At 44.0% G+C, this 118,596-nt stretch overlaps 4 protein-coding genes across 4 annotated transcripts; 3 read left to right on the top strand and 1 right to left on the bottom strand.

Annotated features, from left to right (window-relative positions):
- Nucleotides 1-11,827: 11,827 nt before the first annotated feature.
- Nucleotides 11,828-20,563, top strand: LOC134400209 (purpurin). Its single transcript, XM_063128506.1, has 5 exons — nucleotides 11,828-11,947; nucleotides 13,339-13,475; nucleotides 16,808-16,920; nucleotides 18,563-18,775; nucleotides 20,485-20,563. The coding sequence occupies exons 1-5, from the start codon at nucleotides 11,828-11,830 to the stop codon at nucleotides 20,493-20,495; spliced, it is 594 nt and encodes a 197-aa protein (XP_062984576.1). The 3' UTR covers nucleotides 20,496-20,563.
- Nucleotides 20,564-25,546: 4,983 nt separating this feature from the next.
- On the bottom strand, nucleotides 25,547-82,706 carry IDUA (alpha-L-iduronidase). The gene is made up of 14 exons (XM_063128505.1): nucleotides 82,523-82,706; nucleotides 80,757-80,897; nucleotides 49,229-49,311; nucleotides 47,418-47,525; nucleotides 46,568-46,663; nucleotides 44,238-44,440; nucleotides 43,342-43,521; nucleotides 35,817-36,033; nucleotides 34,616-34,825; nucleotides 33,147-33,268; nucleotides 30,037-30,162; nucleotides 27,073-27,149; nucleotides 26,541-26,641; nucleotides 25,547-26,272 (listed from the first exon to the last, which is right to left on the bottom strand). Exons 1-14 carry the CDS (start codon nucleotides 82,678-82,680, stop codon nucleotides 26,175-26,177), a joined length of 1,920 nt encoding a protein of 639 aa, XP_062984575.1. The 5' UTR covers nucleotides 82,681-82,706; the 3' UTR covers nucleotides 25,547-26,174.
- Nucleotides 70,382-75,023, top strand: SLC26A1 (solute carrier family 26 member 1). The gene is made up of 2 exons (XM_063128504.1): nucleotides 70,382-71,003; nucleotides 73,521-75,023. Exons 1-2 carry the CDS (start codon nucleotides 70,407-70,409, stop codon nucleotides 75,021-75,023), a joined length of 2,100 nt encoding a protein of 699 aa, XP_062984574.1. The 5' UTR covers nucleotides 70,382-70,406.
- Nucleotides 82,707-84,683: 1,977 nt separating the features above from the next.
- Nucleotides 84,684-116,476, top strand: LOC134400163 (protein regulator of cytokinesis 1-like). The gene is made up of 13 exons (XM_063128453.1): nucleotides 84,684-84,706; nucleotides 86,668-86,872; nucleotides 89,486-89,608; nucleotides 90,807-91,040; nucleotides 92,406-92,573; nucleotides 94,889-95,041; nucleotides 96,725-96,872; nucleotides 97,095-97,231; nucleotides 98,549-98,644; nucleotides 99,290-99,430; nucleotides 100,633-100,722; nucleotides 101,911-102,003; nucleotides 115,949-116,476. The coding sequence occupies exons 1-13, from the start codon at nucleotides 84,684-84,686 to the stop codon at nucleotides 116,021-116,023; spliced, it is 1,686 nt and encodes a 561-aa protein (XP_062984523.1). The 3' UTR covers nucleotides 116,024-116,476.
- The last annotated feature ends 2,120 nt before the right edge of the window (nucleotides 116,477-118,596 follow it).

The following is a 118,596-nucleotide window of genomic DNA, read 5'->3' as shown; positions in this document are numbered from 1 at the left end:
AGGTTGCAGTAGTCCAACCGTGAAATAACCAGTGCATGAACAAGCGTCTTGGCAGAAGAGACAGACAAAAATGATCGAATCCTGGCAATATTATACAGGAAAAATCGACAAGATTTAGCTACTGCCTCAATATGAGGAATAAAGGAGAGCGAGGAGTCAAAGATAAAGCCAAGGCTACGAGCTTCCTTGACCGGAGTAAGCGTAACATCATTGTCAGTAAGAGAGAATGAGAGATGAGGAGAAGGTTTAGGAGGAAAAACAAGCAATTCATGCCGAGATACGATCGTGAACATCAGGAGAAAGTTCCGGATATGACAGATATAGTTGTGTATCATCGGCATACAGATGATATTGGAGGCCATGAGATTGAATAAATTTCACCAGGTTCTCCATATATACAAATGACACCTGCTGAAATTCCCTTTTCTATGCAACTGTTAAAGATACAGGAGCCCTGTCCTCCTTTTCGTAGGGTCACCCTAATGTAGAATGCATCATGGACTCCAACAGTTGTCAATACTATTATAAACCATTATAAAGCAGTAGTGTAGATCCTGCCCTAGTAAAACGAAACCATTATATGCTGTCAATGACCCTGTTCAGATGACATGTTAGGCCATCATGGTTAAGCATTCTGAGCTAAACATTATGACCTAGCGTGTCGTGTGAACCATTCCTAACCATGGTGGCTACATAATCATGGTTTTAAAATCTTCACTAACCATTTGCTGTAAAAGGGTTAGTGGCCTAACCATGGTTTAGTTTGTTGTCTGGACAGGCCGATTGTGTTCAGTTTCCCTCCTCTCAGAAGTGGCAGCCGGAGAAGTGGAATGGGGCAGGGAAACCTTGTAAGATGACATCCCATAATGCATCTTCTTTAACAGGAAGACATGGGGAGGAGACACATGGCTGTTGCTCTTGGTGGCTGCCACAAATCCCTCATAATGGGTGAGTTGGGCCTCAACATAGAGAAAGTAATGTTTGAAGAGAGTTATAGGCATTTAAGATATACAACGTTATAAGATAACGTTATCTTTTCGGCGCCAGGTCAAGACTTTTCTCTTCTCCCAGGCATTTTAACAGCATTTAACAACGTTAAGTTTGTTTTTAATGGACCCCAGAATTGTTGTTTTTAAATGGATACTGTTGTTTTTATACTGTTTTTATGTTTTTTTAATTTTTGTATACTTTTAATGTTTACTATTTTTAATTGTTGTAAACCGCCCAGAAAGCTTCGGCTGTGGGGCGGTATATAAATGTAATAAATAAATAAATAAAATAAAATAGGTGGTTCCTTAGGCATGCCAGTTCCCCCGTGGGACACACATTCATTTCTTTTGTCTAACCGTTGCCTCTGTCTCACCTACTTGGAGTTGAGTGGCCTGAGCAGGGGTGACATGGGGTGGTTTCCCTCAAGCATGTGTAGCATAAGAAAGGAGCCAGGCTTGGACAAGTGGCTCGCCCATAATGCGGGCTAGTTACCTGGAGACAGAGCGATTAGATTCCTGCACTTTCACATGCAGATCCAGGGAGGGGTGAATTTCCCAATCTTAAATAAAGAGGCCGTGGTTTACCCAAGCTCTGGTGTCTGAGTCATTACTCAGTGGCACTCACTGGCACATTGTTTTAACTGTTTTAACTGCATCTATTGCTTTTAAATTACATATTGTTTTAACTTGAATTATGGTTTAATTTGTTTCTAACTGTGTATATTTATTGTTTTATACTGTATGTTTTTATCTGTACGCCGCCCTGAGATCTTAGTGATATAGGGCGGGATATAAATATTTTAAATAAATAATACATAAATTTCCTCTCTTCTTCATTCTATCCACAATCAGATACCTCTGGAAAGCCTGCAAAGAGGACATGAGCACAACAGGTTCCTCCCATTCTTGTCCGAACTGCTGTTCAGCTTGTTGCCTCCGACACTGGAGGTAATATTATCTATTTATTTATTACATTTATATCCCACCTTTTTTCCTCCAAGGAACCCAAGGCGGCGTACATAATCCTCCTCCTCTCCATGTTATCCTCACAACAACCACCTTGTGAGGTAGGTTGGGCTGAGAGTCTGTGACTGGCCCAAAGACACCCAGTGGGTTTCCATGGCTGAGTGGGGTCTAGAACCCAGATCTCCCGACTCCCAGTCCAACACCTAAGCCACTACACCACACTGGCTCTCTCTATAGCCATCACGACTAGTAGGAGTTAATAACTTTATCCTCCATGATTTTCCTAATTCCCTTTTAAAGCCGTCCACGTTGTCTGTTTTTGTTGATTGTCAAGATGGGGGAATTTTAGAAATATTTTGGGGTGGGCAAGCGCAGGGAGAATGATCACTTCTAGGCTACTGCTCAGAACAAGGTCACAAAGACCAGCTTTCCTTACTGGGCATGTTCTGTTCCTCAGTGGCAGATGTTGTGGCAACAAACAAAAACCCGAACTGTGTAATAAACTATTATTAGTATGTCTGTAATCTGAATGGGATTAAACGTCATCTGTGTCTGTGTCAGTTCTGATTTAAAACGTCCAACTAAGCTTGAAGGCAACACTTCGAAGGCTGTCTCCACACATAGCTTGGCCATTGCTTGGTGTTTTGAGATATTTCGATACGATCATTGGCGGGATCAATCGCTCACAGTCCTTGCTTAAGTTCCTTGTCTCAGTGATAGTCATTTAGCTATTAATTGGTTCCCATATTCAAGTTGGAAAAAGTAGGAAAGAGAAGGGTTCTCCGTAGCTCCTTTTTCCCCTGGAAAAGAACAATTAATTATTTTATTTCAATTTATTTTATTTACAGTATTTTTACCTGTTCTTTTATTATTTATTTATTTATTACATTTTTTTATATACCAGCCAATAGCCGAAGCTCTCTTCAGCCAAAAAGGTTACACAGATTAAGAAGAAGACAGTCTCTGCCCTCATTCTTACAATCCTGAAAGCATGACACAGAAGGAAAAGGAAATGGGAAGGAAGCAGTACAAAAACAACAACTCAGGAATCAGTTTCAAACTTCTGATAGGTGTTCTTTCCGGTAGAGAAAGGCAAAGCAAGCTCTCTGTAGCTGCTGCTTCTCCAGCCAATGCTCCTTTCCCCACATCATGGCAGCCCATCAGGGCTTAATTTACCCACAGGGCCTATTGAGTTGAGCTGGTGCTTGAATGGAGCCCATGGGCATCCAGGTTGCCGTGGCTCGTTGTGTCGTGCGAACCCAAGCTGCAGGGATTGTTCGAACATTAGACAACCCTCCAGTAACTCTAAAATTAGTCATGGGTTATTGGAGGGTTGTCTAAACCTCAAACGACCCCTGCTGTCTGGGTTTGCACGACACAACAAGCCATGGCATGCCAAGAGCCATGCAAAAATGGCGCCCGGCATGACACAACACTGCCTGCAGGACAATTAAGCCATGGTGGGCTTTGATGTTGTGCAAACCAGGTCCATGTATGGGGATAGATTGGTCTTCCCCTTGCCATGATGTCCTTACTGGGAGCATGGGGAGGATGGGGTGTAGTCTCCCAGTGCCCCTTGGTTCTCTGGCCAATGGATGAGATCCTCATACATGGATTCATTCTCAAGTGCTTCTCAGGTAATTTTGCCATTTTTATTAACTTTCATTTTTTAAGTGGGGATCAACACTTGGTGTCTTGGGGGCTCAGTTCTTAAGGATACTCCCCCAATAAGCTCTTGCGTAACTGTCTCCCATGGAAGTCAAGAAACAGCAGAGATAATTTTAGCCCCCTCCTGCCACGTCAAGCACAAGCAACACTGTCATTCTCCTCTTACACTCTTTGGGCACACAGGATGGAGAAGATGAAGTTTACAAAGGGAGAACTTTGAACTGGGTCTGTGTTGTACCACTTCAGGATGCAGATACGGGTTCACATAACTGAGCAGCTGCCATATTAAGAAGAAGACGAAAATCCTTTCTTCATATAAAACTGGATGCCGGCAGTGGAGGCTCACGGCTCTGATTTTGGTGGGTCTGTGAATCCATTCTGGGTTTCAGTCAGAACCAGCCAGAACTCCAGAGGAACTATCCAAGGTGCTGAAGTTATTTGGGAGGCAGGGTTCAGCGCCTTCGATAGCTGCTTTGGAGTTCTGACTGGAACCCAGAGTGGAATCACAGCCCAACGGAAATCAGAACATCACATGAGAAGCCTTTTCCATAACAACCGGTTTTCCAGGTTGGAGGGGTGTTTTTTTTTGTTGTTGTTGTTATGGAGGAGTAATCCATAATGTGACTGAAGTGGTGCAGTCCAGCTACAGGTTGACCACCTCAATGAGAATTTGGCCTGTGTTGCTAAGTTTAAGAAAGTAAAAGGCTTGCGTAGTCATTAAAATTGTGTGTGTGGCTATCTCAAGGCTAAACAGAGGAAGACTATCTGTGAGCAATTACCTTGAGATAGAAGCTGCACTGGGAACCTTGCCAGGATTCTCTAAGATATCATGGTGTTAATGATATGAATATACCAAAGATCCTTGAGGCTGGGTTAGCCTAATCACAGCTGTATGTAATATAGATAAAAAAACTGTGTATATATGTATATGTGTATAGCTTTTGTCACTCTGCACAATGACACGGAACTGTAAAGAAGTCTGAAGCTAATAAACTTACGCTGCTAAGTAAGAGCTGCATTGTGAGCTGTGTTTCTGAGCACAAACAGAATTCCCAAGAAAAAGTTCTGGCCCCAACATGTGTCTTAGCTTGTGTGGGGGTGAGTCAGTGGGTGGAGCCAATGTTTAATTCATAATGTGATCCTTGTTAAAATGGGTTGCCAACTATTGTCACGACTAGGCCTGTTCTCTTTAGGCTGGGGGAAGGAGTTTCAATCAATCAATCAGAATCTGATTCTGAAGCAGAGACGATGGCGCCAGAAATATACTAGCTTATATGGGGAGTCGGGGAGGTGACTCTCACAGGCTCTTCACCAGCTGGGAATAAACCTTTGCCAGACTTTGTTTCTGAAAACGTTAACAACACACACTATTTAGCTAGACCTACCTGCTATCCCACGACGGAGGAGAGAAGATCTCGCGTTGTGTTCAACATGAGATCCCGCCTATGTCTACACGTGACACACGACGACCTCGGCAGGAGAGGCATCGTGCCTGCCATTTTTTTCCTTAAAGGACCAGCAGTGCACGAACGCTTGTGCACTGCAGGTAAGTCCTTTTAAAAATTTATATTAGTTTCCCCTCTCCCCTCACCCTACCCCTGATGGGCGCAGCTCCCAGCTCCTCGTGAGGAATCGCATGGAGCCGGGTCAACCCGCAGCACCTGGCCACACGTTCCACAGTCTTGGGCTCAGCCTGGGACCGCGGAAAAATGCGGCCAAAGGGGAGGGGTCTATCCCGGGGCAAGGGAGGGATGATCCCACCCTGATCCTGGGATTCCCTGTGCATCACGTGGACGCAGAGGGACGATTCCGGGGTTTGCCCCAGGATAAAGCCCTGTCTAGCTAAGGCCACAGTCTGTGAGAAATCAGTATTCTTCCGAGCTGATCCTAGAGTATGCAGCAGACTAAAATGGGTGGAGCTAAAAGAAAGTAAGAGAAAGTCAGCCCGGCTAGCTTCCCGCCAAAGGTTTCTTCAGAACCAGTCTACCTGAAGTTAAAGCGTTCTGGGAAAAGGCCTTCCTTTCTTCTTGAAAAGACAGTTGTCTCGATTAATTTGCATAGTTTTGCCTAGAGGAAAGTTCCTAGAAGTTGGACTCTCTTCAGGTGGGAAGAGATGTTTTTTGCCTGAATAAAGCTTTGTGGATTACATAGCAGACCTCTTTATTGTCTCCCAATAAGGCGGGAGGTTTTGAAAAACACGGCAACTATAAAGAGTCCAATGTTTGAAGAGTCATAGGCCATGGCTAGACCAGGCCTATATCCCAGGATCATCCCGGGATCATCCCTGAGCATCCAAATGACACACAGGGGATCCCGGGAGCAGGCAGGGATGACCCCTCCATTTGCCTGGGATAATCCTTAGGTTTAGCTAAGGCCATACTCTGTTCTCATGAAAAACACCTTGAAGGCCACATAACCATTCAGAGTTGACCAAAGGGTCAGGAATAATCACTCCTGAGTGTGGCATTGACTTATGTAATATACTGTGCTTGAGCTGAGAGCTTATTTTGACACTGTGTCTGGGCTGGATGAAGTAGCTGAGGGCTTTCCGCCCCGGTCACTGCTGATCTCCAAAGTCTGGAATAGTCCGTGACCTTTTAATGACTATCTACTAGTGGGTCATGGATTAGCCCTCAGAGGCAGATGTTTGGTTTCCTTTGAAACCTGCAAAGAGCAGTTCTCAAAAGCCATTTTCATTTCTTTACTTGTTTTCTTGTCTGTGGAATTTATATCCCACCTTTCCATTACAAATCATGCTCAAGGCAGCCAACAACAATAAGATACGAGAGAAAACACAAAATTATACTTTAAACGTAAAGGCACATAGATGAAAACACCTCAGTGAAAAAAAGAAATGAACTAGTTACAAACTGCTTCAGTATAGAAGTCAGCTTAAAAACCAAAAGCTTGTCTGAATAAATTAAAAACACCCTTGCCTGCTAGCGGAAGGATCACAAAGGTAGAGCTAACTGGCCTCCCTTGGCAGGGAGTTCCACGGCCTGGGAAGCCATCACTGGCCACTTGCTATCATCTGTATTCCAGTTGCAAGGAGAAGTGGCAAACACTGAACAAAGGTATCATTTCTGTCCCTAATAATCAAGATAGGGGACTAAGACTGAGTTGTCAAGAGGACATAACCCCACTCCAGAGTTTAAGTGGTGTACCAGTTATTTCCTCTCCCAGAGAACTCTGGGAACGGTAGCTCAGCACCATGATTGGACAACATTTCCCAGATTTATTTGGGGGTAGCCATGAAAGTTAAGCTGATATAGAAGTGATAAGGGTTTGTTTCTCTACACATTCCTTTTGTTTGCAAAGCATTTAAGTAGATGAGCCAAGTCAATGAAACTAGAATTTCATAGACAAAATCTTGGCTATTCATTTATTTAAAGCTTTGTTTCTCTGTTTTTCAGCTGAAAAAGGTTCTTAGAGGCACTCACAGAAATTAATAATAAGACAGTTCCTGTCTTCATGCTTACAATCTAAAAGTCATGACATAAAAGGAAAAAGGGTTGGGAGGGAGGAGGAAACCAGCAAACTCAGGCAATAGATTTGGTTACAAACAAAGCTCATGGAGCTCGATCAAAGCTCAATGGAAGCACTACTTCTTCCTCTGCAGGCCTGTTCAGACGGCACACAATGCTATGTTTACGGCTTCTTCTAACCCTTCTGCAGCTCACGGTTAGTGAGGGTGGTTAAACTGTGGCTATGTAGCCACCATCGTTAGGAAATAGGCCATTCAGACGACACGGTAAGCTATCATGGTTAGCTCAGAATGCTTAATTATCATGGCTTAGCGTGTTGTCTGAACAGGCCTCCCTCTGATGGCCTCACCAGTGGTAGCTGGTAGCTAGAGGGTGGGTGGGGGTCTCCGGTGGAGCTGTATCCAGGCTGATGGAGGGCTGCCTGACCGTTGCTTCCTCTCCTTCTGACGGCCTCAGTCTTATGCAGAATTGTCGTGATCAAGAACTCCATTGCTTAGAGAGTTTGGGACGTAAGTCATCATTTTTGCTGGTATTTCTACATCAGGCTTTCAAAATAATTATACTGGAACTATCAAACAACAACACCAGCAACATTGTGACATCGATGCACTTGGTGCTTTGCTAAGAAAATAGGTCCGTGCCCTGAGGAGTTTACAATCTAAATTTCAGCACCCAGAGGGAACAAAGGTGGGCCTGAGATTGACCCACTGAGCAAGTATTTCTTTATGCATGTAATAGAATCTTTATTGTTTTGGTCAGCAAGGCATAAAGAATAGTTTTAAGTCACATAATTCAGTTACTTTATTAAAGCTAAGCTGGTCATCCAGGCCAGCGAAGGAACCCTTCTGGACGTTGCAAATGTAGTGCTTTGAGCCCGTTGGAGGAAGGCTGGGATACCATTTTTTCTTGTGTAAGGTTAACGTCAGCCATCTTAGGGTGCATGAGTTTCCAATTTAGCAGGCCACGTGTTTCTGAGAACCCAGAGGGCTGAATATGGCAAAGGTCTTTGGCTATCCAAGCTTTGTTGGTGGAGATGCTGTCTTCCATTACATAAAAGCCGAGTGTTTGATAACAGCCGATAGACAGTCCAGTGTGAGGATTACTGGAGATGGTTTTTACATAATGGATTATCCACAGTTAAGCACCTTACTCAGGTCCAGGAGACAGCCAATTAGTGCCCCTCCAGACACCTTATTTAAAGGCAGCGAGTGTACAGCCATCCACAGCCAGAGCTCTTCAGAGCAACAAGATCACATTGTTGGGAAATAATTCCGGAAACTTCAACAATCCATCAGGTAGGTCTTTCAATAGGCAAGTCCATGTTGTTTTGTTCCTGCTTTATTCAGCTGCCTTGTTGTTTCGTCCACTCGGTTATTTAGACAGAAAACCTGAGGTATTTTCAGGATCTTCTTCTTCTTCTTATTATTATTATTATTATTATTATTATTATTATTATTATTATTATTATTATTTATATAGCACCATCAATGTACATGGTGCTGTACAGATTACACAGTAAATCTTGGACCATTTTTTAAATGTGATGCCTGATGAGGTGGCCCAAGCTACACCGACTATCCTGAATTGCTTTTGATTTGTCTTCCGCAAGATTGGGACTGTAGTGCAGTAGAGGCTTGGATTCCATGGTTGGGTGTTGACTGAAAGGTACTCTCCTCGACAGGCTAGGCTTGGTACATATGTTGCTTGTGTGTTCATGGGAGCTGCTGCCATGTTGCTGGTCCCAACGCTGCTAACAGGAGCATCTGAAGAATGCTGATAATACAGTGGAGCCAGTGATGGGGTTCCAGTTGTCCCAACTGAAGCCTGAATTCCGGAGAAGCATCACATCCTTTGATTCTACCAACAATGTAAACTAGTCCTCTGCAATGCGACGTTGATCTTTTGGAAGGATTCCAGGGACTGTGCTGGATTTTACACCCAAAGCCACGCTTGATGGCTTATAGCTTGGATTTAGAGTGTGGAAATCTGCTTGCATTAAACTTCAGGTTAGCTTAATCCCCCACCCCACTGTTAATACTCTAGCTTGACGCCACCTGGTGGGAGCTGTCCTTTCTGGTGAGCGTAAAGCAAAGGAGGTGACACACGCAGCACGTACTGCAGGCAGATGGATGCACTTACTGCAGGCAGATCACCTTGATGGATCAGGGAACAGATGGAAACGCATGTCCAGTTCTCAGCCACCAGAAGGTGGAGCGATCAGGGCATTTCCTAGGGCCCAAGGTCAGCAAAGGGCCAACCTCCCCTAGAAGATTACCAGTCTCCTTTTGGACAGAACACCCCGGGAACGGTAGAGGCAATGTGAAAGAAGTTTTGGGCTGACGTTTCTGGGCTAAAGGAGCTCACGGAGGGTGGCTTCTCTGAACCTCCAGCTCCAAATACTGAAGCTGGTATTCTTGGCTGTAATGGAATTTGCTTCTGGACAGTGGTGCCTAGTGGCTACAATTTCAATGGGTTTCCACTCTGGGTTTCAGTCAGAACTAGACAGAACTCTAAAGGAGCTATCCAAGGTGCTGAACCCAACATTTTTGGTGAGGGGATTCAACGTTTTGGAGAGCTCCTTTAGAGTTCTGACTGAAACCCGGAGATGATTCACTGCCCCACTGAAATGCAGAGGTACATTATTATCTGTATGATACTTTGTGATGAAGCTGTGTATTCCTAGCTGCATTGCAATGCAAATGGTTTGGTATGGAGGAGCCTTTGATTGTGTGAACCCGTATTTGCAGCCCAAGATGTTAGAGGCCAGGCCGAGGTTTCTATCACTTCAGTAATGACATTGCCTGGATGAAACTATCACTGGATTGGGGCTATGAGAGGATGTGCAATAATCATATGGCCCTTTAAGTCCCAACCAATGGAGGTCTTTTCTTTCTTTCTTTAGCCCCTGTGTTAGGGGTGTGTGGCAAATTTAGGGGAAGGGAGTGGCTGGGTGGGAAGGTATAACCCCTCCCCTGGTCCTGATCCAGATCGTGCCTCTTTGTGCTTACTCTAGAGCAGTGGTTCTCAACCTTTTTTGCTCCATTCCCCCCTTTCACCATTGTTCAGAATATAATTCCCCCCCTTCCCAAGATGGTCTAACTCAAAAGGTGCATTCCAAATAATATGCATATAATATTGAAAATCTTTTATTATTATTTTTTCTATATTAGTCCCATTTAAAGGGGCAATGCAAAGCATGGGCCCTTTTACATTCTCAGCTCCCATGCTTTGCGTTGCTGCTTTAAATGAGAAGCTTGAAACTTCTAGGATTGAGAGGGAGGGAGGGAAAAGAGAGCAAAGGCCTGGCTTTTGCAGACAACATGACACTTTTCTGGGACGTTTTTAATCATATGCAGGAAGACATAATCTACAGGACATCATACTTTGCTGAATAGTGGTCCCAATTCCCCCCCTGGAACCCTAAAATCCCCCCCCAGGGGGGAATTCCCCCCTTGTTGAGAACCCATGTTCTAGAGTAAAACAAAATGTTAGGATCACCTAGACACCACACATTTTTACGTAGTGTCATAATTAGCCCCCAGGAAAACTTTATTTTGAGCAAACATGCCTCGAATTGAGCTTCAGCCATTTCAGAAATGTCAGTGCTTCAAGGAAAGGAACAAGTAGCTGAGAAGCATATGTAAGCCAATGAGGCAATGGAAGTATGAGAGCCATTTGCTGAACAATCCTCAAAATATAAATGACATCTAAGACCATAAACACAAATGAACCGGGGAGACAATAATCCTGTTGTCTGGTAAATTCAAGCCGTCATCTCTACTGGATAAGTACCAATGGTGTCAAATATTTGGACCAAAACATCTCTCCAGGCCTCACTAGATATGTCAGGAAGAATAAAGGTGCAGTCCTAAAGTCAGCCAAAGGCTGGCTGACGGACCATTGGAAGTGGGCTATATAAGAACTGCTTCTTAGGGAAGCCCACCAGTGGAAAGGCCCTTGTGTTTCCAGAAGCTTCCGATACACCCATAGAAAGCTCTGTGGATGTAGATGTTCCATAAATGGGAGTGGGGAAACATGGCTCAGCATCTGTAGGTCCCTGAGACCCCTCAACTACAGTATTCCTAGACCTGGTGAAGTGAATTCCCTCCCATTGTCAACAATGGGAGAGGAGGGAAAGAAAAAAAGGACGCCCCCCCCCCAAAAAAAAATGTAAGAAAAAGCTACCAACTTCCACTGCAGCGATCTGGGAGAGTTTAGGATGAGGTGGCAGCTCTGGCACATAATACCACCACCATCATACAATTGCTCTGTAATCAATATATAGGGTTTTATATACTGGCACAATAAAATATTGCTCATCTGTGCTTTTTGCTTTAAAAACAACATGAATGGCACCATGGAAGTTGAGCAGTGAACTGTGGAAGAATTTACATTTATGCTTTTGTGTTGCTAAATGCAAGTATGTTTCTGTGAATAACATGAGTAGTGCTCCTTCCGCTCCTCCTTTTGACAGTAACCAGCATAGTTTACATTTAGGCAGGTCTGTCTGTCTGTCTGTTCACCTATCTATCTTCGTGCAGATAGCTCACAGCCCATGGTAAGAACCTCAGGGGTCCCTTAATTCCATGTCTTTGCTAGGACTTAGATGACTCTCTCCAGCAATAACACAAATAGAACAGCAGAGAATGAAACCCATTACGTTTCTCTGGATGTGGAGAGCGAGTTTCTACCTGAGCAACTCCTGTGTTCCTTCGCAGAATGAAATACACTCAGTCCACGTTCCTGGTGACGCTGATCTCCATTATTGATTACTGCTCAGCACAACCTTCCTGTGCTGTGGAATCTTTCTCTGTGAAGGAGGACTTCGACCTAAAGCGGGTAACTATGAACGCTTTCTAACGTTTAAAGCGCAGTAGCTCAGTGCAGGTCATTTGCAAAAAATAAAACCGTGAGCAACGCTTCGCTCCTGAAACTTCCCGTTTAATTTTCCTGTTGTACTGGGCTGCTTTTTGAATTCAGTCTCTTCTTCTAAACTTAGGGGACCTTCTGGGAACCTATTTGCAACCCAGCAATTGCGTTCTGTTGGGTAGGTTAGGCTTAGTATATGTGTCATATTCAGGAGTTTGGGAGCAGCTGTGTCATGGCTGGTCCCATGCCACTGCTGGTAACATAGGAAGGAATGGGATCGCCCAGGCAGAATGAGTGATCATAAAACCACAGCGTTGGAGAAGACTTTGTAGGCCAACTTTGTAGGCTGTCTGTACCACCAGTGGAGGCTGGTGGCTCTGATGCCAGTGGGGCTATGAATCCACTCTGAGTTTCATAGAATAGGATCATAGAATAGTAGAGTTGGAAGGGGCCTATAAGGCCATCGAGTCCAACTCCCTGCTCTATGCAGGAATCCACCTTAAAGCATTCCTGACAGATGGCTGTCCAGCTGCCTCTTGAATGCCTCTACTGTGGGAGAGCCCATGACCTCCCTAGGCAATTGGTTCCATTGTTGTACTGCTCTAACAGTCAGGAAGTTTTTCCTGATGTCCATTCAGAACTCTAAAGGGGCTATTCAAGGTGCTGAACCCAATCCCCAAAATAGGTGCAGTACCTTGGATACCTGCTTTAGGGCTCTGACTGAAACCCAGAACGGATCCACTGCCCCACTGACATCAGAGCCTCCAGCCTCCTCTGTATATCGCTGCCCAATGTGGAAAATGAGAGCTAGAGCATCCCAAATACATGGCTCTTCAGACTCTGCTTGAAGACCTCCAGTGAGGGCAATCCTTCCCGCCCCAACAGGTAATTGGTTCCATAGCCGAACTGCTCTTAGCATTGAGAAGTTGCTTCTAATATTCACCTGAAATCTACCCTCCTGTAATTTAAGCTGGTCAGATCGACTCCTTCCCTCCAGGGCAGCAGTAATGTGATGGCAAGTCTCCCAGTTGCAGACTGAATTGGCCCACCGCTCCAGAAAAAAGGTTTATTTATTTATTCCGCCGATGAACTGGCCCTCAGCAATGCCACATCACATTTTTGGAAGGGTTCCAGGAGACAGTACTAGGCTTTACGGTCCAAACGGTGCTTAATTGTTTAAGGATTGGATTTAGATTACGGAAATCTGTTTGCTTTGAACTTTAGACCATCAGTCTGCCAGCTTAGTTTCTCCTCCTCCCCACTGGGCCCCCCTCCCCCTCGGTTTTAGTTAATACTCAAGCTTGAGGAAGACACACAATGGTTGCCCTTCCTGGTAATCTTATATGTCCTTTGCATTTTAGTATGCAGGTAAATGGTATGCCCTGGCCAAGAAAGACCCAGAAGGCCTGTTTCTACAGGATAACATCTCAGCTGAATACACTATCGAGGAGGATGGTACTATGATTGCATCTTCCAAAGGCAGAGTGAAGCTTTTTGGGTAAGTCACACAACAGCTACAAGCCGGCAACTACTGCCCCTGTGCCTCACTGGTTGCCTGCTCATATGACATTATCGCCCATCCCTGTGGTCAAGATGGCAAGTGGATACTATTGTATCGACCACTAGGTTATAGGCTTGAGCCAAAATGGGAGAAGAGCATTTTGCTAAAAAATAAAAAAAAAAATGCCTCATAGAAAACATATCCTAAATTTCAGCAGTTGCTGAGGGGAGTAATGCAAAATGGGGCAAAAATGTTCACCTATTCAGAGTGAGGGAAGGGAGCATTGCCCTTACTCTGATTTGGCTTTGTGATATTAGCTATGTGATATGTTTTAAGGATTTTGTTGTAAGTTGCCTTGGGTCTTTTTAAAGAGAAGGTGACTACGAAATTCAATCAATCAATCAATCATCATCATCATCATCACAATAAAAACTGATTTGCTACTACATGGCATCATCAGAAAGCCTATTTAGAGTAAGGTCAATACTTCCTGACCCTCACTCTGATTTTGCTGCACGATGACCAACTACATGATCTCTGATTGGCTGGCATAATATCAGTAAGAAGACCTTTGTTTTAAAAAATAGCAGTGATGGTGCAAAGTGAAGAAAGAAGCAGCTGTGAGCAGGTGGCAGACGGTGCTAAAAAAAAAAAAAAGGAAGCAGGGGGTTCATGAAACCTTCCACCTCCGAAATGCCCCCTGTTGCTCTGAACATTTTCATTAGTGAAAACTGGATGCAGATTGCTGGGCTAAATTTGAGCTGTAATCGTTCCCACAGCTTGAGTACGACAATCAATATATTCAAGGAGGTCTTTTTCAACTGGTACCTTCATTAAGAGTAGATGTGGAATGCAGGAATGGTGCATTGACCAGCTTAGGCCTTGTTCACATCACACGTATTTGTTCATTGACTGAGGACTACATTTCCTAGGATGACACATGTGTACATTGATGGATGTGTAAATGAGCCATCCCAGATTTCTTAACACTACAGGTATAACATTCTTATTTCTTCATATCATCTCCAACACGATGCTTTTCAGTTGACTCAGTTCACCACCCCAACAATCAATTACTAATTGTATGCACTATGCAGGAAGAAGAATAGAGAAGTTGAGTTAACATGTACACATATGTCAATCAGGGCTGAAGCATCCTGACAAACCACCTTGACGGCCATTTTTGGGTGGAAAAGCAGGGTAAAAATAAAATAAATAAGTGGAGGTCAACCCTTTTACCCACCTTCAAGGAACTATAACGCGAATAGCAGCCTGGTGGTGCAACTTTTGCTGGATTGTACCATTTCAGTCAGTTGGGGTGTGTGTGTGTGTGTGTGTGTGTGTGTGTGTGTGTGTGTGTGTCTGTGTTGTGGGTTGGTTGTGGGGAAGGATCAAAGCTCTGAATGTTGGAAAGCCAGCATGTCAGGGAGAAGAGTTCTTGGTTTTTTAAAATTAAAAACTTATACACCATTACCATCCTTCAACCAAGTTTCCAGGGCAATATATAATATATATCTTAGCCTTCTTGACATGCTATTCATTTCAAGACATAACAACAACCCAGTTAAGCAAATTATTCCAATAATACGAAAAATATAATATCAATTCATATTACTGTTTAATAATGCAGAAGTCAGAGTCAAATAACTAAAACTTTCCAGTGCAATGAGGTATTAATAAATAATATAACTAGCCACTATTGTATCGGCCACTAGGTTATAGGCTTGAGCCAAAATGGGAGAAGAGCTAAAAAATAAAACAATTTTGCTAAAAAAATAAACATTGCCTCATAGAAAACTTATTGTACCATTTCAGCAGTTGCTGGGGGAGATTATGCAAAATGGGGCAAAAATGTTCACCTGTTCAGAGTGAGGGAAGGAAGCATTGCCCTCACTCTGATTTCTTCAATGGTTCCAACTACAGGAAGGAGCAAGCAGGTTTCTTATAGCCTGGAGCAGATGATCCTTCATTCTTGCATTCTGGTGCAGTTCTTAAAGCAGGGGTGTAGGGTAACCATATTTTGGAAACCAAAAAGGATGACACCCCAACATGTCTGGCCCCAGGGGGCATATTCAGCCCCAAGGGGGGGGTGCCCACCCAAACATGGACTTGGTCACATGTTTGATTTTACAGCATACAATTAAGACAAACCTGTTCTACACAACATCTTAATATTAAAATCACTGAAAGAAAGATCAAGCAAGACATTCCATGTATCTGAAATTAAGTTCACTCACTCCCACTTTTGTAGCTTTTGCTTTACTTTGTGTGGTGCAGTCTCCCCTTTCCTCAAATATCTTTTATTTTTGCCTAAGAGCCAAATTCCATTTTGGAAGAGCTCTCAGAGGTGGGGGGGCATTCCAGTGGTGGGTGGAGCCAGCGACAAAATGGGGCTGGGTCAATGTACCAAAAATACCAGCATCTTTTTTTTTTAGTTTGAAGCTCTTTCTGTCAGTAACAAAGTCTTAAGAGAGGCTTTTTTCAACCTGTTAAGATGGGGGGGGGGGGAGCTGGACAAAAGCCAGGAAACCACCGATTGCTGATGGTGGGGAGAAGGTGAAGCCAGAGGAAGGCAGTGTGGCTGTCTGGGGAACCCCAGTGGGTTGGATTGGGACACCAGAGGGCCAGATTTGGCCCATGTAGGGTGACCAACTGTCAGGATTTCCCCAGATTTGTCCTGGTTTTTGTTCTTTCCATGGTGTCGGGGGGATTTTCTATAATTTTCAATAATGTCCTGGAATGACACTCCTTCCTCTTTAAGGCTGCCATTAGCATGGCAGGAGGGAATGACATGCTTTCTTGAGGCACATCATTCCCCCACCCCGAGCTCGAATTGAGGTCTTAAAGGGGAAAGTGGGTCATTCGTGGACATTATAGAAAAGGCCCCAACTGGAATGGATGGTGGTGGTGCAGAATGAAATCCTTTCCCCTCCTCCACTCCAATCGAGTTCTTTAAGGTGGCGGGGGAATAACGTACTTTCTGCAGGACTCAGAAAGCTGCTTCCCTACACACACACTAGGTGTCCTCTTTTTTGGTTTCCCAAATATGGTCACCCTAGGCCCATGGGTCTTGATGTTCTGCACAAAGGAAATGGTATTGGTGGTTGAAATGTAGTTCGTTCCCCTGTTCTGTTGATGTTCCTGTAGATGTGAGTCAAGCAAGCTGACGGGGCCTGGGGACTGTACCTGAAAGAGTTGGCTCCGGAGGCTTTTGCTTCATGTCAATAAGGAATGTTTATACTAGAAGGGATGCCGGTGAATCCATCGTCAGGATAGCAGCAGCATGGCCCCTGTGTTTCGAAATTCATCTTCCTGTCTTCCTGTTTCAGATTCTGGGTGATCTGCGCTGACATGGCTGCCCAATACTCAGTGCCTGACCCCACCACGCCCGCCAAAATGTTCATGAACTACCAAGGCCTGGCAAGCTATCTGTCAAGTGGAGGTGAGGATATAGAGAACAGGGTCGGGTCGTGGGTGCTTCTAAACCAGCCTTCCTCAACCTGGGGCGCTCCAGATGTGTTGGACTGCATCTCCCAGAATGCCCCAGCCAGCTGGTTGGGGCATTCTGGGAGTTGTAGTCCAACACATTCTGGAGCACCCCAGGTTGAGGAAGGCTGTTCTAAACCAAGGAATGGGGGAGAACAGTGTATTTCTGGAGCAACGGGTGCTTCCAGATGGAGGGCTCCTAGCGCTATCCTTGTGCAGCTATTTCGCCTTTTCTTCTTTAGTGGGTTTTTTTAGAAAAAAATTAAATAATAATATTTTATTACAAGATAAAATATATTTACAGTTATTTCTACAAAGCATGATTACAGTCATTAAAAACACTAAAAGCTTTTAACAGTAAAGCATTATCTTATCTATTTTATATATCTATCTTACTCAACCTCATTGGATAGTAGCAATGGTAAAGGAGAAATTAGTTATGTAGAGGTTTTTTGTGGACAAAAAAAGACAGAAGAAGTGCTGGGGAAATATGGGAGGGTTAAGTGGAAGAAGACGTCATCTGGACCCCCAGTAAAATTCTGTGAATGAATCAGGGCTGTCGCACAGTAGCACCTGATGCCCAATGAATTCAAAAGGAGGTGCTTGTATGTGTCCAGGTCCCCTCTGACAGTGGAGGCTGGCGGCTCCGATGTCAGTGGGGCTGCAAATCTGCTCCGGGTTTCAGTCAGAACCAGCCAGAACTCTAAAGGAGCTCCCCAAGGTACTTCCATGCCTTGTATAGCTTCTTTAGCATTCTGACTGAAACCAGGAGCGGATTTACTGCCCCACTGACTTCGGAGCCACCCGCCTCCACCGCTTCTGACATGATCTTAGCAGGATGGGTGGGGTGGGGGGCATTGCAGCACAGGCCCTTCCTTCATTGCTCTGCTCTATTTATTATTTACATTTATGTCTCACTTTTCTAGAAAAAAATATTAACAACGGGTTGCAATAAAAATAAATAGACGCAGGCACAATCCTTAAAAACAAAAACGATACAATCAGCAGAACATTCTAAAATATTAAAATACTAAAAGGCAGCAGCAACACAAGCACGTATTGGAGATTGGGCACCACAGCTTGAAAAGGCCCCTGTCCCAGGTAGCCAGCCCCTAATAATGTCAGGAGAACACGGTCACATGGAGGAGCCCACAGTGTGTCTGGGCTGTACTCTTCTGTTGTTTATCTCTTTTTCTACCTCCTTGGTGGCTCGTTTCCCATTATCTTCCTCCTCCCAACTGTTAGAGAAGATGAGCCATGACTCTCACAGAGAACGGGAGATAATCCCTTAAACATTTTTCTTTCTTTCTTTGGCCAAACTTTTTGTCAAAAGGAAGCCTTCAGAATTGTGAACAGATAGAGGTGGGCTGCTTTTTTATGTGATAACAAAAATATACAGCCAAGCTCAGATATTATTATTATTATTATTATTATTATTATTGTTGTTGTATTTTTATACCGCCCCATAGTCGAAGCTATTCACGTGTGACATTGTGCATAGGAACACACTGTTTTTCTCCTGTAATCCTGTGTGTGCGGGGGTGGGGGGGAGCCAGCCCTGATATTGGAACTCTTTCCCTGACTTGGAATGATTTCAGGGGACAACTACTGGGTGATTGATACAGACTACGATAACTATGCCATCACCTATGCCTGCCGCAGTCTAAAAGAGGATGGATCCTGCGATGATGGCTACTCCCTGATTTTCTCCCGCAATCCCCGGGGTCTTCCCCCAGCCATTCAGCGCACTGTGCGCCAGAAGCAAGAAGAAATCTGCATGTCCGGCCAGTTCCAGCCTGTGCTACAGTCAGGTATGTAGAAACAAGCACAAGAACAGCCCTGCTGGATCAGAACAAGAGTCCATCCAGTCCAGCGTCCTGTTCACACGTGGCCAATCAGCTCTTGACCAGGAACCCACAAGGCAGGACATCAGTGCTTCTTCTTTTTTCTTTTTCTGTCCTGCCAGTTTTGAGTGGGGAAAGATTCAAGGCTGTTTTGGGCAGACCCATTTATGGGAAACCCTCTGTGATGCAGTCATGTGGGTAGTTGACCTGCAAGAGTAAGTCACCTGCAAAAGGGCTAAACATTTCTATTTGTGAACTTTGACAATGTGATATTTACAGCTAGGGAAGGATAAACCTGTCCAAGGACTCGTCTACACTAAGCAGGATATTCCACTGTGAAAGCGGTATGAAAGTGGTGTATAAAAGGCAGGATCTACACTACTGCTTTATAGCAGTGTTGAAGTGCACTGACAACTGTTGGGGCCCATGACACATCTGCACCAAGCAGGATATAGCACTATGAAAGTGGTATATGTTATGTGTCAATGGGCCCCAACAGGTGTCAGTGCACTTCAATTCCGCTATAAAGCAGTAGTGTGGCTCCTGCCTTTTATATACCGCTTTCATAGTGGAATATCCTGCTTGGTGTAGATGAGCCCCAATTTTTTTTCTCCCTGATCCAGATTTGATTTAAAAACAAAACAAAAAACAAAAAAACCCCACTCAAGTTCTTTCCATCCTTTTATGAAAAGAAATATATGTGAATTTGGGTACATTCTTATCCAAAAGTGAAATTCTCACCCATCCCTACTTCTACGGCGGCATCTTCATGATTGACTTAACTGTGATATTTGGCTTAAACACTCAGCCCATTCTGATAACTGAGTTTATATTTTAAGAACTTCTTATGCAGGGCCATAGAATCATAGAACAGTAGAGTTGGGAGGCTCCTACAAGGCCATCAAGTCCAACACCCTGCTGAATGCAGGAAAGACCAATGGACCACTAGTCCAGCATTCGGTATACAACAGCAATAAACTAAATGCCCCCAGGAATGTTGGGACAAATGGAACACGTTAAAAGACAGCCATTCACTGTCGCTTGCCATCAGCATTTGGCAGTCAAGGATATACTGCCTCTGAATAGGGAGGGTGCATTTAGTTTATATAGCTAAACTATCTTTATGAATCTATCTAAGTCAGGGGTGGACAGCATGCAGGCTGCATCCTCCCCCTCTTCTTTTTTGTGGCCCCTGCAATCCCCAAAATGGCCGCTGCTGCACCACGGATTCAGCACCAAATTTTGGCAGTGTGCAGCATCAGCGAGGAAAAAGCTGCATTTTAAGACAAGACCACAAGGGATGGTGCAACTCCTGGTGGATTCCAGAAGACAGAAATTACCCCCTGGATCCTCTGTAGTTGTCTACCTCCTCCTAAGCCTTTTAAGGCACAATCCCAAGTATGTCTAGACAGAAACAATTCCCAGCATTCTCCAGCCGGCATAGATTGTGATAACGAATCCCAGGAACTTACTGCCAGTTAATTTTATGGAATGACTCGGACTTCCAGTATTACAAAAGAGAACTTATCTCTATTTACTGTTTCCACCGTATTTCTTTCTTTCCTATAACTGAAAATGAATAATTCTTTGAAATATAACAATACAAGATGTTCTACTTGCTTCCTGCTTATGACGTTGCAACAACCAACGTGTGCTTATTTTGCTTTTCCCTGCAGGAGCCTGTTAAATCAAAACATCTCCAGTCCTTAGTTGGAACAGAGACCCGATCTCTGCATCTGGAAGTTGACTTTCACATGTAGTTTGGATTAGAGCTTTTTCTCAAACACGTATAAGTGTTGGCTTGCTGTTTTTGTTTTGTTTTATCGCACTTGGGTGCAACACATATTGTTTGTGTGAACTCAAAAGAACCGTATTAATGTAATATTTGCCAATAAATGTTTTTAAGTAATCTTTTAAATTGCTTCCTTGGCCTTCGTTAACACGAGTAAAACTTTGCTGATAGGTTCTTCTGCAGGAGATGCAAGAGCATTGTGGTCGTAGTCTTCTTTGTCCATGCAAAACAAAAGGCAGAACAGTGTTTTACAAAGAACACGGGCTGCCATCAAAATGGCAGTCCCGTGTCAGGTTCTGCCCTCCTCCTCTGTTCAACTCATCCCATGCCTTGACAATTTTATGATGCTCATTTCCCTGACCCTTCCAGTAGTAGCCAATGGTATGAAGCAAATATGGGGAAACACACGCTGTAATGATGGCAGGAGATTGCGTAAACTGAACTAGACGTTTCAGAAGGGAACAGGGGACCTCCACGTGGAGCTGCCATGTTCTTTTGTAATGTGTAGTTCCACCCAAGTTGGACAATGTCTAATAAATCATTGTCAGGAACCACTGGATCAAATCAAATCAAATTTCATTTGCACCAAGCCATTGGCCATTGCAATTCAAAACAATTCACTGAACATGAAACAAAAAACAGACAACAAATGTCCAGTGTTCAAGGAAATACAAAATCCTTAACATAGAAAACTCAGTGTCATCAAGCAAATAAAGCATTAAGAACCACTGGATCTGTGTGCGGCTGCACTGTGCATTGAACCACTGAACTATAGCTGATAGATTCCCAATGAGGTATCTTCACACCATCAACTGGCTCCACCTACCCAGGCAGGAAGGAGTACAAGAGGGTTTCCTCTTCCAGTTGAGTCATGCTGAAGCAATGACATCTTCTTGTGCTCTGTTTTTTTACTCTGTGGTTGAAAGGTCCACAAATCATCACTTTTAGAAATCTTTTTTTTTAAAAAAGGAGGAAAGTACACCGTACCCCCCTTTGCCGAGCTAAATCCATTCTTTGTCACAACTTTAGCCCTCCACTCACTTGATTCAGGACATACTTCATGGACAATCCCAAAACAGAAGCACCATTTAGATATCACCCTCCTCATATTTCCAGGCACATGAGATGTTTCTTAAGGAGTGCATGTATTTCTAGTTACTATAAAGTACAAAGAAAATAGCCTCAGCACTTGCTGTCAGAGTACTAAGCTTTTTCTAACACAATGTAATGTAAAATATCGAAAAAGCAGGCCTACAAACCTTGCTGTGAACATCTCCTGCCCCTGTACTGAAATAGCTTTCCCTCTTTCTTCCTGATATCTGGACTGGTGGTTTTGTGCTGGGCCTTTAAACAGAGGTAGTGACTTGTGGTCTTCTGGATGCTTTGGCCTACAAGTCTCATCATCCCTCACCATCGAGAATGCTGCCTAGGACTGATGAGAACTGTAGAATCACCCAGGGAGCTTCGGCTATTGGGCGGTATAAAAATAAATAAATAAATAGACCAAAACATCTGCCCACCCCTGCTTTAATCAGTACCCTATCCACATGGGATATGCTTTGGGTGGCTTCCATGCAGCCGGGGCAACATTTAAATGACATATTGGCATGAACGAGGCATGGAATCCTGGCCGTAATACGGATAACGAGGACATACATGGCTAGCAGCAGCCAGGCACCTCTCCACCGTGCCTGGGTCCAGCTCCAGCTGAGAGCCCCCTCCCTCCTGCTACCAACTGTCTCTGCAGAGGCCACCAGTGAGGGAGGAAGCAGCAGCCGGGCACCTCTCCACCGTGCCTGGGTCCAGCTCCAGCTGAGAGCCCCCTCCCTCCTGCTGTCAACTGTCTCTGGAGAAGCCACCAGTGAGGGAGGAAGCAGCAGCCAGGCCCCTCTCCACCGTGCCTGGGTCCAGCTCCAGCTGAGAGCCCCCTCCCTCCTGCTACCAACTGTCTCTGCAGAGGCCACCAGTGAGGGAGGAAGCAGCAGCCAGGCACCTCTCCACCGTGCCTGGGTCCAGCTCCAGCTGAGAGCCCCCTCCCTCCTGCTGTCAACTGTAACTGCTGAACTTTGCAACTAAGATTGTAGTGCCTGAATTTGCTTTCCTTTCCCCCCTCCTCCTCCTCCCTCCCAATCCCCTTTCCTTTTGTGTCATGTCTTTTAGATTGTACGCCTGTGGGCAGGGACTGTCAAGAAATACTTTTGTAAGCCGCCGTGAGAGCCTTTTTTGGCTGAATGGCGGCATAAAAATCCTTAAATAAATAAATAAAATAATAGCTCCTGCACGTATGGTTGGGTCATGAAAATGTAACTCAGCTGCAAGGGCACTCCTCAGAACAGTGACTCCCATGAGGCTAGGGCAGAATTGAAAGAGAGGGCTGATGCACACAAATCGCTTAATGATGCTCAGCTAAATAAGTGAATTCCTCCCCTTGCCCCTGACATAAGTGCCCTAAACAATACTGCATTTGAAATTATGTTGGAGGATATGAAAGCTCTACCTGGGTGGCTTGATCAGTGACGGCCATTTCGCACAGGCAAATCACCACATGATGATGTAGTCACCAAATGATAACTATTCACATGTGAACTCATCCCGAGGCACCTTTGGAAGCATTAGAGAAGATAGTACCTCCATGACCAAACCAGTGAGGATTCAGGGGTCTGAACTCAATCTCCCATCCCAGTGTAACTCCTCTCTGAGCCAGTTCACATTGCTTGCAATAATCCAGATCTACAGCACTCCAAGAATGATGCAAGGTCTATGATTAAAGCACCACTTTAAATTGGTCACCATTGTAGAACCTTGTGTATGCAGTCGTCACGTTTCCACGCGATCAAGCAATATCCAAGAACCCATGCAGGGTATCAGCGATTACTTCCCCTTGTAAAGACATGCAACTCAGTCTTCATTTAAAATCTTTATTAAAGGCAGTTTTCAAAAATTGAAGTTTGCATCCAAGCTGAATTTTTGAATTCCTATAACCAAAGTAAGAAACCGTTTGCAAAAATAGAAAATGCAAGTCCCTTCCCAAAAACTCATTGCTGCTTCGTATTCCATTTTCCCATATTGTTCTTTCCAGCATGTCATTCTTCCAGTCCAATTCCCTTTTCTTTTTTTTTCACTCTGTTCGTCTCACCAAGCTATCAGGTACTGCAGATCTTGAACCAAAGCCTGGATCAGCGACCAGGGAGGTTGGGGGAGGGGACAACCACAGACACCTTCTTTGAACCCCACTTAATTGCTTTTAATTTCCTTTTAAAAAAATGACGCTTCGCTTGGGCTCTGCCACTGTGGCTTCCAGCCACTACCTTCATTTGTCCCCAGTGCCCCACAGGTTGAGTCGTTCTGGGGCACCGAGGGTTAAAATAAATAAATTCTACCACAAAAACATGGTGGCCACCACTGCTTGAGTGTGGCTCACCTAAGGCAGCCTAGTGAATTCATGGCACTTTCCAAACTCATTCTTCCACCACTCCACTGTATCATTTCGCAATAAAACTAAACATGCCATTTTAAATCTCTCTGTTTTGTTAGTCGAGGATCCACATAGTGACAGCCAGCTATCTTGGGCACAACAGTCCATCAGGGGGGAAAGTGGGAATGAAGCAAGAACAGCACATTCCCAGCATGGATAACAAGTGAAGAGAACCACACACTTTGTAATATGTCAGGGTTTTTTTTTTTTTTTTTTGAGAAATAAACATTTGGATTCCCCCACAGCAAACTTTCATTCATGTGAATAATTATTTACAGATAAACGTCTGCCCTGGGGCCAAAAACGCCATTGCTCAGTAAGGCTGAACAACTTTGCAGGGGATTTTCCCCTTGCACAAACACTAAGACCATAAGAAGTCCTCTAATGCTGGATCAGACCAAGGGTCCATCTAGTCCAGCACTCTGTTCACACAGTGGCCAACCAGCCATCGGCCAGGGATGAACAAGCAGGACATGGTGCAACAGCACCCTCCTGCCCATGTTCCCCAGCAACTGGTGCACATAGGGTTACTGCCTCAAATACTGGAGATAGCACATAACCATCAGGGCTAGTAGCCATTGATAGCCTTTGCCTCCAGGAACTTATCCAACCCCCTTTTAAAGCCATCCAGATTGGTGGCCATCACTACGTTTTGTGGTAGTGTGACCCTGTTACTTCTTCTTCCTGTGGTAGTGAGTTCCATAACTTAACTATGAGCTATGTGAAGAAGTACTTTATTTTATTTGTCCTGGATCTCCCACCAATCAGCTTCATGCGATGACCCCGGGTTTTGGTATTTTGAGAGAGGGAGAAAAATGTCTCCCTATCCACATTCTCCATACCATGCTTAATTTTGTACACCTCTATCATGTCTCCCCTTAGTCTCCTTTTTTCCAAGCTAAACAATCCCAGTTGTTGTAACCTTTCCTCATAGGGGAGATGCTCCAGCCCTTTCATCATTTTAGTTGCCCTTTTCTGCACTTTTCCCAGCTCTATAATATCCTTTTTTAGTTGTGTTGTCCAGAACTGTACACAGTATTCTAAGTGTGGTCGCACCATCGATTTGTATAAGGGCAGTACGATGGTGGCCGTTTTATTCTCAGTTCCTTTTCTTATAATGCCTAAGCTATGCTGTATGGTATTCTTGCTGCATTCCACTCCCAGTGAGGATGGCGGGTCACTGTCCTTAAAGTCCAGGTTCTCAAACCGTGGGTAGTCCTCCTCCCTGATGTTTCACACAACACCTAGCATGCAGTGTGTGGGCCTGTTCAGATGACACACTAAGCCATGGTTAGGCTGCTAACGCTTTTGCAGCAAATGGTCAGTGATCATGTTTAAACCGTGGTTATGTAGCCACCATGGTTAGGAATGGTTCACACAACATGCTGAGTCATGGTTCACATGATACACTAAGTCATAATGCTTAGTTCAAAATGCTTAACCACCGTGGCTTAGCGTGACGTCTGAATAGGGTGTGTGTGTGTGTGAAATTCCAGGAAAAGAATGGATCCTGAGGCAGGAGGAGTTTTCCCACCTCCCTTTTCCAAGCCAAGATTTGGATAGGCTGAACGCTTCCTGAGAGGACCTCACTGATCCACACTGGATCTATGGGAATAACTCTATCATCCAGGACCAGCCCAGAATGGTATTTCGACACCTGAACTGGAAAACCTAAATGGTGCACCTGTGCCCACATTCTCAGAGCAAAAAGGCAGTAATAAATTAAATAAAGAACAAATCAGCTGCCCTTTAATGGTACCCAAATCCTGCTGCCTGAGCGACCATTACACTCTACATAATGGTAGGTCTGGCCCTGCCATCATGTCATGCTGATCTAGAAAGAAAAGAGCTCAGCAGAAGCTTGTGCTTGGAGGAGGGGGATTTGGAGACGTCATCTGCAAGAATCTCCACATATTACTGGTGAGATGAATGGGTGGGTTGAGGGAACTTAGAAAAGAAAGTTTAGAAGGATACAGGGTCAGGGGAGAGGTAGTTTGTCAAAGAGTAAGAGAATCACTGCTTAAAGGGCAGTAACTTGATTATTACAAGATGTTCATCTGCAAACTGCAGGCTTAAATTCTGTATCTTCTTGCTCCTTCTTAGAATGCTTCATTGTAGTACACTGGCAGAGAAAACAGGCCTGTCCTGTCCCAGTAATCCACAGCACGCACCTTATAAAATCCTGTGACTGTCGTTCCTGTAAAGAAAGTCCAACACATTAGCTTAAGGGTCCCCAACCTTTTTGGGTCAGCGGGCACATTTGGAATGTTGAGGGTGTGTCATGGGCAGTCACAAAATGGCTGCCACGGCGGGCTTGCTCATTCATAAAATGGCGGCCAAGGTGAGACTACAAGTGGCAAACTGGTGAAACTAAATGAAAAGGAAAGATCTTTGGCTAACTGAAAGTAACCTGAGTTTGTTTCGGTTCTTAAATTCAAAATAAAGATAAACATTGGGCTTTTTACCTGGACTGTAGACCAACATTGTAAATATACTGTCTTTGACGCTGATCGGGTGGTATGCTTTCCCATCCTGCGAAAACGCAACTTCAAACTTTTTCAGACACCTACAAGGAAACCCCCCAAACATACCCATCACTATGGTGGTGAATTTATTGCTGTTTTCCTGGAAAGGAAGGAGATTTTTCAGGAGAACGTCAGCAGAAAATGAGCATATCTGTTCCAAACCCATGTGTTTGAAAGCAAAATGAAGCTCGGTGAGCCTACGTTACACTCTACGCTACAGAATTAACTCCATCCCATCCCATGACAGGTGTCTGCTTGATACCCCATTCTGAAAATGTAATTAATGTCCGAACAGGATACTCTCTCTGGCATATCTGGACAAAGGAAGGTCTTCTATTGTTATATACTCTTAACCCCTGGTCAATAACGAAGTTTTTCTATTTTCCAATGTGATTCATCACAGGACTGCAACTTTCAATTATAACATCTAATTGAAAACACAGATTTACATTTCTTTTAGAGCGTTACCTACTTCGAACCCACACAGCTGTCATCCCATAATACCAGAACTTGTCCCTTTGTGAGGCCTACGAGACGGATGCCGTTCACCTGGCAAGACAAAATAATTTGGGTGATGCATATTGCATACATGGAAAGTGCAAGCAGAGCCTAGCTCAAGTCATTCCATGTGTTTGAGTCAAGATCCATTTCACTTAAAGAAGTCTGAGAACTTATAAACAGATCCATTTCCAGAGGGGCTTCTGTGTTAGTCTGTTACAACAAAAACATTAAGGATGCAATCCTATGCATGTTTAGACAGAAAAAAGCCCTACAATTCCCTGCTGGCTAGGGAATATTGGGAATTGTAAGACTTTTTTTTTTCAATATAAGCATGCATAGGGCTGTGCCCTAAAGAATGTTGTGGCACCTTAACAACTAACAAATATATTACGGCACAAGCTTTTGCAGACCGAAGTCCACTTCATTAACACCTAATTTAACTTAAATTTAAACTTTGCTGTTTTCATCTCATATTTTAACCTATATCAACTTTTGCTGCGTGGTTTTATCCTGGTTGTGCTTTTTATATTGTACTCTGTATTTGTGTTTTTAAATTGTTGGTTGTTTTTACGCTCTTCGTGGTTTTAATTTTCATGAACCGCCCAGAGAGCTTCGGCTATTGGGCGGTATAAAAATGTAATAAATAAATAAATAAATAAATACCTAAACGACGGGGCCGCAAGGGATGGCCAACCAACTGGGAAAACCAAAACCAAAACCCAGCCTGACTGGTTTGTGAGCCTCTGGGCCAGTTGCCGAAATGTTCTGAGTAAAGGTCAGTGGCGCTGTTTTGACTCAGTGCACAGCTCATGCGTGTGTGATATGGAGTGAGGTTGCGGAGTTCAGAGTTGAAGCACCATTTCACCTCCTAGGAAGCGGCCGTATATGGAGTCTGACTGTTGATCCATCTAGCCCAGTATCGTCGACACTGACTGGCAGAGGTTCTCCAGGGATCCAGGCAGGGGTTTTGCCTGTCCTACAAGGGATTGGACCTGGGACCTTCTGCAAACAAGGCAGGTGCTCTGCCACTGAACCACGGCCCCTCCAGTGTTCATGTTACTATTAGTAGGTGAGACTGCAGGGTGCAAATCACTCCCTGCCCTTCCTAATGTAGCAAATCAGAAGTAGCAGCTGTGTGCGCTAGCTGTCATCCGGTGCCAGGTGAACACCTTTTTCTGGCACTAGGTGAAGACCTTTTCATTTCCCCAGTATTTTAGTGTTTTATCATCCCAGCCTTTTGACTCTGCCATTTTAAATTTGTATTTTAAACCTAGATTTTGAATCTCTGCATTGCTGCCCGGTTTTATTCTGGCTGTACTTTTCTATTGTGGTTTCAGTTCCCATATTTTATACTTTAAGCCGTACTTTATGGTTTTCATTCTTGTGAATCGCCCAGAGAGCTTGAGTTACTGGGTGGTAGAGGGATGAAATAAATCCCTGTGCAACTCTTTTCACTCTCCACTAGAAGTAGGGATATTGCACGCATTTGAGCGGGTTGGGTTTTTTGGGTGTTTTTTTTTTGCAAAAGCCCATCACCCCCTGTTCAACTGCTTCCAAGCAGGGTCAAGGGAAGCACAGCCCTGCTCGTCACTTACCTTGATCCTGTCAGCCCCCTCGACCTGCTCCCGAACCCAAGAATCGCCCAGGACATCCCTGGGCAGGAAAAGACTGCAAGAGCTTCTAGCAATCTTTTTCTACCAAGGACTGGGACCACCAGTCAGAGAATCTCTGGTGGGAAACGGATGCTATCTGCGTCGTCTCCAAGGAGGAGGAGACCTTGGAACGTTTGAATCAAACACTTGCAAAAAGGCATGAGCTTTTGGGAGCACTTGATCGGAGTGCTTGCAAGGGCTCAACCCCTTTCAGGGGGAACAGAGGGGGGGGGTTGTGCAAGAACATAAGAAGAGCCCTGCTGGATCAGACCAAGGGTCCATCTAGTCCAGCACGCTGTTCACACAGTGGCCAACCAGCTGCCGGCCAGGGACCAACAAAGCAGGCCACGGTGCAACAGCACCCTCCCACCCAAGTTCCCCAGCAAATGGTGCATATAGGCTTACTGCCTCAGATACGGTATCTCTAACAAGGGCCCTAGCACAGATGCGGCCCAATATGGACTGCTAATATCAGCTGTAGGAGCCAACAGAAAAGCTTTTGCTATTGGCAATGCTCCTGTTAAGAGTCCACCAGATTCCAGTTCAAGTTTTGCTTACGTATCAGAACTTTGGAAATCAAAACCTGATAACACCACCAATTTTATAAATGTCAGGAAGGCAAGAGGCAGAAAGATTAACCTCTTTGAAAAGGGGCAACTGCCACTTTAAAAGGGCAATCTCCTGCGTGTTTACTAAGCAATTGTGTATTCAATGGGGCTCACTCCTAGGACTTCCTCCACTGGGAACACCCACCACATGACATGCTAACCCACCGTGGAGCACGTTTTTGAATGATCCACAGAGGGTTAGCCCCCCCCCCCCCCCCAGTCATGCTGTGGGACTGTTTTTTCATGAGACGGTCTTCCACCTCGTGTGCCCCCACCTGCAGGCAGACAATGGCATGGCTGAGGCACGAATTGATGTCCTTTGGTGAAGGCTAGACCTTAGGCCAGGCTTTCAGAGAGGGTGGCACGCTGGTGCAAGCCTCAAATTGTTTTGACAGATTCTCTAAAGTGGGATATCTGCAGCAGGATGGGAGAAGAGAACAGCCATCTGGTGCCCAGCAGGGAAAAGACGCCATCAGTCCGAATAACAGATCTGCATTGCCAAGAGGTGGCTTGCAAGAACAAAAGCATTCTCGGAGTGGTCTGAAACACAACGAGCGTCTCAAACTCCAGGGTTCTAAGTTGGGCTCAGAAAAACAAGCAAGCAAAATATTTGTTTTGAATCTGATTGCAGCTTCCTCAAGTGCAAGCAAACAGTCGACAGGACATGGCGCCCACCTGATTGGGAGCAGAGAGAGGCTTTGCACAGATATGGATGAGGAAGACGGCTGGGACAGGGAGCTCTTGTTTCAGCATCAAACGGCCTTGTGCAGGAAGTGGAAATGGCCCTTTCATCACTGGGTCCTACAAAATAAAATAAAATGAAATTGAACAGCTCCCAAGAATCAGTTCTTCTATAGCAACCCACGTCTTTTCCACACTAAGCTATTGTTATTAACCATGCAGATATGATAAGCAATATTATTTAGAGCTCAGAAGGCACATGATAGTTGAATAACCGCGAGCAGCTGGGACAAACCGTGACGACCGCCCACACATTCCGCGATCTCGGGATCAGCCCGAGACCACGGAAAAAGCGGACCTTCCCTGATCCCAGGATCCCCTGTGCATTGTGTGAATGCACAAGGACGATCCCGGGGATCACCCCAGGATAAAGCCCCATCTAGCTATGGCCAATGATTCACCAACGGAAGGCATGCTTCAGTGATGCTTCACCCTTGGAGAAATGCCGCTTTAAGTCATTTCCTTCCCAACTGGCATCCAAAACCAGAAGTAAGGTGGGTGAGATTCCCATAGCATGGAGCGGAGAACAGTATGCAGAGGAGAACTGGCAGGCACATGAGGGGTTAAGCACCACTTCTACCCATCAGTTATCCCCCCACTTTTCTCCCTGCCTTTACATTAGCGAAAGTGTATTTGGTGAGATAACTTAGAGTTCCACCCTGAGCCAATTTTTTTAAAAATTAAAAATTAAAATGGGAAAATATCCACTGAGCATTGTTCCGCTTTCCTGCAGTGGGGCACGGAGTCCCCAGCGTTCAGGTATGTGCTCAGAGGGGAGCCTCAAGATCAAAAGTAGAACAAACGTGGTGGCATTCCCACTGGCCTGGCTTGTTAAGATCATTCTTACTGCAAATATTGATGTAGCCTCCTCACATACTGTGGAGTCAGCTCTACAGAAAAGGTTGATCCTGCAGGGAGCACACATCTGGATAGCATAAAAAGGATGAAACAAGGTTTGACAACTCCATCGCTTCAGGAACTGGACGCTAGAGACACCAGTAATGTGTAAGTAGAGATGGAGTGAAAGGATGGGGGGTGGGGGAGTCACCTCCCCCATTTTAGGGACTCTTCTGTGCTCCTACACGTTTATATAGGTTTGATATTGCTTTAACTGCTGTGGCTTTCTCCCAAGGTATCCTGGGAATTGGAGTTTGGCGAGGGTGCTGACAATTCCCTGTTAGAGACCCGTAGCTTGGTGCTACGGTTTCCAGAGTTCCTTGAGGAGAGGGAAATAGCATTATGCCAGTTTAAGCCTGGAATGTCAGTGATTAAGCCTGTGATTCCACTACAATGAATTGAAATAGAAACTGTTACACAAACTGTTTTACGACAGGGAATGGGGAGGGTTCCAGAGATGGGGGACGCCGCAGGGTATTCCTGCTATAATCTATCAGGCAAAACACAAACACACCCTAACTATTCCCTTCCAAAAAGTTTGTTTAGTACTGAAGCCTAAATCAGAGGCTTATAAAATTGCGAACGTTGTGAGAAAGCAGGATTTTTACTTTTTTTTGTCCCTGTCTCACACTACTAGAACTTTAGGGTCACCCAGTAGATTAGGACACACATGATTCCATTATATTTATATAGAACCCCCTTTACGGAAGCAAAACACCTGCGCTACTGGGAATATCCAATGCATACAAGAGTAGAGCAGTGTTTAGCATCATGTCCAGCTTCTGAGCTCCCAGAGCGTCCAGCTGGCCGCGAATGGAAAGAGAATGCTAGGCTTGGTTGATCTGGGTCTGATCCAGCAGGTCAGAACTTATGATCAGTAAGGATGGAGTGCAAACTCTGCAAGGTAAGGGACCAACACCACACCATCCAGGAAAGCACGTGGGGGAGTGTGTGAGGAGAAAGATGGTCAGAAGGGTGAACGCAAAACCCAAGGAAAGGAGAAATGGGGCTCTGAGGAGACACTACCCCTGCAGGAGGGAAAGAAACCTGGCTTTAACATTTCCTTAAACCTTACAATTACAATGTGAGCTTAAAAATATTCCCAGAGATGTCGGACCTGGCCACAGTGACACATGCCTTAGTTACGTCCTCATTGGATTACTGTAACACGCTGTACGTGGAGCTGCCTTTAAAGAGTGTTCGGAAACTCCAGCTGGTTCAAAGAGCTGCAGCCAGATTGTTGACTGGGACTAGTAACAGGGAGCAGACAACTCCCCTGTTAAAACAGCTCCACTGGCTTCCAGTCTGTTTCCGGGCACAATGCTGGTTATGACTTATAAAGCCCTACATGGCTCAGGTCCAGGTTATCTGAAAGACCGTATTCTCCCCTATTTATTTATTTATTTATTTATTTATTGCATTTCTATAGTGCCCAATAGCCAAAGCTCTCCGGGCAGTTCACAAAAATGACCCTGCCTGTGCTTTGAGATCTTCTGGAGAAGCCTTTCTTTCAATCCCACCATCTTCACAGGCGCGCCTGGTGGAACATGGGAGAGGGCCTTCTCGGTGGCTGCTCCAGAGCTCTGGAACTCTCTTCCCGGGAAAGCTCAGCTGGCTCCCTCCTTGATGTGCTTTTGGAAGCAGGCAAAAACTTCTTTGTTCCGGCAGGCCTTTGGAGAATAATCTGGTCCTCCATCTATGTTAAGGACTTGTAAAACTGTTGTGTATTTTAAACATTTAATGTTTTTAATATTGTCATTTTTTAAAAAAAAATTGTACATTTCTTTTCTTAGGTTTTAAAATGTATATGTTTTAAATTTTGTAAGGCCGCCTTGAGGCCCAGTATTGGGCAAAAGGCAGGATGATGATGATAATAATAATAATAATAATAATAATAATAATAATAATAATAATGATGAGCAGAGAGCAAGTCCCACTGAACATTGCGGGAGGCGTTTTGTCTTGTGTGCGTGTGTGTGTGTCTCTTTAAATTCATGCTGTGATAAAGAAGTGTATTTTTTTAACATGCATAAAATAAGGAAGCATGGCTGCCATTTTAAGCTCCACTGAACTCGCTGGGATTTGCTTCTGTGTAAACGTGCATTGGATTGCATTGCCCGTATAGCCATTTCGCAAACAGATTATACCTCAGCGTCCCTTATCTGTTCCAGTTGTGTCAGAGAAGGAAAATCTGGCGCTCCCAGCTTCTTCCACTGCAAATATGGATTGGTCAGGTAGTTATCCAAATAGTACGTGACATACACAAGTTCTTTGGGAAGACAAAAGGAAAGGAAACATTTAAAGTTTGTTTTTAGTTCAGCATTGAGTCAGAGACTGTGGTTCAGTTCAGACATCACGTTGGTCAATGCAGTGTGAAAACTCTACTCAATGGTTGAGTTTTTAGGAGGCACTTGTGGCATTACCCCACAATTGATTATATTGTGTATGTCTGGCTAATGTTAGAACTGAGTGGGTGCAGTTTGTGATGTAATATTTGGGGGAAAGGAGTATATAAGGAGAGTGTTGGGAGTTTGTGGAGGTAGTGCATGTGAGAGAAAGTGGTTTATTTGTAGAGTAAGAAGAGTTTGGATTCTAGGGATTTAGGATTGGTGTAAAGAGAGTGAGGCAGTTGGTGTTTAGATTAGGAGAGTTTAGATTAGGCAGGATTGAAAGTCTTTTATTTTGATTTAAAGCTTTTAAATAACAATGAACTTATTATTATTTTGTCAGCATGGCATTATTTACCTGCCTTACAGTCATTAAACACCCACACCAGATTATACACACAGAGATCCTATGTTAAACCTGTTTCCCTCGTAGCTAGGGGAAAGGTTTTATTTAACCCTCCTTCAGGTTTTCAAGTGGTGGCACTTAGCCTGAAAAGGGTTTATGTGACGGGCCTAGTATAAGGCTCTGTCACGTCGCAATACTCCCCACACATGTTCAAACTCCACTGTTGTGTGACTGTGGGCTACCATGGAGTTGAGTAAAACCTATCACAATGTTAGATTGATGGTTCCTCCACCCTCTCTCCTCCCTCGGTCCTCCCGATGGTATCCCATCAGCCATTGCTGCAAAAAAACAATCCCAGCAGCTTTCTTAGAGTAGCACTTGCTCCTTTCGCCACTCTTGCCAGGGAACTCTGTAGCCAGTGAGAAAAGTCAACTCAATGCAATGGGAAACTCCACGGAGCCCTCCACACAATACGCAACACAACGGTTGTGCAGGAACTCTCCTCTGCACAGCGTGGATATTCTGTGTGGAGTGTTTTCCCCAAAAAAACCTCCACCATGGAGTGGAGTTTCGCCGTCAGACAACACATTTCTCAACGGTGGTGTAAAAACTCCACCACAGAGTTCTAAAACCACCGTTGAGAAATGTATTGTCTGAACTGAGCCTGTGTCTTTCAAATATAGACTGGGCTTGTATGTTGTAAAACAACCCACTGTTTGTTAACCATGGGTTGTTTTGAACAAGCTGGAGCGAGCGAACTATCTTTATTTGGGTTCAAAAGAGCGGCTTTCTGTCTTGGAGCTCAGTCCCCACTTCTGCTTGGCTGCTTGGGAAGGCGGCATTTGACAAATCGTCACTGTGCCAGTCACAGCTCCAATCTTACCTTCATGTTTGGGGTAGCTGGTTACATTTATTGTCACGGCACTGACATTTGAAGATGTCTCGTTATCAAGGCTGGAATAGATCAAAATGGAGGCCTGCCAGCTGTCTGTAAACTGTACCTCGACAGGCTTGTGCAGACTGGCTAGTACCCCAAGAGTATCAGGGTCTTCTAATCCATGGCTGTAGACGCAGGCAGAGACTTGCTCATCCCCTATACAAGTTGGAGAAAAACCCAAATCAGAAAGCGTTTATACAAGAACTGTGCATCGGAGCATTTGAATCATGTTATCCTTGCTCTACTGAGAACGGCCAGTGAGGCTGTAGCTCAGTGGTAGAGCAGCTGCTTAGCATACCGAAGGTGCCAGGTTCAATCCCTGGCATTTCCAGGTAGGGTTGGGAGAGACCCTGCCTGAAACTCTGCCGGTCAGTGTAGACAATAATAAGCTGGAGGTAGACCCATGGTCGGCTTCCTATATTCTCTCTGGTTTCAAACTAGGAGATCAAATGGCTAAAGAAACCATTAAGTCCAACTAAGTAATTTATAGGGTTGTGCTTCGCCTCGCTCCTGAAACCTGAATCCAAGTTGAAGCAGGCCAATTCCACCCACCTCAGCCTGAAGCAGCTGGACCACTTCGGATGAATTCGGCCCAATGCCTAGCCACTGCCCCCTGCCTGCTCACCCGCCCGTGGGAATTACCTTTGTGCATGCTGGCCTCCTCTTTGGGCTGTTGTAGATTTAGTGTAGTAAACTACAGCAGCCCAGAGAGGAGCCCAGCATACGGAGGCCTCTGGTAAGTTCTGCAGGCAGGGGGGCAAGCAGGGGGGCTGTGGCTGGGAGGGGGGAGGCCAACGAACTCCCAGTCAGCCTTGGGACATGAGTTGAATCAGGGCCAATTGGGAACCTCAGAATCAGCCTCCGAGTCAAATCGGGGTGGGGGGGGCTGTGCGCAGCCCATGTAGTTTATCATTTGGTTACATTTGGATCCTGTTCATCCTTCACGAAGTTCAAAGTAGCACTGTAGCTTCACTGCAATCTTCTGAGGTAGGTCAGGCGGAGAAATAGTGACCTGAGTGGAACAGGGAGTTGAACCAAGATTCTCCACACGAGTCTCTAGTCCTCTTTTGGATTTGAAAAGCAACAACTCTTATTCCTGTGACTGGGAAGTGGGACAAGTGATTTTGAGAACAAGTGTTTGCCGTACCTAGGAGAGCCAGCAAGCCCATCACCGTGAGCACTGGCTTCCTCACCATCTGGACGTGTGGGGGCTTCGTGTTGTTCATCTGAAAGCGTGCCGTCAGCGTCCTTTGGGTGAAGAAATGGGGATGGTAGCTTATGAACGCATTGTCGTTGCTCAGCAAGGTGTAGTTGATGGTGTTGTTGGCTTGAGCAATCAGTAGATTTTGGTGCTGGGCAATCACCTGTGAAGAAAAGGAACGACCTCTTTAATAGCGAGCGTAAGCTACTGTCTTGTTTCTCTTTAACTTCCTGCCTTCTTGGGAGACAATAACGAGGCCTGCTAAGTAATCCACAAAGCTTTATTCAAGCAATAAACATCTCTTCCCACCTGAAGAGAGTCTAATCGCTTTGAACTTTTCCCTAGGCAAAACTATGCAAACTAAGCGAGACAATTGTCCTTTCAAGAAGAATGGAAAGCCCTTTCCCAAGACGCATTAACTTCAGAGATTAGTTCTGAGGCAGCTTCTGATGCGATGCGAGCCGGGCCGACTTCCTTTTGCTCCGCCCGTTTTAGCCTGCAACGTATTCTAGGAATGGCTAATGTGTCGGTACCCTCTCCTACGGAAGAATGTTGGCTTCCCACTGACTGTGTATTGTTTGCCCTTGACGAGATAAGCTCTGGAGAGGGTTCACTGCCAGCTGGTGAGGAGCTCATGAGAGCGTCCTCCCCCACTAGTACAGGCTGGCCTGTGTCTGGTGCCGACTCCTCTACTTCAGAGTCTGATTCTGATGGATCACCTGAAACACCTTCTTCCAAACTAGAGGGAGCAGGGCTAGACATGACAGCTACTGTTTTGGCCCCAGAAAACACGATACATCAGGGGTGGTGAACCTCTTTCAGGACGAAAGCCTAGTTCAATTTTGGAGAACCTCTCAGGGGCTGCGTTCCAGGGGTAGGTGGGGCCAAAGGCAAGAGGAGTTGAACCACAATGCCAATAATATGAGCGTGTTTTAGCTTAAAGCTTCTATAGCTGGTAACTAAGCCTTAGGGGAGGCATTTCATCCTTTCGGAATGGGCAAACACACACACACACACCAAAGCAGGAAACCACCATAATATCAGGTGAAGGAGCTGGACTCAGAGGAATGGGGCAAGTTCATCTCGGGACCCCTGGTGGGCCCTGGGGTTTAACGTCCCTGAGATACATGGAATAGGGCTTTACTGCATCATATTGGGGAGCCGTTAAGATTCTTGCCCAACCATCTTGTAGCAGGACAACATGATTATTTAGATGCTCCATTTCAACTGATGATACAGCCTCAGCAGGGCCGTCCGTCTTCCATCAAAATTCTGCACAAAGGTAACCCAAATTCTGTGACCTGTATAAATAAAGCACGGTTGTACATTTTCTCTAATTTTGTGTAACTTATTTTGCAATTGCCCTCGTTGTCTGCTTTTGCTAGCAATAGGAAGGAGAAAAGAACTATATAGAGCACTGAAGTGCCTACCCTTTTAGCTGTGGAACTTTTATTCAACAACGTCTTCTTTGGTTTCTGAGATTTGAGCAGGCATTGAGGAACTAGGTATTTTCAAGCATACCTTTGCAACCATAAGGACTAGAAAGTTGTTTGTGTGTTTGTTTTGTTTTTAAATAAAGGCCCTCAGCTTTATTCTGGGCCCAGTATCACATTTTATAGCTTTTCTGTGCTTCTGCAGGATCATAGACACAGCCCTGAGCACCAGCTTTTCAGTGTGGGATCATATTTATGTTTTTATTGCATTTATTTATTTATTTATTGCATTTATATACCACTCCATAGCCGAAGCTCTCTGGGCAGTTCACATAAGATAAAACATTTAAAAACAATATACAAAAATTTAAAACCACAAAAACATGCAAAATTCACATATATTTAAAACCACTATATCAACGATGAGCCAAAAAAACAGACCCAGGCTCATTACATATCGCTAAATGCCTGGGAGAAGAGAAAAGTCTGGCTTTCTACTGTCTCATTTTTGCTTTCTACTGCCTCATTTCTTCCAGCCCTGTCCAGTCAATAATACACAGATCTGTATGTCTGGCTATGGAACGAATTAAATCCACATATAGGATGCAGACCTCTACTGTGGATATCTTGAAAACAATACAGGCACCTTCATAATGTCGCAACAGGATCCACTCAGAAGCTCTAGTTGACCTAATTCCCCAGCCTTGCTAAAATTAGGAACCTAAGAGGAGGATTGCAGTGGTGGAACTAATCAGATGTAAAAGGATTAATGCTCTGTGCCAAAATACATAGAGCAGCAGGTTAGTTTTTGAAGAACGTCGTCCAGCTCTGCCTAAGGGAGTTCTTCAGAAATGCTTTTAAAATCAGGAACGGAGGAGTTCAAGTACCACTGAATGAGGACCAGGGTTGCACAACAAGAATGGCTATTGCCAACTTGTGCCATTTTTAGGTCTCGAAGGGCACAGTCCTATGCATGTTTAGGCAGAGTCCTACAACTCCTAACATCCCCCACCTCCAGCCAGCCATGCTACCTGGGAAATGCTAGGAACTGTAGGACTTTTTTCTGTCTAAACATGCAATGGATGTTTCTACTGCCTTCATCTATCACATGTAGGTGCAACTGAAAGTAACGCCCATTCTTCACCTCTTTAGCTTTCCCTTCATTTCTTCCTATTCTCCGAGATACCATGAGGTTTGAATTATTGATTGTAAGCATCTTGAGGCAGGGACCTGCCCTCTTATACTTCGTGAACTGCCATGCACATAGATGTTGCTACATGCAATAGTAGAAAATGACTCTCATGACAGTTAGACAGGGTGACAATGGAGGACCTGAATAGTACAGGAACCGGGGTGTGAGGGGGGCGCACTGTGGAGACAGACGTATTAAAATCGCCTACAGGCTCCACAGCAGATGGGATTCAGGCCCCTGCATCAGCAATGGAGGACAGAGGACATGGCTAGATGGGGCGATATCCTGAGGATCGCCCCGGGATCATCCCTGTGTGTCCACATGACGCACAGGGGATCCTGGGAGCAGGGAGCGATGATTCTCTCCCTTGCCCCAAGATAGCCGGGATGGCTTTAATCCCGGCTTTTCCCACGGATCATACAGAGATCACGGGATGCGTGGGCAGCCATCCCGGTTTAGTCTTGGCTCCTCAACAGTAGCCGGGAACTGGGCATGGGGCTCCTGAGGGGGTGGGAGGGGGGACTTTTTTAAAACAACAACAACTCACAGTTTTCTTTGGAGCACTCCTGCGCTCGTTTTTTATTTTAAAAAATGGCGGGCGCCACGTCCTCTTCCTCCCGGGATATTGCGCGCTGCTGCCGCATATCACAAGTTCTTCCCCCTCCAGCCTCCTGGTGTAGACATGCCCACAGTTGCCTTCATACAAAACGGGACCCCAAAGTGCAGGGCTTTACTTTACTCTATAGCTAGGGTGGGCAACTCCAGGAGGTGTGTGTGAGTGGGGGTGGGGATGTACAGATTTTGTAAAGTACATTCCACCTGTGTTTCGCAGGTTGCCAGGTGCCTTCCGCTCCATCGTCCATTCATTGATGGAATCGGATTTCCCCCCCCCCCCATTTCCTGAATTTGTGCAAATTCGCACTTCTGCAAATCACCCCCTCAAAATGCGTGTTTCATGCTTTGACCTATTGGGGAATGCACATTTTCATCCTTTTTTTTTTTTAGATTTTATGCATTTTGCACAACTAAATTTTCATAAAATTCCAGAAAATAAAACAAAACACATCCGTACATTCACAGAATCCGTGCGACTCAGGAAAAGGCTTGTCGGCTCTGGTATCCACTGGTCAGATTCATAGAAATCTGAATTCATCTGATTCCATTGTGGATTTCTCAACATCCTTTGGTAAGGGTGAAGCCACCCCTGGCCACGCCCAACACCATCTTCAGTCCCCTAACTCACACCCTATCACTGCATGTGTTCATTGAAAACAAAAAGATGGCTCACGCCCAGGCTGAAGGGTGATAAATTCTTGGGAACTAGCTTTTACACATAAGCAAGGGGGAAATCTATAACAACATGTTGTAGTGTACCCACAGGTCTGCTCGTGTACAGGGCTCTACTCTGCTTACAGTGCCCTATGGGCCATAGCCTATCTTCTACCCACCACTTTTCTAAGAGGATACAGGAAGAAACAGCAAAAGCATATGAAATGTTTCCAGGATTCTGTTAATAGAATATTCCAGAAACCCTCTGACTTGCACAGATAGCTGCTTCCGTGGGCTGGGTCGCTTTGGAGGGAGCCACTGCAGTGCTGGGCCTGGCTAACATGTATCCAGGACAAATAAAAGGAAGTACTTCTTCACACAGCGCATAAACTATGGAACTCACTAGCACAAGATGTAGTGCTGGCCACCAATCTGGATGGCTTCAAAAGGGGGTTGGATAAATTCCTGGAGGCAAAGGCCATCAATGGGTACTAGCCCTAATGGTTATGTGCTATCTTCAGTATTCAAGGCAGTAGTCTGTGTGCACCAGTTGCTGGGGAACATGGGTGGCAGGTTGCTGTTGCACCATGTCCTGCTTGTACATCCCTGGCCGATGGCTGGTTGGCCATTGTGTGGACAGAGTGCTGGACTAGATGGACCCTTGGTCTGATCCAGCAGGGCACTCCTTACTGTATGTTCTTATGTTAGCAATAGCTGGTGTTCTCTCTGGATTAGAGCACATCCCGGAAGCATGATGGCGCTCCCTACACCCTGAGGACCCAGCCTGGAGAGGAGAACAGCGAAACAATATCTGCAGTCCTTCTCTTCATTTGGCAGAATAGTGAGCAGCATAGCACAGAGTACCACGAACGTTGTTCAATATCCGTGTAGGTTACAAAGATCAATAATATAGCGTGCATGTTGGCAGGAGTCTAGGGAAATTGTCCTTTCCCCTTTCCTCTTTCATGAAATCTCCCCTAAATATACTGGTACATGCAGCAGGGAGCTCAGTTTGCTCCTGGCTCCTGGCTGCGGGAGAATGCTGTGTCAAACGCATTTGATGTTATAGAAAATACAAAGGCCTCGTTCAGAAGACACCTTAGACCATGGCTTTAAACACGGTGGTTAAGCCAGAAAGCCAGGCCGTGTTCAGAAGACACCTTAAACCATGGCTTTAAACACGGTGGTTAAGCCAGAAAGCCAGGCCATGTTCAGAAGACACCTTAAACCATGGCTTCAACCACGGTGGTTAAGCCAGAAAGCCAGGCCGTGTTCAGAAGACACCCTAAACCATGGCTTTAACCACAGTGAATAAGGCCTTTCGCTTTATTCACCACGGTTAAAGCCATGGTTTAAGATGTCTTCTGAACACAGCCCAGCTTTCTGGCTTAACCACCGTGGTTAAAGCCATGGTTTAAAGTGTCTTCTGAACGGGGCCAAAGAGACCTTTTCGCTTCTCCGTAGCCACATTCTTCTTTCTCTGAGCTCGCTCTATAAAGTCTCCTGTCAACAAGTTAGGAGCCTGGCAGCAGGGCTGCATGTCAACGTGGGAAATGATGCCATCTTGTGTTTATTACACAGCAAGGCTGGATTCCCAGGGCTAAATGTCAGGTTTGCAATGCTGAGCAGTTGTTTCCACCGCCGGCTGCCTACCTACAGTTAATCCTCATTGTGGTCATTTTATAGCCTCGTCTTATGAATAAGGGCCGTCGCCGGAATATTTCCAAACAGATCATGGTTCTAAGGTAACAAATTGGTCCAGGAAATTCGTGGGCTTTTGCAGAGGATTGAGTTCAGTGTTGACCTTGAAAGGAGAGTCGCTGTACTAAATAAACCATGCCTAGGACTGTATATTAAAAAAGAAGGCACAATTACACCAGGTTTGAGAGGGGCTTGGCAAGCAGCCTTCTGGTAAGCTCCTCCAGCACCTCTTTTCTGCTCTCCCCAAAGCTTACTAGAGGGTGGATGATATTGGGGTGGGGGTGGGGAGCAACACGAAAACCACACAGCTCCATCAGCCTGCCATTTGCTTAGCCCAGTGCCGTCAAAAGACATGCTTAAGGGAGGCTGGCATCCGCTGCAGTGGGCCCACTGGGGACACAGCATTTGCCCCACCACACTGGGTATTGATGCCAGGCCTGCACTTAAGGGGGTTTATGTGATAAGAGGCCTCTGGAACAAGAAACAGAGCAAAGAACCTTTTGCTGCCACCTTCCTCACTGCCCCTCCCCTTCCACAGTAAGGACCAGTACTGAGGTCTTTGAGGTTTTAACAGTCTGAAGCTGGGATCTAGCCTAGACTGGGACTAGCCAAGATGTCTGCCAAGCAAACATCTATCCTAGGAGAGTTAATCTTTTAAAAATAGCAGCCAGGGTGTGTGTGCAATCTGGATGAGGACTGCAGCGCACGGGGACGTGGTACTCAACCTTTCCCCTGTGCTGTTTCCCTACCCACGATCACCTTCCCCAAGCTGAAATTTGCCCCCCCCCCCACCAGGTGCCATTTGATGCAGCGGTACTTTCCGGGTGGATTGGTGGGGAAATGGCACAGCGGGGGAGCGGGGAGTCAATCCCCCACATGTTCTAATCCCAGTTTGGACCTCCTGCCCGGCTGCTGTCACCAAAAGAAAAATAAGCCAAGTTAGACGTACAACGAAGCAATACTCTAGTCCCAGTTTTAGGGAGATAAATGTGGAGTGTTTGTGTGCAGGCCGCAGGGCATTCCTGAGACTCAGAAGATAACAGGGTGTGTGTTTCATTGGCCCCTGCAATTGGCAAGCCTGATAGAAGCACTGAGAGCACGGCCTTGTGCCTTTGCCTGATCAACAAACTGGGACCTTCAGCTTGCTGCATCCTGGCGTCGGCTTCTGGCTGATTGTCCATTGATCTCCAGGACCCCACTCTGGAGAATGCACCCACCAGGTCGAGATTTGGGTCTGCCCGCTCCCAGCCCCCTGACCGCTTGGATGTTCGTCCGCTCAAGCAGAGAAATGAGCGGGAGTTCTAGTTCTTCAGAGCGTGTTCAGTGGAGGGCAACCAGGATGATCAGGGGTCTGGAAACAAAGCCCTATGAAGAGAGACTGAAAGAACTGGGCATGTTTAGCCTGGAGAAGAGAAGATTGAGGGGAGACATGATAGCACTCTTCAAATACTTGAAAGGATTCTCATGCAGAGGAGGGCCAGATCTCTTCTCGATCCTCCCAGAGTGCAGGATACGGAATAATGGACTCAAGTTAAAGGAAGCCAGATTCCAGCTGGACATCAGGAAAAACTTCCTGACTGTTAGAGCAGTATGACAATGGAACCAGTTACCTAGGAAGGTTGTGGGCTCTCCCACACTAGAGGCCTTCAAGAGGCAGCTGGACAACCATCTGTCAGGGATGCTTTAGGGTGGATTCCTGCATTGAGCAGGGGGTTGGACTCGATGGCCTTGTAGGCCCCTTCCAACTCTGCTATTCTATGATTCTATTCTATGATTCTTTTGTTTTATTTCCTGCTTTGAGTTGCCATTACCCAATGGAAAAGGGAAAGAGACAATGCCCTGTATTTCTATCAGCATTTGGAAGTCCGGCCCTTACCTTTGCCACCATAGCCGCGTAGGTGACGTCAGCTCTCCATGGCTGCGGCACCGACCATCCCACCAGTGGATCTGCCTCGTCGTTGTATATGGGCACATTGGCGAACCTGGGGAAGAGCTTCTGGATCTGTCCCACGGCCTCGGTTTCCTGTTCCAAGATGTGAAGTGAACTCCCAGCTCCCTGTGATAAGAAATACTGTGATGAGTCTTCTTGTTTATTAGGTTTATACAAGGCCGTCTTATGGACTGCAACAAGATACTGCTGCAGATTCCAAAGAGGTCCCTGTGGGGGCCAGTGTGCCCATGGACACCTCTCTTGGTGTCCTGCCTTCCCTGCCTCTCCTGATTTTTATTTCTTAAGATTTTAAAAATGATAATTATTTTTTTAAACGGTGAGGCTGGCTTGCCGCAAAGTACAGTGCTGCCCTCCAGTGTCATCTTTTTTTCGGGTTCAAAAGAGTGGTTTTGTGTTTTGGAGTTTGGACCCCACTTAGGTTCTTGGGCAAGTTACTCTTCTTTTAGTTCACCACATTGGCTTCTGGGAAATGAGTGTTCTGTGACCAGCCAGGCTGAGCCGTTTTATGTCTGAATGGGCAAGGCGTGCCATTTTGTGAGCGCGCCCACAACACTCTCTCAACACGCCAAATGTCCCCGCTGACTTCAAAATCTGATCTGATCATGTATATCATGCATCCCGAACAAAACACGGAGATTTTATATGGTATGAAAACATGAATCTTTGCAAGATGTGATGGCCACTTTTTCAATTCAATCGAGAACCTTTCTACCACACAGCAATTTTTTTAGTGCGTGAAGGCAAAGAAATGTGAGCATTAAACTGGGGACAAGCACTTTTTCATTGCTGAATGTGGCAACAATTAAAAACAGAGAGCTGACCTTCTTATGCATGGCAATGTAGTCCAGCCGGACACCTGTCTCTCCAGTGAAGAAATTGGTTCCATTGTAGCAGTGACTGAGGAGGCTCCAGCACATCGGGGACTTTGGGAACGGATGGAAAGAGTCTCCAGGACCTCCCAGTTTCAGCTCAGAACTGACTTGTCTTAATCCTTCAGAGCAAGCATCATAGTAGTTGAGAAACCCTGGGAGCAAATAGGAAGAATCATATTGCCTTCGGACAGCAATATCTTGCCATTAAGAGAGGAAACTGTCTCGCCCATCAGAACATACCCGAAGGAAACCATCGAAGGACATACCCAACTGCATGTGCCATTTTGCACCATGTTCTGCTTTGTTGGTTCCTGGCCGATGGCTGGTTGGCCACTGTGTGAACAGAGTGCTGGACTAGATGGACCCTTGGTCTGATCCAGCATCAGGGCACTTCCTATGTTCTTATTGGTTGGCTTTAAAAGGGGTGGTGGTGGATAAATTCCTGGAGGAGAAGGCCATCAATGGCTTCTGTTCCTGATGGCTATGTGCTACTTCCAGTATCAGAGACAATAAGCCCATGTACACTAGTTGCTGGGGAACATGGGTAGGAGGGTGCTGTTGCATGCATGTCCTGCTTGTGGTTCCCTGATTGACAGTTGGTTGGCCACCATGTGAACAGAGTGCTGGACTAGATGGACCCTTGGTCTGATCCAGCAGGCCTCTTCTGATGTTCTTAGGCTATGCTAAGACAAATAGACCAAACTGTAATATAAACAGGTCTGGCTGTGATCAGGTCACATAGCTTGGACTATAGTTTCAGCTACCATTAGCTGCAGCATAACTTTGACAGGCATTTTTTGTTTGTTTTGAAAAAGCATATTTCTAGCCCTCATGAGAACAGCGAGCCTTGATCTATGTACCAGACGGTAGCAGTGTTAGTCTATTTCAGCAGACACAAAGTAGAGTATTGTGGCACTTAAAAGATAAACAGGTTTATTGCGATATAAGCTTTCGTGGACTAGAGCCTCACTTGGCAGGTATACATAAGACCTCTCTCTCACTCCCTCTCAGGTGGATAGGCCTGCCCTCGCTTAAAGTCACCCCGTTAATCTAGAACAAGTCTTCAGCTTCAATGACAGGACACCTGAAAGCAGGAGCGATGTTTGGTCCTTAAAAGAATGGGGCGTGGCTCCAGAGACATGAATGTGCATAACATTTGCATATATGCTAATTTACATATATAGATTCAGGAATAATGAATAGAATTTAAATATCACGGAAGGTAAGGACACTAATTTCCCATCCAAATCAGCCTGGCTATCAGCATCTTACCCGAATTATCATCATTGGATTTCCACACACTGACCACAATGGAGGAGGAGGAGGAGGAGGAGGAGGAGGAGGAGGAGGAGAAGAAGAAGAAGAAGAAGAAGAAGAAGAAGAAGAAGAAGAAGAAGAAGAGGAGGAGGCCATTTGCAGCTTCCTCCATCCCCCCTCCCTCCTGGCTATCAGCACTTCCCCAACTTAAGACCAGCAGACCATCACATGCTGTTGAACACAGTAACCTTTATTAGTCCTTTTCCACTGTACTACGAGAGATAAGCAAAGAACCCCGGCCTTGTGCCTTTCTTTTCCAGGTACAGTTTTGCAGATTAAAAAAAAAGAGCTGTATAAACACTCAGGGTTGGATCCTGATATAGTTGTGCTTTTGCATGCAAACAATGGCTGCAGGCTGACGGCAGCAGTTCCTCTGTTTGGGAGTTATTTTTTGGCTTTGAAAAAGCCAAGCCAAGACTGGGCTGTATATCCCAGACTACCGGGTGTTTTCAAAATGGGACTGCAACGTCCCTGGGAATGATGGTACATGGTGACGTACCATCAGTTGCAGGGAATTGTTTGGGGGAGGGGGAGAAGATGGCTGTTCCTATGGGATACATGTTGTTTCTGTCCTTCTTGGCTTGCTGTCCTTCTTGCTATGCTTAAATTCCCTTTCTCAGCAACAAGGTAGGTTAAAAGATTCATGGTTTTAAAAATAGGTTAGGCAAGAAATATCTGTACTGTCCATCATTAACATGGTTGTTAGACACTTCATTTATATAATTTGTTGTTACATTTAAAGAATATTCCTGCACCATCCCTTCTGCCCGATTCGGTAACTTATATGTGTTCTTGGCTTTTAAGAGTTTGAATGGTGAAGACAATATTTGGGTAAGACGAGAACTGTATTAGGCTTTTTGGATCTAAAATGGAGCATCTCTTGATCTTGTTGACATCATCCCTGACCTCCGTCAGCCCCCACTCCACTCACAGTCAAAATCAAGGACTCAAAAGCAGCTTACCATTAGCTGTCATTGATACATTGTCAAAGTCATGGTGATCGGGCTCATTCCAAGTCTCAAAATTCCACGTAGAAACGTGTTTCGATCCGTACCGCTCTGGAAACCAAACTTGCATTAATTATAGCTTTGTGACATTGTACGCTTCTCCTCCATTTGACCACCAACAAAAATCTTCATTGAAGGACTGCTGCTCCAAACCATCTCTTGTTCAAGGGGAACAAACTTGTGTTCACACACAATGAACCCAGGATAGGTGCACAACCACAGATAACTATTCTATGGCAGGGACCAACATTCAGCTGGATCTTGCTGTAGAGCAGGGGTGTTGAACCTCTTTCAGCCCAAGGGCTGGATTTCATTTTGGAGAAGCTCTCGGGGGCCACATTCCAGTGGTAGGCGGGGCTGGAGGCAAAAGAGGTGGGGCCAAAACACCTGCATATTTCAGTTTCAAGCTCTCGCTGCCAGTAATTAAGCCGTATTTTGACTTTTTAGAATGGGGAAAAACTGGAAAAACCAGGAAGCCACCACATGACCGTTGCTTGCGGGGGGCAGGGGAAGAGGGCGTGGTCATCTGAGGAATCCCAGGGGAGGCTCGGGTTCTGCATCCCTGCTAAAGAGCATCTTTGGCTACTCATTATTCTAGCCTAGGAATTCCATACGCTGAACTCTGTTGCTTATGGAATTCCCTTCTAATGGTCTGCCCACCACCCAATTGCTACCACACACAGATTCTAAGCCACAGACCACCCAAATGGATGGTCAATTACAGAAAGGTTCAATGATTTTTTAAAAATGTGTATTTTCCTTTGACATTGCTTGCTGAACCGACAAATGACTTTCGTTAACTCACCTACATATCTCTTGGCCAACTGCGTAATCAAGTTCTTCCATTCTATCACCTGTTTTTTATCTTCAAAGTCTGTGAAGTATCCTGAAGGACTTCCCATCAATTCGAAACCTTAGTTTAGTACAAACAAACCCAGACTGTTCAGTCATGTATTAAGTATTTTTGAGTTCACTGCTGCCAACTCTGCTTCAGCACCGCTTGTGAACCATGCTCAAAGTCCAAGGAATCATGTGATCAGTTCCATGAACGAAAGGGGACTCTGGATGTGTGTAAAGAGATCGGGGTGTGTGTGTGTCAAACAGGAGTCTATGACACCAGGGCCCATATTCCTTGTTCCCATTGGCAGCTGGCAGATGTAGAAGAGAATTACAGCATGCGTGCAAGCGCACATGCACACATTGTGCTGCTGCCAGTCAGTGTTGACAATACTGGGCTAGTTGGACCAAAGGCCGCTTCCTCTGTTCCAGAAGCTCATCCACAGTTATGGCCTGGTTCTCAATGTGTGGTAAACTTGGGTCTAGGCTGAACCATTTTAAAGACTGCAGATGGGGGCTGACATGATAGTATGCTCTTCCACATTAAAAAATAAAATCCTTCCACATACAAAAAAAAATGTCAGGGAGAAGCTAAGGGCAGAACCCTTCTCCAGTCAGTTTTTTTTTAAAATGTGGAAAAACACTTTTTTTAAAGTTAGGGGTTTTTTTATGCGGGGGGAATTTTTTTTTGCTTGGAGAGACATCCAGTCATGTGAGCCCCCACCTTCAGTCTGAAGTGATACAGCACAGACCCAAGGTTTACTTCCTCACTGAGCACTAGAGCTCATTCTTGCCTCTTTTGGGGGATAGTATTATGAAGTCATTCACTTGTGCTTATCAACAGCTCTGCACTGAAGCACATGCTTTGCATGGCAGAGATCCCACATCCAACTTCCGCCATTTTGGATTAAAGGACTTCGGTAGCAGGGCTGGGAAGTTTGGCTTGGAACCTTGGAGAGCGTTGGAGTCACAGCCCCAGGCTGACGTGATGGAAGGAAGCTTCACGTGACCAAAAGAACCCAAGCAAGCAAGCAAATAAATGAAAACAGGAGGTAAGCAGCCAAAGCACTTTTCATAGGAGAGAAACGGATTTGGCATCCTGAGAATGTGTTTCTCTCCTTTGTGACCAGCTTCATATGGCCAACACCAATTGCGAGAAATAATTCCACACGGAATAACGTGCAGAGGAAGGGCTCTCTGACATCGAAGAGCACACAGCCTTTCAGGAGAGAGACATCACCGCAGCGTTCAAGTAAAATTATGCAAAAGGGTTCTTATTCTTTCCCAGTAAGCCAAGCTCCATTGATACTGGACTGGGCAGATTACATGGTCCTTCCCACAAAAATCTGGGTCATTAGACAGTGACAAATGCAATCTACCTCTGTTCTAGATACAGCATCCAGCTGTGGGATCCGTGCTTCTCACATCAGGATCCTGGGCAAGCATAGAAGGCTCGCCTACTCATTGTCACTTGAAAAGCTGTTTCCAGTATGAGCAATGGGTTTTCTTGTGCTTTGACGTAAAAGCTGGGAGCGAACGCTTCAGTGCTAGCATTATTGCAACCTCTGCAGAACCTTGCAATGTCCCCTTGCCCTTGAGGCATGGCAAATATTCCATTAGAGTTGGTGTAAGTTTAACTTAAAGTGGACTGCAGCACTGGCTTGTTAAGTTGCTGCAATTCTTGATGCAAGCAAACCACGGAACAGAATTCCAAAGACCTTTCGCTAAAAAACTGTACGACAGGCAGATTTTTTTGAAAAAAGAAATGGCAAGATTAACCTGGACGTAGCTTATTTTCCCAAAGCAGATCCATGAAGTTATCCAGGTTGGTGAAATTGTAGTGAAGTGCGCCATTTGTCACCCTGGAAAACAATGCAGGATAAATTAGATCCACTGCAAACTAAGTTAATTACCCATCAAATACTATGTCTATTGGCTGGTTCACACATGCCTATTCATCACTTGATGAAATGACAACTTGCATGTGTGAATAAGTCATCAGCACTCCGACATCATAGACAGAACTTCCATATCTCCTACACCACCTTAAATACAACTGAGTCTGTTCGTCCATCCATTGTGTCATCAAGAAATGTACAGGTATGTATCAACCGTCCTCAAGAAGTGCAAAAGCTTAGCCCACTTCTCTGTCTATGCAGTTGTATCCCAACAGTGGACTTGAACCCAGTGGACTTGAACTACTGCTTTTGTGAATACACAAAAGCAGTAGTCTCACTTGCATCAACCAGCTGAATTGGCTTCCACACAAAAAGGGTGAACTGGACGTTATTCAAAATGTGTATATATTCACAAAAGTTCTTTGTTGCTGTTAATTGTTGTCAGCTGCTCAGAGAACCTCAGCTATTGGGCAGTATAGAACTCCAGCATGGCTGGATGGCCTCTCCAGGCACATTGTACACAGATTGTCCCATTTTAAGCAGTATTGCCAATCAACCTGCATTTTACTAGTTTGATCACTAACCTGTATTCTCTCAGCTAACCAGTACTGGGAGCTGAAAAGCCAATCAACTCCAGTTCCTTTCAGGCTCAACTGGCATTCTCCAAACCTGTTCACCCACTGATTTTACTTACTGTATATCTATTTAAAACATTTCTTGGCCGCCTTTCAGGGCTGAAGCCCTCCCAAGACAGCTTACAGCAATAAAATACATAAAATGTCTCTTGGCTCTTTCTTAGGTTGTGGCTTGGGAGTGTCAATATTTTTTTTAAAAACAAACAAACAAACAGAACCTGGTCTTTGGCTGAATTGAGCCTCAGGGTTAGAATTAGCAGGTCTTGGGGAGTAAGGAGCAGGTGCAATGAGCAAGTGTCATAATCAGCTGGCAGCAGATCTGGTCCAAGGCAGGTCACTGCCAGAAGAAGGACTTGCTGGCTACTGCTGCCTCCCAACCCTCCACAGCCTCCTCCTCTCGCGATACCTTGTCAGACGCACAGGTACCAGGGGGCTCCTGAAGTCAGAAAGACCTCACAGGCAGCTCATGGGCCTATGCTATGGAAAGTAACATGGGAGGTGCGGTGTGGCAAGGCAGACAGAGGCACGACGCGACAGCGCCCGGTGAAGTGCAGGGACAAGCAGGTGGTGGCAGCTTCTTGGTCCTGCCAGCAGCCTGCATGACCACCCATGCAGGTGGCCAGCAGGACCAAGCAGCAGCAGACCCTTTGCAAGGGGAGAGTCCCGCCCTTCCATCCTCCGCTGCCTGCTGCACCTGCTTCCTATCACTTCACGGTAAGGCCAGCCCTCCCCGGACCCCGGCAGGTTTTTGCTCATGCTGTACGACAACCTAACTGATCTGACAGCTTGTTCAAGCCACCCCCACCCAAGGCAATAGCTTCCAATTCGAAAGCAGGGCCAGATCTACACCAAGCAGGATATAACACCGTGAAAGCGGTTTGAAAACAGTATATGGTATGTGTCATGGGCCCCAACAGTTGTCAGTGCACTTCAATACCATCATAAAGCAGCTTGACACAAAAAGCGAGACCACAGCGAGTGCTTCTTCCACTTGTTAACACGCAAGCACATTATTTTAAAAGTAAGACGTAAAGCAAACATAGGGTGACCATATGAAAAGGAGGACAGGGCTCTTGTATCTTTAACAGTTGTATTGAAAAGGAAATTTCAGCAGGTGTCATTTGGATATATGGAAAACCTGGTGAAATTTCCTCTTCATCACAACAGTTAAAGCTGCAGGTACCCTGCCCTCTTTTAAATCTGGTCACTCCAGTATAGCTCCTGCACCTTTAACTAGGGTGACCCTATGAAAAGGAGGACAGGGCTCCTGTATCTTTAACAGTTGCATAGAAAAGGAAGTTTCAGCAGATGCCATTTGTATATTTGGAGAACCTGGTGAAATTCCCCCTTCATCACAACAGTTAAAGGTACAGGAGGGAGGAGCTATACTAGAGTGACCAGATTTAAAAGAGAGCAGGGCACCTGCAGCTTTAACTGTTGTGGTGAAGAGGACATTTCACCAGGTTCCTCATATATACAAATGATACCTGCTGAAATTTCCTTTTCAATACAACTGTTAAAGGAGCCCTGTCCTCCTTTTCATATGGTCACCCTACTTTAACTGTTGTGATGAAGAGGGAATTTCATCAGGTTCTCCATATATACAAATGACACCTGCTGAAATCCCCTTTTCTATGCAACTGTTAAAGATACAGGAGCCCTGTCCTCCTTTCCATATGGTCAGCCTAGCAAACATCAGTTTAACCTCAAGCTGCAAAGGGAAGGTTCCAATTTAAATTTCCCACATATAGTTCCTGTTATTTCCCCTCTCCCCTTAAAAAAGAGCATCTTCCAGGCTGCTGAAAGCTAGCGAGTCTTGTAAATCATCGTTGTGATATGCCTATAGATAAACAGGGCATACCCAAGATATGGAACTGCGGGCGAACAATGAGAGCCTTCACGCTGATTAAAAAAAAGCAACCGCGGCCTGCCATTTCCCACCGCTCCGTCAGCCTCGCTCCGTTAGCGGATCTGCCGTGTTTCCCTCAGCAACGCGTGTGCTGCAGGAATGAGGCTGAGCGAGAGGCAGGCAAAACCGGAGAGATGCAGACAAAGAACCGTTCGCTCCTGACGGAGGTGAGTGTGTTTCTGAGGGCATGAAAGATGTTTCATATTTCCAAGTCGGAAGGTTCCAAGTCATCTATTTCCGTAGTTCTTAAAGCGAAAGACAGGCAACCGGAAACAAAGCAAATCTGTCTCGTAGCCTTTTTAACACAAACAAGCCTAAAGCTGATAACATCCATGTTTGGAAGGTACATATCAGAACGGAAGCATCTCGATGGGTAATTTGAACAGTGCCGCAGGAGACAGTGTAACTTCCCTCTGGCAGCTTTTGATAGCCAAATTATAAATTAATTCCAAATTCAACCTGGACATCCTTCTGAGATTTTTACTGCAGACTTGCACAGGATCAAGGAAAACGGATACTTCTTCCTCAGCCTCATGTAATGACACAGTAATTGTCTAGTAAATTCTGTTCCCAGGTGTAGTGTCTGTATTCCCCAGGAAAGATATTTACCTAAAACACACTCAATAGTGTTTTAAAATGTTGCTTGCTGGCATGGGAACACATGCTCTAGATACACTGTGGACAGAGTGTTTGTATCTTTAATATTTAAAGTAACAGGTGCTAGACAGCTTAACCCACTTCAACCAAAAACCAAAGAATTAAGTACTTTCCTTAAAGGATCTCCTTGGGTGGAAAATGTAAGCAATTGAGCAGGGTGTCAACAAATACTGTAAGGAACCTTGTAATGAAGAAACTGGTATTATTATTATTATTATTATTATTATTATTATTATTATTATTATTATTGCCAACTTCTACCAAAATGCTCAAAGAAGCTCTTATGCAGCAATAAATAAAATAAAAATAAACTATAAAAAAATTAACCCCCACCCCAGGGTAACAGAAACTTCAGGGATGGGATTTTTATCAAAAAAAAACAGAAAGGGGGAATAGCTTCAACATCTCACCCTAGAGGCATTCAAGAGGCAGCTGGACAGCCATCTGTCAGGTATGCTTTAAGGTGGGTTCCTGCATTGAGCAGGGGGTTGGACTTGATGGTCTTATAGGACCCTTCCAGCTCAACTATTCTATGATTCCTTTCCCCAGTACCATTGCTTTGATCTAATTTGGAGATCCTGAATGTTGCTGCATTTACATAAAAACAAAAACATCAGCAGATCCATTCATGTCAGCTATATGCACTCACATACACACATGGAACGGATTTTTTAAAAACGGGAACAGTGGAACCAAAGGCCACGAAATTACTAAGCAGCTATATTTCCAGGCAGAGCTGAAATGTATACTGCATAAGAACAGTGACAATTCACAACAACAGTAAGAGGTGATGAGGCAATCCTCTTAACTTTGTTATGCTAATTAAGCACCTGTGTTTTCCATTTAAAATAGAATTCCCAAAGTAGGAGTTTAATGAATAACAGGCATTAATGAATAAGTGTTGGTGATCCATGGTGTGTTTACCAGATATTCAATAATCCAAGGTTTGGAAAGACCATTCTTATGGCTGAATGGAGGTAAACCTCTAAGACACCATTGTCTATTTAAAACTGTCAATCAGCTTGCACTAGTATCTGATTGTCCAGGCATGTTAACTAGGTGATCGATGTATAAAATTCAGCAGCAGAAAGCATTTTACACCGTATTTTGAAAAACAAAAGCAGTCTTGTTTATTTCAAAAGATCGAAATCCTATGACGACTAGGCGCACGATGCATTGAACATGGTGGGGCATAGTTTAGAGCAATTGTGTGCTGTCAAGTGACAAAAATGGAAGAGGGACATTTGTGACTCCACGTCTGGCTCACTTTATTTTCTGAGCCAGTCCAGTTAATTCTCTAAAAGGGTTGGCCATTTGACAATTGGAAAAAAAAAAGATTTGGATCAGTTAGTCAGTCAAATATTGTCATGTAACTGTTATATGTCTGGATGACCTCTTATTAGGGACGCTGCACAATATGGAGAAAGGAGACATTTTTCTCCCTCTCTCATAATACTAGAACTTGGGGAAGTTGGTTGCACGGTGGGAGGTTAAGGACAGATAAAAGGAACTGATCTTCTTCACACAGCACACAGTTAAACTATGGAATTAGTTTCCACAAGACGTAGTGATGGCCACCAATTTGGATGGCTTTAAAAGAGGATTAGGCAAATTAATGTAGGATAAGGCTACCAATGCTACAAGTCTTGATAGCTATATATTACCTCCAGTGTCAGAGGCAGTATGGCTCCATCTACCACTTGCTGGGGAACTCATGTTCTGCTTGTGGGTTTCCCACAGGCAGGTGGTCAGCCGCCGTATGAACAGAATGTTGGACTAGATGGAGATGTGTAGTTACAGGGAAGAAAAGCACCACAAGACGGAAAAGTAACAGGAGGCAAGCTATGGTGCTGCTGAAAACAGTTAATCTTTAATGGTTCCTTTTTTGTAAAAGGCTCAACGTTTTGGATTTAACAAAATCCTTCCTCAGAAGCTACAACAGATGAGATTTTAACGGTTAAAAATACAAACAGACATAGAGGACAACACCCATACCAAAACAAACTATGGGTTTTTTTTACTCACATAGCCAGGATTTGTTTTTAAGAACAACAGAAGGTTGTTTTGTTAAAATATCAGACTTTAAATACATGAATATCTTACAAAACTCTACAAGATGTTGTGTGTCTCTGTCTGTCTGTCCATCCATCAGAGCCACGTTAATTAATTTTAATTAGTTAAAATGTGTCCATGTGGTTGACGTCTGCGGTAACATTGTCAACCAGTAGAGGCAGACTTTCCTAACCAGTACCATATTCCTTTGATTCTAAGACACCATCGATTGTAAGACGCACACTAATCTCAGTACCACCAACAGAAAAAAAAAGCGTTGATTCTAAGAAATAATAAACGCACCTGCGATTCTAAGATGCACCCCGTTTTTAGAGATGTTTATATGGGGGGGGAAGTGTGTCTTAGAATCGAAGAAATACGGTACATAGCTTTGCAGTCCATACTGTATGAAGCCTGGGAGAGTTATACACCTCCCCTCCCCTCAGGGGAAGAGAGCGCTAGTCTTCCCCAGTCCACCTGAGGGGAATGGAGTGGACAGACCCCTTCCTCAGAAGGCTATAGGGGTGGACCATAGGAGCTATGCCTAGAGGTGCCAGCAGGCGTGGCTTCACATAGGTTGGATGGGCACAATGTGTCCAGTTTTGACAGCTGCGTACGTTTGCTTGAAGGCTTCGCTCTGTCAAACAAAGAGCTGTTCCAACCTGTGCAAAGCCCGGTCCATTTGCTAGCTATGAAATACGGATATTCACGCATTCTTGGCTCCACTGAATAATTCGACAATATTTGACCACAGTCAAATAAGAGGTAGTTCAAAGACAATATTTCACCAGATGGTAGACCAGTGTGCCAACCCTACTCTTGAGTAAACCCAGAGGCAGTCGTTGAAAGGACGGCTTCACAAGTTAAACACTAACCACTACTGGGTCAAATGTTATTTGGATGGAGTATGCGGGGGAACTGGCACTGGTCCTGGGATTATAAACTCCATTGATTAGAGATCAGAAGGAACAAAATGGTAACACTCCTATTCTTCCCTCAGACAGGTTTAAGGGGCAAAGTAATGTAAGTTCATTAAACAACAAACTGGCTCAAAGTACAATAAAATGTCCAATGAGGTTTTTGGATATTCTGGAGCAAAAGACTGATCCAGGCCTTAGCTAGACCTGAGGATTATCCCAGGCAAATGGAAGGGTCGTCCCTGCCTGCTGCCAGGATCTCCTGTGTGTCATTTGGATGCACAGGGATGATCCCGGGACAATCCCGGGATATAGGCCTGGTCTAGCCATGGCCATAATGGTGAAAGAAAGATTCCCTCAATATGCCTTCCCCATTGTGGGAATGGGGGAACGTTAGAATAGTCTGCTTCTGCGTCAGGATTGGGCTGCCTCGGCCTTTTCCAGCCACTGTAGTTTGCAGCGGTAGGTCTATGGCAGGCTAGAACTGTCAGCGTCCTTAGCAAGGGCAGCTCAACAGCACGAGGGAGGGGTCAGTTAAATCCCATGGCCGGGTGGGGGTGAGTGAGAGCGATTGGGAGGGGAAGGGAGTCCTGTGGACTCCCAGTCGGTCTCGTGCCCAGCTTTCGCCGGCACCTAGGAAACCACAAGAGCCAACCTGCTTTGGATTTGGAACCGAATCTGAAGTGGGCTGGGCGCTTGCAAGGTGCCCTGAGCCGAATGGGGCAAGGCCCCACTTCAAAGCGAGCCATGTGGAACATGAAAATTTGAGTTAAACTTATTCACATTTGCCTGATTTAGTTGAACGGCAGAATTTGGGTTTTATGGCTGCAGAATTTCTGATGGCTTCAAATGCTTCCTTGCTAACGAATCCGCAGCATTCTTGCCCTTTGCATCACGTGCGCACACACAGAACTCTAGGAAGGGCTGTCTGAGAAATCTGCAATGGATTCAAATGAGTTCAGAATTCTATGAATATGATTTGCAGATTTGCAGGTTCTCCAGTGGAGTGGCCTTTTCTGAGCTGCGCAGATTCAATGGACTTGCGGAGCGTTTTTTAAAGGGATGGGGAGGATTTGTCCTAATGCAGAATTTTTTAAAGAAAACCCATACATCCCTAACTCTTGGTCTCGCACACGCTAAGAGCGATGGAAAGGGCTTCCCTATAACAGCGTGCTCTCCCAAAACAAGTGCCAGAGGATCTTGGATCTTACAGGCATTTCCGACGCACCAACAGGAGGAAGCAACTGGGTCTTCAAAGAATCTAGCAGCAGGAGGAAAAGACAATCCCCAAATCATGGAAATCGAGATCTTAGGGACAAGAACTAATGCTACTGATAGGATTCAGAAAATAGGTGAGAAAATAAGTTAGTTGCCCAGTCTCCAGAGTGCACAGAACTGCCACTAGTTCCCAGGGTCAGGGTTTTGTTTATTTATTTATTTATTTACAGCATCATGAACAGGCCTATGACCCCATATCAATATAGTTAAGTTGCAATTCTATCCATACTTACCTAGTGGTAAGTTTCATTGTACTCAATAGGACTTCTGAGTAGACATGAATAGGTTTGCTCTGTGATTATACATACAGTTATATGCCAGTGTGGAGATCCACTGGGTGACTTTGGGCCAACCTACCTCACAAGGTTGTTGTTGAGGATAAAATGGAGAGGAGGAGGAGGATTAGGTACGCCGCCTTGGGTTCCTTAGAGGTAAAAAGGCAGGATATAAATGCAATAAGGAAAGGAAAGGAACCTCTCTTCTGTGGTGATTTAGATGCTCAGAGAGAGCAATCTCCCATATTTTGGGAAGGAAAGGAAAGGAAAGGAAAGGAACCTCTCGTGCAAGCACTGAGTCATTACTGACTCTTGGAGGGATGCCAGCTTTTGCTGACATTTTCTTGGCAGGCCTTATATAGGGGTGGTTTGCCGTTGCCTTCCCCGGCCGTTATTACCTTTCCCCCAGCTAACTGGGTACTCATTTTACCGACCTCGGGAGGATGGAAGGCAGATTCGACCCAAGCCAGCTGCCTGAAACCAGCTTCTGCTGGGATTGAACTCAGGCCGTGGGGAGAGTTTCAGCTGCAGAAACTGCTGCTTTACCGCTCTGCGCCACACGAGGCTCATAGATGCAATAACAAATAAATAAATAAATCATATAATGCATGCCATATTGGCTTGTCAGGCTATGAATACAAATTTAGAGGGGGGGAACTAAAGGAGTTTAAACAAATGAACCGAAAGAACTCCCATCAACCATATGGTTTCTCAAACAAACATAGGAGGCTGCCTTACCTGTTTGTACTGGGCCCAAAGAATTGATGCTTAGACTCCAGCAATGACTATAAACTCATTTGCTTGTGGGGTGCATATTTCCTGTCAGACTATCCCTGAGCTATTTTAAGGCCCCAATCCACCAGGAATGTCTCCTAAGCCAGGCGCATTAATACGGTGAAGATCAACATTTAGATGTGCTTTTAATACTGGTTAGCTTGTTACGGTTCTGATGGGACTGAATTTGTTTGCTAAACTCATTCCTAGCCCTCATAAGATGCCGGGATTGCGCCTCATTATTTTTTAACCTGCATTTTCCGTGATTCGATTCTCCTCCCACATCGTCATACTACAGCAGCTGCAGCGAGTTATCCCTTCAATTTATGGGGGGCGGGGATCCTGTCATAAGATCCCTTGCAGAGCGAAGTTGCTCCACATGCGTGGGAACCTTCTTTTTTTTTTTAAGTATCATTCTTTATGCGCACCTCTGCATATACGCACATACAAGGGTAGAGAAGTCTGCACGGCCAGATGGCTAAACATATAATTCAAAATCCACATACCGAGATTTATTTATATTAAAGAACTAAGAAAGCTAAAATGAAATGGTGACGTCAAAGTTCTGTCCATGATGTTGGGGAAGGTATGCCCCCGAAGGCCAAATCTCAACCGTGGTCTCGCGATCCTTTGCAACTGTGCAGGTAAATACCTGCAGGATGTGCACACCTTGGTTCCCAAAATGGCAATCACTCCCATCTACCTATTCATCTCCCTTCATTTACGCTGTGAAACGGTGGCCTGGTCTACCAATCTGTGGCCCTGTCCAATAATCTGTGCAGCCTTGTATATACAATCAAGTGCCCGGTCTATCCCCTTAAGTGCTCTCTCTGTGAGAGGAGCAGCTTGGCTTGGTGAATTCTCTCCCCTCACCCTCTCTTTCCAGTCACCATTCCTACACTTTTCATTTCCCTTTCTAAAATGGCGACTGCTCTTCCCGGGCAAGAATAAAAACAGCGATAAATGTACTTCTCCTGTGTGTTTTAAGTGACTGTAAATCGAGTGCCCGGTCTACCGCCTTCATTTCTTCCGTAAAATGGCAGCTCGGTCTACCGATCTGCGCAGCATCATGTATACAATCGAATGCCCGGTCTACCCCCTTAAGTGCTCTCCCTTTAAATGGACTTTACGTGATGTGAGGTCCCGTCTACCCATACAGTACAAAGGCGGACTGCTCTGCCGACCTAACCCCCTTTTATTTCCATTGAAATTGGTGCCCGAAACTACAGTCTCGCTTGCAGAAACGGGCAGGTATGAGAGAGGTCTGGGAAGTGAGAGGTGTGGTGGGAAATGGGCAAGACATGACATCACTTTGTCCTGCCCTCAAAGCTACGGCCACAAAAGCTGAATTTACACACACACCCAGCGACACATAAGGGATAAAGCAGGGTAAATGTTTTGGAAAAGTCGTGGTATAATCGGAAGTACGAATACGTGTATTTTCGGGGCTATAGATCGGCACTGCAGTGACTTTGCGGCTGCGTCATGTGACGTACAACAAGAAAATGAGGAGTTAAGGCGATCTAAAGAGCCCGTTTAGATGTACCCCTAGACTGGCTCAAAATGGTTAATATTTCATTGTGTAATTATTTAATCTGTTTTGTTTTAATTACAATGCTTTAATTTACTGTTAGGCACCAGTTTGAGGGCCCTTTTGGGATGGAAGTGTGTGTGTGTGTGTGTGTGTGTGTGTGTGTGTGTGTGTGTATATATATCCAAACAAGCCAACCTGTGCCCTTGAAAAGCTTTTATTCATTTCCATAGGGCCCATGCGGAGGTTGTTCTCAACAGATTTAACCCTAAGACAATGTTGCTCTGTTTGGTTGAACTTGCAACCTGCCAGGGGCTTGCTGTCACCCTTGTTATCTGTGGCTTACAAGGTGATACATAACCAGTGCAATCTCCAGACATCTACTCAGAAGTACATCCTATTGAGTTCAATGGAGTTTAACCTGAGGTAAACCAGTGCAAAATCGCAGCCTAAAGGAATTACATAAAACTAAGGCCACAGCTAGACCTAAGGTTTATCCTGGGATCATCCAGGGTTCGCCCCTGCCTGAGCACTGTATCCCCTGTGTGTCACCTAGATGAACAGGTTTGACCCCTGGATGATCCAGGGATGAACCTTAGGTCTCGCTATGGCCTAAACCAGTTATAGAAGCAACTTTGGAGCAATGCTCAGGCACTTGCAGCTGTAATTGGGAAAGGTGACCCTCAGAAACCCTGGCAACAACACAGACGAAGCTGAGTTGCGACTTTGGAGGCTTGTACAAAGGGCAGAAGAAAAGAAGTATATTACACAATGCAGCATTAATCTATGGAATTTGCTGGCGAAAGAGATGAAAGCCGCAGGGTTAGATGGCTCTAAACAGGGTTGATCGAAGGCTGGTCTATCAGTGGGTATCAGCCATGATAGCATTAAAATATGATTCATGCAGTGACAGGATTAATTTCAAGTCTGCGTTGCCTTTACAAAAGCCCTGCTGAGTAGGTCAACTTTTCTCTCCTTCCCCATTTGCGCTGTGTGCCCATGACCAATTCTGGGTTGTTCATCCCCCAACCACCACACCTGCCTCTTTCCACTTGCCTTTTCAACCCATGGCTTGTTAACTGTGAGTTATTAGGACACGTGAAACCAACCTTTTCCCTTCAGCCTTCTCGTTTTCATACAGCCACCACTCTTTGCTGAGGTAACATGTAAATCAGCTTTCAGTCCTCAAATGGCCCTCAAGTGTTGACGCAGCCTTCACATGGCCCTCAAATGCTGTTTGACTCCGTTGCACTCTTAAGAAGGGGTCCTTATGAGAAAGGCCTTATCCCCATTTTGAATTAGCAATATTTTAAACAAAGTACATAGCAAACTTGAAATGAAATGTTCCGTATAAGTATCGTGACAAAATTCCCTTTTCCCGTGTTTACAGACCAGGATATCTAATCACGGGTGGCTTCTAGCTGATTATTGGAGGCACAATTGTGCCTCCCAATAGATAAGGCGGTCAGCAAAATAAGAATTCCGTAAGGTTAAATGGAAATCAAGGGTGGGTGGGTTGTGATAACCTTACTAAAATGAAAAGGTTATAACGATCTTGCATATGCCAGAAAGAAATGCCTGTTTTACATAACCTGAAAATTTCAGAAAGGTTAGTTTAAGATTGAGGGAGAAAAGGCAGTTAACAGGAGAGAGAGAGAAAAAAAACTCAGGCCGTAGCTAGACCTAAGGTTTATCCCAGGATTGTCCTGGGGTCAAACCTGTTCATCTAAGTGCCACACAGGGCATCCAGCGCTCAGGCAGGGACGAACCCGGGTTGATCCTGGGATAAGCCTTAGGTCTAGCTACGGCCTCAGTCACGCAAAAGTTTTTCTGAAAATGGGTTGGCTACTGAAATGCGCCCATGTGCCAGTATGGCCACTACATGTTAACCGCTGCTGCTGCTATTTATTATTATTATTATTATTATTATTATTATTATTATTATTACCTCTCTACTCTACTTCGTGGGATGGAATTTCTTTTCTTTTTTTAAATTCAATTTGCTTATTTTTTAAATAAGGCACTCCATCCTCCCAATCCGGACTTGGGACCGAAAGACCCAGGAAAAGTGTGGCTGCATGGAGGGTAAGTTGTAAACAAGCACAATTTGTGACATTGCACAATATTATGACTAATCACGGGGCAAGTCAGAAAAGGCATCAGCCTTAGCTTCCAATTTCCTGGCTTTGTGGAGTTTGGACTAAGGTGAGAAAGCCTTATCTTCTGGTCTTTTAAACCGACAGGCTTTTTTGATGATTGAATATATATTACTGCATATCTAATTGGGAGGATCGATGAGTAGCTTCTCCCAAGGGAAGTATCACACAGGAAATGTGAACTGAGACGCGAATTTAAAGTTCAATGATATCTGATTAGATCCCTAACTGTAGTTAAACAAGACATTTAGGGTGCAATCCTATGCCTATCTAGACCGAAAAAAGTCCTAAATTCCCAGCATCCTCCAGACACTATAGGCCTAAATGGCACTGCTTAGATGGGTTACTTGGGCTTCCACATACCAAAAAGAATATGAATGACAAAGAACTGGTATATGCACAAGTTAATTATTACATCTAACTGGTGTGCAATTTTTTTAAAAAAAAATATTTTCCCTTCAGTTGTTCTGATGGCAAAGATGTCAAAAATTTCAAGGTATTTTCCAGGTAAGTTCTTTGGTTTTTGTTAGCACACTCTAGTTGCATTTAACTAGTTGCATTTGTGTGGCATACACAATGAATTGTCATTTCACCCTGTCTCATCGTAGTATTAACTCTTTTGCTATGTGTTAGTGCCTTCTAGGGTAGTCGTCCAAGAAGAATAGCTGGAAAATTGAAGTAAGCCTTTGAACCAAATGGCTTAAAAATGAGATGTGCTTTGATAACTAAATATTATTAACTGGCACAGAATTTTAAAGAAATCTATTTTGTCAGTTGGTATTAAACATGTGAAAGCTGCTATAACTGGCCAATCTGAGCCAGTATGGTTAGCTCTGATTGGCAGTGACCTTTCCCAGGTCTGCTACGGCTGTCCTTCTTTCATCCAGCTAAACTGATGCAAACATAGCAGAACATCCATCCAAGGACATCCAGAGAAGATGGCAGCTCTGCTCAGCAAAGGAAACATTATACCAAATGACGTATGCTTGGCCAATTTAACAGAAAAACAGGAGTATGAAAGTAGCTGAATAAAATGTGCAGGCCATACTTAGAAACTGTTTCAGCCCAGGCTTTGCTAGACAGTATCTCATGGATGGGTAGGAATTTTGTCTGATATCACTCAGTGAACTAATGTGGTTGGTGTTCATCTTATTACTCAGAGCAGTCAGCCTAGCAATTATAACATTGATGAGCTAGAAAACCACTGTTGACAGGAAAAATACTGGAGACAAATAACAGACGTGCACCCGTGTGTTTACAGCAGTGTGGGTAACACAGGTATATCACTCCAAAACCTTAAATCAAGGGTTCTTAAACTACATGATATTGAGGACTACCTCTATACTAAATAGTTAATCCCCCTATTTAAGACTCAACCGTGGCACTTTTCTAGGGTGACCTTATGAAAAGGAGGACCGGGCTCCTGTATCTTTAACAGTTGCACAGAAAAGGGAATTTCAGCAGGTGTCATTTGTATATATGGGGAACCTGGTGAAATTCCCTCTTCATTACAACAGTTAAAGCTGCAGGAGCTATACTAGAATGACCAGATTTAAAAGAGGGCAGGGCACCTGCAGCTTTAACTGGTGTGAGGAAGAGGAAATTTCACCAGGTTCCCCATATATACAAATGACACCTGCTGAAATTTCCTCTTCAATACAACTGTTAAAGATACAGGACCGCTGTCCTCCTTTTCATATGGTCACCCTAACTTTTCCTCTATGGCTGCAATTCAGCATGGGGTACATGAACACACGATGGGGGAAACTGTGCATGCAGCCCGTGGTTTCCTTAAATGGTTGCTCCAGCCACTGGCACTGCTGAAGAGGCAAGCTGTTTTTCAGTATAGATCTTAATGTTTAAGCTGAAACGTGGGTTTCTTCATCAGCATGTGGGGGAAGCTTCAAAGAAAACTCAATCGCCAACATTTTCCTTTATTACTTTCACCAGAGGCCACTTGAAAGTGGACCTGAGGGCAGTATCCAGTGTGGCCCATCTGCCAGCGAGACCCACCACCAACGCAAGAGGAGCCTAAAGAAACCAGAAGTGAGCTGAAACACTCATTTCCAGAATGCAACAGGTTGGAAGAATTCAGGGAAGGAAACAAGCATTCCGGAAACAAGCATTTCAGCTTGTTTCCAGGGTTCCTCTAGGTAGTACAAACTCTCGGTTGTGCCAGCACCGGGTCCCACTGGCGCAACACGATCAATGGAGGTGTAGGGGCAGCATTGGATACTGCCTAGGAACGACAGGTTCACCCATTTATATTTAAAGCAGTGAACGAACGACAAGATAGCAGTCTTGCGGTAAGCAGGTTAACATGTTAATGTGTCCTCAACTTTCGCAGAACATGCACATCCATCTTCCTGCAGGCCTCAATTAGTTTTTATTAATTTATTCATGCTGCAAATTTAGTGTTGGACATCATATATGTTGGATTTTTTTAATGTGCAAAAGTATACTAATCTATTAACTATTCTGCATCAGAGAAACTCGGAGGATGGCAACAAGGGAGAGGGCCTTTTCAGTGGTGGCTCCCCAATTATGGAATGATCTCCCCAATGAGGCTCGTCTGGCGCCAACATTGTTATCATTTCGGCGCCAGGTCAAGACTTTTCTCTTCTCCCAGGCATTTAACAGCATTTAGCAACATATGCTGAGTTTGCTTGTTTTTAACGGACCCTAGAACCGTTGTTTTTAATGCTTTTAAATTTTGTATACTTTTTAATATTCACTGTTTTTAACTTTTGTAAACCGCCCAGAGAGCTTCGGCTATGGGGCGGTATATAAATTTAATAAATAAATAAATAAATAAATTATCACTTACTGTAAGTGAAGTCTTAACTTGCCAAATAGCACATCCAGGTTTGTACTGTGGCCTGTATTAACAATATGAATAATATCATCCCTGCAATTTAAATACGCCAGGGCTTCCAAGTGATCTTGCTAGCCTAAAACCAACTGTGTGAATTGTGTGTTGTTGTTGTTGTTTTAAAAAAAGTTCAGTTGGATTTTGCAAAAAGCCCCACTGACATACAAAAACTACCTGTCCTGAATCCCCTTGAAATTGTTACTTCTGCCAGAGACAGATTTGTTGGATCAACTATTATACACGCTATACTTTAATGGATTATTGCTTGTCTAATGTTTGCCAGTGAAATTTGAACAAGTCAACAACTGAGGTCAAGTGGTTTATCGTTGTGAACAAGACAAGTGAAAACACAGGAGAGGTTTTGGATTTGTGTTTCATGCCCTTCTTCGATATTTACCCAGCACAGCCTATTGCTAGATTACGGGACTGCCCACAAGTATTAAAGCATATCCACTTCAGTCCTTAGCATCGACCTGCTTGGCTGCCCTTGGCTGCAAAGATTGTGGAATGCCAGCAGGAACTCATTTGTCATTTACAACGCATGCATTGCGGAACACAATAGGTAAGAAGAGCGGATTTTTCTTTCACTTTGGAAGGCATTATGTTTCTGTAATGACATCGGAGATTAAAAGAACAGCATAAATCCAAAGGCAGCAGCAACAACGGGACAGATACATTGGAGAGAAGAAACAGTTTTAATTCAGAAGTGTATTATGGGTCCCAACATGTATCAACTGCTGACAGGCGTTAACTGTTCTTTGCAGGATCAATAGCTTAGCCCTTTTTGGAGAGAAAGAAGTGTATCTTTGAATTAAGAGAATATTCCTCTGATTAAGACACATTGCCAAAAAAAAATTTTCCTGCATACATTTGGGCTTTTTTTATAAAAGCAATAACTTCCTAATCAACAATGTGCTTGTTCCATTTTCTCTCCAGAAGATACTTTTGACACTAACTTTGAGAAGCTAGTACAAAAACCCATTTTGATAGTAGCAATAATAAGAACGAATGTAGAGCTTTTGCTGAATGTTTCAAACCTGTTATTTCAGTAATCCTTACAATAACCTTGCAAGGTAAGTCAGTCATCTGCTCAAACGATATCATTGCTAAGAGCCCAGTGTTGTGTTGCTTCAACATGGAAATCGAAGCTATATGTAACAAGGAGCAGGGCCTTTTCAGACGTGGTGACATCCCACAAGGAGCACTGTATACCTTCTTCGGGGCTCCATAGGGGACTGAAAAGTGCCCACTTACTGAGCCAAGCTTTAGGGCTTTAAGAACTGCTGGTTGTTGTTATTGTCTACCTGGAGTCATGGGGAGGTTTAGAATGGGTTTGCAACTACTATTTTGATAGACTTAAGGTTCCATTCGCCTTTTCATCTTGGTTTGTAAGCCATCTGAAGCTTTTTGAAAGGCAAGGTTAAAATGTTTTAAAGGAAGATGTTCCTCATAGAGCACATGGATGTTGAGGCTGTGAAAACAGTAGCTCTCCTAAAGCTAGGGTGACCTTATGAAAAGGAGGACAGGGCTCCTGTATCTTTAACAGTTGCATAGAAAAGGGAATTTCAGCAGGTGTCATTTGCATATAGGGAGAAGCTGGTGAAATTCCCTCTTGATCAAAACAGTTAAACCTGCGGTAGCTATACTAGAGTGACCAGATTTAAAAGAGGGCAGGGCACCTGCAGCTTTAACTGTTGTGATGAAGAGGGAAATTCACCAGGTTCTCCATATCTACAAATGACCCCTGCTGAAATTTCCTTTTCAATACAACTGTTAAAGATACAGGAGCCCTGTCCTCCTTTTCATATGGTCACCCTACTAAAGCATTAGTGAGCTCATGGGTGAGAGGAGATTCTGAACCAGATACTACCTGGCCCAAATGAAAATCAGAGTGGATACGCCTATATAACAGAGCTTCATGATGAGGTGAAAGCTAGAAGTCACCTTGCGATGAGAAAATAACAGTACCAAATAGTTGTCTTTGCTGAAAATAGGGCATTTGAAAACTGTGCTTTGCTACATTGCTCATAATGAAGGCATTGTGATTCCTTTGCAAATGGATAATTGCATCGCTGTAACAACACTCTTAGTATTCTAATCACTATCAGGAAGGTGTAGTTGCCAAGAGGTTTTCTTTGAAAGAATTTCCATCAGCTGGGATGTTGTTACACATTACCAGTTGATTGACTCCTAAGGCTAAGGTGTTGGCAATTGTGCAGAAGGATTTCTCAGGTTTTGAGTTCCCGTGGTGTTCGGCATTTTAATTGCCCTGTTCTTAATTTTTTTAACTAGGTACTTTTGTACTTTAGGCAACTTGTTTCGCGCTCCCCTTTCGCAGAAAGCTATAAATACCATTTGTGGCTATACAAAGCAATACATGGGTTGTTTAAACTGGGTGTTTAAAAACTATGCTATAAAACCAGTACTCTATTACTTTGAACAAACTTTGTCTTCCTCAGTAAATACTGGTTTACTGAAATAATGTTTTAATTCATTCGCCTATGCAATCAAGATGCATTATGGGATCTAAAATTCTTGAACAACATTTACTTTAAAAGAAATTATTTCCCTTTAACCTCCCTATTCTGTGACTCATATCCATATGCATTTTTACTCAGAAGAAAGTCTCACTGAGTCCAATAGGATGCTCCCAAGTAAACATGCACAGCCTTACTTTACCAAGGACTGAGACACTGCTGTCCGGCAACAATTAAACCGAAAGCCAGCCTATTTATATAATGTTCATTCAAAAAATATTCATTCTTATGGCACCCCTGTAAAGATGATGTGAACAATCCTGGTGACCCTTAAAAGAAGAGACATCCCGTACTCCAAAACACCGCAGTGATGAGGAATAATGAAATATGTATCTTCAGGCACAATAATACTTTGGTTGGTGTGTTTTTGAATTTTATCCTGACAACCTATATATAATACAACAGTAATTGGCAGTCAGACTAGTAAAAGACACATTTGTGTGTTAAATATCTCCTGCTTCTGCATATCCATGTTCCCAACCTGAGATGTACCAAAATGTTATGCCAGCAATGGGAAAGGGGAGGATAGCAAGAGTAGAGGATACCCACTGGACAGATCAGCCTTCCCCTACCTGGCCTCCTCCAGATGGGATGGGACTACAACTCCCATAATTCCTAGCCTGCAAGGGCATTGGCTGGGAATTATGGGAGTTGTGGTCCCAACTCATCTGGACAGTCCCAGGTTAGGGAAGGCTTGCACAGATAACCATTCCTAGGGTGACCATATGAAAAGGAGGACAGGGTTCCTGTATCTTTAACAGTTGAATTGAAAAGGGAATTTCAGCAGGTGTCATTTGTATATATGGAGAACCTGGGGAAATTTTCTCTTCATCACAACAGTTAAAGCTGCAGGTGCCCTGGCCTCTTTTAAATCTGGTCACTCTAGTTTAGCTGATGGCTGGTTGGCCACTGGGCGAACAGAATGCTGGAATAGGCAGACACTCGGTCTGATCCAGCATGGCACTTCTTATGCTCTTAATTTCATTCCAGTGCCCCCTACTGAGACAAATATTTAACTTACTGTTTCAACTTGCTGTAAAAAAATAAATCAATGGGAATGATTTGACAACTCTTGCTTCATTAAATTATCAATCTTTGTTTCTAAAACTCCTGGGAGTATTTCTCTGTACAGTAGAGAAGTCATATTGTAGAATATAAGTTTTAAGAGAGAGAGAGTTGTTTAATTGAGCAATCCTGTACACCAATTATGTGTGTGTGCATCTCTGAGGGGAAAATACATTGCCGCTGTACTGGTGGAACAGCCACCGTATGCTATATGCCAGGAGCGTCAAGCCTCTTTCAGCCTGAGGATGGAATTCAATTTCCAGGAAGCTCTTGAGGTAGGGTGACCATATGAAAAGGAGGACAGGGCTCCTGTATCTTTAACAGTTGCATAGAAAAGGGAATTTCAGCAGGTGTCATTTGTATATATGGAGGACCTGGTGAAATTCCCTCTTCATTACAACAGTTAAAGCTGCAGGAGCTATACTAGAGTGACCAGATTTAAAAGAGGGCTGGACACCTGCAGCTTTCACTATTGTGGTGAAGAGGAAATTTCCCCAGGTTCTCCATATATACAAAGGACACCTGCTGAAATTCCCTTTTCAATACATCTGTTAAAGATACAGGAGCCCGGTCCTCCTTTCCATATGGTCACCCTACTTGAGGGCCACATTCCAGTGGTGGGCGGAGCTGAAGGCAAAAGGGGCTGGGCCAAAAAAAAGACTAGCATATTTTATCTTGAAGCGCTTGCTGCCAGTAACTAAGCCCTAGGGGGCGGGAAAACTGCACAACACCTGGGAAACAACCATATGACTGGTGGATGAGGGAAGGGGGTGTGGCCAGCTGGTGAATAAGCAGGTTGCAACTGTGAAGAGAAGGAACAACTCCAAGAGGTTTTTGCAGTATGCCCCTACTGGGGTGTGGGCCCTCAGCAAGGGCCCAGATATGCCTACCCTTGACTCTGGTCTCGATTGGCTGACCAGTGTGGGTGGCATGTAGTTGGTGCCAGCACTGTAATTGATTGGTAGGCACTGACAGTGTATCCAGGGATGCTATCGGGAGTATCTGCCATTTTCCTGCCATCTCTGTATTTTCTACTTGTGTGTTTTCCTCCTCCCCTCCAGGGATGAGCACGCATTGGAAATGGTCCATGTTCTGCCAGTGTAATGGCAACATATCTCCAGTCCCAGAGTTATGTGAATATACGATTGCTCTGCTCATCACATTTTTATTATTTATTCATTTATTTAAAACATTTGTATCCCACCCTATATCACTAGGATCTCAGGCCGGCATACAGATGAAATCATACAATATAAAACAATAAATATACGTAGCTAAAAACAAATTACCATAAACCATTAATCAAGTTAAAACCAATATATAATTTAAAAGCATGAAAAACAATGAAAACAGTTAAAACAATGTGCGAGCCCGGTGAATTTAACCATTAAAGGCTTTGTTAAAAAAGCCATGTTTTTACTTGGCGCCGGAATAGAGTCAGCGTTGGCGCCAGTCAGGCCTCCAAGGGGAGGGCATTCCACAGTCAAAACATATATGTTTTGAAGCTGAATAACTAAGCGCTCCCACAAGCTGCTGTTGCTCATAATGGCCAATAAATCATATTTTAACGAAGTATTTACAATATGCTGTTATAGTAATGACAGTAAAAGTACAGATCGTATCATGAATGTACAACCCCTGCTGTTACAAAATAATTAGGGGGTGGGGTGAAATCCCTTTCTCCTTCTGTCCACCCCATTAAATGGAAAATTGTAAACTTTTTTTTTAAAAAAAGTTACCTAGAGTCATTGGGATGCAGTGAATAAATAAAAAAGAATGAATTTTCAAACCATAAAACATGCTAATATATTGTTTGTTTATTTATTTATTTATTTATTTATTCATTCCATTTGTATACCGCCCCATAGCCGAAGCTCTCTTGGTGGTTCACATAAGATAAAAACGCTTAAAAACAATATACAAAGATTAAAAACCACAAAAACAAGCAAAATACACGTACATTTAAAACCACTATAACAACTTTAAAAACAATGAGCCAAAACACAGACCCATGGTCATTACATATTGCTAAATGCCTGGAAGAAGAGAAAAGTCTTGACCTGGCGCCGAAAAGATGACAATGTCGGCGCCAGGCGGGCCTTGTCAGGGAGATTGTTCCACAGTTGGGGGGCCACCACAGAGAAAGCCCTCGCTCTTGTTGCCACCCTCCGAGCTTCCCTTGGAGTAGGCACCCGGAGGAGGACCTTAGATGTTGAACGTAGTGTTCGGGAAGGTTCATGTCGGGAAAGGCGTTCCGTCTGGTATTGTGGTCTCAACCCTAACCCTAATCTGTAAATTAGCCTGGATTCCAATACCAGAAACAGGCGACTTCTCCATTGTGGTCAATCCAGTTCAAATGGTAATCTAATTTTGTTACATCACAGGAACTAATTAAGGCAGAATGGGAAAGGAAATGGAGAAAGCCAGCATCGAAAATGGATCCCCTTTCCCCTTGTATATGGAAAGGAAGACGCCTGTCAAGATCAGCAAATCAGCAATGATCAAGAGTCAGCTGAAGAAAGAGTGTTCCTGCACCACGAAACAAATGAAAGAGACAGTCATGGACTTCTTCCCCGTGTTGCGATGGCTTCCCAAATATAAGTGCAAAGAATACATCTGGGGGGATGTTATGTCTGGCCTGGTCATTGGGATCATTTTGGTACCTCAAGCAATAGCCTACTCTCTGCTAGCAGGTCTGAAGCCCATTTACAGCCTCTACACATCCTTCTTTGCCAATATCATCTACTTTCTCATGGGCACCTCCCGACACGTCTCAGTTGGCATTTTTAGCTTGTTAAGCTTAATGGTTGGGCAGGTGGTGGACAGAGAACTCCTCTTGGCAGGGTTTGACCCCAGCGATGATGCCATGGATGGCAGAGGCCCTTTGAATGTCACCGTTTACAATTTTACCCTTGGCGTGATGAGCGGCGAATGTGGGAAAGATTGCTATGCCATTGGGGTAGCTGCAGCGTTGACCTTCATGGCTGGAGTTTATCAGGTAACTCCTTCCTCTACCCCTTAGATAGATATTTCCAATACTTATCTATTTGTTTATGTAAAATTATTCCTATCTCACTTTTAAAATACAAAAAAATAAAAATAAAAACCATAATTGAAACAATTAAATTAAACTATCAAAGGGGCTAAACTCACAGAAGCATGAAACACCGAGAAGATAGCATAAAAACCGTAGAAATCATTCACTAAAACCTTCCAGAATAAAAAGTTTTCTCCAATATTATGCAAATGGACGTCTGCTTATGCAGCAGGAGTTTCTCTCCCTCTCCTCCCCTTGCATGGCCTGACATCTGTTCCGGAGAGTCCCCTAACCACCAGATCAGATGTGGGGTGGGTACACAGTAGAGGGAGAATCTGTTCCACTGGCAGTATTGATTCCACTGATGGGTGGACACAACAGAATTCAACCCAGGATTTCCAGAACCAGAATTCCAGAATTAAAAATGGGAAGAGAGTGGAGCTTGGCGGACCTCGCCATGCAGGGAATTCAAATTATTATTATTATTTGCATTTATATCCCGCCTTTTTCCTCCAAGGAACCCAAGGCAGTGTATATAATCCTCCTCCTCTCCATTTTATCCTCACAACAACAACCCTGTTAGGTGGGTTGGGCTGAGAGTCTGTGACTGGCCCAAAGTCACCCAGTGGGTTTCCATGGCTGAGTGGGGACTAGAACCCGGATCTCCTGACTCCCAGGCCAACACTTTAGCCACTACACCACACTGTCTAGTCAATGTTACATACAAGGAAAACCAAGACAGGAAGGTTATTATTTTATTATTTATACAATTTTAATAAAGGGGGAGACAAGGGTGTCAAATAGAGCATGCCATGATGGGAAAGGCACAGGCTTTTACCTATATAAAGCCTGATTGTGGTGAGAAATTGGGGTTGAATCTTCCTCACCTTGCCACCCAGGCCCTTTTGATATTTGTGGGTAAAAAGGCCTGAACCTATAGTGTGGATTTGGCCTGTGCACACAAACTCCTATTCCAATGTAGCATCCACAAGGACATCAGGCAGGCTCAAAAATGGGGCATCCTTAGGACTAGTTCCCTGAATGGCAGGAGATTTCTGAGAGGGAAGGATAGACCTGCTATACATTTTTTGCTCCTTTTACAAAGTATTAAATGTGGAGATACTCACTTAGGCCATAGCTAGATGAGGGGGTCAGAGGGCGACAATCTCGCAATTTTATGATCGCGAGATCGTTGTCCTTGTTTACATGCAGCGCGCAACATCGCAGCCGCCATTTTGGATTTAAATTTTTTTTTGCCTTCCCCCCACCCCACCCCCAATGGGCACAGAGCTCCTGAGGAGCTCTGTGCCCTGTGCCTGGCTCCTCGTGAGGAGCTGGGACACACCGCGATGCCTGCCCACACATTCCGCGGTCTTGGGATCAGCCCCAGATCGTGGAAAAAGTGGTCTAGAAGTGTAGGGCAAGATCCCAGGGAAAGGGAAGGATCATCCCTCCTTGCTCCCGGGATCCCCTGTACGTCATGTGAATGCACAGGGATGATCCCAGGGCGATCCTCAGGATATCGCCCCATCTAGCTATGGCCTTGCTTTTAATTGGGTTAATATCAGCTTGCCTGGACAAGCTCCAGACCTGCCACCTCAGCTTGCCTGGAAAGCTGTATCTTTACTTTCCATATGTGACGCCCACCCTCCACTGGGTTTACTTCTGGATCACTTTACTTCTTTTGTGACTCCAAAGGACCCAGCTCAGGTGCACTCGTCAGGGCTAGAGATGCCAACTCCGTCCCTGTGACGCGCCTACTTCTGCTTAGGCCCCCACAGCAGTACAGATCAGCACCCTTGACCCAACCGTCTCCCTTCCGCTGCCACCATATGATCACCTGTACCCTTCCCCAGGTACTCCAATGTCCACACCAGGTTTAAATGAACGTTATTTATTTAGCAAGATTGATTATTGGTTTCTCTCAGTGACAAGCGTAATGGTTTCATAGGTTACTTCACTTTAATGTTTCACAATATTTAACTTCAAGTACTCCTACCTACTCTACCCCTTTCTAAACTACACTATCCTCTTTCCCACACTCTAATCCACCAAAACAACAAATACGCAGACCCTTCCTATCTCTATCCCAAAGCATTCCATATCTTCTCTCCTCAGAAGCAGCCTATATATTCTCCAGTCCTCTGACTCCTCCTCTTCTCTCAGCCAATCCAGACACTCTACACAAACATGCAGTCAGCACTCTCCTTCCATCCAGCACTCATTCACCTCTCTATGGTTCATACTTACCAATCTGCAACAACCATACAGCGAGTACTTACTTAAAACTCTGCAAACCTTAATAAATTCTTATACTTTATACTTAATAACGTAGGCATAAGCAGTAAAACATCACACCATAAAAGAAAAATGTAGGGGGAAAGAAGAAATTCTAGGGAGCCGCAAAAGACAGAGGCGACCTCCTGTTGTCAGCCAAAGCACAGCTGAGTTCCACTCTTACCCTTGCTTCTCTTGCAGGTTCTGATGGGCATTTTCCGCCTCGGCTTTGTGGCGATATACCTATCTGAGCCTGTGTTGGACGGCTTCGCCACCGGGGCCTCGATAACCATTTTGACAGCGCAAGTGAAGTACCTCATTGGAATAAGAATCCCTCGTGCCCAGGGATACGGAGTCTTGATCACTACCTGGGTCAACATTTTCCACAACATTTCCCAGGCCAACGTCTGCGACGTGATCACCAGCACCATCTGCATCGCCGTGCTGGTCACTGCCAAGGAACTGGGCGACAGGTATAAGCACAAGCTCAAAGTACCTCTTCCGACGGAGCTGGTGGTGATTGTGCTGGCCACGCTGGTCTCCCATTACGGGAAGCTGAACGAAGTTTATGCCTCCAGTGTGTCGGGAGAAATCCCCACCGGATTCATCCCTCCCCAAGTGCCCAGCTTCAACCTCATGGGGAGAGTTGCCCTCGATGCCCTGCCGCTCGCCATCGTCGGCTTTGCCTTCACTGTTTCACTCTCAGAAATGTTTGCCAAGAAGTACGCCTACCAGGTCAAGGCCAACCAGGAGATGTTTGCCATTGGCTTCTGCAACATCATTCCGGCTTTCTTCCACTGCTTCGCCACCAGCGCAGCTCTGACCAAGACTCTGGTCAAAGCATCGACGGGCTGCCAGACCCAGGTGTCCAGTCTGGTGAGCGCTGTGGTGCTGCTGCTAGTACTGCTGTTCTTTGCGCCCCTCTTCTTCAGCTTGCAGAAGTGCGTTTTGGCCTGTATCATCATCGTGAGCCTGAGGGGAGCCCTTCGGAAATTCAAAGACGTCCCCCAGCGCTTCCGCCTGGACAAAATTGATGCGCTGGTGTGGTGCATCACCATGCTCTCATCCGCCTTGATCAGCACTGAAATGGGTCTCCTGGTGGGGGTGGTGTTTTCGGTCCTGTGCATCATCGGCCGCACCCAGCGCCCCCACGCGGCCTTGCTAGGGCAGATTGGGAACACGGCCTTCTACGAAGACGACGATCAGTACAAAAACCTCTTGCCGATCCCAAAGATCAAAATTTTCCGCTTTGAAGCCCCACTTTATTATGCAAATAAGGACTTTTTCCTGAAGTGCCTCCATGACAGGACAGGACTGGATCCTGCAGTGGAAATGGCCCGAAGGAAAAAGGCCAAGAGGAAAGGGCAAAAGAGTCTGGAGAAGGGAGGTGGGCAAGGAGACACCACTTCATACCTGGTCACTCAACCCAGCGACTGTCAGGCCATCATCGTAGACTGCTCTTCCGTCCCATTTCTGGACACTGGTGGTGTGAGCACCTTAAAAGAAACACTCAAAGATCATCGGGAACTGGAGATTATTTTCCTTCTGGCTTGCTGCAACCCCTCTGTGATAGCTTCTCTGGAAAGAGGGGGCTACTTCGGGAGCGCAAACAAAGACATGCATGAGCTGCTGTTTCATAGCATACACAGCGCCGTCCAGTTTGTAAGAGAGAGGGAGATTACAGGAAATGAATCTGTTGTATAGTTCGACGTCCTCCACTGGAACCCAAATAACTGGCAGTTCGGGGATCCTATATTCCCTGCATTAGAAGTTGCAGTCTTCAACATGTCCAGACACGGCCCCCTCTTTGAACCCAATTGGCAACATGGGATCTGCCTTCGAAGTGCTTTAACTTTCATGGATACTTAGCAGTACAAACATGACACAAGCCAGTTCAGACGGAACACTATATCAGTGTTTAGTTTTCCAAGAAGCTGCGATGGCAAGCCCTAGGCTTGCATGTTCTCCCAGTCCTCTTTCGCGTGCAAGGGGAGGGGACTGAAAGCTGTCATCTTCAATTTTGAACAAACCACAGTTTCCTGTTATGTTCAGACTCGGGAAACCCTGGCTTATTCTAAATGTTAGTTGAAACGTATCAGGATCCAAGTGTGTTTTCAGATTGTAGTTTAACTCACCAACTCATTTTCATAACACTAAACCAGGGATGTTGAACCTCCCCGTAGGTCAAGTCCAGCCAGTCTCGGGTCTCTTTCTGCCTCTTCTCTTCCCTAGTTTTGGTGGTTTCCTGGCTTTTGACCTTGCAAAAGGTGAAAATGCCTCTCTAGGGCTTAGTCACTGACATAAGAGCTTTAAGCTAAAATATGCTGGTATTTTTGGCCCTGGTTCTGCCCAATACTGAATGAGAGCTTCTCCAAAATGAAAGTTGACCCTCAGGCTCAACAAGATTTGACACCTCTGTGCTAAACTACAATTTACCCAAACCAGAGCATCACTGTTCTCTTACCAGAAAACCAAGACCTTTTTTTAATAAAATAAAATAAAATGGCCAGGCTGCAAAACTCTGAGCTGCAGAAAATGAGCATTTTAAACATGTGTCACTTCAAGCACAGCTGGCCCCAAGGCATCTTATGGTTACAGACAAAAATCTAAATGACGCTCACTCCTGCTGTGGTGTGCACATGCAAGAAAACTGAAGCCAAATGAATTACCCCTTATACACACTTGGTCTTATCAATGTACTAGTAACCAACTAGTCTGATTAAGGACATTATCCTATGTATGTTTAGACAGGCCAATCTCCCAGTTGGCTGGGGAAATCTTAGAGTTGTAGGACTTTTTCCCCAAAATTAATCATGCATAGGATGGCATCCTAAATCACTTTCTTTTTTAAAGAAAAAGGATCATTACACTTCCATTTTAGAGGGAAAGCAGCAAAGAGTATGACTACTCAAGAATATTTATTTTGAAAACCAGGACTGAGCTCTGAAATAGCAAAGCAATAATTGAAAAGGGGCTCTGAGCATGCACAAAGTGCCTTCTCCTCACTACCGAGCTACTGCAGCCTATAACAACGAATAAAGAGCCAAGAGAGGCAGTGTAGTTTGAATTCCAGCAACTTCTTTGTAGAAATGTAATCCCTGATTAGAAGGGGTTAAATGCCTACAATTCTCTCTTTTGTGTTTTTTTTTTTTTTTTTACATTCTGCCCTCAGTCAGTTTTCAACCTCCCCACCATTACGCTTTGCCCACTATCCTTTTTACTGGTCCCAATCCTTCTCTCTATTTCCTCACAGCACTCATATGAAGTATCACTGAATCCTACTCATGTGCATTTATAAAGCTCATGCGTACGTAACCCCCTTCAATAAGGGATTATCAGGAAAGCTGAGGCACCCCTTTCCATAGCAGTGTCACACGCCACAGAAATGGAACTCCCCCCCCCCTTTAGCCAAAATCAAAACAGAAAATATCCTACTTTTTACTGCTCCCCACAACCCGTTTCCCTCCAGCTTTTTTTTCAGGCCTTCACGTCTCTGCTGAACCACTGCATTGCATCCTAGCCCAATTTCTTATTCCTCTCTATCGTCATTTCGCAACTACAAATTATTGATGTTGCATGTGTAAATGCACAGTGTCCTGTTCTGGTACCTTTATTCCCCCTCATAACTATATTCCCAATTGCAGATGGAGGAAACCCACCCCCCTGATAAAGAGAAGGAGCTGCCACGGAAGTCCCAATGGATCTGAGTTGAATGTACTAGTAAGCAAACTGGTACCTCCTTTGGAAGGGGTAGAATCATAAAATAGTAGAGTTGGAAGGGGCCTATAAAGCCATCGAGTCTAACCCCCTGCTCAATGCAGGAATCCACCCTAAAGCATACCTGACAGACGGTTGTCCAGCTGCCTCTTGAATGCCTCGAGTGTGGGAGAGCCCACAACCTCCCTAGGTAACTGATTCCATTGTTGTACTGCTCTAACAGTCAGGAAGTTTTTTCTGATGTCCAGCCAGAACCTGGCTTCCTGTAACTTGAGCCTGTTATTCCATGTCCTGCACTCTGGGAGGATCGAGAAGAGATCCTGGCCCTCCTCTGTGTGACAACCTTTCAAGTATTTGAAGACTGCTATCACGTCTCTCCTCAATCTTCTCTTCTCCAGGCTAAACATACCCAGTTCTTTCAGTCTCTCTTCACAGGGCTTTGTTTCCAGACCCCTGATCATCCTCGTTGCCCTCCTCTGAAGATGCTCCAGCTTGTCTGCATACGTGGTGCCCAGAACTGGATGCAATACTCAAGATGAGGCCTAACCAGGGCCTAATAGAGGGGAACCAGTACTTTGCGCGATTTGGAAGCTATACTTCTATTAATGCATCCCAAAATAACATTAGCTTTTTTTGCAGCCACATCACACTGTTGGCTCATATTCAGCTTGTGATCTAGAAGGGGCAGGGCCAAAGGCAAAGGGGGTGGGGCCAATAATAACCACCTATTTTCATTTAAAGCTCTTACTGCCAGTCAGTAAACCTTAGGAGAAACATTCCAACCTTTTAGAATGGGGAGGGCTGCACAAAAGCCTGGAAACCACCATATGATTGGTTGGGGGAAAGGGGCGTGGCCATCTGGGAAAACCAGGAGGGCCAGACTTAATTCCCAAGCCTGAGGTTCTGCATCCTCGATGTAGTTCTTAACTACCTCTTGAAAAATGAACATGGAAACTCCACAGAACAATCTGCAAGGGTTTGCCAGTGCACTCATCAGCTTCCTAGTAGCCAGCAGGTCTTTTCTTCTGAGACAGGGCCAGCCCTACCATTAGGCAGAGTGAGGCAGTCGCCTCAGGCAGCAGATGCTGGGAGGTGGCAGCAAGATGCTGGAAGAGAGACGTGGGCCGTGCTGCCTGCCCTGCACCCCTAAGCTAGCCTGCTGCCTTCAAGTGTGGTGGAAGATGCCGACCCGCTGCCAATGTTGAAGAACAATTCGACTGCCAATTCATTTAGCAGTTATATGTGGAATGGGAGGGGGCGCCATCTTGTCCTTTGTCTCAGGCAGCAAAACGTCTTGAGACAGCCCTGTTCCGTAGAGCATATTTCAGCCCCTGGCAGTGTCTCACTTTAGGTTATCTTCATATCTCCAACCTCACACTGGGCCTCAGAGGCACTTGGAAGCAGTGCGCCATCTCTGTGTATGTGTATGCTCTGCCTCCCTTTTACAAGCCATAGAAAAGCCTTCTCAGTGACTTAGCAGCATCAGTCCAGGACAGAGCAGGCCGGGGTCACAGAACAGTTCTCACTGAATTCAGAACGGAAGTGTATGTTCTCCAACCCAGAACCTCTGAGGTCAGTTGCTGGAGCTTGAGGTGAAGCTCGAAAGGCAGCCAGCAGATGGCACAGCTCTGCTGTGGGAGGACAGGACTCTAGTATTTGTATAATTCCTGGCCAATCCCAAGGGCTGATGTGCCCCATTATTCCCTTCAAGGCTTGACAAGGGCTCCCAAGTCTAAAAACACCTAGTCCCAGGAAGTTCACTAACTCCCAGCCTCAGCTGCGGAGAACTGACAGGGCCTTCGAATAGACACATAGTTCAGGGTAGGTAGGGTACTTCCAGACAAGATTTTTATTGTGCTACCATCCTCCCTCGTTCATGGACGTTTACAGGGGGTCTTGTACTTATAACCCTCCCATGTCTCCCCATCACTTGTTCTGTCTTTTTCTTTATCGCAGAAAATCTGTTAAGGAAGAAAAGGCAGAATAGCTGCACAGTGCCTTCTGGTTGCTAGCACTATGGTCCCCCCATTTGGAAGCAGCCACAGTTATGGTCAAGAAAAAACATTGAATTTGCTCCTAAAAGGGGTAGAGAGCCTGTGGCACTCCAGATGTTCTCAGGACTCCAACCCCATCAGCCCCAGCCAGCATGGACAACACTCAGGCATAATGGGAGTTGTATTCCTACAACCTCTGGAGGGCTACAGTTCCCCACTCATGATATACAGAAATGTACAAAGCTGGGGTGGGGTGGTATTGTTCCATGGATGCAATGTGGCCCAACTCCTGACTTTGTGTGGGCTTCTATTCAGAACGTGAAGATATCAGGGCACTGCTGGAAGCACAACTCCATAAACCCATAATAGAGTAATGCTTTTCATTTGCTGATGAAATAAACTGAAGCGGGGAGGAAATATCTCAAGCATCTTCTCTGTGCTCAAAGTTTCTTACAAACATTCAGCTCTGTATTACGAATGTGATGGACTGGGGATTTTAGAATAACAGGCAGTGAATGTTGTCAAACTGATGCTAACATAATTGCTTTATCATTCATTGAGATATAAGTTTTTTGGTGTATATGTGTGCTTTTTTTTTTTAAACCCTATTAGTGTAAAATTTCAAAAGCAAAATCCAAAAAGGTTCAGATTTCAAAAGATTTGGATTTCCATTATGAAACGTCCCATCAAGTCTCAACGATAGCTCTGCCTAGCCATCTTTGAGTTCATCAACACAAGCAAACATACTCACTCTTAGCTGAGGGGCTTTATTTATTTAGAGTATTTTTATCCCGCACCTCAGCCAAAAAGGCTCCCAGAGTGGCTTACAATCAATCAGTAAAGAAGACCGCCCCTGCCCTCAGGCTTACATTCTAAAAAAAGACATGACACACAAGGAAAAGGGGATGGGGAGGGAAGAGGAGGAAAAGGAAAAGAAATTAAGGAGACTGTTTAGCAGGGCTGGTGGGAAGGACCTGCTCCCTGCTCTCATTTCCCAGTGGAGGGGCAGAAAAGCAGCTCCTTCTTCTTCCCCACAGGGTCATGTTGTCAGTTAACCCAAGGGGGTTGGGGTCCAACTGGAGCAGGCCCTGATGGTCTCTGCCTGCTCCTGTCTCCCTCACTACTTCTTCCCCACAGGGTCAAGGTGACTGTTAGCCCTGTGGGGATGGGGGTGGGTGGGTTCCAACTGGAGCAGGCCCTGATGGTGTGAGGCCCTCACAGCTGAAGTCACACCTTGGGACATGGCTGTATACTTTCACTACTCAAAGCCTGGGCCCTAGAATATGCCCAACATTTCCGTGTGTCTGCACCCTGGGGGAGATAAATACGAGTGGGCAAGGACAGGTACATTTCAGGGAACCTTTTCTGCTATTACTAATCTTTATCTGGATAATCTTTATCATGACACATATAGTAGAGAACACTTGAAAAATGGAGATAGGACTCTACATTGTTTGAAAGGGTCTATACTGTATGCCATGGAAGCTTATCAGGCAAATTGGTTAACGCCTGTGGAATTATTTGCAATATTAAAGTTAACACTTTCCCTCTTTTCTTTGATACACTTCTATCCCAACTCTTCCTCCAAAGACAGCATGGCTTACATATGGGTCCCAGGCAATTTCCCACCCACAGAGCTTACAAGATCAGACCTGCTTAGCTTGTCATAGAACTGTCCGACAGAACCAAAGCAACCACGAATGACCAAATACAGAATTTGACTCACCCAACTTGAATTAGTTCCAGCAGCCAGTGGATACGAATTTGCTCAATGCCATTGTGTGGCACAGAAGCAATGTAGGCCAGGTTAATTCTTTGGTCTTTACTGAGATCAAACAAATCTGCCCGACTGTGTGGTAGAGGAGGACTGCAAAAAATGAGGGGGGGGGAGAGAGAGACTACTTTATATAGCGTATTTGAGAGTTCAAAGACCTTCACATATATTAGCAATCTTTACAACAACCCTGTTAGGTAGCCTACTATTAATATCGCCATGTGTCAGGTGAGGGGGCCTGCAGCTGAGAGATACACAGTAGTTTGCCTAAGGCCACATGCTGAATTCAGGGGGTGAGGTTTGAACCATGCACTTCCTGATTCTCTGCTCATTCTCTCCCAGTGCAATCCTATGCATGTGTTCTCAAAAATAATTCCTATTGTGTTCAATGAGACTAGAGGTCTGCTGCAGCTTGAGTCATTGCATTTCTAATTGTAAAATATTTATTTATCTATATTTATTTATTGCATTTCTATACCACCCATTGGCCGAAGCTCTCTGGGCAGTTCACAAAAGTTAATGTGTACATCTACGTAGGTTGAACTATTGGGATTCGTTGCCAAGAAAAATGTCAATAACTTTACAAGAAGTAATGATAGTTCTGTGAGGAATGGATGCCTGGGCAACGGTCCTGCTCTGGGGGGCGGGGGGATGGAGATGATGGGAGACAGAGCTATAGCAGGCTGCTGCCCCTGTGGAGGGGAACAGCCATAGCATTGGGGCATGGGCACATGTGTTGCTGGCAAAAGGGCCCCCATTCAGTTCTCGGCATCTCCAGCTAAAGGATGAGGTAGCAGGGGATTTGAAGACCCTCCTGAGACCCTGTCAGGCAAAGCAGACCCACCTGGTGCCCTCCAGATGTGTTGGACTGTAGATATTAGCCTAGTGCTATAGGCCACAAAGCAAACTATATCAAATCTTTCTTTGAGGGGGCTACATAGAAATGAATACTATCCATGCCATTCTCACAGGAACTGTGTAACATTTTTAAATGACTATGAGAAGCCAGAGGTGTGTACTCGATGAAACGGTCTTCCCCAACCTGATGTCCTCTAGATGCTTTGGACTTCAACTCCCATCAGCCCCAGCCAGCATGGATGATAGTCAGAAATGTTGGGAATTGTAGTCTCCCTGAAGTCAGTGGGACCTTCGTGTAAATAAACATGGTGCAGCACTAAGTAAAATTAGAATACCCATTTGGTTACATTCTTTTTAGTGTGCAGTGCTATGCAGCTACCTTAATTCTGTAACGGCAAAGCAACACATCTATAGCCTTTTGTATAGCTAAGAGAGACGTTATTTTAGGAGGCACAAAGGGCTAGAAGATGCTGGCTTAAATGCGCACTGATGACTTTGCATGGCTGGTGGCTACCAGCTAGTGTAGCCTATTTAAGTGGGGGCTGGACAGAAACTCCTTGGCAGTTTGAGTGCAGACAACCACCAACACCAAAATTTAGCAGCAGGTTGTGATTCTGTACTGATGCATGATGTTTGCATTAAAGACTTGCACTATTTGTCTGATCTGCTCCCTCCTGCTCAACTTATAAATCTGTAAGCAAGCAGATATTTTTCTCTCTTTACAAGGAAACACACCTATAAGAGGATGAACCTCTGAACTTCCTATCGCGAGGAGCCGGAAACTACACAACAATTAAATTGCTCTGCATGTTAATGCACTCTGCAGGAGAGGATCCTGATCCTTGGCATATATGTCTTACCAATATCCTGTGCTTTTCCAGAAGTGTTTCAGTTCTCTTTCAGTCTGTGAGATGTCCACATGGATAAAGAAAGTCCCCAAGGTCACTTTCATCATTAGGCCCAGTAATGCTGCCACAAGGCTCCAGATCTTGAGGGACCTCATTAGAGCTAGCTGCATGATAATCCCCCAACAAGTCCGAGATGCTAAAGCCACTCCATCCTGTCCTTTCAAAACCACTCGTGGGCAGGTTCTATGCTTCACGCGGGGGGGGGGGCGTTGCTACCCTATCGCATGTTTGCTCCTTCTTGCTTCCTTAATACATCATTGCGTCCTTTCGGTCCGTACTACGGAGTTTTCAGGGAGGGACGGACCTTAGAAACACAGCCGGCTCCAAGAGTGCTCCAAAGTTGCAATTCAAGTATTAAATTCACCCCTCTTCTAGACAGAAGATGGTTGTTCCTGTTTTACTTCCTGCTTTCCCCACCTTGTGCAGACAAGAGATTTGGGAAACTGCAAACAGCACCGTCGAAAAAAAGTTCACGTTTGATAGGATTTGCGCGCAATTATAGCCGCACTTACTTGGAAAGGAGCCCCATTGAGCTCAGCAGGGTTTATTTTAGAGAAAACACGTGTAGGATCGTGCTTGAAAATGAAGAGAAAGGTTGCAACTATAACTCCGCTTACTTTGAAGGGCGCAATCTTATGCATGCTTAGACACACACACAAAAAGGCCTAAAACTCCCATCATGTCCCAGCCGGGGCATCCTGGGAGTTGTAGGCCTTTTGCTATCTAAACATGTATAGGATTGCGCCTTCAAATTCATTAGAAGCTGGTGGCTCCGATGTCAGTGGGGCTTTAAACCCGGTCTTGGTTTTCATCAGAACTCTGTCCCCCAAATGGGTTCAGCACCTTGGATAGCTCCTTTAGACCTCTGGCTTGTTCTGAACGAAACCCAGGGCGGATTTGCTTCCCCACTGACCTCGGAGCCACCAGCCTCCACTGTTTAAACTCCGGGAAATTTTCCAAGAGCCACAATCTTGTTTATGAGCAAGTGGTTGCTAACTCATTGGCCTGGTTCAGACAACACGCTAAACTATGCTGCTTAACCACAAAATGGTTAATGCATTCCCTTAATCATTTTGTAGTTAAGCAACATGGTTTAGTGTGTTGTCTGAACCAGGCCATTGGGCTTCCCAGTAAACTTGCAAGAACAGAACGCGTGACAAGCAGCTGACTTGTATGTACACACACGCGCGCGCGCGTCCGCGTTTCAGGCTGCAATCTTATGACCTTTTACTAGGAAATAAATAAGTCCCGTTGAACACATGATTTGTTTTCGAGTAAACAGGATCCTGGGAGGCAAGGCAGCAGTCCTAAAAACACCTATTAGGGACCAAGTACCATTGAACTTATTGGTTTTATGTTGCACTTATGGTTTTAATTTCCGCGGTGGGGAAAATCCAGCTTTGGCTATTGAGCCAAAGAAAGTGGGATTTATCTCCGGGAAAACATGTAACGGATGACATAGTGGTATCGCTGCCTCGCCCTCTTTAGACTCGGGCAGTGAAGGCTGGTGGCTCCGATTTCGGTAGAGCTGTGAATCCACTCTGAGTTTCAGTCAGAAACAGCCAGAACTGTCAAGGAGCAATCCAAGGTGCTGAGCCCTGTCCCCAAATGAGTTTAAGCACCTTGAATAACTCCTTTAGAGTTCTGGCTGTTTCTGACTGAAACTCAGAGTGGATTCACAGCCCCACTGAAATCAGAGCCATCAGCCTCCACTGGCCTCGAACTGCCTGACAGCAACTTTCCCTTTAAGGCTGGTTTAAAATGACAAAAGACATCGTTCCCTAACACTCTGCGGCCGACCAATCAGTTGCTTGCCCCTCCTCCCTACACGCGCTCTTGCGGCGCAAGATGACGCTTTTAGCGAGGATAAGTCCCGCCCCGTCTTCTCCTGTTCAATCGGATCGCTAATCGACAGCGCCTGAGGTGATACGTGGTTGACTGGCTCTCTGACCAATCAGGAGGCGCGCCGGCCGAGCCTCGCGTTTGTGTGTTTGGGTTCCTTTCTGGGTTTGAATTTTGGCGGCGAACCGAGGCCGGGTTCGTTATTTGCGGTTCTTTGGTTGCTGCTCGGCGTTTTCCTGAGGCGGCGGCCGCGGCCTTCTCCCGATTTACGATGGCGAAGCGGCTGAGGGAAAGGTGAGAAGCAACTTTTGGAGGCGTCGGGGCCGAAGTACGCTTCCTTGGATGTAAGGCCCCGCTGAGCTCCACGGGACCGGCTCCCAAGCGGAGTCTGCGGAGGGAATTGGGATGGCCGAGGCGCGAAGGCTCCGGGGTGTGGCGGGGGTCTAGAGGCCCTTCTTCGGCCAGGGGAGCCTGGAGGCCTTAAAGGACACCGCAAAACACGTTTATTGTTTTCTTTGGGTATTATTATTATTATTTCTTACCCGTCTCTCCGTTTTGATTGAGGCGGGGAACAACAGGAAATACAAAATGCATAAAACTGAATTAAGAACATAATATACACTGTTAAAACATCCTAAAATTCCCCTGGATAGGCCTGCCGGACGAGATCAGTCTTGATAGCTTTCTTGAATGCTAATAGACTGTTAAGTTGACGAGTCTCCTCTGCAGTCTGGGAGCTATTATTATTATTTTATTATTGATTGATTGATTGATTGATTGATTACATTTCTATACCGCCCAATAGTCGGAGCTCTCTGAGCGGTTCACAAACATTAAAAACATTCAAAGTATAAAACAACAGAATAAAACTATAATATAAAATACAGTATAAAAGCTCAACCAGATAAAAACAGCAGCAATGCAAAATTATTTTATTCACCTAATAAAAATAAGCAAATAAGTCAAGGTGGCATATGTGGCTCCCCAAGCCAAAAAAAAAAAAAGCAAGCCTCAAGTTAGTGCTTGACTGCTCCCTTCATCCCTGATAATTTCTCCACACCACACTTCGATAAAATCATTTTCTTCAGGAGCGCTTGTAAAAGGCAGGTGTATGACTGTTGGAAGTCATTCTGGGTTAGGAAGCAGGGAAAGAAACATATAAAGTGCTGGGAGATAACTGCAAATAATGAAGCGAACTCATGATACCATATGCCAGTCTTTATTTATTTACGTATTTATTGAAAGCATATTTGCCTTGGTCTGCAACAGAAAAGACACCTAGAGCAGCTTAGATATAATCAGTAAAGCGAGACAGTTACCACCTGCAGGGTTACAATCTTAAAGACACCATACAAAAGGGGAAAGGAGTGTGGAGAGAAAGGGCCTAGGGAAGCAAAGCTGGCCACCAATTCTTAAAAGTTCGTTTAAGAACCAGCTGGAATATAAACAGTTCAGGGGCGGAAGGAACCTGATTAAGCTGGTCTTTATGTGAACTTGTAAAGCATAGATAACCTGTACAGGTCTGCCGCTTTGAAGCTTGCCTTTGCCATGAACTCGTTAGTCTTAGGCAAGTTATCCTCAGTTTCCCCAATCCTTGTACCCGTTCTGTATTCTGTGGATAATAACATTGATCTATCTTTCACGGTTGTTTTAAGTCTTACATCAAAATGTTGTTTGTGAGGTTCTTTGAACACTCAGAAGCACTGTAATAATGGTCTGTTTTGCGGTGCATTCCATTGAATTTAGTAGGCGAGTGGAGATTTAAATCCACATTTGCTCAGTTCTTTCAGAAGATGTCAAACTGTTGTACCAGTGGCTTTCTGGTTGTTTTATTATGGTTTTAATTTTTGTGAACCGCCCAGAGAGCTTCGGCTATTGGGCGGTATAAAAATGTAATAAATAATAATACTGTTTTCAGTTAAGAGATTAATGCTACTATACTTCTTGTTATTTGTGTTGGCAGTTTGTTATTTTATATTGTCTTCATTATGATTGATTTTACCATATTTGCTAACCATGCTGAAAGTCCCAGGATAGACATTTTTACATAAATAAAATCTCCCTGCTCTTTCACATTCTGTGCACAGCATCATAATGGCTCATCCTTATTTACCAATAACCAAAGCATCAGACATATGCACACTCACTTGTCCTTAAGTCTCACTGATAGAATACATGTTTTCCATATAGATGTTCCAGGTTTTTTATCTCCTATTAAAAGAAATCTAATATTATTGAGCAGGATTCTTATGTAGGAAACAAATTCTTTGGATAAAACAAAAGCCTTGCAGTTACTCATTTCTTCTCTTCTATTTGTTCTTGTCCAGTGAGCTCTTGGCCTCCTCATTAGTGAATAGTGTGACCCAGGCTCTGGGAAGGCTGCTAGATTTATGGAACGAAATGGGTATTGGCAAAGAATTGCAGCTGGAGCGCATGCAGATGGCAAAGGCCCACATTGAGGTATGGAGCAGAGTCATGTAATGTTCAATGCCTAAATGGATTGAGTAGAGCTCTCCCACTCTCGGTGCAAGTTGCTATCTTGTTGCATGATGTGATACTGCACCACAAAGTCAGCTTCCTTCTCATTTGGGGCTGTTCTAGCTCTTAGGGCTGTGAAGGTAAGTTTAAAGGTGTGTGGGCAATGCCTGCTAAAAATTCTGACCTCAGAGAAATGACTGAATAACAAGTCCGGTGGTTAGGGGGTACAGCTATCCTTCATAGCTCGTTGCCTCTCCCCCTGAGTAGATAACAGAAATGTAGAATTTGCAGAAATGTTGGAACCAGATTTTGTGAAGCCGAGGTGGGGAAGAGAACCTTTAGGAAAAAATGAAGTAGAACCATGACAAATTATCCAACATAAACTTTATTAAAAATATGAGATCTCGTGTATCAAATGTTGTTAGACCAGAAATAGTACTTGTTGGTATATTTCTGAAATAAAAAACCCTCTGTCACTGTTTTTAATGACTGTGCCCTAAGGCACTGTGTGTATAATTTATTTTTATTTATTTCCATCCGGCAAGTCCAAAATCAGTTATTATTTAAGGTGTTTATATACCGCTTTTCAGGGAGACCTCACAAAGCAGTTCACAAAACAAAAAAAGTAAAAGAATAAGCATCAATAAAAATTATACAAAGAAATAACAAATGGGTAAAACTCTTTGAAAGAATGCATTCTTAAATCATATTTTCTCTGTTTCCTGTGTTGGCCGTTGAGGGAGGGGCTACCTTAGCTGGAACATTGGGAGCTGGATGGTGGAGGTTCGCCAAGCTATTTCTCCTGTGTCTCCTTTTCCCCTCAGGGCAAGACGGTTCTTCAGAAGCCTTTGTGGCATTCTGTTTTCACTAGCCGAGTAAATTATGCTTGCAACCTATTACACCAAATATGGGTTGGAATAGTTGGCTTTTCTTTGTGCAGAAGTTATCTGATGCTGTCCCGCCCCCATGCCACAAGTACAATCCACTTGTTAACACACTGCCTTCCATGTGCCAAAGCTTGGACAGTCAAAGGCTGTTCTTGCATCAGGCAAAATTAGTAGAGCTAATTACAGAAACCAAGAAACATGGTCCAGGACTCAAATCACTACTTTAAATGTCAGTTATCCCAATTTTTAAAGCAGCTTTGCATGATCCACAAAAACTATTCTCTAATCTGCCCATATTTGCATGTATGTTTGTTTTCTGAAGCACATCAGTAGCTTAAAAGAAGCATGAGGGAAGAACCCAATTATTTCCCAGTTTTTATTAACCTCCCTGCCTGGTCTCCAGGAAAGCAGAAACAGAACAAAAAATTGCTCCAAGCAGAAAATTGCTTATTTGCTTGTTTTAAGGCCAGTCAGCAGATCATGCAAGACTCAACATGTCTGTCAACAGTTGTCAGTAATGAGCATGTTAGTGTAAATTAAACATTGGAAGCCTACATGATCACCCACTTCAGTTAGTCACTTTGTAACCTTTTAAGTGGTAGTTTATCAGGGGCCCTGTATTGATGGCAGTGCTTTGGCGCCATGAGGCTTCCAGCTCCCGCACTTGCATTCCTTTTGGCATTCGCACAGGAAGGAAAGCAAGTGCGGACTTTACGCCGCAGCTGCGCTGAGCACCAAGAGGGATGGGGGAGGAGGAACGAGGCAACCAGAGGAGGACGAAGAGAGGGACGCAGGACACCTGAACAGGACACTCTTCCCTCTGACCTCCCTCTGGCTGCCCATTCCCACCCAACCTGGGTTTTTTTTATTCTTATCTGTATCTGCTCAGTTTCGCAGATACAGATTAAAAAAAATGGGGGGAGGAACAGGCTCCCTGTTTTTTAAATATTATCTTCCCCGTTTTTTAAATATTATCATCTGTATCTGCGCAGCTTCGCAGATACAGATAAACGCATTGGTGGAGGAACGGACCCTGTTCCTCTCCTCCTCCCCATTTTTTTATTTACTAAGGGGTGCTCCTGGCGGTCCGCCCCCTTCCCTGTCCAGCTGATGGCGACCAATCGGGGTGCCATTGGCTGTGACACGCCTCCGCAGCCCAAAAAGCTTGGGTAAGTGCTAAACTTTTTTACAGCAGAGTTTCTGGGGTTTGCCTCTGGATGGCTTCGCAATGGCAGCTGCGTCATGTAGATGACCTGCCGCTACTGCGAATCCATTGTCTAGGCAAGTCCTGGCAGACCTACATCTCTTGTTAAAAAATTTCAGGTTGTTTCCAATTGCTATCCTTTCACTGAAGGCATCCATCAACAGAATGGGGAAGGGGATAACCTTCGGCTGTTTCCCCTTCCCCTGTGGGCCCCACATGCCCCCAAATCTTCTCTGGAAGTTTGGCATACCCTTTGGAACACCAAGAGAGGTGACATGGGGGCTTTAAGCGAAAGGGGGAATCATGGAAAATGTTTCACTGATGGAGGGACACCAACTGGATACCACCTCTGATTGGTATGTGATCAATGGGCACAGCATCAATGCAACACATGATCTTAATTTAGCTATGGATGCAGTGTTTTGATTACGTGCGAGAAGTTTTAACAGTTAATATATTTGATAGAAAACTATACTGATACTTTTTATGTGGGTTTCTGGTCAGGCTCTGTTGAATGAAATGATTGAGGAAGAGAATAATTTGAAAGAAAAAATTGAAAATGACATAGAAACACAGAAGAATCAGCTGGATACACTTAGATATGAACTCAAGCTGGACCCATACCAGGTAAGTTGCTTCTCAGGTGTCTATTTCTAATAAAACACTGAAATGGTGCTTAACCAGGATAGACTGAAGAAGTCTGCCATCAATACGAGTTTTTGTTCATAATTTGTTCTCCTTAGAGCCACTTGCTAGAAATACCACGACCCCAGAGCTTTGGGGACAGAGCAGTCACCTTCATGGAGTTGTCCCACTTGGCAGCTCATTTTTGCTAAGGGGTCCATGAGTATTGTTCCTTCCTGCTTAACCAGTATAATTCCTGCTTCCCTGTGCTGTTGGCATATTCCTTGAGAATGTGAGGAGCTACACAGTTCCTTAAGCAGGATGGGCGAAGCTGAGGTGTTCTGAAAACCTCCTTACTATTTTTCAGAAAGGGCAGGGGTTGGTAAAGCCCATTTTATACCGCCTGCCATCTACACACACACACACACACACCCGTGTCTTCCTGAAGATTTCCCACGTTATCGGTAGATATATGCTGGGCAGCTGACCTATTAAATATTCCACTGGAGTTGAGAATGGCAGCCTACAATTTTTATGATAACCTGGGGTTATCTGCTAGGAAAGGCAGGAGGGAGGCCTCTCGCTCTCTATTTTTGCAAGACTTGAGGGGTGGCATGCCTTGCCATCCTCTATTTTAGCAACAGCCCTACTCTACCATTCTTCAGAGAATTTCTGCCTCCTCTTGTTTAAGGACTTTTTAATCATGTGTTCTGAAGGATGTACAAAGTTCAGCAGGCAGCATGAAGCAAATGCACAGAAGCCACAGAAGTGTTGGTGGGAACGTAGAAGGCTGGTGTGTGTTTTGTTTTAAGTTAGCCTGCTAAGGGACTAGAAGCCTGTGCTTCCAGACTTCTTTTCCTCTCCACCTAGAATGGAAACACAGGCTACTAGCCTCTTTGCAGGTTAGTAACTTTTGTGGACTTTTTTCAAAGCTGTACTATATAGCATGGTACTTGCTCTGCAGTGAAGGGCCTCTGGAAACTTTGGACAATGATAATTGTAAGTAGCAATTTCTTCATGCTGGTTCTCTCTATTCTTATGAATTAATGGTTTAAATGTTTGAGCTGGCAATAACCCACCCTACCATTATTATTACTTTTTACTCTTCAAATGTCCACCCTATTTCAAAATAGACTTAACCTGCTAAAACCTGTATTGGCTCTATATTTCTGCACAAAAAAAACTTTGCAACATTTTACAGGTTGATGATGGTTTAACCATCCTTCAGTTAGAAAAAGCATTTCGCCTGGCTTTAGAAGGAGCTCTCAAAGAAAAGCAGGAGAGGCTGACGAAGTTGAAACAACTGCAGCAAGATGACCAGGCACTCTGTACGGAGCTTTGCGCTACCCCCTACTATATACCTACTGGCAGTATTCCAAGCAGCGTGGAGCTAGAAGAACTAAAAGAACACATTCAGATGCTTTTGAAAGTTAAGGTATTGTAGTGAGTTTATCTTTGCATTAGAAAAACGGAAACATTCCTGTAAAACTAAATATGCCTGTGGAACTTGCTGGACTTGGGGCTTTGATATAAACCCAAAGAAGTGAGCATTATAAAGCCCCTTAATTGTTCTCTGACTCAGATTAAAATTCAAATTGCAGAAGAAGTCCCTTCCTTGCTCCATCTCAGCAAGCCCTAGAATGACGTTATGTAGCTAAAAGAAATTACGTTGGGGCCATGCGGAGAATTTGAAGTGAAGGCAATCGTGGTTTACCAGATGTGTGTGTAGTTGTAAAGAGAACCCAGCTCCCCAGCACCTATGAGAGTCCCTGTGGCAGGGAGCCTGCTTGCTGCCTGAGAAGGGGCAAAGAGAGTGGTGAAGGACCCTCTTGCCCCAAGACTTCTTTGTGAGAGACGGGTATTTCCTTGCCCAGGCCTTTCTGGGGTTCAGCCTTGACTCCTCTGGCCTGCAAAAGACAGCCTCGCAGCCACGGACAGGTCTCACCTGCAAGAGTGGTCATTTGTACTGGAGATTGTGGAGCCCTGTAAGCTTCCACAATCCCTAGCTGCAAATTGGAGCTTTGAGGCTGGGTGGGTGGAGAATTAGGTACCTGAATGCTGATTGGCCCAGGAATGAGGCAGGCGGTTTCGCGTTTGTTTCAGTTCATGTTAAACTGCCTTTGAACAGTTGGTCTGCAATTCAGTTAGTTCAGTGTTTGGTGCCATGGCTATCCAGAATTTTGAAGCACATAGCCTTAATTACTAAATGACACAATGGCTGGATTCACACGATTGGGGAAGGAGAATAAGCCATGGTAGCATATTTTCCCACCCCACGTGCACCAGTCATATGCCACATCGTTACTACAATGACCCTTGCCAGGCACGGTTTGTTATGTCATTTGAACCCAGCAAGGGTGCATGGCAAAAGTGGGTTGCAAACCACCCCACAACCCTAGAGCAAGCAATGGCTTGTTTTCCTTCCCCAATCATGCGAACCCAGTCAGTGTATTCAGGGTGGTCATGTGTTGCTGAATGAAGAATTTCTGTTGCATTTAAAGTTGGACAGTATGGGCTAAATCCAACATTATATAATTAGACTCCCAATTGCACAATGGGACCACCAACCCTCCAGAACAGATCTGAGAGACTCCAGTGGGGAGGGGGAATTTGATTGACCAACTGTGTCCGTTCCACTGGCAGAAGCATATTGTTGGATCCTATGCTGTGAATATTCTCAATTCATTTGGGGATAAATGTTGGATTAAACACTTTAGAAGTTATTGCTTTATGAGAGCAATAAAAGTCACCTCCTTAATTTGACAATTTAAAAAACTTTTTAACTCACTTATTTTAATAGGAGCAAAGATTGGAGGAGTTTTTTAAACTGACAAGAGGAATCAGACAGTTTAATAAAGAAATTGGACACATACCAGATGGGACATTGGAAAATGATATATTATGTGATGAAGATTACAATTGCCTTACGAAGAAGCACCTTGAAGATCTCCAATTGCTTAACCATCAGGTTGGACTTCTGAATACAAAAAAAGTTATACTCAGATAAGTCAGGTTATTTAGTTCACATGTATGCCATCAGCACCGCGCTCCCTAAACAATGTTGCGCAAATATAATGTGTGCTGTTCATAGAAATAGCTCATGATGTGCGAGACAGGCCTCTAGTAAGAAAGTACTGGCTTTTTCTAGGCCCCACTTCAGGATGGCCATCGTGGGGAAATCCGGCCTTTTTTAGGGTTGCCAATTTCACGAGGCCCCTGGCTCCGCTTTCATTGGCAAGCAAGCCAGAAAATCTCATGGGTAAGCGAGCCAAAGTCTGGGCAACCAAGCTGATGAAAAGCTCAGCGAACTTCACCCCCCAGATGTATTCCTCTCCTCTGACACCTCTACCCCCACTTCCTTTAGTGCAATGGGGCATCAGTCTGCCTGTACTTTGTAATATTTCAGAGAGATATCTTTGGACTATGGGATGTAATAATGAGGGGTCTATAAAAGAGCACTACGTTTCCATAAGTATTTTTCTGGGTAAGATGACATATTTTGGAATTCCAGTTCAATGTCCTGTGCGCTTCTAGGGTGGGAGCCTGAGGGTGTTTTCTTTCTTTCTTTCCTATTTAGGCTTCATAAATATGACACAAGCAAAAGGTTTTTCATTTCTCTTGAGTTAGGTGGTTTAACAATGAATATTTGAGGATTCTATCTGTGGCAACAGCAGTTTCTAAAAGTCTATTCTAACCTCTCATGTCTGTTCAGAATCTAGGAAAGCTGTTTAATGGTATCTTAGTCCCTAATATATTCAGTGTCTCACATTGTCTTGCGTTATATGCTTATCAGGGGAGTTGGGGACCCCAGACTCCTCCAAGTGGATATAATTATATCCTTTTATTTAAGCAGATTCTTAAGTTTGGTGCGCATGTATTACCTTTTTGTTCAATGAGAAATAAGGGTTGTTAGGATGATATGGCAGCTGGATCTCTTTCTGTTTTTCTCCCCTCTATCAGTCGGGCTACCGCCCCAGGCATGTGTACCACATTATCAAGAAGCTGTGACTTAATCTATGAGCTGGTCACTTCATGAATTGTATGCTGTATTACTGATTCTTATAGATGCTTGTGCTGTTCCCTCCAACAGCACAATTGCTGCTTCTTGGCACATTTGAAGAGCCTTGTAATAAAACACATTTATTGCTTCTGTGAGAAGACCAGCTAGAATAGGGAAGGGCACACTCCAGGTTTGCAAGATCTACTTTTAATAGAATCTTGAGATCTACCAGCAGAAAACCCATGCATTTAGACTTAAAAGCCCGGGAATTTGTTTTGAGTACTAGAAAGGAACTGAGCTTACAGTTCTTCCATACATTTAGTTGTGGAGTCATTTTGTTGTTGCCATTCTTAAAGCAATTGGGAGTCAGAAATCTTTGCTGATCTATTTCAGATCACTCAGATACCTACTGATAGAACACAATCTATTGCCCATTTCCTAGAGAATTCTGTCCTTTCTCAGTCTGAATATCAAACCTTGCCTCTTGTCTTTTTTTAAAGTGTTTTAGCCAAGATGAAGTGCCAAAGCACTTCACAAGTTATTCTGTTGTTGTACACATGTTCTTCCCCACTCTTTTGTTTTAAATGTATATCTCCATCAGTGAAGTGTCAACCCTCTGGATAAGCTGTCATCAGGACTGTTTGTACTTAAGCAATCCAAATTCTGTCCCAAGAAAGGTTGAGAAAAGCCTGTATGAACTTATTTTTGCATATTTCCACCGTTTGTAGGAAGCAAGTCACTGAAGCCCCACTGCCAGCCACCAGAAATCTTCCTCAGCAACCTGGCCTAGGTTCTGAGGTTTCAGCAGGCATTTCCCACATACTTTTATGCCTTCAAACATATGTGTGAAAGGGTTAGAAACCTGGTTTTGAACAATTTATTTATTTATTTATTACATTTTTATACCGCCCAATAGCCGAAGCTCTCTGAATATGAATATTCACAATATGAAAGCTGACCTCTTGAGAAAGCCACATTCTGTGCTCCCGCAGATTTGCAGCATACACATGGTGCTGGTTATCACCCAGGCTTATTGGCTGTGAAAACAAGTTGTATAACCTCGCTGGGCAGAAAAACATAACACTCACATTATTTAATCTTGACATAGTGATCAGGAAGGATGTTGGAATGCACTTGCCCCTAGAGACTGTTCCTGATGGAGTGTTGGATCTGACTTGTCTTCTTCTTGAGGCTAAGTTCAAGTAAAGTCGAGTGCGTGTGCCTTGTTACCGCCTTTTCCACATAGCTATTTGATAGAAATTGATGCAGATGTACCTTTGTAGTTGCAGGTCAAGAAAGAGTCTTTGATTGCCGCTCAGGATGTTCTGGTAAAAGAGGTGCAGCTTCTGTGGAACAGACTTCAATGGCCACGAGAGAAGCAGGAGCAATTCACAAAAATGACAAACAAATGTTCAATTTCTGAAGCCACGAAGATGGTAATAGAATCAATTCTGACATCACTATTAATAACATGAACTTCTTACACCTGCTTAAACACGGTTTTATTCTCACCACAGAAGAGGCTGAAGTCCCTGAATGGCATCACCATGTACCTGGAAACGTGCAGGAGTTTGTGCAGTTATTCATTGTGATTTGTGTTAAATTAGATTGATGGCTTTGATGGAAGTCTTTCTACATTGACTTGTCTACCAAGGGACCACAGTGCATTGCAGACGATTTTGGGGCATTGTATAGGGTGTACAGTCTGCTTATGAAAGGCAGTGGTCAGGCCTCTTTCGTCTTCTGCATGAACTGGAAGCGTTACCTTAAATGCACCCAACACTCTGTGGCTGCACATTGTAGTGGAGTGTGAAGTTTGTTTGCTACTCTGACCAGTTTGATGAGCCCTTGATGAATTTCAGAATAATCCAGTTTTGAAATTATTGAAGTAGTAAAACATGTGCAACATGTAACTAATCAAAGAAAAGACACTACATTAATTTTACAGTATACAAACTACAGTCTGGGGTCAAGTAATATGATATAAAATCTCAGAAGTAAGCAAGTTGGTTCTTCGTACACTTGGAATGCAGCTTACGTGATGCACCTGCCTAAGTGGGGAGACTTGAAGTTGGTGGTCCCCACTTGGGTGCTGGGCTAATCAAATGACCTGTCTGGCCCTGTTCAGGAGACACCTTAAACCACATTTTCCTGTATTTAACTATAGAACTAGGTGGTTTCAGTTATTTACATGAACATGATTACACATTGTTGCCAACTGACAAGGTCTTGGCTAGACCCTTTAACAACAGGGTGGGCAACTGTGGGTTGTCTGGGGGCATTCCCACCCACCCCCAATTCCCATTGCAAGCCACATACCATGGGATGCCACAAAAAAACCTCTGCTATTTTGCCTTCTGTTGCTGAGCCACTAAGGAAGCCTAAAATAGCTAAATGTCGCTTGAAAACAAGTAAGGTTTGGCTGACGTAGTGATTTTGTGGCAAACTCTGAATTTCAGCAGTTTGGCAACAGAAGATGCTGGGGAGCCATGGGACGGTCAGGGCACTTGTCCCCCGGTGCACACGCATTCTACAAGGTGTTGCAACTGTGAGTTTATAACTTGACAGCACCATGTCAGTGTGCTTCAAATGTTCGTTTTTACTCACTTTACCGTCTAATTGCTCTAATGAAGCTGCTTTAATGCTGGAATCTGAGTAATTTTGTGCCTCTCACCTAAAATAAATGGTCTTCTCAAGCCATAGAAGTGACCTTGTGTGAGGTTAATATAAGAGTAAATAATGGAGAATCTATCTCAACATTTTCCTGCCTGAAGCTTACTTCTTGCTTTACTATATTTTGAGCATGCAGTCCTCTTTTAAAGGATACAGAAGGGACCAGAAGCATTAAATTAAGTGTGGAAGCAGTGGAAGCCAACTATAACATTCTAAGGAGTTCATTCTGTTTCCCATGAATGTGTTGAGCAGACATTTAAATTAAGCTTCAGGAATATCCTCAGTCATTCTCCTTCACTATTACAGCTTACACTATATTGAAAAGAATTTTTAGTTGGTGTGTAAAAGCTTTGAGAAACGGAATTTGTCGGGCAATAATAAAAGCAAGGACTATACTGCTAAGTGTAATAGCTTTCACTGCTCAATACTCATTTTGTTTTCTTTAGTGGGAAGAGGAGCTGCAGAACTTGGAAGAGTTGAAGAAAGAAAAACTTAAAGAAATTACTTTGAAAGTCCGGCAAGAGCTTGATAGTTACTGGCAAAAATGTTTTTATGGTGAAGAACAGAGAGCTGCATTTCAGGCTTTTTATAATGGTAATCCCTTGTAGCCTGTGTTTTTTTCAAATACAAAATGCAAATCTGCATGATGTATTGCCTACTTTAAGGGTTAGTGGTCTTATGGTTGAAGCCACCATGACTCAAAAATGACCGTGCGGATGGTGGACAAAATGCTGAAATGTCCTGCATAGTTGAGTCATAATGGAGGTATTGGTCACTATGTGCCTAATGAAAATTAATTTTGCTTTCTTGAACTAGACAATTTCTCAGAAGAGTTGTTGAATCAACACGATGAAGAACTTCTGAAAATGAAAGATGTTTATGAGAAAAACAAGCATCTCTACGATAGGGTTCAGAAATGGGTAACCATTTGGGCTCGGTTCCTTGAACTGGAGGTAGGCACTACTGCATGCTTAAAGTATCTCATTGCAAAGGGCAAAAGTTGCCAGTGGTTTTAGTTGTAGGTAAAATCTAATGAGAGTCACCCAGAGAGTTTCAGTCATTGGGCGGTATAGAAATGTAAAGTAATGAATGAACGAATAAAATGTTCGGTAGCAAACAATTTGTATGCTTGATGGACTATGGGTAACTTTGAGTTGGGACCCATCCCTGAAAGGGTAAAGGTGAGCTAATATTACTGCAAAGTACATTCATCTTGCAGCTCTTGCTAGCATCTCTGCAAGCTGCTCCTGTGAGACAGGAATATAAAATAACATGTCACAACAGGAGAAACTTTTCCAACTCAAGGGCCATGTTGCTTTCCGAGGGCTGTGTAGCAGAGTTGGCCATGGACAGAGCTCGAAGTACATGTGTCTATTTCTCTCTCTCTCTCTCTCTCTCTCTCACACACACACACACACACACACACACACACACCATTATCTCCCATCATCCACACCATTGTTTCTCTCTCACATTCACTTCCCCAGCCTCCTTAGCTGAGGAAGACTTATCCCAGCACGGAGCTGGGTAGGGAAAGGGTCTTATGACTGATCAGCTGCTGACCCGAGGCAAGACCTTTTGCCTGGGAAAGGGGGCAGGGCCTGGGGAAGAAGCTTGGATCCCGGATGGAAACCATGTGTGCTCTATCCAGCCCAAAGGCTGGAGTTTTCCCATGCCTGCTTTACAGTGATGTTGCATGAAATATCAGTATGTTTTGAAGTGATTGAAGTAGCATACTGGGAAAGCTCAACATATACTGATAAATGTCTGGGGGAAGAGAAAAGTCTTGACCTGACGCCGAAAAGATAACAATGTTGGTGCCAGGTGAACCTCATTGGGGAGATCATTCCATAATTGGGAGGCCACCACTGAAAAGGCTCTTTATTGATAACAGTGAATCAATAACTTCTTTGCCCAGAAATATTTTGATGTGTCACTCTCAGACTCCTTAGGCAGCTCTGATTTCTTTGAATTGTGTGCTGTTGCTATTAACTAAATAGTCTCATGGAATAAAAACTACTCTAAGATTACTTGATGTATTCAGGAAATAGCATCTCATGTAATAGCTGTATGTAGCATGATTTGGCCACAGTTTGGCAGCAGCACTAAAAAAGTGTCCCAGTAGACCTCCACAGGAAACATGCATAAGTTGCATATTTGTGTTCTGGAGTAACAATGTAGGTCAAATTGTGTTTGCGTTAGAAGTTGCCCTCTAAAATAACTAAATGCTTCGATATTAGATGCATAACATATTCCGTGTCTGTTTTCAGAAAAAAACTACAGATCCAAGCAGACTTCTAAACAGAGGGGGTAACTTACTCAGAGAGGAAAAGGAAAGTTCAAAGATTCAAAAGCAGTTGTTAAAGGTAAGCGTCAGGATAATTTTTGTGCAACTTCTTCATTTGCTTTTTTGTGGTTGTTGGGGAGGCTCTGTATGTTAAAAGAGAATTTGACCCCCCTCTGTGAGTATCAGTCCCAAGGTAAAACAGTTCTTTCATGGAGATGATGTAGTCATCTCGGATTCCAAACTGTAAAATCATCTCTTAAGCATTAGAAGAGTCTTCTGTACATGTAAATTTACTGGACATCACTCAAGTATAATATCCAAATGGCTTGGGCATTTCAGAATGCTTGGTAGTTCCTTGGCTGGGTAGATATGTCTCCAATTTTGTAGAGCACTGTGAGTTGCTCAACTACAGACAGAGTTGGAGTAAGCTTATTAAAAATCATGTGTGTGTTTTTTAATGATTCCTTGGGTGCCATTTGCGTAGACAGGTGGTAATAAGTAGACCTGGCATAAAACAATGTGGATTTGAGAGTCTTCCTGAAACTGACTAAGGGCACAATCCTATGTGCATTTTGATAGAAATAAAAGTCCTACAACTCTCAGCATGCCCCAGCTAGCCATTCTGGCTGGGGCATGCTGGGAGTTGTAGACTTTTTTCTTTCTGAACATGCATAGGATTGCTCCCTAAGTGACTGGCTTTTCAAACTTCCTTTTGCAAAACTAGTTGGGGGAAGAACTGAAGAAAAGTACTGAAAACTGGGAGAAGGAAAACAACTCATATTTCTCTATGAATGGTCAGCGGTTTCTCAGCACTATGACCGATCAACTGCAACATCACAAACTTAAAAAAGATCACCCCAAAATTGTAAGTTTTTGCATGGGTAAGTAAGTAACTTAAAAGAATGCAGCAGGTTATTAAAAATGTGAGTTCCATATATGGAGGCACTGCTTCTCTATCCATGTCTCATCACAGAGCGGTCTAATATGTGTCTTAAGTGTTGAGCAAATCCCTTTGTTCCATAAGAACAGCAAAATAAGTTGGCAACTATTTATTAAATAGCTACCACACTTTATTGCCTTTGCCTGCTGCATTCTCTTTGTCACTTAGCCAAATTCTAACCATGGTTTGAAGCTGGTTACAGATATAAAGTTGGTAGTGAATTCTGGCTAATATAAACTGCAGTTGGACATCATTGTTTATCACTGAGTGGTAAGGACCAGAGGGGAGCAGGCATCTGTTCCAGGAGCCTTATCCCCCATCCCTTAACAACATTTAAGGGACAGGACAGATTCTGTCTGCACTAGTCCTATGATGTTCGTGGGCCTGTCATGACTGGATTGGGCCTACATCTACAAAAGTTTATTTCCAGAAGGTTTCCATTTCTCCCCATACATTCTCATTCCTGTTGCAGTGTTTTGTTTGACTCTATATGGGTGGAAGGAGGGAAAGTGGCTGGCTGACCAGGGGGGTGAGGGAGCTGCTACTGCTGTGTGGGAAGCAAGGGAGGCATCAGGGCCACGGATGAGCCCTGTTGCAAAATGGTAGCAGTATGTACAAGACAATGTGGTCGCTGAGGAGCAGGGCTAGCAAGATGTGTCTAACTGCTCAAAGGGTGCAGAATGCAGGAGCCTTCTCCCCTGATGCGATCTCTCTGTATGAGCACTGGCTCCCTGTGGCTTTTGGAACACAACAGGCTTAGTTTACAGGTTTTTAAGTGTTAGTATGCTAAATATAAATGGGTGCCGCACGCTTTTAAAAAAAGATCTCCCAAGGTAGGATGTGAACACAGCCTTGGTTACATTCATTCAATACGGACTGCACATGTATGTGGAGGGGCATTCTTCGAGGTTGCTTTTTAATTTACTACCCTGGGGGCCTTGTGTTTTGACATACTGAACATGTCTTGGAAATTTTGGGATGGGAGCTATTGCTGGGTCAGGTTGGAGGGTTGCTTTTGTTTTGTTGCTTACACTTTCCTAAACTGACTCATTTCAGAAAGGGGCAATGGGGAATTTACCACTGACCTGAAGTTATGGTTTACTAGATTAAAATGTTTTGTTTTACAGTCGGTGAGGAGGGATGAATCTGCAACTCCAAAAACAGCTGTTAAAAGGCCTGCAAGTGCGAACACTCCAACTTCTAACAAGATACGCAAGGTAAATAATTGTCTGCTTGAAAGATTACCTGATTAAAATAGGTACATACCTTCAAGTTGAAGTCTTCTGTGTGTATAAATGATCTGGGGTACAAATAGTTTTTTTCTGCCAGAAACATAGTACCATAATGCCAGCTGTGGCTTTCTCACTTCGTGATGGAGAATATGCTTGTATGGGTGTGTTCCTCCTCTTCATTCTAAAGCAAGAATGTACCAAATTTTCCTCATGGAAGAGGCCAACCCAGTTTCCATTAACCCTCCACTGAGACAGTTCGTGAGTCGGGGTCGGGCATTGCAAAAACATATGTTTAAAAGAAGCCTTAGCTGTATTGTACTGCCAACAGTTAGCTGAATTAGATAATCCCTTATTAAGAGACATTGCAGTGTCTGACAGGCAGGAAACAAACTTTTTGCTGAATAAGACGCAACTTAAGATCCATAGTTGTGAAAAGTAGACGCCAAAGTGGTGACCCACTGATTAAGGTGTTTTGTGGTAGCAAACGTTATTTGGTATTAATGTAGAGAATTCAGGGGTGTCAATACTACTTGAGCTATAGACTAGACTCCAGCTAATTCTTGCTGTTTGATACCTGTGCCGTGCTGACCTGGTTCTAGAATCAAGCAGTGGCCTGTTCTAGAAGACAAGGGTGGACAGAAAGTAGATTTGGATCTCTTGGTAGATCTCTGGATGATTTGCAATGGATTGGCTAGGTGGAATATAACATGTAACCAATAAATAAATAAAACAACTAAAAAGTCCCCCCCTTCCTATCACGACAAAGTTGCCATAAAAGAATGCTTCAGAAGAACTAGGAGTGAATTTTATATGTGAAAGGACTTGTGAGCTTGGTTCTGGTTCTGATCACAAATTCCTGGGATGAGTATGTACTTGGAGGCACCCTGTTCCTTAATTCTTATTGTATGTCTACCCACCTCAGCCACTATTTTGCACCTGTCTCTGATTGGTGAATCTCAGTGGTGGCTAGGCTGTCTCCATCCAGGTATGGTCACAGTTGGCATATTAGGCAAAGCTGATTGAAAATACTTGAAGTCACAGAGGCCGTTATCAGATTTGATTCATCCTTAGCACCCCTGAGAATATTTTCATGAAGATTTAATGAAGAGTTAATGTGCTGTTTGCTGAAGTCATCATGAGCTTCATATTTCTGATGGGAACTATATTTTGCAGGTAGCCTCTAACTTAACTGTACTTAAAGCAACCAACTGCAGTAATATAGCAAACAACATAGCTGTTGCTGGCAAACACTCTGCTCAATCAAAGGTGAGTAAAATGAATCAAGTTTCTTTTTATCACATTTTAATTATTTATTTATTCTTTCAATGCCTCCCAATAGTCAAGGCTCTCTGGGCAGTTTACAAAAGATTAAAACCTTGAAAATACAATGTAAAACATATTATTAAAAAAGTACATGCCAAACAATTAATTAAAACAATTAACAGTGGAGATCCAGGGACCAGTTAAAACCTTATCAAATGCCTTGGAGTAGAGTAAAGTCTTAACCTTGCTTTAAAAGGATGACTATATATATTGCTTGGTAAACTTGCTGGAATTCATAAAATAAAGGGTGCTTATGCCCTCTATTTTAGAGGATGCATTTGAACAATAGAAACCCAGTTGTTAACTAGCAATGGTTGGATTACCTTAATCCTGGGCAGTAACATTGCCTGCCGTGGTGTTTTGGGAAATGAGCTTGGGTGTGGCCTGCACTCTCCAGTACTGCTGCCTGTTCACACCCAAGCTCAAGAATCCAGTAAAGTATTGAACAAATAAGGAAGTGTCATAATAACTCAATTTCTTGGAATCTGCAAGTGTTAATAATCTTTTCAATAAATGCTTATTCAAAATGAATTCAAAATTCTGCTTAACTCTTGTCTGATTTAGATGTTAATGTTATGCAAGTCAAACATTTTGTGTTTCAGCTTGTCATTACATCCAAAGCCGCCTGTGACAGGATAATCTTCAGTGCAAGAAAGTGTTGTGGAAAATAGGACTTTTTTTTAAAAAAAGAAGCTACTTGCCTTATTTCACCTTCCCTTAACTGGTGCTCGCTATTGTGGCTTGTGAAAGCTAGTTTTGATAGATTGAGCCTTAATCTATAAACATGGACTAACACTTTCTTCAAAGGAAGAAAGCGACAAGCTTGCATCTTTTGAACCTAGCAAAAATGTTGCACGCTACAGAGGATTTTGCTACTGTCCAGTGAAGGCAGAGCTATTTACCTAGTGTGCACATGGCTTGTTTCACTATCTGTCTAAAGTACATCACGCCACAACACTGGTGTGTTTTAGGTGTTTATTGGAAAACATATCTGTTGGCTTTGGCTTTCCCCTAGCCGTGAGCGATCTTTGTACCAGCCTCATGATACTATTTTGTTTGTGTGTGTGTGGTCCTTTTTGTTAGTTTGTTTTGTTTTTTATCCTTTTGTAAACTGCTTTGGGATTGGCTTCAAATAAGTGATATATATAAATATTTTTGATAAATAATACTTAGGGTTTGTCTGGCAGACAAACAAACCGTGATTTGTTTTTTATGTCTCTGGATTGTTTGTTTTCCTTCTTCTTCCCTCTCCCTTCCAGTATCCCAAAGGTCTTTGCGGTGCTGTAGTACCGGCATGAAGAGCAGCTGATTTTTTTAATCACTCTTGCCCACTAACTAGCCTGGTGAATCCTCCCATGGTTATGGGTTCATACATAATGTCTACCCATGGTTTAAACGTCTCAGAGTTCATAACACAACATCAAACCATAGGTGTTCTCTCTGGGCCAGTTTGTACAATACAACAGCCCACCATGGGATATTTACCCACCATAGCTCTGGTGTGTGTGTGGCCACCATTTTGTATATCCAATCCCGCTCAGGAGTTGTTGTGTTGTGCAAACCCTATGCGAGAGGTAACATGACCCTAAAACAGGCCATGGGTTGTGTGAAGGTTGTTTAACCCTCACATAATCCATGCTTGCCAGGTTCATATGGCATGACAACTGCTGAGCATGGGTTAGATATGCGAACTGGCACCCACACCTTGTTGTGTGTTAAATAACCAGTAGCGAGCCCTGTTATACAAACCAGGTCTCTGAGTTGTTTGTGGTTAACACACCATGGTTTGTTTGCACAACTGGGTTCACAGGGTTCGCACATCACAATAACCCAGAATTCAAAAACCCATGGGTTCGTGCTATGTATGAACCAAGTCTTGTTGGTTCCTGGGAATGAGAGATGCTGATAACAGGTGACCCCTTATTGATCCACTTCTGTAGTGAAAGAGTTCAATATGAACCATAAAAGCGAAAATGAGCATATAAAGGTCTGGTGAAAACCACTATTTCTCCATTGTTTCCTTGTCTTAGATCCATTGCTCTAGATCACGTGTGTACAACATCTTCAGCTCTGAGGGCTACACTGGGTGTGGGCTGGGGTAGCACGCACACACACAGACTGGCGGGCCTCCCTAGACTGAGCTTGAGGCTGCCTGTGAACTACACTCTTTGAACCCCTGGCATCCAAATTTTTTCTTGCACCAGTCAAGTACCTTTTGTATATAGCATGTTTAAATCTGTATCCTAAGTTGTTTGGAAGCATGATTATTATCATGTCATCTCAGATCCATATGCTTTTTCTGAGAAGTAACAATACAACAAGGGTAGGTAATGTAACACCCACGGGCACCAATATGCCCCATGGAGACATTTCTTGGTTCCCTACTCTTTTTCTAATGAACACATTTTCTTATCAGCAGTTGGGATTCCTGTGCAACAGCTTTCTGTTGATGCTGGAAATTGGAGGTTCGGAGGCCATTTTATGGTAGTGCCCATGACAGTTTCTCAAATTGCCAAATGTGCCCACAGCCCAGAAACATTGCCTATATCTGCAACATTTGCTCCCTCCAGTTCTAGGGACTAAAGACATCCCCAAGTGTGTCTAACAAACAAGGAAATAGCCTCACACATAAGATTGTGTCCTGTTCATTGAATATATCCTAGTGAAACAAGGATAAGCAGTCATATTTTTGTATTTGTTTCAAAAAAGCCATTGTACAGCATGAATGTTAAAGACTGAAGAAAACAAGAAAAATGTATTTTTACATTGGAGGTCACTGTTGCTTCATATCTGTCATTTTGTATTACTAACAACATGATCCTTTGAATATTTACTTGGAAATAAGTCCTGCTAAGTTAAGTGTGATTTACTCCCACGTAAGTTTGCAGACACCTGTAGCAAATTCTTCAAAAGACTTGAGAAGGGGAAGATAACTGTTGCTTTTCTTCCAAAGTACATTGGTTAAGGAAGTTAATTTAATGACCAGTACTGATCTGAGTATTTGACTTTGAGACTATGAACTTAATTGCCTTGGTATGGTGAGCTAATGTTAATTACAAACTTCACATAAATGCCAGTTGACATTCAAGTCGAGCCCATAAGGCAAAGAAAGCTAATTAAATAGACTATAGCCATAGATGCTGTTCCCATTTCTGTTGTGTTTTGACAGCAATTACTCTTTGCCCCATTCTTAAAAGTGAGGCTTTCATTCTTTAACTCTCCACATAAGATAATGAGGAGTTGAGTTTGGCAGGCTATAGCAATCATGCAAGCGTAAAATAGATCCTGGCAGTCTTGGCCTGGGAGAAGAACTGGTCTTCTTAAAGCTGTATTAATGAAAAAGATTTCCTCCTAAAAGCACATGTGCCATGTAAAATAACTTGTGCAATAAAGCGATGAAAGGTACAAGAGACTAAAGGGGAGGCTTCACTTAGTGGAAAATTAAAGAACAGAACTGTCCTGTGTATTGGGACAGTTTTGGAGTCGGTACATCTGTGGGAAATTGAGTAGACGCTTGCTACTTCAGTAAATGCAGTAAAGCCAATGGAGTCAAGAATAAGGCCTAATCAGGTCTAATTGTTAATGGGGAAAACTCAGAGGGATTCCAAATAGAGACACCTAGAAAATAGATGAGACTTTGTGGCAGCCTGGAATGGCAACTAAGCCAATGTCTAGGTCCTTGAGCCAGTCTCCAAAAAGTTGCGCAATAATATGGCGAAGCTTAACAGCTGCCTAAAGGGTGAAAACAATCCAACTATGTTGGATAGTGAGAGTGATGAGCAAAGTTGGGGAAATACGTGAACTTCAGAGCTTTAGGGGGAGGAGGAGCTGTTTGGAATCATTTGTATAATAATGAAATCATTCCTTTGTACTAGCTGCAGCAGCTTTTTCTTCTAATCACATGACAAGAGGCACATTAGGTTTAATGCATTTAATGATATTAGACAAGTAGGTGTGTATTTACAATTGCATTTTGCAGACTCCTTCCAAAAACATGCCTCTAGATTCCCTGCACCGACAGCCATTAGAAGAAAGCAAGGAAAGCAAATCCACCAACCATCCTAGCTATCTAGATTTCATGGTATGTCTTAACCTGTATTTTCTTACTGCATAGCTTTATGGGAAAGAGTAGAGTCCGCCCCAGGGAAAGTTCAGGAGCAAACTGCTTAGCTTAGTTTCCTGGAAGAAGCTAACCATGATGAGTTTGTTGAGATCAAAGTTTTAATGCTAGCAAAGCTCCATTACAGTTTAGTCATGGACTTAATGGGAGTTGAGATTTTCCCTAAATCCATGTGGGAGAGCAATTTTTTAAAAAAATTACTGTCTTGCTGCCTTGCATTATGGGATGATGATTATCCCATCTGGGAGTAGTTATCTGAAGGGTTCTTCATGAATGGTTACTAATTCTAGATGCAACTTTGAAATTTTGTGGCTGTAGGGTTAGGTTGCGAAAGAACACTGTTTGCTCTCAGCCTTTAGTGGTGCCCTTCAGCTTAATGGCTGAAGAGGGATTTGAATCCTAGTCCAACACTAACCACTACAGTGAACTGGCTCACTGTAGAAAATCCCAACGTAATTTCTCCCGTTATATTTTTTTCGCCCAATGTTTCTGTGTGCATATAAATGGAATTGGTTGTGTTCTAACCAAATGTGGTTGCTTTGGCATCATTAACCTCTCACTGGCATTGATGGCTGCCAAACCACCAGATTAGTGCCCTGTTTGGATTTCCCTCCTCCTCTTAAAGAGTTGCAACTCTCTGCCCAATTCCAGTTCCCTTTCTTGTTCTGGGTCCCTTCTCCTCTGATGCTTCCAATCTCCCAACCCTGCTACTTGTATCTTTTTGGTGTTTGTTTCCAGTATAATGGCACCTACCTGATTCTTTTCCAGATCTAATCTCCCACTTTCTGCCATCCCCTTGGAGCTGCTGCTCTCTTACCCAAAAAGTAATCTCATTCCACAACCACTTGTTCACACTCAAACCTGTTCCTATCCCTGAAAACTACCTCCTTCCAATAAGAATATAAGAAGAGCCATGCTAAATCACACCAAGGTCCATAAGGTCCAGCATTCTGTTCACCCATGGTCAACAAGTTGTCGACCGGAAACCCACAAGCAGGACATGAGTGCAGTGGCGTCCTCCTGCCCATGTTCCCCAGCAACTGGTGTTCATCAGCATACTGCCTCTGATACTGGAAGTAGCATATAGCCATCAGGACAAGTAGCCACTGATAACATTCTCCTTCAGGAATTCATCTAACACCTTTTAAAGCCATCCAAAGTGGTGGCCGTCAATACTGCCACTGCTGCTGTCCTCTGATTCAGAGGCCTCTCCGTGCTTGCAAACCCCTTCCCACACACACCTTGAAGTCCATTGTGGTGAAGTTGGCCACCTTCTCCAAACTTTGACAATTCTGGGCCCTAATTGCTTTCCTTCTGAAACTTCAACATTCATTAGGTACATTTTGAATCTCCCTTTCGTTTCCTGTTGTCATCAACCCAGTGCCCTTATCAACTACCTTATCTGGCCTGGATACTTGGCTTAGTTTGTTTTGGCTCTGTGTCTGAAAGATAGGATATGTGCCAAAAAAGTTTTTTTCTGAGAGTTCCACAAGGAAGCTGCCACTACAGAAAAGACCTCAATTTGCAAACTGCTGTAACCTCTGAAGAAGGGGGTACTAAGAGTTGGGCCTCAAATGCTAATTATAGTGATCTTAAAGGAAGATTCATACAAAGAAAAAGAAAAAAAGGTGGTTCTTCAAATATCCTGCTCCCAGGCCATTTAAGAGCTTTAGGATGCAATCTTCTTCTTCGTGGTCTCTGTGCATCACACATATGGGCTCTGCGCCTGCGCAGGGCCAGCTCCGGAAACTTCACTAGCTGAAAACATTTTTAGGCGGGAACCCCTCCCCCACTGTCCACTGAGCATGCTCAGGGGTTCCCACCCTATCTCAGTTCTCTTCAACCGCCTGTGGGTCAAAACCTTTCTTGGAGACTTCTAGGTTAGGTTTTTACCTTTTCGCTGAAAACTGTTGTTTTTTCTTCCTTTTTCTTCTTCTCCAGTTTTCTAACTTTTCTATATATAAAATTAAAAAAAAAATCCCCCCTTATATTTCTTATTAGTAGTTAGGTGCCTATGGCACAAACAGGACTCTTCAAAAAGTGTTCATCCTGTGGACAAAAGATCTCCCAGACGGATGGACATTCGTTGTGTTTATTGTGCTTGGGGGAAGCACACGTAGTTGAATCCTGCGTATTTTGCTTAAAATTCTCGAGGCAAGTGAGAAAAAACCGCTCAGACCGCCTTCGGGCGATTCTCTGGGAAAGGGCCTTGGTGGCAGTAGATAAACTGAGACCGGCTCGAGTTTCTACTTCTAACAAAATGGAGTCAATGCCCCAACCTCCTCCTACTTGGAGTGAAGCCCTATCGGTTCCCCCTACCTCCTCTCATTCCGCTTCTAAAAAAGTAGCGAAGAAAATCTCTAAGAGAGCAAGAGACCAGAATGGGGCAGAAGAACCCCAAAAGAAAAAGAGCAAGCTGAAGGCTAAATATGCAAAGACAAAATTAGCCAATCCAGCTTTGTCGATACCGAAGAGTCCAGTACCGAGAACTTCGCTACCGAAATCTACTACAGTACCGAGGAGCCCGATACCGAGATCATCACTACAAAGGTCCCCTCCGATACCGAAGAGCCCGATACCGAGGCTTTCGCTACCGAAGTCCTATTCAATACCGAGATGGGCAACACCGTTGTCACCGCCGGTATTGACCTCGCCAACACCGCAAGCTGAGGAAGCTCTGGACTCCCCGGTACCATCACCCTTCCAAATTGTTACAGTACCAGTGGAGGACCCCGCCTTAATGGCATCTGTTTCAGAGGGTGAAATAAGAGACTCCTCTTTGGACTATGCAATGGCAAACATGGGCCCTGCTTCCCCTCGATACCGAGAGGAGCCGCCTCCGCCAGTTGGTACCGACAGACATCGGTACAGATCGATGTCTCCATACCGACATGCCCGGGATCGCTCACCAAATTCTGTGTTGTTGTTTTTTGCTGAAAGGATGTCTCGTTGGGAACTTCTGTCTTTCTCGTGAGGAGAAAGCTTTAGAGTGCTGAGGTTTTTAGTTCTTTTAGTTTGTTTTCAGTTTTTGTTAAGTCTTAATTTATTATTGCTATTTCACCCTCCAGCGATCTGGGATCGCATCAGGGAGGGCTCGCATGGCTGTTAAGGCCTTTTTTCTGAAAATGTGTCAGCAAGCTTGGGCAAAAGGCGGGATGATGATGATGATGATGATGATGATGATAATAATAATCTTCCCCAACAGACAGATATTCTCTCGATTTGTTTGGGAGAGGCTCGCATCATCGAGACCTGTCTCTTAAGCCTTCTGAGGGCTAAACGCGTCATGGCGATTCTGAGGGAAAATGCTCTAGAAGCCACGGATTCTCCAAAGCAATCAATGCAGCCACTCATTGCGGAGGCTCCTCAACCTATGTCCCCTCAGTGTCCTCGGACCCTGACTCTAACCGTGGGTCATTCCAATCTTCAAATACTGGACGCTCTTTAGCTGTATCTGCAGCAAAAGAGATATCTAGAAGGCCGGATCACTTAAGCCTTCTGGGACTGATTGCTCAGGGCGTTTCTGCAGAGAAAAGCTCTAGAAGCCATGGATTCTCCGAAGTGCTTTATGCAGCCAATTGTGGCAGAGGCCCCTTAGGTCCTCTCAGCGTCCTCGGACCCCGACTCTATCCGTGTGTCGTTCCGATCTTCCAGAAATCTGGACGCGCTCTAGCTGCTTCTGCAGCAAAAGAGATATCTAGGAAGGCCAGGTCAATTAAGCCTTTGGGACATATAACAATAACAACAAAAACCTCATGCCAAGGCTACTGTGACATCTGTCCACCACATCAGGCAGTATATCCCTTGCAGGCTAACCACCAATTTCAGGGTCTCCCTCCAGAGTCTCTACGCTCTGAGTGCTTTGCTTTCAGTGGAGAGAGTTTTATTACCATGATGTCTGATGTCATCCTTTTTTGGGGGGGTCCCCTTGTGAGAGGAGGGGACACAATGTTAAATGGGCCACGTCTCCTGAGAATACCATACAAGCATGGATACTGGCATCAGTACCGTGATGGGGATACGTACAACCGAGATCACTGTCATTGCGACCGATACACAGGGCTCAGCTGTTACAGCCATAATGCGTCAGTACAATTACTTAGCTCTTCTCCATTCCACCCCCATTCTGTGGGGCATCAGGAGATCAACTTGGGGAAGATGGGTTGGAGCATAAGAATAGATCTGATTCCCCTCAATCCTTTGAGGACTATCAGTTGGTCTCAACATTGCTCTCCTCTGTATCACCTCATGATGTAGTGCCTACACAGGGCAGAACCTCCTTCGGAGGACTTATACCACTTCCTGATCATTGAGGATGACTCGGTACTGAGACACATAACTGTAAATAAATCTCACGCTGTATGTACTGAGAAGCCAATTCCAATGTCAATATTTTTCCTTCCAACACCGCTTCTGACAGTTAAAAATTCCTGGAAGGCCCCTTCTTTGATGGCTCTGACATTGGAAAGGGCAGAATCTTTACATAAGGTCCAGTAATGGACACTGGGTTTTTTCTTTACGCACCCATGTTCCAATTCTACATTAGTTCAGTTATTCCCAAGGGGAGTTTTCTGAACATATATGTTGGACCTACCAGGCCACAGAACATATTCTTCTGCTTTGGGCCCCAGAGTTATACACTATCTAGTTATGATGTCCAGATAACAACTTTTCCTCTTGTCAGCAACTTAACATGACCTGTTGCCTCACCAACTGTGAGTTGAGAGCAGTGCATACCTATGATTAGCAGGTCTCACTCTGTAAGCTAGATTGAGGACCTGCCATTCGACGGCGAAGGGTTGTTCAATCCCATTGCTCATTTTAACCTAATCTCCAAAGGGAAAGGGCTCATTCTCCACCCAGATGTGGAGTCATTGAACCTAACAGCCTGGAGGATACAACTGCGTTAGACTGTCAATCCCTACCCCCTGATATATGGGACATAATCCTAGCAGCTAGGAAACCAGCGACTAGAAAGTCATATGCTACCAAATGGGAAGCTTTCTCCTCCTTTGCACTAAGCAGGAATGAGAAACCCCTTTCAGCGCCTATTTCCACCATCCTCACTTTCCTTTTTTCCTTGTTTAAAAGAGACCTGAAGTTTTCCTCTCTTAGAGTTTATCTGGCAGCAATTTCTGCCTCACATTTATGGATTCAGGGCTGTTCGGTCTTCACTCATCCACTAGTTAAGCGCTTTATGAAAGGGATGAAAAGTACAGTTCCACCCCTTCGTTCCTTTGTTCCGCAATGGAGCCTTTTTGTATGCTCAAGGCATTGTCTGGCAAGCCTTTTGAACCGTTGGCAACTACGGACCTTCGTTTACTAACTTTCAAGGTTGTTTTTCTAGTTGCCATTATGTCTGCTAGACGTTCATCCGAGCTAGCAGCACTCCGCATAGACCCACCTTATACAGTTTTCCACGCTGACAAGGTGGTCCTTAGACCTGACCCAGCCTTCCTCCCAAAGGTTGTGTCATCGTTTCATGTTAGTCAGGATATCATTCTGCCAAGTTTTTTTCCTGCGCTGTGTCGCCACTTGAGTCAACCCTTCACACATTGGACGTTAGAAGAGCCCTTGCTTTCTATCAGTCCAGAACTGCTATTTTCCGGAGATCTCAAAGACTTTTCGTTTGTTACGGGGACAAACAGAAAGGACTTCAAGTATCTTTGCAGAGAATATCTGCTTGGGTCGTACAGACCATTAAATTAGCCTATGAACTTGCTGGCCTCCCGTTGGAGGGTAGAGTGCGTTCTCACTCCACGAGAGGAGTTGCCACCTCTATGGCATTCAAAAGAGGAATTGCTTTATCAGACCTCTGTAAAGCGGCCACCTGGTCAACACCTCTGACTTTCGCCAGTCACTATTGCCTGGACATCAGAGCACGTAGGGACTGTTATCGGCAATACTTTGAGTTACTTTTACCACCTGACACCACCCACCTCCGGTAAGTCAGCTTGTTATTCGCCCATATGTGTGATGCACAGAGACCACGAAGAAGAAAGACAGGTTGCTTACCTGTAACTGTAGTTCTTCGAGTGGTCATCTGTGCAGTCACACAACCCTCCCACCGTCCCCACTATGGTGTCATTATTGATTACCTGGTGATTCACCTCAGTGAGACTGTTTAGGCGGTTTCAAGAACTGAGGAGATAGGGCGGGAACCCCTGAGCATGCTCAGTGGATGGTGGGGGAGGGGTTCCCACCTAAAAATGTTTTCAGCTAGTGAAGTTTCCGGAGCTGGCCCTGCACAGGCGCAGAGCCCATATGTGTGACTGCACAGATGACCACTCGAAGAACTGCAGTTACAGGTAAGCAACCTGTCTTTATGCATGGTTAGACTACTCCCAGTATGATCGTTTGTCAGACCTTTTTGTCTAAACATGCATAGGTTTGTGCCCTCGTATGCGAAAGATCAGCCTGGTTCCAGACACCTTGGAACAACTGCAAGTTTGTGGAGATCGTAACACGTGTCAAATATGCTCAGTTTGATGAGACTTAGTTGGTAACCAAGCTCCTGTATTCTGATCATCCCAACATTTGCCATTGCTACTGTTTCAAGCTTAATCTCCTCCATATTTCAACCTTTGTCTCTTTTGAAGTGTGGTTGCCCACCACCCGGTTACTGAATACTATTCCTTTCTGTCAGATAATATTTTGATACTTTGGTTTTAACTGCTGACCCTATCTCCTTGGTTGGTTTATATCATGGGTAAGCTGGACGTCTTCTTTGGCACTTGCCAAGGTGCCCTGCCTGCCTCCGTTTTTTTAAATTAACACCCTTTCTTACTAGCAGCTGGGTTTGCATTGAAGCAATGGAAGGTCCTCCAGCTGTTGCCAGCTGCATTTCCCACGAATGCTTCTGGGCCATGTGATGGGGCTCAGAGACATTCGGAAATGAAGACGGTGGGTGGCTGCAGACAGATGCTTTCCTCTGCAGCACAGCCAGCCACCAAGAAAAAGAAAGTGTGGGGGGGAGAAAGACAATGAAATCTGTGGGTTCAAAGGGGTTGATTAGTGTATTATGCATCAGACTCCACTTCTGCTTTGTGACTTGTCTTTTGTGAAGAGCCGAGTCTCCCATGGTAGTCATTTTGTGGTGAAGGCCACAAGAGCGTCTCAAATTGCCAAATGTGCCCACGGGCCCAAAAAGGCTGTCTACTTCTGGGACTTTGGCACCAGGAAGGCAAGATATAAATGTTTTAATAAAATTTTAAAATTCACCACCACCACCCCAAACAAATGGCTCTGGCGTAAGTTCTCCTTTTGTTATCTCAGTGCATGCTCTTGTGCTATTCAGCACCTTTTGGAAGAAATGAAAAGACCTGTCCCGGCTGCTTTCTTTAAATTCTTGCTGTCTTATATTTGATTGGATAAGGAGCATTACTACACCATGCAGAGCCGCACACCCATTCTACCAATCCCCAAAGTTTATTCTCCACATTTTGATGTTTGCCCCTCTTCCTTGCGCAATGTTTTTTGCCCAGGATCTTGCTACCTCTTTCTTGATAAAACACAATTTATCCACCCCAATCTCCCCACCTACCTCATTCCTTAATTCCGGTGTTGCTTGATATAGCTGTTCTGAGATGCTCATCTGCTCATACTCTTAATCCCATTACTTCTCAATTCTTGGATAGCATTTCCTTTTCTTCTCTCCTCACTCCCCAACCACATCAACGTTTCACTCTTCTCACTCCTTACCTACCATGTTCACACATGCCATTATCTCCCCTACGCAAAGACCTTCCATTGACCAATCCTTTCTCTCTAGCTATTGCTAAACTCCTGCTAAAACTCTACCATGTGTTCTGGTTCTCTCCTATCTTGACTACTGCAGTCTTCTTTGTGGGGGCTACACCACAGCCTTCTCGTCTCTGTCCAAAATCATTTATAACGCCCTGTGGTTAGGCCGTGTGATACCCATCCACAGCCATGTGATGCCCATCTTACAACCCTTTCACCAACTATATTCCCATCCCCTTTAGTATCCAAGACACTTTGTGATGTCTCCTTTAAAAAGCTCTTCTTAGCCTTTCCCCACTTTAATCATTTGGCTGTTCCTTGTATCCCTACCCATGATTTCCACTCCTCAGTTCTACCGCACTCAGCTCTTCAAAGGCCTCTTCTTCTTTCATGAATCCATTTTCTATTGCTGCCTGCATGGGGCTCCCTCCTTGAACAAGTACGTTGTGCCACCTCTCTTCCTGGAAATCCCTCCTCAACCCCACTTTCTCCCCCCCCCCCTTGTTTTTAGGACTTTGGCTTAATCCCTTGCTTGGACACTCCGTCCCTTTTCTCTATTTCTGCATAGTCTGTTTTAGATTCTAAGCTCCCTATTAAACTTCTTAACTTGCCTTGCACACTATTAGCACTATGTAAATAATAACAACCTGGGGACATGGTGGAGGTAGCAAATCTTCAGAAAACCTACTACTATGCTGGGTATAGGGATGTCCGTCATGGGAACACGAATTCTTTCTTTGACTCAACTGAGTTCTTTGGAGTGTATGACTCAGTTTGCATTTGCGAACCCAGCTATGGGCTTCTTCCCTGAATTCCAGGACTTTTTCTGGGCATTTTTTCCACAGGTTGCGCACTTTCTTTGCAAATTTCAGTCGTAATTTGCACAAATTGTTCACAAGTTTGCACAAATTGCGGAACTTGGGAAAAATGCACAGAATGCCTGGAAAATCCATGAACTAGCCCAATTCACTACAGACTAGGGGTCTAAACCTAGGAAAACCCATTGAACTCCGCTTTTTCCTCAAATGGATTTCTCTGACATCCCTAGGTGGATATGGGGGGAAACTTAAATCATTAACTAAACCACCACTTGGAAGTAACTTGGGCATACCAAGATCACATGGAAATGTGAACAACAGACAAATTTCTATACACAGGAAAGATCGATGTCCAAAATGATTTGTTGAGAATATTCAGAAAACAATCTTATACATGAACAGACAGAAAACAGTCCTACAACTCCCAGCATTCCTCAGTCAGCCTGTCTGGTTGGGGAATGCTGGAGGTTGTAGTACTTTTTTCTGTCTAAACAAGCATAGGATTGTACCCTAACAAGAATTTTGTAGAAAATGGGCATATAGAGGAATTTAGCTAAAATTAGATTTTGGTTTTGACAATATGGAGTGGGGATCCATATAAAACAGAATGTAGTCCTGGTGTTGAAGGAATGAGCAAAAATGTTTAACTCTGGGGAAATATGCTTTAAGTATCGTACAGGAAATTAAACTGGAAAGAACACTGGTCTATCATTTAGAGACTTAATTATTACTTTGGAATAGAATAGAGTGTTGCTGATAGAACCCTCAACATAGTTGTGGCTTAATTCTGTCAGCGATCATTGTGAAAATGTTCGTGGTTGAAGTTTAGAAAGATTAAAAATAGCTCATTATAGGTCAAATTCCAGTAAGTAGCTTAGGTTGCAACCCTATACCCACTTATTGCATGCAATGGGACTTAATTCTCTGTAAACATGCATAGGATTTACACTTTTAATTATAACAACATTGTAACCATCCAGGAAGTTTTAGGTGAGTAGAGAAGAAAAGGCTGTTGAGTGTATTGGGTGGTTGAGGGCATTGAGTAAGAGGAGTGGTCCTCTGATCTACATAGCTGAAGTATGAAGAGGGAACTTACTGTGGTATAAACCTGGTCTATCACTTCTAATCTGATGGGCTACTTCTGCATTTGCTCTAGTGATGCATTCCTGCTAAAGAGGGATATAACTGTTTCTTTACAACATTACAGAAAGAACTGTCATTGAAATCAAGCCTCCACAACAAGATTCTCAATTCTACGCTCAAGGAGAACTTAGATGAATGAACCTATTTTGACTTCAGCTGATACAAGCCCCATCAAATAAATGACTATATATTAATACGGTATTGAAAGAATAAACACACTGTGTAAAGCACCTGTGTTTTGATCAGGATACTAATAAATAACTTTTTGTAAAAATCGGTGTTTCCTTGTTACATGCATGTATAGTGGAGAAAATACAAATTGTGTAGCGTGCTACCTTTTGGAGGATGGATCTGTGAGGCAGACTCATAACAAAGATGATTAGAAGTTTGGCGTTCTCTAGATATATGGAGAGTGAAGATATAGAGGAGCTGGTAATTATGTGTAAACTGGTGGTGATAAAGAGAAGAGGAGTTAGTTGTACAGTATCAAGATGGATAATTCTTTCCTTTTATGATTTATCAGGGCAGAAGATGTAAAATGCAGGTCATGTGCATTATATTAGGTCATGTGTTGCTATGTTTTCTAGTTGTGTATTTATGTTTTCATTTTGAGAATACAAAATTTATATTGTCTGAATTTTCAGTTAAAAAATAAAGAATTGACATTTCAGTTCATCTACTTTGAAAAACGCTACTTTATTGATCAGAAAGAGGGTTTTTCTCTGAAAGTTTTCATCCATTAAAACACATTAGCTTGGGTATAGATAAAGCAGGGCACTCTCTTGCCCCCCCTCTCCAAATTGAGAGTATGACCTTCCACATGAGTTGGGCCTAAAAATCTCAGAGACCCATAGTTATTATGGCTCTTTATCCGCCACCCCGGTAAATTCTGTTTGAAGGGTGGGATATTTAGGAATGGTTTAAATAAATAAAATGGCCATGAAGTCCTGAGCTGCCTCTAATTAGGTGGCTTTAGCATTGATATTGAAGAACCCACGAGACAAGAATCATGAAATAACGCAGAGAAGGCTGAAAATTCCTTTTTTTTAAATGCCGTGGTGGTGGTGGTGGTTCTCACCAACTCTTAAAATAAAGTTAAAGTTCTTCTTCATGGTCTCTGAATCACATATATGGGCTCTGAGGAATCTAATATTTGCTACTCTGTCTCCTGAGGTATGTAAGTACTGCCCTTTAGTTGTGGGATCACCAGAGAAGCCAAAAAGAAAAAAGCAAGAATTGCAGGACAGGACCTAGATGATGACTTCATAAAATTTCATGATACAATACTGATCAGCATGTCGGGTGGGAAGTAAAATATGTATTTTCCAATCTTTTATTGAAATATAGAGCAGTAAGGTATTTCCATACCTTTAAAGGAATGGATTATGGTAGAGAAGACAAGATAATGACTAATAGAACACGTTGGAAATCTGTGGGATAAACATAAAAGATATGGATCTTGCTGTAGCTCAAACTAACTTTAGTGGGGAAATAATAATTCAATAGCGTACCAATACCTTTTTGCTGGGAGCAGTTTATAGTACACCATTAAACTAAAAATAAAGGGAAGTGTTGAACTGTATTTCCACTTAGCACAAATGACGTTATATTAGTGGTAACTAAGTTCTGAACTATGCACAAGAGAAGAATCCAACTAAAGTTACCTTTGCACAAGCACACTTGCAAAACCCATTATGCATCATGCTTAGTAGTAAATAACTGGGGGAAGTTAATGCTATGAATAGATGATTAGAAAAGGAGGAAATGGCATACTTGTAACAAATAGAATTCCAATAGAAAAACACTTTGCACTAGTATTTTTTCAAATAGATTTGTATGTTTTCTTTTCTGTTTATTGTCTGTTCTATAATACACTGTATTATAATACAGTGTTAAATGTATTAAGTTGTACAGTATTGAGGGGGAAATATAGAACCAAAGAAAACCTAATCATTAGTCATAACTCACAACTATCCTTGAATTACAGAACCCATAAACAGGGAAACAAAAGTAGTGGAGTGCAGGGAAGGGAACTGGCAGTTACAAAGAAAAGACTAATGCAAAAGGCAAGACACAGGTAGGCAAAATACCCAAGGGAAGAGGAGGGAAAGGGTGTAACACAGGATAGGCAGGAGTTTTGGTGCTGAAACTGGCAAAATTGAGCCAAATGACCACATATGCTTTGAGTACCCTGGTCATCTTTTCTCTATCAATAAACTGCAACGTATCCTCCACCATTCTTCAATAAGTAGAATGGGTAGGACTCCCAATGCTGACTCTATTTGTCACCGTAGACAAGCCTAAAATCAAATCATTGGATTAAAATAAAATTAGGTTACTCGATTAAAATGAAATTAATAGATGTTCCACCACATTCCGGAGAGCTATATCATTAGAGCATTGTTGGAACATACCCTCAGGAGCAGTTTTCCTGGTACCACCTCTACAACATTTGCTTTTGAGCCCTCCTAGAAAAGTTATGACCAGACAGATTTTGTGTTAATCAAATGTAGCATGAGTTCTAAGGATGTTGTTCTTATTCAGTTCAAATATGTCTTCAACTGGAGATACTTATTTAGATCCCTGACCCAGCATTCTATGCCCGGGATCTAAGTCTGCAATCCTAATCAGGTTTACTAGGACATAATCCCCATTAAAAACTGAGATTTGCTTGCAAGTAAACATGCATAGGATTCTGCTGTAAATCCAATT

The sequence above is a fragment of the Elgaria multicarinata genome, chromosome 6, assembly GCF_023053635.1.
Source record: "Elgaria multicarinata webbii isolate HBS135686 ecotype San Diego chromosome 6, rElgMul1.1.pri, whole genome shotgun sequence".
Lineage (NCBI taxonomy): Eukaryota > Metazoa > Chordata > Lepidosauria > Squamata > Anguidae > Elgaria > Elgaria multicarinata.
The sequence above is the reverse complement of the archived record's forward strand: the minus strand, read 5'-3'. Positions and strand labels throughout refer to the sequence as shown.

What these genes read in the sequence shown, in the direction of transcription:
- SLC26A1 (XM_063128504.1), top strand. Translation starts at nt 70,407, where the DNA reads ATGGGAAAGGAAATGGAGAAAGCCAGCATCGAAAATGGATCCCCTTTC. An exon ending in TCATGGCTGGAGTTTATCAG is followed by an intron (nt 71,004 to 73,520) that starts GTAACTCCTTCC and finishes CTTCTCTTGCAG; the next exon opens with GTTCTGATGGGCATTTTCCG.
- LOC134400209 (XM_063128506.1), top strand. Translation starts at nt 11,828, where the DNA reads ATGAAATACACTCAGTCCACGTTCCTGGTGACGCTGATCTCCATTATT. An exon ending in GGCAGAGTGAAGCTTTTTGG is followed by an intron (nt 13,476 to 16,807) that starts GTAAGTCACACA and finishes TTCCTGTTTCAG; the next exon opens with ATTCTGGGTGATCTGCGCTG. An exon ending in AAGCTATCTGTCAAGTGGAG is followed by an intron (nt 16,921 to 18,562) that starts GTGAGGATATAG and finishes GAATGATTTCAG; the next exon opens with GGGACAACTACTGGGTGATT.
- IDUA (XM_063128505.1), bottom strand. Translation starts at nt 82,680, where the DNA reads ATGCAGCTAGCTCTAATGAGGTCCCTCAAGATCTGGAGCCTTGTGGCA. An exon ending in GGAAAATAAGCTACGTCCAG is followed by an intron (nt 47,526 to 49,228) that starts GTTAATCTTGCC and finishes TACTAAACTAAG; the next exon opens with GTTTCGAATTGATGGGAAGT. An exon ending in ACATTGCCATGCATAAGAAG is followed by an intron (nt 43,522 to 44,237) that starts GTCAGCTCTCTG and finishes TTCTTATCACAG; the next exon opens with GGAGCTGGGAGTTCACTTCA.
- LOC134400163 (XM_063128453.1), top strand. Translation starts at nt 84,684, where the DNA reads ATGGCGAAGCGGCTGAGGGAAAG. An exon ending in AGATGCTTTTGAAAGTTAAG is followed by an intron (nt 91,041 to 92,405) that starts GTATTGTAGTGA and finishes TTATTTTAATAG; the next exon opens with GAGCAAAGATTGGAGGAGTT. An exon ending in CTCGGTTCCTTGAACTGGAG is followed by an intron (nt 97,232 to 98,548) that starts GTAGGCACTACT and finishes GTCTGTTTTCAG; the next exon opens with AAAAAAACTACAGATCCAAG.